Source organism: Bufo bufo, chromosome 9, assembly GCF_905171765.1.
Source record: "Bufo bufo chromosome 9, aBufBuf1.1, whole genome shotgun sequence".
Classification (NCBI taxonomy): Eukaryota; Metazoa; Chordata; class Amphibia; order Anura; family Bufonidae; genus Bufo; species Bufo bufo.
This window is the reverse complement of record NC_053397.1, coordinates 170,401,231-170,544,830: the sequence shown is the minus strand read 5'-3', so window position 1 is coordinate 170,544,830 and position 143,600 is coordinate 170,401,231. Positions and strand designations below refer to the sequence as shown.

General features: G+C 44.8%; 1 protein-coding gene across 2 annotated transcripts; it reads right to left on the bottom strand.

The window, feature by feature from the left end:
• Positions 1-23,148: 23,148 nt before the first annotated feature.
• On the bottom strand, positions 23,149-109,314 carry IL2RB (interleukin 2 receptor subunit beta). 2 transcript variants are annotated; one of them, XM_040407174.1, is made up of 16 exons: positions 109,212-109,314; positions 106,898-106,975; positions 101,062-101,176; positions 83,349-83,430; positions 82,032-82,112; positions 81,224-81,338; positions 56,435-56,577; positions 49,717-49,879; positions 48,514-48,628; positions 43,889-43,970; positions 41,330-41,444; positions 39,019-39,161; positions 38,225-38,399; positions 35,113-35,194; positions 26,666-26,750; positions 23,149-24,018 (listed from the first exon to the last, which is right to left on the bottom strand). In XM_040407174.1, the coding sequence occupies exons 1-16, from the start codon at positions 109,219-109,221 to the stop codon at positions 23,395-23,397; spliced, it is 2,208 nt and encodes a 735-aa protein (XP_040263108.1). In that variant the 5' UTR covers positions 109,222-109,314; the 3' UTR covers positions 23,149-23,394. The 2 variants fall into 2 exon arrangements, with proteins under 2 accessions (XP_040263108.1, XP_040263110.1); XM_040407176.1 differs by lacking the exon at positions 82,032-82,112.
• Positions 109,315-143,600: the final 34,286 nt, after the last annotated feature.

Below are 143,600 nucleotides of genomic sequence, written 5' to 3'. Positions count from 1 at the left end.
TTTAAATGTATCTGTATGGTGGGCCCCCAAAATAAATTTTACTGACACCGACTACTGCTGCTGTACAGCCTGAGCCCACCAAACAGGAGCACTGCCCTAAGGTCTGCCAGGATAAGGAGGCATCCACTGATCCAGCTCCATGCACTCCGGAGCCACCACTGAATCCAGAGCTTCTGGCTATGAAAGACCAAGGGTCTATTCTTTCTTGCTGTCCGGAGAATCTGTCACCTACCAGGAAAAAGCCAAGGCTTGCAGAGGATCCTCCAAAAGAAGGTGATCCTGCAGTTCTAAGTTCTGCCACAGAAAGCCACCAGGAGATCGCAGATTAAGTTTCTGCTGGAGTTGCAGCTGCAGAGAGCACCAGAGCTAGCAGTGACAGCGATGAGGATGTCACACAGCCTAGAGAAGGACTTTTGCGCCCTCAAATTTGGGACCCAGGAGGAAGACTTCAACCCCTCCAGGAGAAGACCTCGTGCTTTGAGGAAAACTACCCACTGTGGGAATTACCTACTACCTTATGTGGATTGCAATAGATTTTTTTTATTTTTGCATCATGTTTTTCTGTTTTGCAACGTTACAAGCAAGCACCCAAAGAATAGACTAAAACGTATCCTTGAGTTCTTTGTGATTCCTACTTTCATATTTTTGCACCATTTTTGCACTAAAGTTTTAAAGTTTCAGCAATATTCAAGCACTTTAGCCCATTGTATGGACTCTGTTACGAGCACAATATGACCTCTTTTGCACTCTAAATGGACTCTGGACTTTATATTGCTAGTCAGATAGTTAGCGTTTTAGTTTTTTTACTCATACGAACTGCCTCTGAGGACTTAAAAGTACTAATGGTCCTGTATTTCTCTTGTGTTAGCTAGAAAGCCTAGGTATGATATCGTTATATATTGTTGCTGCACAGGTAAGACCAAGTGGTAAAGTCACAATCAGGTCTAACACTTTGTAAGGGTAACCCGCTGCTAATCTGTAAGTTTTGAGGGAATAGTCCTCATGAAAATATTGGAGAATACCGGTTCCTCCTCCTATTTGTCTGTGTTCTAAGGCCCTTCGCACCGCCTTATGGATACCTATGTTTTAGCTACCTGTTTCAATCATCAAGGTGACAAAGTGTAAAGCATGATTAGACCTTGTTGCCGCAATTATGGCAAAATAAACGGGAAACAAGGCGCTCATAGGGTAGTAGTTTTTGGTATCAGATTTAAAGAGTGTACTGTTTCAATTATTACACTCACCTTCTGGTGTTGTGCTTGTGTCAGTACAACACTTGCAAAGGCGGAGGGGGGAGAGAGGGTCGATCAAAGGGGGGTATGCTGCTGGTATCTTCTCAATCCTTGGAGTTGCCAGCACTCCAGAGGAGTGATGTAGAATACTGAAAAAGAACTGTGTACTGACTCGTACACAATGTGATACCTCTTGGCGCAAAACCACAACTGCGAGTGACGTCTTTTTAAAAGTTATTTATTCATTCGAGTGACAACGCGTTTCGGAGTGAGAATACTCCTTTATCAAGTCTAAAAGAAACAGTAGTATATGAAGTAGTAGTGCCAAGAAATAAAAATGAAGGTAAAAATATATATATATAGAAATAAAAAATAAAAAATAAAATTAAAATAAAAGTAAAAGTACAAATAAAAATAAAAATAAACAAAAATAACAATAAATACAACAAAAAAACAACAAAAAACCTTGTATGATTCATCAACATGGTGTGCGGGTATTGGACTATATAAAATTCACATGGAATAGTCACATAAATGTACCAAACATAGTCAGAAGGGTCCGAATTGTGTGGTAAAGGAACTTTTATCTTTCGTAGTTAAAGAGAATTTATATTAAAATCAATACTAATAGTCTTGGTGATATTAAAATTGGCAATAGTATTAGTTTGATGATAAAAAGAAAAAAATAATATTAATAGTGGTGGCCTTGATACAATAAGAACAGAGAGACTGATAAAATATATATAAAAATATGAGTGTCAGGGGATTCAAAATTACACAAACCGTTTCACTGACATTAATGCAACTGTACTAGCCACAAAACTAAGACGCTCACCAGCGAATTGGCGGTTAACACAGTGATGTGAATACATACATGAATGGATACATATCTACATTTATATATATATACATGAGTACACATATGCATAATCCGGATGAATTTGTGAGTAAATGGTTTGAAAGGATGGCTAAAGTCTGGTAGATGTAGTGATATTAGGATAATGATAATAATAAGGAGCGGCACAGGGGAAAAAAAGGTGGGGGTATTTACCTTTGGAGCTGGGTACATACAGTTGGTGCGACTGATCCAAATGCTATGGGTTAAAACAATTAGAGAATTATGAGCTTTCATACTGATTTAGAACTAAAATGAAAGGTTATGAACTTGAATAAAAAATATATAAGTAGATTAAGCCAAACCAAACATTAATATTGTGGGTGGAGCAGAGCATTACCTTGGTGTCGGAATCCTGAATGTGTAGCGCAGCTTGCCACGTGTGTGGGAGCGCGCGCTTATTTGAGCCGGGCAGAAGGGAGGGGGGTGTGGCTGGTTACGGGCTGCCGATTGGAGGATGTGGTAAGGCGGGGGGCGGGGCTAGTGACCGACCGCTGCAGTGAGCTTGTCTGTGTGCGCGATGTCAGTGCGCTCTGTAGGGGAACGATGGCACTCGTAATAGGCGGGGGGCGGGGCTAGTGACGGACTGCTGCAGTGAACTAGTCTGTGTGCGCGGTGTCAGTGCGCTCTGTAGGGGAACAATGGCACTAATAAAATGGGGGGTGTCCGGGCAGATATGTGCTGGCAATTGTTAGGGGGTGAATTTGTTAAGGATTGGTAATGTAGTTGAATACTGGTGTGTTGGTGTGCTTAATTGAGAATGGGCTGGGAGTGACTGTGGAATAATGTATGAGATGGTGGCACTGTGGTAGATTGAAAGGACAATTTGAGAATATGAGAGTGTGAGGATGAAGCTTGGTGATATTAATGATGAAAATGATAATGAGAAGAGTATTTTCATATGGATTGTTATTATTAAAATTTATTTTAATGGATCAATGTATAAGAAGATATAGAGAAAAAGGGAGGGGGGAGTTTTTTTCATATATATTGTTATTATTATAATAAATTAATTTAATTATTTTAAAAAATAGATGTATTATAAGATGTATATATTCAGAGATGGGGGGGGGGCTCAAGGGAAGGAGGGGGACGTGTTAGAAACAATTGCTTTCAAGAGATTCGTTGAGACCATAGGGCTCTATTGTCTGTAGTTTGAATATCCAGAACATTTCTTTCCTTCTTAGTTTCTGATACCGGTTGGTACAGGCGGTGGGAATTTGTTCTATTGATGTTATGGCAAGGTCCACAGGATTTTTGTTATGGCAGTGGAGGAAATGTCGCGAGACTCCATGTTTTATGAAACCGTTTGTAATGTTCCACCGGTGTTTGTTTATTCTCTCTCTCAGAGTCATGGTAGTGCGGCCTATATATTGTAATCCGCAGGTGCATTCTAGTAGGTAGATGACGTAGGATGATGAGCAATTTAGAAAATTTCCAATTTGGAATTGTTCACCGGTGACATTGCTGAAAAATCTGGTGACCCGGGAGGAGATGTTACTACAGCATTTGCATCGGCGGTGGCCGCACTTGTAGCTTCCAAGGACTTGGGGGAACATGGTTACGGTAGACGGTATTTGCGTCTTTTGGGACCGTAATCTACTAGGAACGATGAGATTCTTGAGGGTTTGGGCCCTTCTGAAGGTTATTTGAGGTTTTGATTGAATGTGTTTTTTTAAAAAAGGATCTGCTTGTAAAATGGGCCAGTGTTTTGAAAAGATGTTACGCAAAACATTATGGTTGGTGTTGTATGTGGTGGTGAAGGAAGTTTGGTATTTCTTAGTGGTTTTTGAGTCACATTCTTCCGTTTTTGAAGACAATCAGTTTTCTTGGGTGTATTTCTGTGTTCGCTGGAGGGCTGCCTTAATGACTCCAGTAGGATACCCTTTGTTTAGGAATCTTTTTTCTATGACTTGACTTTGTTGTTTAAAGTCCTCATCATTAGTGCAGTTTCTACGGATGCGTTTGAACTGACTGAATGGCACGTTGTTCTTCCATTTTTTGTGATGTGCGCTCTGGTAATCTAAATAGCTATTTCCATCTACTTTTTTAAAAAAGGTTTTGGTTTCTATAGATTTTTCTTTGGAAGAAAGGACTAGATCTAAGTATTCAACAGATGTTTTGGAATAGTTTGCTGTGTAGGTGAGGTTGAAATTGTTATTGTTCAAGTGAGTAGTAAATTTGTTGATGTCCTCTATACTTCCGTCCCAGATGATTAGTAGGTCATCGATATAACGTCTGTAAAAAATCAATTTTTTATGCCAAGCTTGCTCATTATGGATAAATTGCTCCTCAAAGACCCCCATGTATAAATTCGCGAAGCGCGTCCCCATCGCGGTCCCTTTCGTCGGCTTATATATTTTGTCCTCAAAGGTAAAGATGTTATGGTTGAGTATAAACTCTATGGCTTCCAGTATGAACTGGCTTTGTCTGTGTGGCAGACTCTCGTCTCGCTGTAAAATTTGCCGTATGGCATTAATTCCTGTTGTGTGTGGGATTTTGGAATATAAGGATGAAACGTCTAGTGTGGCCCAGGTGTAGGAATCCTTCCATTCAATTCCCTTGAGGAGGGTGATCAGAGTAGCTGAATCCTTTAGGTATGATGGTAGTTGTATGACGAATTTCTGAAGCAGAATGTCAATATAGTGGGATAAGTTGCATGTCAAAGAGGAAATTCCGGAAATAATTGGTCTTCCTGGTGGGTTGGTGATGGATTTATGGATTTTAGGTAGATGATAGAATAATGCTAAATTCGGATGGTCTATGGTGATATATTCTTTTTCTTTTTTGGATAATATTTTTTGAACTTCGGCTGTTTTCAAGAGGGCTGTTAGTTTTTTGGCATCTTCTTTTAGTGGATTTTCTGTTAGGGTTAGATAATACTCCTCGTCACTTAAAATTTTGTAGGCTTCTGCTAGGTAGGACTTCCTATCCTGGATCACGATGCCACCCCCCTTGTCTGCATTTCTGATGACAAGGGATTTGTTGGCCATAAGGTTTTTGAGGGCGTTTTTTTCTTCTTTGCTGAGGTTCTTTGGGATTTCTAGGCCTCTATTTATGGTCCTAAGGTCTTTTGTGACCAGGGCAGAAAATGCCTCTATTTGGCTCCCCCTATGGTATGTGGGGTTGAACGTAGATTTAGGTTTCAACCCAGTGTTGATAGCTTCCGGGGTCACATCAGACTGTGAGATCGCATTATCTGATGTTACCTGTGGTGGAATCTTCGGTCTTGAGGCTTGGATCTCGAAGTGTCGGGTTAGTGTTAGTTTGCGGATGTAGGTGTTTAGATCCACGAACAGTTCGAATTCATCGAATTTGCTGGTAGGGCAGAATGATAGGCCTTTTTGTAATAGGCTGGTTTCCGCCTTAGTGAGTGTGTGTGACGAAAGATTAAAGATTCTAACTATTGTGTCCTTTTGTTCCTCTTTGGGCTTACCTTGTGTGTCTCTGTTTTTGGGGACGTCGGTGTTCTTGTTTGTTCTTGTTCTCCCTCCTCGTCGTCCTCGTCTGGTCTTATATGTCTTTTGGTTCCCCTGGTGGGAGCGGGATGGAAGTAGTCTGTAATCACCATTGTCCCTGATGGTTGCCGTAGGGCATAAGTTGCTTCCGGGGTCAGGGCCCCGGGTAAGGGTAAAAAAGATTGGTGACTGATGTGTTCAGAGATGTCCTGGTTGCTAGTATTATGAATGGTGATGAGAGAGTCCTCAAATATGGCAGAAAGATTTTTGTCACTTGGCACATGTTGGGTGTCATGTGCTTGAATGACATTAGCAGATGTTAGAGTAGTGGTATCTGGTGGTGACTGAGTAGTGGTATCTGGTGGTGACTGGGTAAGAGGTGGTGGACTGAATGTGGTAGGGGGAAGACAGAGATGATTAGTGGATGAGTGGTTGGTTTCTAATGTGGGGGATCCCGGATGGTGGTTATTTGGAGTGAACCACTGGGTTATTGATGATCCCAAGTTATGAGATTCTAGGCCAGTGGATATAGGATTGACCTTGGTGACAGTCAACGGGGTTGGATCGGGCATGTTACTGGGTATGTGGGTACCGGAATTGGAGTTGTGGGGCTTGTTGGGCATATGAGACGCCTTGGGAGGCCCATTCTGAGGTTTCCACCTGTTGCTGTTGATAAATGTGTTCCTTTGGTGGTATTTCTTGGTGGTAGTGGTAGTATGGTGATTTGGACGTGTATGTCTAGGTGTGGGATATGGTGGGCGTCTACCGGTTTGAGATGTGCTAGGAGATTCGGTTGATATTTGGTGGAAATGGGTGGAGGACTGAGCTTTGTCGTGTACCAATGTTGTGGGGGGGTGCAAAACAGGTTTATGTTTGCTTCGCAAATTAGATTCATGTGGGTTGCCAGATCTATTAAGCCAAAATTTTATGTTATCTGTACGGAAGTCGGTTCTGTCTCTATTTAATTTGGTGGATTTGGTTTCAATTATTTCCGTTTCATATTGAAGGACCCTTGTGGTGGTTAGTTTATCATACTTGATAAAATCGTTATGTGTTGCATACTGGGCCAGGAAGGCCACTTTCTCGTCTATCTGTGTTTTCAGGGTGTCACAAAGTTTTTTGCGTTTAGTGAGAAGCAGATTGAGCAGGCCCTTGGCACATAATAGCATGTATTTGTCCCATTCTTTGGAAAAAATGGGATCATTCTCAAAACTGCTTCTAAACCTCAGTCTTAGGCCTCTGGGTACAAGTTCTTCTTTTAAGTACATTTCCAGTAGCATCCAGTCCATATGGTGTTGGATTTCTTCCTTCAGTAGTTTTTCCAAGCCAAAAAATAGGTGGAGTAGGTCTCTGGTTTCGATTCCTGTTTCCGTAGGGGGGTCTTCAGACGGTGGTGGTTGAAACTCGTGGCTGGCGTTCGTCCACGTTAGAACAAGTTTAGTGCGTTGTTGGATTCTTTGGAGGCAGTAATCCATAGTCGTGATCACTAAATTGCACTTGGTTTGACTGCTTTGTTTGTCTTGGTGAACCTAGAGCCGCCGTATGCCCAGGCCAACCTTGTTGGCCTTAGTCCTGAAGCTTTCAGGAATATACAGCAATTATGGCAAAATAAACGGGAAACAAGGCGCTCATAGGGTAGTAGTTTTTGGTATCAGATTTAGAGAGTGTACTGTTTCAATTATTACACTCACCTTCTGGTGTTGTGCTTGTGTCAGTACAACACTTGCAAAGGCGGAGGGGGGAGAGAGGGTCGATCAAAGGGGGGTATGCTGCCGGTATCTTCTCAATCCTTGGAGTTGCCAGCACTCCAGAGGAGTGATGTAGAATACTGAAAAAGAACTGTGTACTGACTCGTACACAATGTGATACCTCTTGGCGCAAAACCACAACTGCGAGTGACGTCTTTTTAAAAGTTATTTATTCATTCGAGTGACAACGCATTTCGGAGTGAGAATACTCCTTTATCAAGTCTAAAAGAAACAGTAGTATATGAAGTAGTAGTGCCAAGAAATAAAAATGAAGGTAAAAATATATATATATAGAAATAAAAACTAAAAAATAAAATTAAAATAAAAGTAAAAGTACAAATAAAAATAAAAATAAACAAAAATAACAATAAATACAACAAAAAAACAACAAAAAACCTTGTATGATTCATCAACATGGTGTGCGGGTATTGGACTATATAAAATTCACATGGAATAGTCACATAAATGTACCAAACATAGTCAGAAGGGTCCGAATTGTGTGGTAAAGGAACTTTTATCTTTCGTAGTTAAAGAGAATTTTTATTAAAATCAATACTAATAGTCTTGGTGATATTAAAATTGGCAATAGTATTAGTTTGATGATAAAAAGAAAAAACTAATATTAATAGTGGTGGCCTTGATACAATAAGAACAGAGAGACTGATAGAATATATATAAAAATATGAGTGTCAGGGGATTCAAAATTACACAAACCGTTTCACTGACATTAATGCAACTGTACTAGCCACAAAACTAAGACGCTCACCAGCGAATTGGCGGTTAACACAGTGATGTGAATACATACATGCATGGATACATATCTACATTTATATATATATACATGAGTACACATATGCATAATCCGGATGAATTTGTGAGTAAATGGTTTGAAAGGATGGCTAAAGTCTGGTAGATGTAGTGATATTAGAATAATGATAATAATAAGGAGCGGCACAGGGGAAAAAAAGGTGGGGGTATTTACCTTTGGAGCTGGGTACATACAGTTGGTGCGACTGATCCAAATGCTATGGGTTAAAATAATTAGAGAATTATGAGCTTTCATACTGATTTAGAACTAAAATGAAAGGTTATGAACTTGAATAAAAAATATATAAGTAGATTAAGCCAAACCAAACATTAATATTGTGGGTGGAGCAGAGCATTACCTTGGTGTCGGGGTCCTGTATGTGTAGCGCAGCTTGCCACGTGTGTGGGAGTGCGCGCTTATTTGAGCCGGGCAGAAGGGAGGGGGGTGTGGCTGGTTACGGGCTGCCGATTGGAGGATGTGGTAAGGCGGGGGGCGGGGCTAGTGACGGACTGCTGCAGTGAACTAGTCTGTGTGCGCGGTGTCAGTGCGCTCTGTAGGGGAACAATGGCACTAATAAAATGGGGGGTGTCCGGGCAGATATGTGCTGGCAATTGTTAGGGGGTGAATTTGTTAAGGATTGGTAATGTAGTTGAATACTGGTGTGTTGGTGTGCTTAATTGAGAATGGGCTGGGAGTGACTGTGGAATAATGTATGAGATGGTGGCACTGTGGTAGATTGAAAGGACAATTTGAGAATATGAGAGTGTGAGGATGAAGCTTGGTGATATTAATGATGAAAATGATAATGAGAAGAGTATTTTCATATGGATTGTTATTATTAAAATTTATTTTAATGGATCAATGTATAAAAAGATATAGAGAAAAAGGGAGGGGGGAGTTTTTTTCATATATATTGTTATTATTATAATAAATTAATTTAATTATTTTAAAAAATAGATGTATTATAAGATGTATATATTCAGAGATGGGGGGGGGGCTCAAGGGAAGGAGGGGGACGTGTTAGAAACAATTGCTTTCAAGAGATTCGTTGAGACCATAGGGCTCTATTGTCTGTAGTTTGAATATCCAGAACATTTCTTTCCTTCTTAGTTTCTGATACCGGTTGGTACAGGCGGTGGGAATTTGTTCTATTGGTGTTATGGCAAGGTCCACAGGATTTTTGTTATGGCAGTGGAGGAAATGTCGCGAGACTCCATGTTTTATGAAACCGTTTGTAATGTTCCACCGGTGTTTGTTTATTCTCTCTCTCAGTCATGGTAGTGCGGCCTATATATTGTAATCCGCAGGTGCATTCTAGTAGGTAGATGACGTAGGATGATGAGCAATTTAGAAAATTTCCAATTTGGAATTGTTCACCGGTGACATTGCTGAAAAATCTGGTGACCCGGGAGGAGATGTTACTACAGCATTTGCATCGGCGGTGGCCGCACTTGTAGCTTCCAAGGACTTGGGGGAACATGGTTACGGTAGACGTTATTTGCGTCTTTTGGGACCGTAATCTACTAGGAGCGATGAGATTCTTGAGGGTCTCACAGTCTGATGTGACCCCGGAAGCTATCAACACTGGGTTGAAACCTAAAGCTACGTTCAACCCCACATACCATAGGGGGAGCCAAATAGAGGCATTTTTTGCCCTGGTCACAAAAGACCTTAGGACCATAAATAGAGGCCTAGAAATCCCAAAGAACCTCAGCAAAGAAGAAAAAAACGCCCTCAAAAACCTTATGGCCAACAAATCCCTTGTCATCAGAAATGCAGACAAGGGGGGTGGCATCGTGATCCAGGATAGGAAGTCCTACCTAGCAGAAGCCTACAAAATTTTAAGTGACGAGGAGTATTATCTAACCCTAACAGAAAATCCACTAAAAGAAGATGCCAAAAAACTAACAGCCCTCTTGAAAACAGCCGAAGTTCAAAAAATATTATCCAAAAAAGAAAAAGAATATATCACCATAGACCCTCCGAATTTAGCATTATTCTATCATCTACCTAAAATCCATAAATCCATCACCAACCCACCAGGAAGACCAATTATTTCCGGAATTTCCTCTTTGACATGCAACTTATCCCACTATATTGACATTCTGCTTCAGAAATTCGTCATACAACTACCATCATACCTAAAGGATTCAGCTACTCTGATCACCCTCCTCAAGGGAATTGAATGGAAGGATTCCTACACCTGGGCCACACTAGACGTTTCATCCCTATATTCCAATATCCCACACACAACAGGAATTAATGCCATACGGCAAATTTTACAGCGAGACGAGATTCTGCCACACAGACAAAGCCAGTTCATACTGGAAGCCATAGAGTTTATACTCAACCATAACATCTTTACCTTTGAGGACAAAATATATAAGCAGACGAAAGGGACCGCGATGGGGACGCGATTCGCGCCTAGTTTCGCGAGTTTATACATGGGGGTCTTTGAGGAGCAATTTATCCATAATGAGCAAGCTTGGCATAAAAAATTGATTTTTTACAGACGTTATATCGATGACCTACTAATCATCTGGGACGGAAGTATAGAGGACATCAACAAATTTACTACTCACTTGAACAATAACAATTTCAACCTCACCTTCACAGCAAACTATTCCAAAACATCTGTTGAATACTTAGATCTAGTCCTTTCTTCCAAAGAAAAATCTATAGAAACCAAAACCTTTTTTTAAAAAAGTAGATGGAAATAGCTATTTAGATTACCAGAGCGCACATCACAAAAAATGGAAGAACAACGTGCCATTCAGTCAGTTCAAACGCATCCGTAGAAACTGCACTAATGATGAGGACTTTAAACAACAAAGTCAAGTCATAGAAAAAAGATTCCTAAACAAAGGGTATCCTACTGGAGTCATTAAGGCAGCCCTCCAGCGAACACAGAAATACACCCAAGAAAACTGATTGTCTTCAAAAACGGAAGAATGTGACTCAAAAACCACTAAGAAATACCAAACTTCCTTCACCACCACATACAACACCAACCATAATGTTTTGCGTAACATCTTTTCAAAACACTGGCCCATTTTACAAGCAGATCCTTTTTTAAAAAAACACATTCAATCAAAACCTCAAATAACCTTCAGAAGGGCCCAAACCCTCAAGAATCTCATCGCTCCTAGTAGATTACGGTCCCAAAAGACGCAAATACCGTCTACCGTTACCATGTTCCCCCAAGTCCTTGGAAGCTACAAGTGCGGCCACCGCCGATGCAAATGCTGTAGTAACATCTCCTCCCGGGTCACCAGATTTTTCAGCAATGTCACCGGTGAACAATTCCAAATTGGAAATTTTCTAAATTGTTCATCATCCTACGTCATCTACCTACTAGAATGCACCTGCGGATTACAATATATAGGCCGCACTACCATGACTCTGAGAGTGAGAATAAACAAACACAGGTGGAACATTACAAACGGTTTCATAAAACATGGAGTCTCGCGACATTTCCTCCACTGCCATAACAAAAATCCTGTGGACCTTGCCATAACACCAATAGAACAAATTCCCACCGCCTGTACCAACCGGTATCAGAAACTAAGAAGGAAAGAAATGTTCTGGATATTCAAACTACAGACAATAGAGCCCTATGGTCTCAACGAATCTCTTGAAAGCAATTGTTTCTAACACGTCCCCCTCCTTCCCTTGAGCCCCCCCCCCATCTCTGAATATATACATCTTATAATACATCTATTTTTTAAAATAATTAAATTAATTTATTATAATAATAACAATATATATGAAAAAAACTCCCCCCTCCCTTTTTCTCTATATCTTCTTATACATTGATCCATTAAAATAAATTTTAATAATAACAATCCATATGAAAATACTCTTCTCATTATCATTTTCATCATTAATATCACCAAGCTTCATCCTCACACTCTCATATTCTCAAATTGTCCTTTCAATCTACCACAGTGCCACCATCTCATACATTATTCCACAGTCACTCCCAGCCCATTCTCAATTAAGCACACCAACACACCAGTATTCAACTACATTACCAATCCTTAACAAATTCACCCCCTAACAATTGCCAGCACATATCTGCCCGGACACCCCCCATTTTATTAGTGCCATTGTTCCCCTACAGAGCGCACTGACACCGCGCACACAGACTAGTTCACTGCAGCAGTCCGTCACTAGCCCCGCCCCCCGCCTATTACGAGTGCCATCGTTCCCCTACAGAGCGCACGGACATCGCGCACACAGACAAGCTCACTGCAGCGGTCGGTCACTAGCCCCGCCCCCCGCCTTACCACATCCTCCAATCGGCAGCCCGTAACCAGCCACACCCCCCTCCCTTCTGCCCGGCTCAAATAAGCGCGCGCTCCCACACACGTGGAAAGCTGCGCTACACATTCAGGATTCCGACACCAAGGTAATGCTCGGCTCCACCCACAATATTAATGTTTGGTTTGGCTTAATCTACTTATATATTTTTTATTCAAGTTCATAACCTTTCATTTTAGTTCTAAATCAGTATGAAAGCTCATAATTCTCTAATTATTTTAACCCATAGCATTTGGATCAGTCGCACCAACTGTATGTACCCAGCTCCAAAGGTAAATACCCCCACCTTTTTTTCCCCTGTGCCGCTCCTTATTATTATCATTATTCTAATATCACTACATCTACCAGACTTTAGCCATCCTTTCAAACCATTTACTCACAAATTCATCCGGATTATGCATATGTGTACTCATGTATATATATATAAATGTAGATATGTATCCATTCATGTATGTATTCACATCACTGTGTTAACCGCCAATTCGCTGGTGAGCGTCTTAGTTTTGTGGCTAGTACAGTTGCATTAATGTCAGTGAAACGGTTTGTGTAATTTTGAATCCCCTGACACTCATATTTTTATATATATTCTATCAGTCTCTCTGTTCTTATTGTATCAAGGCCACCACTATTAATATTAGTTTTTTCTTTTTATCATCAAACTAATACTATTGCCAATTTTAATATCACCAAGACTATTAGTATTGATTTTAATAAAAATTCTCTTTAACTACGAAAGATAAAAGTTCCTTTACCACACAATTCGGACCCTTCTGACTATGTTTGGTACATTTATGTGACTATTCCATGTGAATTTTATATAGTCCAATACCCGCACACCATGTTGATGAATCATACAAGGTTTTTTGTTGTTTTTTTGTTGTATTTATTGTTATTTTTGTTTATTTTTATTTTTATTTTTACTTTTACTTTTATTTTAATTTTATTTTTTATTTCTATATATATATATTTTTACCTTCATTTTTATTTCTTGGCACTACTACTTCATATACTACTGTTTCTTTTAGACTTGATAAAGGAGTATTCTCACTCCGAAACGTGTTGTCACTCGAATGAATAAATAACTTTTAAAAAGACGTCACTCGCAGTTGTGGTTTTGCGCCAAGAGGTATCACATTGTGTACGAGTCAGTACACAGTTCTTTTTCAGTATTCTAGACCTTGTTGCCGGAAGGGAACAACGGATAAAGCCACCCTTCTATCTGCAGGCATTTCATTGCATAGTGGTGGGATAACAGAATAAAGACACCCCCACGCTTCGTGGCCAGAACCCTCCAAAGTTAGCCAGGAATGAGCGCTTAGTGCACACCTATTTGGTTCTCTGGTTATACCTGAGAGGGAAACTGTTCTCGGACACCCTACTCATACGGGCAGAGACCTCGTGGTAGCCGTTGCTACATTAGTAAGTAACTGTAGTCTAATGCAGCACTTTAACTTCCCTTGGTTACCCTTGGAACTTACCCTAAGCACAAGCCGAGGGCGAGGGCGGCTTGCCTCTTAAGTGCCGGGGAATGTAACACCCCCAAGTGGCATTACCACTTCTACACCCTGCTTATGTGTGTATATGCAATAACCATTTCATCTTATGTCTTTATTCCAGGTCCTCCATGTAGTGTGCATTTATTCTTATGCATTTGTATTGTTCATTTAATAACCTGGTTCCCCAGCGGGTGGCAGCAGACTTGGCAGTGCTACTTTACAGAGGGTGGAAGCTGGCTTTCCAGCTCTCTTAGACACTCTCTTCCATCACATTATACACTGCTCATATCCATAGGTTATGACCTCCCTGCAACCAGTGGTGGTGGTCGTGCTTTCACACAGTGGCGTCGCCAGGGGGGGGCCAGAGGGGGCCACGGCCCCCCCTACATCATGCTGTGCCCCCCCAACTAAAATGCCCGTGCCCCCCCAAGTTAGCCGCCGCAGTCGGGCACAGCCAGGGAGATGAGCGCTTCCATTGCGCTCATCTCCATATTCATCTGCCGGCCTGTGTGCTGCGGCAGGGGAGGGAGAGGCGTGTCCCTTCCCCTTTCTCTGATAGGCTGCAGGCACTAGGCCGGCAGCCTATCAGAGGCCGCAGGCGGAGCCATACAGCGCGGGACACAGGCCGGAAGAAGAGGCCTGCATCGCATCGCTGACATAGAGGTAAGTATGATTTTTTTTTTTTTTTTTTACAACAGTGTTATTGGCACATTGGGGGGGGGGGGCAGCTTATTCTTGGCACATTGGGGGGGGGAGGCAGCTTATTCTTGGCACATTGGGGGGGGGCAGCTTATTCTTGGCACATTGGGGGGGGGGGGCAGATTATTCTTGGCACATTGGGGGGGGGGGGAGGCAGCTTGTTCTTGGCACATTGGGGGGGGGAGGCAGCTTATTCTTGGCACATGGGGGGGGGGAGGCAGCTTATTCTTGGCACATTGGGGGGGGGGCAGCTTATTCTTGGCACATTGGGGGGGCAGTTTATTCTTGGCACATTGGGAGGGGCAGCTTATTACTGGCACATTGGCGGGGCAGCTTATTACTGGCACATCACATTGGCGGGGCAGCTTATTACTGGCACATCACATTGGGGGGGCAGCTTATTACTGGCATATTGGGGGGGCAGCTTATTATTGGCACATTGGGGGGGCAGCTTATTACTGGCACATTGGGGGGGCAGCTTATTACTGGCACATTGGGGGGGGCAGCTTATTACTGGCACATTGGGAGGGGGCAGCTTATTACTGGCACATCACATTGGGGGGGCAGCTTATTACTGGCATATTGGGGGGGCAGCTTATTATTGGCACATTGGGGGGGCAGCTTATTACTGGCACATTGGGGGGGCAGCTTATTACTGGCACATTGGGGGGGGCAGCTTATTACTGGCACATTGGGGGGGGCAGCTTATTACTGGCATATTGGGGGGGCAGCTTATTACTGGCACATTGGAGGGGGCAGCTTATTACTGGCACATTGGAGGGGGCAGCTTATTACTGGCACGTGATGGAGGGGTCTTGTTATTGGCACGTGATGGGGCACTTGTTACTGGCACGTTATTGGTGGGCACTATAGGGGCATCTACTGAGGCCACAAAGAAGGGGTATTTTATATGGGGGGCTCTGTACAGTAGCATTTTATACTGGGACACATTATGGTGGGTACTATGGGGAAGGGGGGAGAGGAGTACTATGGAGTCATCTACGGGGGCACTAAGAAGGGGTATTTTATATGGGGGGCTCTGTACAGTAGCATTTTATACTGGGACACATTATGGTGGGTACTATGGGGAAGGGGGGAGAGGAGTACTATGGAGTCATCTACCGGGGCACTAAGAAGGGGTATTTTATACTTGCAAATTATGGGGGACACTGAGGGCATCTACTGGGGCACTATATATGGGGCATTTTATACTGGTACATTATGGGGGGCACTAGGAGGGAAGGGGGAGAGGAGCACTATGGGGGCATTTACTGGGGGCACTATATAGGGGTATTTTACACTGGCCCATTATGGGGACATTAGCTCACCTGGGGGCATTACAAGGGGGTATTTTTGCACTGTCACATTATAAGGAGAATTATTTCTACTGGGGGGGCATTAAGGTGGGCTTTATTACTCCCCCATGGTATGACCCCCTAGTAGCAGCACCGGCCTCTCCCTGCTCTGCTATCCCTCTGCCCCTTCTCCAAATCCTTATTATGAAATCTTTCTCATTAGGATGAAACAGAACATCAGCTCCGCCGAGCCCCCGGCCAAAGTGGTGAAGTGGCGTCCGAGATCCCCAAGGGCCAAGCCAAGTAACTGTAAGTTTTCATGTGAAATATGTTTGTTATACACATATAGCCTACACTGTGCCCCACAATATACAGTATACCGCTACACTGTGCCACACAATATACAGTATACCTCTACACTGTGCCCCACAATGTACAGTATACCGCTACACTGTGCCCCACAAAGTACAGTATACCTCTACACTGTGCCCCACAATATACAGTATACCTCTACACTGTGCCCCACAATATACAGTATACCTCTACACTGTGCCACACAATATACAGTATACCTCTACCCTCTACACTGTGCCACACAATATACAGTATACCTCTACACTGTGCCACACAATATACAGTATACCTCTACACTGTGCCCCACAATGTACAGTATACCGCTACACTGTGCCACACAATATACAGTATACCGCTACACTGTGCCACACAATATACAGTATACCGCTACACTGTGCCACACAATATACAGTATACCTCTACACTGTGCCCCACAATGTACAGTATACCTCTACACTGTGCCACACAATGTACAGTATACCTCTACACTGTGCCACACAATATACAGTATACCGCTACACTGTGCCACACAATATACAGTATACCGCTACACTGTGCCACACAATATACAGTATACCTCTACACTGTGCCCCACAATGTACAGTATACCGCTACACTGTGCCCCACAATGTACAGTATACCTCTACACTGTACCACACAATGTACAGTATACCTCTACACTGTGCCACACAATATACAGTATACCTCTACACTGTGCCACACAATATACAGTATACCGCTACACTGTGCCACACAATATACAGTATACCTCTACACTGTGCCACACAATATACAGTATACCTCTACACTGTGCCACACAATATACAGTATACCGCTACACTGTGCCACACAATATACAGTATACCGCTACACTGTGCCACACAATATACAGTATACCTCTACACTGTGCCACACAATATACAGTATACCTCTACACTGTGCCACACAATATACAGTATACCGCTACACTGTGCCACACAATATACAGTATACCTCTACACTGTGGAGTCTGTTCTATAAGCACCCTTGTTCTGTGGCGGTGGACAGAAAATAATCTGGAAGTGCCCCTCCCGAGACCAGCCTCTGGATCCGCCACTGGACCGCTCACAGGAGTGTACATTTCTTCTAAACTGTAATCCGTATCCTCTGACTTGCAGAAATCATCACTCGCTCGGTAACAACTAACAGGCAGTACCTGAAGGCTGTAGCCTGGCCCTGTTATCGAAGCTAGCCGAGTGGTGTAAGGTTAAGGTACTAGTAGAGATGAGCGGCCCTTGAATCCGGATTTAAAGTTAGTTACTGCAGGATATGGATTACAGTTTAGAAATGTCAAATGTACACTCCTGTGAGCGGCGGGGAGGGAGATCTGTGGATGACACTGTTATAGAGAGGGGGATCTGTGGATGACACTGTTATAGAGAGGGGGATCTGTGGATGACACTGTTATAGAGAGGGGGATCTGTGGATGACACTGTTATAGAGAGGGGGATCTGTGGATGACACTGTTATAGAGAGGGGGATCTGTGGATGACACTCTTATAGAGGGGGAAATGGGGATGACCCTGTCATGGGGTGGATCTGTGGATGACACATATAGCATAAGATGCTATATACGGTATGTGTCATCCACAGATCCCCCCCCCCATAGCAGTGTCATCCACAGATCCCCCTCCCTATAAAAGTGTCATCCACAGGCAGCTAGGACATGTTGAAATCTGAGTGATTTTCTTTTTTTTTTTTTTTAAACCACAGACAGCAGGACTTTTCTTCCCTGTTGCGGTTTTAGGTATTGGGTAAAGTATTGCAGCATTTCTAAGCGTACTTGTGTAAATGTATCGTTATAGCTGCCCCCCCTACTTTTGTCCTGGCCCCCAGTGTGCCCCCCCAAAATTTGAAAGCTAGAGACGCCACTGCTTTCACAGTATGGGAAAAAGCACAGGACTCTCTGGTGGCCAGGGCCATAGGAGTACGAATAGACCAGCACTTTTTCCGATAGTGCGCAAGCATGGCCACCGCTGCTGGATTGTAGGGTGGTGCCATTTACTAAAGTGAGACAACCCCTTTAAGGATGCAGTTTTTGTTTCTGTAGAAAAATGCAACAAAAATTTGCAGAAACAAACTTGGAAGTCCAGCTCTAATCAAAAGCAGGGGAACTTTATTTCAGCGGTTTAAAAACTTTTTGTTACAGGAAATGAAGTATTGTTCCGCGTTTCAGACCACCTCTAATCTGGGTCCTTCATCATGAAATACTAAACATTCAATGAATGCACTATATATGCTCACCCACCACCTGGTCCCGCAATCAACAGGTCATTGGCTCCCAAGCCTCACTGATGCACGTAGAGAGTGAAGGTCATGGCTAGCCTGTCCCAAGAAAGTGCTACTGTAGCACAAATTGCTGAAAATGTTAATGCTGGGTATGACAGAAAGGTGTCAGACCATAAAGTTGATTACAGATTGTTTCATGTGAGCCTGTGTAGCAGCATAGTGGGAAGAAGGCAAGTTGGTGGAGGCAGTGTGATGCTCTGAGCAATGTTCTACTGGGAAACCTTGGGTGGTGGCATTCATGTGCTACATTAACACAGACCACTCACCTATACATTGATACCAGGTAAACCTCTTCATGACAAGTATTTTTTCAGCAGGATAATTGGGCCTACCACACTGCAAACATTTTCCAGGTACGATTTAAAGGAGTTGTCTCTGTGAAGGGAAGCATACATAATGGCTCTCTGCCTCTCGGTTCTGGCTCTGGGGGTACTCAGTTGTCTTCACTGAACTTTGCTCCCCATATATGTAAACCTCCGTGGGGGTCATGTGTGCAACTGCAGCCAATGACCGGCCTCAGCAATAACTCCTTATGCATAATCCCTGAGGAACTTTCTTGCTGGAATACAGTATTGTGACCAAGTACACACTAGTCGACAGCAGCGCGCTGAAATTCCAGCACCAGATCGATCACGTGGGACGCCACGTGACCCGCCAAATCACACGTGACCAACTTGCGGAAGTGACTCGCAGCCTGCGATACAAGCCTCCAACTCACAGAGCAGTGATCTTCACAGCACGCCGATCCAGGACGGTAGTAGCGGATGCCGAGGACACGGTAACACTCGCACATTGCCGGTCAAGTATCAACACTTGTTGAAGTTTATACTGGATCCACCGCAGATGTCTATATCTATGGTAACACATAGATTCATCTTACACAGTGGACCGCAGCAGACTCACTTACCCCCTACCAGCTTGAATACTTGATAGCCGGACTCATTTAAATGCCCGCTTCTAACAAAACCTTCACATGAAGGAGACACATTGGGGTACAACAGAGATATTGAATTGACATTCCCAACTGACATCCTCAATAACATCTTATGCTCTCAGGAGTTTACAGGACTACACAATCTTTTTACATCCTGTAGTCCCATTCAAACTATTCTTCTACCTGGAACATCCACCTTTTTGGGTTTTTTTTTGGACTTTCCATTTTTTTGAACTTTCCATTTTTATCATTTATATCATTTTTATTCATCATCATTTTTATCCTTCATATGTATTTTTATATCTATTTGTGTGCACACGTTTGCTGTATCTATACAGACCAAGTGATTGCTCTCACATAGGTTACACTGCCCAGGAGTCTGCTGGGAGATACCGGACACCAGGCCCTATGTGATACTAATATTAGAGGTTTTTATAAGTGGATTTTTATAAGAAGGTCATATACGGTTAAATGTTGTAAGACAGTGACAGGTCTCACGCAGGGTAGAGGCAAGGAAGGGGTGGATAGTTCGGTCCACACCCATATTCCACCACAGGTGAGACCAGCTGGAAGTAATCAGGCTGGCACAAAGCACCTCCCAGGGTGTCAGCAAGTGGGGAGTGTGTTGCCTGTGGACAGAGGCCTGGAGGCTCTGTGTGGTCCAAGCCAGGAGGGCTGAGAGACCACTATTCCCCAAGAGACACTGGACTGGAGACAGTGGGCGTACTGTGCTCTGTACAGCCAGGAGGCTGTGGGACATTGGCTCAGAAAGCCGCACGTGTTCACAGGGTGTGAACAGGGACTTAGGTGAGTCAGGGATCTGTTTGTTTAGTTAGAGCCCAGCCGGGCGAGTGTTTATTATTTTTGTCATTTTGCTTGTGCTGGTGTATCACAATAAATAAACTGTTTGGACCTGAAACCTGGTGTCCTGAAGCCGTACCTGTGAGGATGATCCCCTGAAAGAAAGCTACCCCTCACGATGTATACATGCTTTTGATCCATATATGTCTCTGCTTTTATACTTTTTATTACGTATTGACTATTAATAAACAATAACTTTCTACTAACTGTTCCGGGTGATAGAGTGCCTGTTCCACCACAAACTTTTTCATTTTCAAACTCCTGTAAGGACTGTGGGGCAGTCCTGGTACATGGGCACTTAGTCAAGTGGGGTGGGCTGCTATCTATCAATTACATTGTTTTTTTTTTTTAAAAAAGGCTATCCTGGACAACCCTTTTAATGTCACTGAAGCAATGTCATCGAAAATAAAGCTGTATCCCATTAAAACTAAAAAATATAAATGTAATGCTTTATAAGAGCTGGTGGTACAAAGCACAATATACAGTAATAACATGAATAGCTACAACTGGCTTCAGATGACGACACAATCACATGGATTTTTTTTTAAAAAGCTAATCCAAAAAATACTGTTTATTGTACAAAACAAAGTATAACTCTCATTATAAGCAACATTCACCATTCCAAAGAAGTCACAAAATTATTTTACAAATTTACATTAAGGCCGTAATGCATTTAAATAATTTATCTTTTCTGACACCAATGCTCATCTAAAGATTAAAGCTCAAGATCATATATAGTAACAAATACATTTGCATTTGTATTTGCACTTTCCCGTTATGGTTGTTATAAACTGACCCGTGGTATGTTGAATCTTGGATGGTGGATTCAGGAAATAAGTTGCATTTATTTGAATGTAGCTGCTGGTCAGTGGCTTACGGTATGTCTTTTATGTCCATCATTTATGTTGTAAAAATATACAATACCATTACTTCATTACTCATTTCTTCATGATAAAAACCTTACACTAAAGCCTATTTAGGTTCAAGGTTATGCATAGGGGCCAAACAAGGAACACTTGTCTGCCCTTAAAGGGGTTGTCCCATTGTACCATTAACTTTCTTCCTTATTAGCCAAACAGAAAAACCAGTGCAGAGTGTGGCTCCCAGTCTGGGAAACATCACAATTTGTTATATGATTGTCCATTCACTTGAATGGGTGCCATGCAGGGGCGCACTGGGAACTTAAAGTGGCCCTGGAAAAAAAATGCCTAAAAGTGGCCCTATGTTGTAGGCCTATCCAAATTGACAGAAGGAGGGGCAACAGAAGTAGGCGGGGTCAGAAATGCCTTAGTGCAGTGCAAAATACCGCCCCAGTAGAACCAAATACCACAGAGCAGCAAAAAATGCTGCCGCCCCCACTGCAGTATTCAACTGTATAATCGTCCTGAGGGTGGCAATACGGTCAAATTCAGGAGGGCACCTTCGGCCGCCAGACAGGTGCATAAATACCCGATGCTTCCAGCATTAATTAATGCTGAGAGGATCAGATCAATATGTAACTGGCCAGAGGCCGTGAAGAGGGCTCAGGGGCCCCCCTGGGCATCTGCCCACCAAGAAATTTCCCTGTAGGGTCTATGGCCAGTCCGCCCCTGGTGCTATGTAATACTACATTAAAAAAGAAAAATGTGGCTACTCAGCTTCTCTAGGTGCTAATAGGTAATCATTACAGGCCAACAAGTTCCCATTTATAAAAGGGGTTGTTCTGCTCTGATAGATTAACCCCTTTAAGCCGGTTCTGATCTTGTTTGTTTGCTTGAATGTCTTTGGAGAACCCTGCACAGTTTCAAACTATTCAAAATGAAGCTGGATGGAGTTTCCACTTTCTTCTGGCCCAGAGAAAGTCCCAGGATGCCATGGTAAGTACAACCTTAAAGGGACTGTTTAACCTGAATCCAGATATACGAGACACCAAAGCAAATTGCTTGTGTCAAAGTCAGACTGTACACAATTTTACCTACTCTCCATTTACAATGTGGTGTTGATATCCATCTCTACCTTGTAGCAAATGCCAACTTCCATCACTCCACCTAAATGATTCCTATTAACCTCTCATTCTTAGTGATGGCCTTGTGGTTCGCCCGGCGGTCGGTTCGCGGCAAACTTTGCTCGTTCGATGCTCGCCGAACGGGCAAACATATGGAGATATTCACGCCCGCCATTTTCTTTTACATTTTGAAGAACTTTGACCCATGACACATCCATCAGCTGGTACAGGACAGCCAATTGAAAAGTTTCAGCACATGGACATCTGGCCGCCATTTTACATTCTGTCTTTTGTCAGTGTAGGTAGAGGTTGCTGTGTGGAGCAGGGACAGACTGTTAGGGACAAAAACGCTATCAAATAGGTCCACAAAAGTCCTTTTAAGGACTGTTATAGGTGTGCTATCCATAGGTGTGACATACTGAGGGGTGTAATACACTTATAATATACTTTCTAACATAGAAAGCATATTATAGTGGATTTGTATTGTGCAGCAGTGGTGAGCGGTTCTGCAGCTATACCGCAGCTACACAGAGTGACAAACGGTATTGGAAAAAATAACTATAACTGGTGTGCGCATGCGCATACGCGAAAATTATATTGCCGATATTTCGCATTTAAAAAAATAATGAATAGAGATTGCAAATTCAAATAATACATCTGGTATGTCACTGTCCATGTTGTGGGACTATTTGTGCACGTCTAGTAATTATTTCTTGGCTGCAAATATGAGCTGAAGGTGTTTCAGGTTCGCCTGCCATTAAAATGAATGGGACCCGCCGCGATTTTGCAGTTCGCGAACATTTGATCGCGTTCGCGAACCGTCCCGGCAGATGTTTGTCCATCACTTTTCATTTTCTCTTCTCTCTCCAGGTGCTATTAGCTGTTCTCTTTACTTTCAGAATGCACCGCTCATGCATAACCCTGCCTATGGTGGTATAGTGGTACATCATATGCCTTAGTTTAAAACAGTGTAATCCAATCACACCCATTGACAATGCTTCTGGTATAACTCTTTTAGGGAAAGGTAGTCCGCTGCAACATTAGCTTCCATTGACGGTTTGCCATCTTGCTGATATACCATGGGAGTAGAGAATGAATCACTTGACTCTTTGTGATCCTCAAAGATTTCTTTTCCTTTGTCTTCTTTCACATTCTCTGTTTCTTGATGAGTAAAAGTTTCACCACCCTCATCATCACATTGGGGCTTAGCAATGGCTTCCTCTGCAAGGACAGAATTTTGAATGACTTGAGGTGAAGCATCCCGTTCAAAGGACCCATTGTGGACACCAAAACCAGCAATAGATTGAGGGGCGCAGAGGTACTCAGCCTGGAACAGAGGAATCTCTTCATCAGTTGGGGAATGTAAAGACTCATTTACAGCTGTTGTTGGAAAATGGTCATAACCAAGACAAACAGAGGAGAAATATTCCTGATTGGTATAGCTGGAGCTGGAATGTCCGAGTTTGTCTTTTTCTGGTTCTGCAGTGGAGGGGCCTTTCAGACTTTGTTCTTCCACTTTGCAATTGATATTCAGCGGGGAAATATCAAGAGGACTTGGATCCAGAAAGAATGATGAAAAAACATAAGGGGTAGATAGCCATTTCTGAAAAGACAGACAAATTAATGATTAACGTAAGGACAAGACAAACCTTACATTGTACCACACAGTATTCCAAGTGTAACAGACTCTTATGCCAGGGGTGCGCAACCTTTTCTGGTCCGAGGCCACATTGTCAGTATGAACCAATACCAAGGGCCACAATAATTTATAGCATATCAAAATAATATGCCATATACAGGTTAAACTCGAAAAATTTGAATATTGTGCAAAAGTCAATTTATTTCAGTAATGCAAATTAAAAGGAATTGCATAATGCATCTTAAAATTAGAATTTTGTGAAAAGGGTCAATATTCTAGGCTCAAAGTGTCACACTCTAGTCAGCTAATTAATCCATACCCCCTGAGCAAAGGGCACCTCAAAATTGAGACTTTGTAGTTTGATAAGCTATAAGCCATAATCATACAAATTATACCAAATAAAGGCTTGAAACATCTTGCTTCGCATGTAATGAGTCTATCTGAAATAAATGAACTTTGCACGATATTCCAATTTTTCGAGTTTCACCTGTATGTCTGATAGGTGCCACATCCATTTCCAGGACTCCCACCTACTGGGAGAATAGGGATCCCCTTCTCCCTATTTCCCCTCCAGAAAATAGGAGCCCAAGCATGCATGTGGCTCTCTCCTTTTGAAAACGTGGATTAGGAAAGTCTTCAAACTCTTTCACTTTTTTCACATTTTGTTATGGTGTGGCCTTGTGCTAAAATAAAAAAAAATCTAGTTTTCCCAATCAATTTGAGCTCAATACTGCATAATGAGAAAGTAAAAAAAGAATTAAAAAAATCTTTGCAGGTTTCGGAAAACAACATTTTCACATGGACATAAGTATTAAGACCCTTTGCCATGACACTTGAAATTTAGCTCTGGGAGACTCCCATTTCTCTTGATCATCTTTGAGAAGTTTCTACACCTTGAATTGAGTCACCTGTGGTAAATTCAGTTGATTGGACATGGCTCAGAAAGACACATTTCTGTCTATTTAAGGTCTCACAGCTGACAATGCACAAGCCATGAGAAGGAACGAACTGCCTTTATAGCTCAGAGACAGGATTGCGTGGAGGCACAGATCTGGAGAAGGGTACAACAATTTTCTGCTGCACTGAAAGTTCCCAATAGCACAGTGATCTCTATAATTCTTAAATAGAAGAAGTTTGGAACAACCAGGACTCTTCCTAAAGCTGGTCGCCCCTCAGAAATGGGTAAGAGAGGTGACCTACAACCCAATAGTCACTGTGGCTGAGATCCAAAGATCCTGTGTGCAGACTGCAGAAACTTCTGTAAGTTCAACCATCACTGCAGCATTCCACTGGGCTTTATGGCAGAGTGGTCAAAAGAAGCCTCTTCTCAGTAAAATGTGAGCAGTCACCAAACATAGCATGTCTGTAACCAGATGGTTGGGAGCCATATGGCATCACGGGATGTCAGTTGTGTAGCGGTACCTTAGGTACTTCATGTTGTGTGGTGTACCCTACAAATACCAGATTCGTCCTCAGGAGCAATATTTCTTGGGTGGAGGCTGCACAATATAATATGATTTTTTCTTGCACAAAAATACATGTAGACGTATGTGCAGATTTTTCAATGTACCTCATATGTCTGATGTTATATTTGTCCTGGAAATTATCATGGACACAATGATGATTGTCACCTTTTTGAATGGACACTAACATGTAGCAAGTGTCTTATGGGATCTTTATCCTGTGTAGCACGGTGGCTGGCAAAGTACTGGAGGAGGTGCAGATCTCACCCAGAATGCTCAGATGGGTGAGGTAAAAGAATCCAGGAAAGCTGGAGTTTGCTGAGGCACTTTTCTTTAAAGTGTTTTATGGGCCTGGATTTTTATGGAATGGCATGTAGATGTTGGTAGTGGGAAATTGCATTCCCTTCCCACTCAAGTACAACACTTTCCCCTAGCCTGAGGCAATCCCAAGTGTAGCGGCTGGGCTAATTACTGTGGGGATAAATACAGGGCTGAAATGCTCATTCAGGGTCAGAATGCTGGAAGCTGCATGACCTGTTGGCTATATAAAGCCTAATCGCCCTATGAAAGCATAGGGGAAAATAAAAACTGTTTAGTTAGCGCCCAGACGGCCAAGGGTTTTTGTTTTGTTGTTTATGTTCTCTTTTGGTACTGTGGATTCACTTAAAGGGGTTGTCCGGGTTCAGAGCTGAACCCGGACATACCTCCATTTTCACCCAGGCAGCCCCCCTGACTTGAGCATAAGAGCAGTTCATGCTCCGATGCTCTCCTGTTCCCTGCGCTAAATGGCGCAGAGCAAAGGCATTTTCTGGAGTTCCGATGATGAATCGGGCTCTCCATGGGGCTGCCAGGAAGCCCGGTGATGTCACCGGCACTGTGGGGCGGGCTTTAGCTCTGCCCTTGCCAGTAAAACTTGGATGAAAAATTAACGGTATTGGACTTTTAAACCGTTGAATCCTGTGAAATCGCTGACCCTCATTCACAAGTGAATCCCAACACCTGGTACATTTTAAAAAAATGTTTTTTTAACAAAAGTGTTCATATAACAAAGAAACTCCAAAAGAACAAATATGGAAGTTAAACTGGCAATTTTATGACAAATATAAATCCTTCAGTGCTATAGAAAAAACAATAGTAGTTCATCTTACCTTGAAGTTTCCTTTGTGAGTGTCTATTAAGGGGTGAAAAAAATGTGCTGGATCTGGAACACCTATCCACATTACCTTCTTGACCCTACCATAAAAAAAATGGTGTTAGCTATATTATAAGATATACTATAATAAGCAAAACAGTGAAGCAATAAATTAGAGACTGCAAAACAATGTACTGTATTTTTCACCCTATAAGACAAAATCCCCAGCCCCCCACCCCCCAAGGTGGGGGAAAAAATGTGTCTTATGGGGCAAATACTAATGAGTGCTGTCATTATGAAAGCGTTCACTAGCACAGGAGGACTGGGAAGTGGTGAATGCATCGTCCCTGGGTGACAGCGCAACAGGGAGAGCCGGAAGAGAGCTGGATCCCCAAAGCAGCTGCGGCATCTGAAGCAGGAGAGGTAAGTCTTTTTTTTTGTGTCTGATCTCAGTGTCTGAATAGGGGTCTTATTAACATGCTGATCTGAGCTGAGATCTTAATGGGGGTCTTAACATTGGGGGTCTGATCTTAGTCTCTGAAGAGGGGTATTATTGACATGGGGGTCTGATCTGAGGTCTGAATAGGGGTCCTAACATTGGAGGTCTGATCTGAGTGTCTGAAAGGGGGTTTAATTAACATTGGGGTCTGATCTGAGTGTCTGAATGGGGGTCTTATTAACATGTGGGTCTAATCTTAGGTCTTTTTGGCGGTCTTATTAACATTGGTGGTCTGATCTGTGGTCTGATTGAGGGTCTTATTTAGTGATGAGCGGCAGGGGCTATATTCGAATTCGCAATATTTCACGAATATTTGGGCGAATATTCGTCATATATTCGCGAATTTGAGATTATTTTCTTAAATTGCGAAAAATCGGCAATGTAATATTCGCGTAATGAGCGTGGAATACAGGCGTGGGTCACTTTTGCTACATTATCCAAGCTGCTAGAAGTTTCCTGAGACTGGAGAAAATGGTTGGCACGGCAGAACATAAAAAATGGCTTTATATGCAATTAGAGTGCTCCAATATATTCGCGATTGCGTTAATCTGCACTAATGATGCAAAACTTCACATTTTAGCAGGTCTGCATATATGTATGGACAGCAGAAAATATCACACTACCTAACACCCTGCACTGCAACAGCTACACTATATCAGGATATAACCTACACTGACTATCTCCCAATAACTATCTGTAATATATATATATATATATATATATATATATATATATATATATAAATAAAAGCTATCTAACTATCTATCTAATGTAGTGTGTGCAATATCACTGCTGTCTCTTTCATAACTGCAATAAACTTTAGAAAATGGCTGCTGGGGAGCTTCTTATATAGTAAGGGGTAGGCAACTTTCCTATTGGTTGCTAGGGATGTTGCTAAGCTCTGACAGACACATTGCAGCCTTCTCATTGGCCCACAAGTAGAGTTGAGCGAACACCTGGATGTTCGGGTTCGAGAAGTTCGGCCGAACTTCCCGGAAATGTTCGGGTTCGGGATCCGAACCCGACCCGAACTTCGTCCCGAACCCCATTGAAGTCAATGGGGACCCGAACTTTTCGGCACTAAAAAGGCTGTAAAACAGCCCAGGAAAGAGCTAGAGGGATGCAAAAGGCAGCAACATGTAGGTAAATCCCCTGCAAACAAATGTGGATAGGGAAATGAATTAAAATAGAATAAAAAATAAAAAAATAAATTAACCAATATCAATTGGATAGAGGTCCCATAGCAGAGAATCGGGCTTCACGTCAGCAGAGAATCAGTCTCTTCATGCCATAGCAGAGAATCTGGCTTCATGTCAGCAGAGAATCAGTCTCTTCATGCCATAGCAGAGAATCTGGCTTCATGTCAGCAGAGAATCAGTCTTCATGTCATAGCAGAGAATCAGGCTTCACGTCACCCACCACTGGAACAGGCCACTGTCACACATTTAGGCCCTGGCACCCAGACAGAGGAGAGAGGTCCCGTAACAGAGAATCTGGCTTCATGTCAGCACAGAATCAGTCTTCATGCCATAGCAGAGAATTAGGCTTCACGTCACCCACCACTGGAAGAGGCCACTGTCACACATTTAGGCCCAGGCACCCAGACAGAGGAGAGAGGTCCCGTAACAGAGAATCTGGCTTCATGTCAGCACAGAATCAGTCTTCATGTCATAGCAGAGAATCAGGCTTCACGTCACCCACCACTGGAAGAGGCCACTGTCACACATTTAGGCCCTGGCACCCAGACAGAGGAGAGAGGTCCCGTAACAGAGAATCTGGCTTCATGTCAGCACAGAATCAGTCTTCATGTCATAGCAGAGAATCAGGCTTCACGTCACCCACCACTGGAACAGGCCACTGTCACACATTTAGGCCCCGGCACCCAGACAGAGGAGAGAGGTCCCGTAACAGAGAATCTGGCTTCATATCAGCACAGAATCAGTCTTCATGTTATAGCAGAGAATCAGGCTTCACGTCACCCACCACTGGAACAGGCCACTGTCACATATTTAGGCCCAGGCAGCCAGGCAGAGGAGAGAGGTCCCGTAACAGAGAACCTGGCTTCATGTCAGCACAGAATCAGTCTTCATGTTATAGCAGAGAATCAGGCTTCACGTTACCCACCACTGGAACAGGCCACTGTCACATATTTAGGCCCCGGAACCCAGACAGAGGAGAGGTTCATTCAACTTTGGGTTGCCCCGCAATATAATGGTAAAATGAAAATAAAAATAGGATTGAATGAGGAAGTGCCCTGGAGTACAATAATATATGGTTAAGGGGAGGTAGTTAATGTCTAATCTGCACAAGGGATGGACAGGTCCTGTGGGATCCATGCCTGGTTCATTTTTATGAACGTCAGCTTGTCCACATTGGCTGTAGACAGGCGGCTGTGTTTGTCTGTAATGACGCCCCCTGCCGTGCTAAATACACGTTCAGACAAAACGCTGGCCGCCGGGCAGGCCAGCACCTCCAAGGCATAAAAGGCTAGCTCTGGCCACGTGGACAATTTGGAGACCCAGAAGTTGAATGGGGCCGAACCATCAGTCAGTACGTGGAGGGGTGTGCACAGGTACTGTTCCACCGTGTTAGTGAAATGTTGCCTCCTGCTAACACGTTCCATATCAGGTGGTGGTGCAGTTAGCTGTGGCGTGGTGACAAAACTTTTCCACATCTCTGCCATGCTAACCCTGCCCTCAGAGGAGCTGGCCGTGACACAGCTGCATTGGCGACCTCTTGCTCCTCCTCTGCCTTCGCCTTGGGCTTCCACTGGTTCCTCTGTGACTTTTGGGAATGCTCTCAGTAGCGCGTCTACCAACGTGCGCTTGTACTCGCGCATCTTCCTATCACGCTCCAGTGTAGGAAGTAAGGTGGGCACATTGTCTTTGTACCGGGGATCCAGCAGGGTGGCAACCCAGTAGTCCGCACACGTTAAAATGTTGGCAACTCTGCTGTCGTTGCGCAGGCACTGCAGCATGTAGTCGCTCATGTGTGCCAGGCTGCCCAGAGGTAAGGACAAGCTGTCCTCTGTGGGAGGCGTATCGTCATCGTCCTGTGTTTCCCCCCCAGCCACGCACCAGTGATGGGCCCGAGCTGCTTTGGGTGCCACCCCGCTGTGAACATGCTTCATCCTCATCCTCCTCCACCTCCTCCTCATCCTCGTCCTCCTCGTCCTCCAGTAGTGGGCCCTGTCTGGCCACATTTGTACCTGGCCTCTGCTGTTGCAATAAACCTCCCTCTGAGTCACTTCGAAGAGACTGGCCTGAAAGTGCTAAAAATGACCCCTCTTCCTCCTCTTCCTCCTGGGCCACCTCCTCTTCCATCATCGCCCTAAGTGTTTTCTCAAGGAGACATAGAAGTGGTATTGTAACGCTGATAACGGCGTCATCGCCACTGGCCATGTTGGTGGAGTACTTGAAACAGCGCAACAGGGCACACAGGTCTCGCATGGAGGCCCAGTCATTGGTGGTGAAGTGGTGCTGTTCCGCAGTGCGACTGACCCGTGCGTGCTGCAGCTGAAACTCCACTATGGCCTGCTGCTGCTCGCACAGTCTGTCCAGCATGTGCAAGGTGGAATTCCACCTGGTGGGCACGTCGCATATGAGGCGGTGAGCGGGAAGGCCGAAGTTACGCTGTAGCGCAGACAGGCGAGCAGCGGCAGGGTGTGAACGCCGGAAGCGCGAACAGACGGCCCGCACTTTATGCAGCAGCTCTGACATGTCGGGGTAGTTGCGAATGACTTCTGCACCACCAAATTCAGCACATGCGCCAGGCAAGGGATGTGCGTCAAACCGGCTAGTCCCAGAGCTGCAACGAGATTTCGCCCATTATCGCACACCACCAGGCCGGGCTTGAGGCTTACCGGCAGCAACCACTCGTCGGTCTGTTGTTCTATACCCCGCCACAACTCCTGTGCGGTGTGGGGCCTTTCCCCCAAACATATGAGTTTCAGAACGGCCTGCTGACTTTTACCCCGGGCTGTGCTGAAGTTGGTGGTGAAGGTGTGTGGCTGACTGGATGAGCAGGTGGAAGAAGAGGAGGAGGAAGCTGAGTAGGAGGAGGAGGAGACAGGAGGCAAAGAATGTTGCCCTGCGATCCTTGGCGGCGGAAGGACGTGCGCCAAACAGCTCTCCGCCTGGGGCCCAGCCGCCACTACATTTACCCAGTGTGCAGTTAGGGAGATATAGCGTCCCTGGCCGTGCTTACTGGTCCACGTATCTGTGGTTAGGTGGACCTTGCCACAGATAGCGTTGCGCAGTGCACACTTGATTTTATCGGACACTTGGTTGTGCAGGGAAGGCACGGCTCTCTTGGAGAAGTAGTGGCGGCTGGGAACAACATACTGTGGGACAGCAAGCGACATGAGCTGTTTGAAGCTGTCTGTGTCCACCAGCCTAAATGACAGCATTTCATAGGCCAGTAGTTTAGAAATGCTGGCATTCAGGGCCAGCGATCGAGGGTGGCTAGGTGGGAATTTACGCTTTCTCTCAAATGTTTGTGAGATGGAGAGCTGAACGCTGCCGTGTGACATGGTTGAGATGCTTGGTGACGCAGGTGGTGGTGTTGGTGGTACATCCCATGTTTGCTGGCGGCAGGTGCCAACGTTCCTCCAGAGGCGGAGGAAGAGGCCGAGGCGGCAGCAGCAGAAGAGGTAGCAGGGGGAGCCTGAGTGACTTCCTTGTTTTTAAGGTGTTTACTCCACTGCAGTTCATGCTTTGCATGCAGGTGCCTGGTCATGCAGGTTGTGCTAAGGTTCAGAACGTTAATGCCTCGCTTCAGGCTCTGATGGCACAGCGTGCAAACCACTCGGGTCTTGTCGTCAGCACATTGTTTGAAGAAGTGCCATGCCAGGGAACTCCTTGAAGCTGCCTTTGGGGTGCTCGGTCCCAGATGGCGGCGGGGTCAGTAGCAGGCGGAGTCTCATGGCGGCGGGTGTTCTGATTTTTCCCACTGCTCCCTCTTTTGCTACGCTGTTGGCTCGGTCTCACCACTGCCTCTTCCTCCGAACTGTGAAAGTCAGTGGCACGACCTTCATTCCATGTGGGGTCTAGGACCTCATCGTCCCCTGCATCGTCTTCCACCCAGTCTTGATCCCTGACCTCCTGTTCAGTCTGCACACTGCAGAAAGACGCAGCAGTTGGCACCTGTGTTTCGTCATCATCAGAGACATGCTGAGGTGGTATTCCCATGTCCTCATCATCAGGAAAAATAAGTGGTTGTGCGTTAGTGCATTCTATCTCTTCCACCCCTGGGGAAGGGCTAGGTGGATGCCCTGGGAAACCCTGGCAGCAGAGTCTTCAAACAGCATAAGAGACTGCTGCATAACTTGAGGCTCAGACAGTTTCCCTGATATGCATGGGGGTGATGTGACAGACTGATGGGCTTGGTTTTCATGCGCCATATGTGCGCTTTCTGCAGAAGACTGGGTGGGAGATAATGTGAACGTGCTGGATGCACTGTCGGCCACCCAATTGACTAATGCCTGTACCTGCTCAGGCCTTACCATCCTTAGAACGGCATTGGGCCCCACCAAATATCCCTGTAAATTCTGGCGGCTACTGGGACCTGAGGTAGTTGGTACACTAGGAGGTGTGGCTGTGGCAGAACGGCCACGTCCTCTCCCAGCACCAGAGGGTCCACTAACACCACCACGACCATGTCCACGTCCGCGTCCCTTACTAGATGTTTTCCTCATTGTTACCGTTCACCACAATAAGAAAAAAATTATTCGGGCCAATGTATTAAATTAAAATTCAGGCCTTTTTTTACAGACACCTAACACTGTCTGGCACCGTATTACACTAATACAGGCACACCAGTAATGACAGATTTAGCTGAATATAAATGTCAGGCCTATTTTTTAGGCGCTGTGTGACAAGTATACCTTTAATCACAGAATTAGACTTGTATCTGCACTGTAGCGTGTGTGTTAAGTTTTTCAGAATGACACTATCAGCACCTTGAATCCAATATACCCTTTTTGGGATAGATTTAAAGTAGGCCTGATATAGCAGAAACTACTAATTTTGAGAATGGCAAATTTGGGAATAGTTTTTCAACCCAGAACAAAAACTGTGCTTTTACGGTCACTAAAAATAACTTGACCAGCTAAAACAGTACTGATTTGGAGGAATATAAATGTCAGGCCTATTTTTTAGGCGCTGGGTGACAGGCTCAACTTGCCCCTGATGTAGTATATGGCCAAAAAATAACCACACTATTGATGGTTAAATGCACTTGGGTGACACAGGCTCAGCCTGCACCTGATGTAGGATATAGCAAAAAATAACCACACTATTGATGGTTAAATGCACTTGGTGGTAGCTGTGCTGGCGCACCACAAGCCACAAAATGGCCGCCGATCACCCCAGAAAAAAGTGATATAAAAACGCTCTGGGCAGCCTAAAAAAAGTGAGCAATTCAATATCAGCACTTCAATGATCCACAGCTGGAGATCGATCACTGAATTAAGTCTTTTGGAGGAGTTAATCTGCCTAATCTCGCCCTAACGTCGCAGCAGCAACCTCTCCCTACGCTTGTATCAGCAGAGTGACGTGCAGCGCTACGTGACCCAAGCTTATATAGAGGCTGGGTCACATGCTGCACTGGCCAATCACAGCCATGCCAATAGTAGGCAAGGCTGTGATGGCCTCTTGGGGCAAGTAGTATGACGCTTGTTGATTGGCTGCTGTGCAGCCTTTCAAAAAGTGCCAAGAAAGCGCCGAACACCGAACCCGAACCCGGACGTTTACGAAAATACAGTTCGGGTTCGCTCATCCCTACCCACAAGCAAGAAGGGAGGTTACTGATGAAAAATAATCTAGAATATTCGAAATTACAAATATATATCACTATATTCTATTTTTTCGAAAATTCTCGAAGTGCCGATATTCGTAATTAGAATATTAGCGCCCAACACTAGTCTTATTAACATTGAGGGTCAGATCGGAGGTCTTATTAACATTGGGGGTCTGATTGGGGCTCTGAGCTGAGGTTTGATGAAAAATATTTTTTTCCTCCTCTAAAACAGGTACGTGTTATTAAGCATAAAATAAGGCTATATCTCTATACGGATACAGTATCAGATGCTATACAATGTCAGATGTTAAAGGTGGTATGCCAGCGATTAAGACCCGATCATTGGTCAAAGTAGTAGACTTATAAATCTTGGAGCACTCCCAAAGTAGAGTTAAACAAAATGACTTTTATTCTACTAGCATTCGATCAGCCCTCTTAAAAATATATATTTTTAATGAAGTTTCTGACCTACTCCTATATTGTTGTCTCCTAGGAACAGATTAGGTTTTCAGGAAACCCCTATCAACCTATGCATAGAGAACATAATGATGGTGTCACCACCAGATCTGTGAGAAGATCTGGCAGGCGTTCTTCTCTACCTCTTGTATGATGTTCTTTGTTTTGGTTTCACTTTCTCATCTCCTTTCCTTCTGCCAGGTGTCACTTATTTCGACTAATCGTCTTCCTTTATAATCCCTCCCATACTGCCTCACTTTGCGGTTTATACTACTTCCTGGATGAGGTGTTCACTGCTGGAGGCTGCTTCTGCTGTTTGTTCAGATAAGTCATTTACTTTATTGTGTTTCCTTGCTGGCTTTATTCTAGGTGACCCTGACTCTGTCCGTATTAAGTGCAGGGAGCCGGTGGTCGTGTCCCCTCATTATTATAGGGTTTTCAGGTGTCACACAGTATTAGGTACGCGGGCATGCAATCGTCTACCATACAGACCCTTGCATGTGCATAGCAGTCAGGGAGAGCTCTTAGGGTTTTATAGGGCTCACCTATCAGCTCCTTAGTTTGAGATCAAGCCAGTCACTCGTTTATTTATATGTTCCAGCTATCTGCTAACTTCATCCGTGACAGATGGCTTATCCAGTAGAGGAGTTCAAACATACTATACACAAAGATTCCTTATAGGACCATGCAAAATACAGTTTTGACTTTACCTTTTTGAAGAACAAAGAACGACCACTACAATCAACAAAACAACTGGGATGGCTACCACTCCAGGTGTAGGGAAGGTTGAACCTGGAGATTGAAGACATTGTTTATCAGCAGAACAGTAGTAGTAGTGTTAAATCTTCAGTACTATATGTGGATTGGATACACTCTCATTTCTTATGAATACATCTCCAGATAATGCAGGATGTCATGTCTGTAGTTTCTTGTCAGGATCTAATTGTTAATTACATAGCTTATTACTTGCTGCTTATGAAGGGGAGATGTCACTTCACATCCAACCCCAAATCAAGATGTTGTGTATTGGGATCATGTGTAGACCTCTAGAAAGCTGAAACAACCAGCCACAATTGTTATGGTTGTTAAACCCCATGCGTCATTCATTTCCAATTATTTAAGTTTTTACATTATCCTGTAATATACTATTCAGTATGGGTATTTTGTGTCACAAATAGGCCATGAAATTAAAGGGACATCAAGTGTGAAATATATATATTGTGCAAAACTCCATACACCATAACTCCACTGCAAAAATAAAACAGAAGGATTTTGTTTAAAAAAAAAACGAATAAAAATAAGCTTCCTAGATTCACAAGACCTAATATAATAAAAACTGTAATATTATAATAATATATAATACATATAATACAGTGATATAATATAATACAATAAAATGGTAATAATACATAAAACTACTGAACATTGCTGGAGTGCTGAAGAACACCATCTTTTTGAGAAGATCACCCCTAATCCAGACCACATTTCTCCTGTGACTGAGTTTTAATTCTTTTACACAATATGTTCTTTATATTTGCCTTCCTCTTTGAAATATGTCAGGTGAAGTGAATAACATTGATTATGTCACAATGACGCCTGTTAAGAGGTGAGACATATTAAATGAACAGTCAGTTCTTGAAACTGATGTCTTGGAAGCATGAAAAATGAGCAAGAGTGCGGATCTGAGCGACTTTAACAAGGGTCAAACTGTGGTGACTAGACAACTGAGGTGTTGCTGCTAGGCAATGGTTGGACTTGGCATCCACTAAAAGCATGGAGAATTAGTAAATTTCACCAATGAGCTGTAAAAACTGCTAAAAAAGTTCATGCTGACTATGATAGAAAGTACCTACTATGGGCAAGCATTAGAACTGGACCATGGAGCAATGGAACAAGGTAACCTAGCCTAACAAACCACATATTATTTTACACCATGTGGATGGCCATGTCCAATGCATGTATGTTGCTTATCTGGGTAAGGGATGGAATCGGGATATACTGTAGGAAGAAATCAAGCCAATGGAGGCAGTGTGATGCTCTGGGCAATGATCTTCTGGGAAACTTTGGGTCCAAATTAATTAATTTGGAATCTTTCTTTTACACGTACCACCTACCTAAACATTGTTGCAGTCCAAGTTCCTCCCTTCATGGCAGCAATATTCTCTAATGGCAGTGGCAATGGCAAGATAATGTGCCATGCCACGCTTGGTCACTAATGTTCCCAGATCTCAATCCAATCAAACATCTGTGGGATGTGCTATAAAAACAAATGCAATCCATGGAGGCCTCACTTGGAAATTTACAGGACTTAAAGGCTATGTACACCTTCGGAGACAATTTCTTTTAATGATTGTTTTTTACTTATTTTGGGCTTAAAATCATTTTCCAATTGGTCTTTATTAAAAATATTAAGCTTTTCTGTAGCAAAGAGTTAAATGTTTTTCTAGCTGTGTGAATGGTACTTTTTACTTTCACTTTGTGCTGGTCATCTAATAACCCTTATCTCTAATTTACTAAGAGGTCATAAGTACTAGGAGTTGTGTCACTTCAGCAAGTGGCATTTATCAAGAAGAGAAAGTTAATACAAGCCACTTATTAATGTATTGTTATTAAGATTATCCATATTGCTTCCTTTGCTGGGTGGATTCATTTTTCCATCACATTATACACCGGTCGTTTCCAAGGGTTATGATCACTCTGTAATCCAGCAGTGGTGGTCGTGCTTGCACACTATAGGAAAAAGTGTCGGCCTCTCTGGCATCCGGGACTGTGGGTGCTCACATAGGCTGGTGCTTTTTCCTATAGTGTGCAAGCACGGCCACCTCTGATGGATTGCAGGGTGGTTGTAACCAACGAAACGAGCAGTTTATAATATGATGGAAAAATGAATCCAGCCAGCAAAGGAGGCAATATGGACAATCACAATACATTAGGAACTGCCTTCTATTAACATGCTCTACATGATAAATGCTATTTGCTGAAGTGACACAACCCCTTTAAGCCACATTCTTATCGGTAAGATACTGTAAGAACTGAGCTATTATGAGTGTTTATAATGTTAGAGAGCAGAGATAAGGAGCCCCTCAGGTGAGCTGGCTGACAGAAAAGAGAGAAAACTTAGGTTACTTTTACACTCGCGTTTAACTCTTCCGGTATTGAGATCTGGCAGAGGATCTCAATACCGGAGAAAAACACTTCCGTTTTCTCCTCATTCATTGTCAATGGGGACAAAACTGGTCTGAACAGAACGGAGTGCACCAGAATGCATTCTGTTCTGTTTGGTTGTGTTCCCATACCGGAGAGAAAACCGCAGCAAGCTGCGGTTTTCTGTCCGGCATGGGATGCTGAGCAAAACGGACACAATAGAAAACGGATCCGGCACCCATTGACTTTCAATGGTGTTCATGCCGGATCTGTCATTGCTATTTCAAAGATAAAACGATCGGATCCATTCATAATGGACGCAGACGGTTGTATTGTCAGAAACTGAAGCATTTTTGCTGATCCCTGCCAGATCAGGCAAAACGCAAGTGTCAAAGTAGCCTTAGACCCTGCTGTACAGAAAAAATGGCTCCATATTTCTTTTAATAAAGACCAGTTTAAAAATGATTTTTAGCTTTAAATGAGTACAAAGCAATAATAAAAAATTGCCCCCAAAGGTAGACATAGCCTGTAAGGTGCCAGATACCAAAGGACAAAGGTCTTGTGGAACCCATGCCTTGAAGGGTCAGTGCTGTTTTAGTGACATAAGAGGAATCTGGACAATATCAGGTTTTAATGCCATAGTTGATTAGTGTATGTAATTATAAACGGATTAATTACCTAGAATATCTTTAGGAGGTGTTGTCCATTGTACAGGCTTGCTCCAGTCGCTCCACCTGCCACCTGGGAAATTTGTCTGGTTTATGCGCACCTTAGCTTCATACAGAGATCCCGGGTATAGGTCACGCAGTAAACTTGACAGGTCACACTGTGTAATTGTAAATCTTTTGGCATCCTGAGAACAGATAACATTATTTCTTATTTTAGAAAATCTTAGGCTACTTTCACACTAGCGTTTTTGCTGGTTCCAGCAGGGTCCAGCAAAAACGCTTCCGTTACTGATAATACAACCATCTGCATCCGTTATGAACGGATCCGGTTGTATTATCTTTAACATTTCTTTAACATTGCCAAACCTGATCCGTTTTGAACCCCATTGAAGGTCAAAGGGGGAAGGATCAATTTTCTATTGTGGCAGAGAAAACGTCCCCATTGACTTGCATTGGGGGTCATGACGGATCCGTTTTTCCCAGGACGGAAAGCAAAATACAACATGTTGCGGTTTGCTCTCCGGTCTGGGAACACAACTAAACGGAACGGAATGCATTTTGGAGCATTCCTTTTTGTTCAGTTCAGTTTTGTCCCCATTGACAATGAATGGGGAGAAAAATGAAACATTTTTTTTCCGGTATTGAGCCCCTATGACGGAACTCAATACCAGAAAACGTTAGTGTGAAAGTCGCCTTAACATTAACATGAATAACATTAATTTCCATGTATAGGCAATGTAAAGTTTCTCTTGGTAGCTTGCTCAATTTAATTTATTTTGAGGGGCTTAGGTAATCATTTTTTACCTTCCATGACCATTTTACTGGTTTGAAATGGACTTCAGTTTCCACATTGTCTATGTAATTTCTATAAGTGTTGACCCAGGAGAGATTCCATGTACCATCCTCTATCATCCTGATGTCAAGGGACGTAGGTGGATCAAGACGCACTGCAAAAGAATTGTCTGTTTTAATATTTCTTTATAACTGAAACTTTTTTTAAACAGATTATGCCTCAAAGGGGTTATCCAACACCTATTATGCCCCCACTTATGCCAGCTCCCCTCACACAGGTTGTACTTACCTTGCTCCCCAGCAGCCGCGCCACTGCATCTGGCGACGGGGACAAGGCAGCCAATAGCAGGCGGCAATGTGGATGAGCCTCCCTGGCGTCACCAGCAGGCTCGTTCACGTCTGGGTCTGCTATTGGCTCCCCCCCAATTATAGGGATTGGATAACCCCCATTTTTTAAACTGTTAGAAATGACCTAATGATAATTTTTGTGATATATTTTATTCAGTAATTTTATTATTTTTATAGCAAAACAAGCCTTTCTGTAGTGCCTTTCATCTCAGCATATACACTGTATGTGGTCTATGGATTCTGACTTCTACAATATGCGCGGCAGTGAGCACTGTACTGGCAGAAGCACACACTGCTGCTCCTGCCTGTGCCTGCTCTGCTGAAAACCACCATGCACCCATGTGCTAGGCCAGGCTTTAGCAGAGCTAGGACAGGCTGGAGCTTTACATAGCACAGTATCATAGCCTATCAGAGAATATGAGCATGATAAAAAGGTGTTCCCCACTCAGGACACCCTTTAGCAGGAAGCCACTTAATAAAAGTTGACTCTTGCTCCGGAGAACTTATTATATCAGTGTATTCCCTAGGCAGCCCTTCATTCGAATGGTCCCGTGTAATACTACATGTTCCTTTTTGCAGCAATGAGTAACCAATGGCAACTTACCCTTGTAAGATTAAAGGGGTTGGCCACTTTCTTGTTACTGTTGACTAATGTTTTTGTGAGATGATTATAGGGCACTTACTAATACAGCCTTTGTTGAAAGTCTGCATTATTTTCTTGTTTGCCAAGTCTTTTGTGTTGTCCACATGAAGTTCTGGTCCATTAAATGGAGGGTCATATGACCATGGAAAACCACTTCCATGTGATGTTTCCTCCATTCAAATACATCCCTGTGTCTGTGATGTCTGTGCCCTTCTGATGCCAGCAGCTTCATCCACTGAACTGCACATCCTTCTGACACATGTGAAGTTTAGTGGATGAAGCATCTGACCACAGAAGGACACAGACGGCGCATGCGCAAGGCATGATGAGGGCGCAGGGGGTAAAGGTGGAGAGAAGAAGAGGAGGGGAGGAGCGAGGCTCCATTCTAATAGGTGCGGCAAATTTCTATTGCGAATATCGGCACTTCGAGAATTCGCGAAGATGTAGAATATATTGCTATATATTCGTAATCATTAATATTCAAGTTTTTTTTCCCTTCTTGCTTATGGGCCAATGAGAAGGCTGCAATGTCTTTGTCAGAGCTTAGCCACATCCCTAGCAACCAATAGGAAAGTTGCCTACCCCTTACTATATAAGAACCTCCCCAGCAGCCATTTTCTGCTGTTTCTTGCAGTTGTGACAGAGAGAGCAGTGTCATTGCTGTGCTCTGTGCTTTGCTGAGTCATTAAATTGCTGAGTCAATTACATTAGATAGATAGCTCATATATATAATACAGATAGTTAGTGGGAGTTAGTCAGTGTAGGTTAGATCCTGATATAGTGTAGCTGATTGGTTCCAGTGCAGGGTGTTAGGAATTACTGTACTGTGCATTTTCTCCAGTCTCAAAAAATCTCTAGCAGCTTGAAAAATGTAGCAAAAGTGAGCCACGCCTGTATTGCACGCACAATACACGTATATTACATTGCCGATTTTCGCAATCAAGAAAATAGTGACTGGAGATCACGAATTCTAGAATTTCTCAAATTTCGCTAATTTATCGCAAATATTAGGCCAAAGATTTGTGAAATATCATGGAAACGAATATTGCCCATGCTGCTCATCACCAGCAGAGACCAGAGGGGACCCAGTAAGCATTAAAACGGCAGCTGCGGGATCGGTGAGGGTGAGTATTGATTTATTTATTTATTTTGTTAAACCATTCTGAGCATTTACTAATACTTTAGTACTGCTGGACAATCCATTTAAACTTAGAATAGGATTCCCATATGGATATAGTAATAGGAAATAAATGTGCTTTTGTATCCCATGAAAGAATTAACACATAAAACATAGTAGATCAGCAGTTATGCAATGCAGCAGTCAGTACTTACAATTTATAAATGGATAGAAATGAGATAAAGATGTGATTGTCTTATTGATGTTCTTTCCGACACTGCAAATCACACTCACGTTCATAAACTGTGCAACAGTCATGGCATCACTAAACTAACGTTTAAAAGGAAAGGGTAAAGAATTAGGTAAACACCAATATTAGAGCTAAATGTTGCATACTGAATAGGCTACAGAGCAGATACAATTAGAAATAATCAGGGAACAAGTTGCCATTAGTTGGCACAGTGGCTGTAATGGGGGCACTGTGGTTGTCATGAGGGGCATTGGAAATGGCATGGTAGGGATGTGATTTAAAAGCGGTGAGATACCTGGGCTTCAAACTCTTCAGAGGCACTAATAGGAATATTCTAGCTGCTTTTGAACGAATGGATAAGAAATTTAAAGTGGACAACTATAAGGCCTCTTTCACACTTGCGTTGTCCGGATCCGTCGTGCACTCCATTTGAACTGAAAGCATTTGAAGACGGATCTGTCTTCAAAATGCGTTCAGTGTTACTATGGCACCCAGGACGCTATTAAAGTCCTGGCTGCCATAGTAGTAGTGGGGAGCGGGGGAGCAGTATACTTACCGTCCGTGCGGCTCCCGGGGCGCTCCAGAATGACGTCAGGGCGCCCCATGCGCATGGATGACGTGATCCATGCGATCACGTCATCCATGCGCGTGGGGCGCCCTGACGTCACTCTGGAGCACCCCAGGAGCCGCACGGACGGTAAGTATACTGCTCCCCCGCTCCCCACTACACTTTACCATGGCAAACAGGACTTTAGCGTCCTGGCAGCCATGGTAACCATTCAGAAAAAGCTAAACGTCGGATCCGGTAATGCGCCGAAACGACGTTTAGCTTAAGACCGGATCCGGATTAATGCCTTTCAATGGACATTAATTCCGGATCCGGCCTTGCGGCAAGTGTTCAGGATTTTTGACCGGAGCAAAAAGTGCAGCATGCTGCGGTATTTTCACCGGTCAAAAAACGTTCCGGTCCTGAACTGAAGACATCCTGATGCATCCTGAACGGATTTCTCTCTATTCAGAATGCATTGGGATAATCCTGATCAGGATTCTTCCGGCATAGAGCCCTGACGACGGAACTCTATGCCGGAACAGAACAACGCAAGTGTGAAAGAGCCCTAAGTCAAGAGAAGCGATTATGTGCATTTGGATTTAGAGAGAAGCAGAAGCTAACAAAAGGCAGCATGAAATACTGACAGTCTCCTACATTACAAAGAACAGGTCTGTCAGTCAAACCACCTGTCAATCAAATTGAGTAGGGAATGGAGAAGCCAGAGGAGAGCTGCCCAGCAGACACTTCTTTACATGTGTGACTTATTTCAAGTCATGTGGAAGTCTGTCAGTATTAGGACAGCATTGGTCTACTGACAGGTTCCCTTTAACTGATGTTTACGATACCCATAATTGTTCCTGATCAGTACTGTATTTACCTTTCCAGTGCATGGCTGTAATACTTGGTCATGCTAATGGGAGTATTATTTATAGGTCTGTAAGATGTAATTATGGAATTTTTATAGAATAACGTTTATATAGTATATGTAAATCATGGTAATCCAGGATTCCCCAGTTGTTCTAAAGGTCTGGCAAAGTGGATAAAGGGGTTCTCCGGGAATTAAGAAAATAAATATAATTAAATATTACTTTATCATAAATATATTCCCAAATATCTTTCATTAGTTATAACGGCTCCTTTTGTCTTGGAAGCAATCATCAGAGGAAACAAAATGGCTTCTGTCCCATTAGTTCACACAAAACCTGTCCTAATCACACATGAGGACAAGTTACTTCACAGCACTGAGGTAAAGAGCTGCCTCATCCTCCTCCTCCACTCTACTTGTCAGGGATTATGCTCCTGACTACAGCTGATAAGAACTTTAGCTAAATCTTTGGGGAATTTAGTTTATGAGGAGAAATAAAATAAAGAGAGGACGGACAGGACAGGCTGTGGCAATGTGGGGTTGTGGTAATGGAGACTCATGTCTCCTCATCATCTCCATTCCCACAGAGATTCACTTGTATTCAGGATCATAATCCCTGACAAGCAGAGCAGAGAGGAGGATGAGGCAGCACTATGGCTCATTGTGGTGAAGTACCTTGTCCCCCTGTGTGATTAGGACAGGTTTTGTGTGTACTGATAGGACAGCGGCCATTTTATTTCTCCTAATGATTGCTCCCTAGACAAAACAAGCCATTCTAAGTAATGAAAGGTATTTCTAATTATATTTATTACAAAATAATATTTAAGTATTTAGATTTTTTTGATTCCTGGAGAACCCCTTTAAGATTGGAACAACTTGTGCCGAAAAGAACAAGACTTCATGGGAATTGTAATGTAGCGTTTTTATATCTACTTTTTTTATGGAAAATTTTCTTTTTCAGTTGAGACAAGATTGCATCTACAATAACCTTTCCACTCTTAAAGTTTTATCTGCATCTTGAAACATCTGCTTGTACTTTAAGGTCATCTTCCTTTTGGACATCAATAAAGAAAAATATAAAAATTAATTCAGCATCCCTGTGTACTCACATGTTCACCATTCACAGTAATATTCATTACACAACTTCTACGGTCACTACTGCGGGGAAGATAGCAGATTCCTTTTATATGTCTGAAAGAGGGTAACAATAAATGTCAGAATATATCGCATAACCCTCTTGTTTTATTGATATTATACAAGCTAGTTGATAGGCAACCATAGTCATGGGACTGTTGACTTAAAGGGGAACTATAACCTTTCAGGTCACATAGGAAAAAGTAATTCTGTCTTAAAGGAGTTGTCTCACCTGAGACATTGGTGGCATATCACTGGAATATGCCACCAATGTCAAAACAGAGCTCCCAAAGTGAAGGAGAGAGCACCACACATGTGTGGCCACTCTCCAATCACTTCTTTGGGAGTGCCAATAATAGCCGAGTGGTATAAGTCCTATAGAAATGAATGGAGACAGCACCGTGCGGCCACTGCTCAAATCACTTCTTTAGACCTGCCCAAAACAACCAAGCCAGCACTCGGCTATTTTTGGAGCACCCATAAAAATGAATGGGGGGCGTCTGTGCACTTTGAGAGCTCTGTTCACCTCTTAGACCCGCACCCATCTTACATTGGTACAGTAGCATATCCTAGCAATATGCTTCCAATATCTCAGGTGAGACAACCCCTTTACGTCTAAAGTGAATTCAAATCTGTAAGTGCACCACTGTGCAAAATGAGGGGAGAATACAAAAGCAGTGATCCCACACTTCACGAGTTGTGAAAAGTACTGTGGAAGACACCCAAATAAAAAAATATAAAGCAGTCCGAGCACTAGAAAAAGACAATCTAATTATAAGTGTGAAGCTCAAACTGATGGTTTGGAAGTGGAAATTCAAGAGCACAAAAAGAGTGTCTGAGAATTTATGGGAGTATCCTCAAATTTCCAAGGTCCAATGTGGGATTTGTTTCTCTGAGAGACAATGCACAGGAGAGTCAGACAACATAGATGCATGAGGGAGCAAATGTATGGATGAAAGTCAGAAGCAAAACAAAGCTAGATTCAAGCATGTTTTAAGGACCATGGTAGTGAGGCAGAAACACTTAAGACGACCATACTTTGGTCAGCACAGAGTAACCTGAGGGGCAGAGTCTAAGGAATCCACCATTCTTCATGCTTGACCTCTGCAAGGAGGTATGATAAACCACTCTCCTATAGGGGGTCAGAATGCAGATATTGGACTGGGCCAAAAACATAGTCAAGACAGGTGGCTATCACAAATACAGGGATAACATGATGGGACAGTATAGGGATTCTGAAGGCAGCAAATATTGGTAGGTTCCAGTATTGTAGGGTTTCCCCTTGCAGGTTGCCCTGTAATTTTAGGATATCTAGGGTGAAGGTTAGGATTAGAAGGTGCCCCATCTTTTCTACCTCACCAGTACCATTAGAGACCCTAGTAATATCTATTTTGCATTCCACTATTGCATCCTCTTTTATGTACCTATGGTTTATAGCTAACCAGATTTGTGTTCCTTTTTGTTTTCTTGGCTCACCTATTTCCATTTAATACATTATTCTAATGAAGGTTATGTTTTATTCACTATGCCCTCTATGATAGTGTTTGTTACTGGCATGGTCTATGTTTACCAGGTCCTAAAACAGTAACACAAAGCAGGGTCAGGAAGAGGGCAGGTTACTCAAACCATTTCAAACATAGGAGGTATCATTTTTGATATTAGAAATGGAGTACAGTTGAAACAGAGGACACCTTGGCAGAATTTAACCCTGTAAAAAGTCAGTAGGGTCCCTTGGGCTCCACTGGTTTTCATTGTGCAGTCGAACTGGCACAGCACCATGCTTTCTCTTTAGAAACCACAATGTAGGTGTGAACAAAGCCTTACTGGCACAGGATGTGTATTGTTCTACTATGGGGTAAACTACAGCTTTCATGCAGGCTTTGTGATATTTTGTTCACGGAGGAAGTAAGTGCAAACTGCAAACCATTGCACCTGCTTGTTCACATTGTTAAATATAAGTAATAATAACATATGTTGTACTGTACATGAAACCCTTGCAATTAGCACTAGATCTCCAGGGAAAATTCACTCACCATGTTCAGGCTTGATAACTACAGATGTTTGTACATAAGATAAGGTGTTCTCCAACTCACTGCTCGTCAAATTTGATTCCTAAGAGACCAAGGGTTCAACCATGGGTTTCCAAAGATGAAACTAGGAATTGGTGGGCAATGGGATACGTGGAATACGTTGGCAGTTATGTCCCTAAGTAGGATCCATCACTGAATCCAGCCAAGTCACCAGATCATTAATCAGTATACAGGAAGAGACCGTGTTGTCATCAGTCCCCATAGAGACACTTACAATAGATGGGAATCAGTGGCAGGCCCTCATACTAACAAGGCAAAGTACGCTTCCACTGTCATTAGCTGATATATATAGAAAAGACAAGAGATGTGCCAATGTGTCTAAAGTTAGATTAAAGTTGCCTAAGCAAGCGATATTAAGTTCACCAGAGGGGGTTGTGCGAGGGACTGCCCCACTAGAGTACCAGTGGATCCTCCGGTGGGACCATGGTCCGATACCAAAGTGGACCCCAAAAGTCCAGGAGAAATAAACATTTGGATGAGCCTTTGTAGACAATAAGTTGCCACTAGGGTTTATTGCTTTGATGATGATATGAAGGTTGAGCTCTGAGAACAATTTCCTCTAGTGGGTCCAAGGAACCCCAGTCCGACTCTGTCCTGCAAGATCCTAGGTCTGGATCCTTGTAGTAGTGTGTCAGCTACTATCAAGACTTCATTGTAACTGATGAAGAAGACCGCATATCTCCATAACACATTATAAACCATGCCTTTGTATTGTTTTTGTGCACTTTTATTTTTTCTTTTCTTTATAATAAAGTACATTGTTGGAACTGCACCCTTGATCACCAGCTTTTTATTTCTACTGCACATTATTAAATGTTTTTGCTCACTGTATGATTTGACTAGGGGACATAAAAAGTATAGTATGAACTATGAATATCACCCTCCCATTTAATATCTTCTAACTCCTTCCTGAAGGTCTCCTCCTGTCTGTCACCTATTCTGTGAAACTCACTGCCCAGCATAGGGCTGAAATTTAATTCGACACAATTTTTTTTTTGCATCGAGGATTCATTTGTGTCATGTGACCACGGAGTGGGAGTGAAGCGCTTGCTATTACTTACTGATCCGTGGTCACCCGCTGGCCCGTGCTCTGCATTTTCTTCCTGACACATCGTCAGGTCATAGTGCACGTAAACGCGCACAATGACCCGACCCTGTGTGACGTCAGGACGTCAGTGCAGCGTGCAAAGAAAAAGATGGAGGAGCTGTGGAGCTGCGCCCCTACAGGAAATGTAAGTACTGTCGCTGGGGATATGGCTAGGAGGAGGAGATGGTGGCTCTGGGGGGCAGTTGATGGCGCAAGCTGGTGGCACTGGGGGGCAGTTGGTGGCACTGTAGGGCAGTTGGGGGCGCAAGCTGGTGGCATCTGGGGGCAAGCTGGTGGCAGTTGGCACTAGTGGGCAAGCTGGTGGCACTGGGGAGCAAGCTGGTGGCACTGGGGGGCAAGCTGGGGGCACCTGGGGGCAAGCTAGTGGCAGTTGACACTAGGGGCAAGCTGGTGGCAATGGGGGGCAAGCTGGTGGCATTGAGGGGCAAGCTGGTGGCAGTTGGGGGCGCAAGCTGATGGCACTTGTGGGGAGTTGGTGGCACTGGGGGCCAAGCTGGTGGCACTGGGGGGAAAGCTGATGGCACCTGGGGGCAGGCTGGTGGAACTGGGGGGGCAGCTGGTGGCACTGGGGGGCAGCTGATGGCACTGGGGTGGCAGCTAATGGCACTGGGGTGGCAGCTGGTGGCACTAGGGTGAGGAAGAGCTGAAGGCACTGGGGGGACGGAGCTGATGGCACTGGGAGATAGTGGAGCTGATGGCACTGGGGGGAATTGATGCACTTGGGCTGATCGCACAGGGGGGAATGAAGGGTGTTGGGGACTGATGGCAGGGGGTCTGATGAGTTTTTATAAAGAAAACAGTCTATTAATTCATGTTTTCTTATTAGAGTACTCTATTAATCGTAAAAAATAATCAATAGAATACTCTATTTCTAAAATAATCGTTTACTGCAGCGCTAGCCCAGCACCATTAGACTTGTTCACTTGCTCACATTCCCAGTTTTAAAAGAGTGCCTTGAAAATGAGTTCATTCAAGGAGACCTATGTCTCACAGTAATAATCCATGGCCTGTACACAACCTGAACTGGATACAGATATATCCACTCCATCCGCCATCAGTTGTCCACCCTTGTCCCATTACTCCGCACTTTATATCCATATGAACTTAGATACAGGCTGGGCGACTTGATCCTTCAGCTGTATCTACACTCCTACTCGAAGACACAGGGCTGGTCACTCTTAATTTGGACAAAATAAAAGTAAAATTGCATAATGTGACCTTATCCTATCCCATGTATACTGTAATAACTCAAGAATAATTGTGCCTTTGTAACCGCAGTATCTGAGGACCACATTTCATTTCTCTGGCAACTGTAGCTTTTAGCAGAAAGGCCACTTTTTGTCTCTGAGAATCATAACTTCCAGTATGAACAAATAGCTGAACATTTGATAGGTGAACTCACCTTGAATCATTTACAACATAAGCTAACAAATAGCATGAGGTTGAAGAGAAATTTCTAGCTACTTCCCATGAACACGACACAGTGTCTAAGCTGTTATGTGTACAGTCCAGATGGCCTGAAAAAAATGAGGAGAAACATTAGAACCACATACATCTGAAGTCAAAAACAGGTAAAACAAAAATCAATACAAAGTATTGGAGGTGGTGGTGGTGGGGCAATTTAGTTTTTTAAGTTTTTTTTGGCCCTCAACAATCACAGTTTTTATTTAATCTTTGTATCATTGTGGTTGTATGACGCCTACTTTTAGCAGTCCTTTTGGGGTCGTTTAAGTTAATTTTTATTTTGCAGAGCCAATGATGGCTCCCCTGAACTGACTGTATCTTAGTTTTTATGATGCAGTCAGTTCATATCTGATCACAAATCTCTTGTACTAAACTCACATTTCAGAGATCAGCGGCCAGATATAAACTAAAAGCATCATAAAACACTATGATACAGTCAGTTCAGTGGAGCTGCGGTTGGCTTGGAAGATCCAGCATGTTTCCCAGGCAGATCACAATTATTTTCTTGAGCCCTTACTCAGCCCTTTGTAAGCTGCATGGTTGGCAATCAACTATAATGGACCAACCATGGTGCTCTGAAGGAATCTGAGTGGAGTCAAAGGAAGACTTTTCCAGAGCACCTGTTACTTTGTTCTAGCAATCAGACCTCTGCCATTAAGGCATTATTACTTATTCATAGATTTACTGCATACCAACACTATTGATCCTAATAAACCCCCTTTAATTAATTGTCAAGTATGACAAGTCTATAGGTTCCTTTACCTGGACTGATGAGCCTAGGAACTTTAACTCCAAATAATGGGTAACCTTGGGTAAAGGAGCTGCCAATCACCCAATGAACAAAAGCATTATTGAAAAAAAAAGAAGAAGAAAAATATACCACATACATTAAAAGCAATCACTAATTCCAAAGCTTGTCCTAGAAGTTGAGGATTCGGAGATAAGAGATGACACTCTAAAAAGCTAGGTGGATTTAGAAAGGTGAAATGAAGAATAGAGGGTGCACCTCTATTGACTGAGTTCAACACTCCAAAAGTAGCCTGAAAGTCTATGACAAAAACTTCAGGCAACTCAAGTAACTGGCCTACTGTAGACCTACTGTGTACATATAAATGTGAACATTAGATATCCTGATTGATACCTTCAGGAGGAGTTGTCCATTGTACAGGCTTGCCCCAGTCACTCCATCTGCCTCCTGGGAAGTTTGTCTGCTTTACCCGCACTTTGGCTTCATACTGAGTGTCAGGATGTAGGCTGTGCAATATGACTAACTTGACATTTTTAACTCTAACATTTTGAGCATCCTGAGGAAGAAACACAGTTGTCTGTAAATCTATAAGAATATACATCTATCATGACCTGAATGGATTAGATGGTAACCTTATGCAAAATTGCTCCCAAGTAAAGACTCCTCACCAGCTGGAGCTTCATAAGGAAAATTAGTACCTTAAGAGAGCACAGTAACCCTAACCCCTTTGTGAGAGGTCTTTGTGGTCTAAACATCTACATCAAAATGTCAGCTTTTTTAATTCAATACATTCTATGGGTACAAAGTTATTTAATCCTATATATAAGTGTACAGTGCATTCAGAAAGTCTTCATCCTTTTACGTTTTTCACATTTTGTTATGTTGCAGCCTTGTACTAAAATAAAAAAATATATATCTCGACTGTGTGCTTAGTGTCATTGTCTTGTTGGATGGTAAACCTTCAGCTCAGTGTGAGGTCCAGAGCACTCTGGATCAGGTTTGCAATAAAAATATCTCTGTACTTTGCTCCATTCAGCTTTCCCTCAACCCTGACAAGTCCTCCACCTCCCATATATATCTATCTTGGCGGTGCACGACCTGCAGCCCAAGGGTTACATGTGACTTGTGATGCCATTTTGTTGGGCCCCCAACCATCTGGTCACAGACATACCTGTCAGTGTTTAGTGACTCACATGGATCTTGCATGTCAGAAAGAAGAGGAGTGGGAGCAGGAATGATTAAGAAGAACAAATGGTACACTGTGTGGCCATCTCTGAGACCCCCATATATCAGCAAATGGGGGCTCCGCACTCCTGTATAACACTCCAGAAAAGTGTAGATGAGGCCAGACATACATATCGCTATCATTGAAGTTGTGAGCATTTGCAAATGCAGGTTGGAGTCCTGGAAGTGGACCTGTCAGACTTTTATTTCATATTTAGAGATGAGCGAATAGAAGCTGATGAAGTGGAATTCGATCCGAATTTCAGGAAAAATTTGATTCGCACCGAAGCCGAATTTCCTTGCACTTCGTGGTAAAATGGCTGCTGCACGTGTCAAGACATGGAGAAAGGAACTCTAGGAAGGCGGGATCACCCATAATGCCATGCATGCAGCCAATCAGCAGCCAGCCCTGTGATGTCACAGCCCTATAAATAGCATCAGCCATCTTAGATTCTGCCATTTACACGTGTGCAGGAAGAGATGTCAGTCACTGGGTGAATGTGGTTCCTGCACAGCCACACCAGCAGCTTGGCTAGGTGACACAGCTTCCGCCTCCACGTTGCCACGTTGCTACACCGTTGGTCCAGCGACAATGTCCGCCTCTGGCTCCTCATCCTCATCCTCCACCATGTCCTCAGCCTCCACTGCAGGGAAAATTCACAGTGCCCCTCCAGCAAAACACATGTGCAGGGCACGGCGGTGTCATGCTGTTCGGCACCTCGTTTGCCTGGGCGAACGGAGTCACACAGGGGAAGAACTACTCCATGTCCTTCAGCAAGAAATCGAATCCTGGCTTTCTGAAAATCTGAACCATGGTGACAGACAACGGGAAGAACATTGTGTTGGCGCTGCGTCAAGGAGGGCTGAGCCATGTGCCCTGCACGGCACAGCTGTTCAATCTGGTTGTCAAGCGGTTCCTGAAGTCTTCCAACCATCTGCAAGACATCCTAAAAATGGCCAGGAAACTTTGCATGCACCTCAGCCACTCGTAAACCGCAAAGCACACCCTCCTTGAGCTGCAGCGGCAGAGCGGCATCCCCTAACATAGGCTGATATGCGACGCTTCCACCCATTAAAATTTCACCCTCCATATGTTGGACCAACTGTACGAACAGACAAAGGCCATAAAGGATTTCCTGATGATCCAAGCAGACAGGAGTACTCCCCTGTGTAACTTCGATGTCAGCCAGTGGCAGCTCACACAGACGTGACACAGGCCCTTTGAGGAGGCCACATTACTTGTCAGTCGCCAGGACTACAGGATGTAAGCAGTGGCTGGGTAGTGTACTGGTTAAGGGCTCTGCCTTTGACATGGGAGACCAGGGTTTGAATCTTGGCTAGGTAGGGTCAGTACCAATTCAGTAGGAAGTACTTGGGCAAGACTTCCTAACACTGAGTGTGTCCTTAGTGGCTGCAGCTCTTGAGTGCTTTGAGTACGAAAGGAGAAAAGTGCTATACAAATGTTAGGATTATTATTAATTCCACTGCTTCATGTCCTGGAACAGATGGTAAATCTGGCTGGTCAGGGGACTGGAGACGTGGCGCCTAGATCTCATGGCCATAGATAAAATAGAATAGACCCCTGAGGAAGCCAGCTGTGACTGGCGATACACGTGGTACGTTTTTACCTACACACCATGTCTGTCCATTCTATTTGATAAGTACTATGCATTTTTTTATGTTTTATTTACAACCTTTGCATTATTTTGGTGGCATTTATTGTTCTTATTGTGAACTTGGTAGTTGTAGGTATGTGTAGGACATGATATGTAGTCCACACATAAGGATGTAGTTGTATACAATGATTTTAATGTTTTTGGCTGTATGTCCTTAAATAAATAGATTATATATTTTTACATGCTGTGCGGGCTTTGCATGTGGTATTTCTTTTTATACATAGATCTCACAGCCACATGAGCCCTGTGGGGGCTGAGGAGAAGGGGGAGGACTTCGGAGTACAAGCAATGTGTAGCAAAATAGGTGGGTTTTTCTTCACAGGTGGCAGAAAAGGAGAAGCAGAAGCAGCCAGAGGAGCTATAGGGCGATGAGGAAGATGAGGCTGAGGACCCAGACACACCGTGGCAGTATGCAGTGGAGATGGAGGCAGAGAGTCCCTCCGAGTCACTTGCGTAAATGGCCCGCTGCATGCTCACTTGATTGGGTAGTGACAGCTGAATTGTCACCTTTTGGCAGAGGGATGACTTCTGGCTCTCCACCTTGTTGGACCGTCGCTACTGGTCCAAAATGGGGCCTTTTTTACACTCGCAGAGAGGGAGGACAAACTGAACTACTAAAGAGACATCCTATGTAGTCAGTTGGCCGCTGCCTATCTGCGCCATTGTTCATCCTCTCGCAGGTCTGACCGGGGGGGGGCCCTCTCCGCTCAAGTTTCACTGCCATGACTGCTTGGGAAGGGTGGGGTGGCAGGAGCAGTACCAGCTCCATCTGCAGCAGAATGAGTATTGTCGCCGATGAGCAGCTTTCTTCACCCGCATAGTGAAGAAACTACTCACCAGCAGCTAGACGTAGAGCAGAACCTGAACTGGATTTGTGGCCGCGACTAGCCTAGTTTGCCTTGGAAAAGCTGTCCTGCCCGGCCAGTAGTGTGGCATCAGAACGGGTGTTTAGTGCGGCAGGGGGCATAGTCACCCCAAGAAAACTCGCCTGTCCACCCAAAATGTGGAGAGACTGACCTTTTGTCAAGATGAATCAGGCATGGATCAGCCAGGATTTCCACCCAACAATTCCTGAAGCATCAGACTAGATCATCCATGGTGCCACACCAACACTTTGACAAAAGAGACTGGTTTCTTCTGGCTACCTGCCTCAGCTACTATTCTGATGCTGCCACCCGCCTGATGCCACACATCTGATGCAAAGTGCTCGTACTTTCACCCACCATCTTCGGGAAGTACTGGTATTGCCACCCACCTCCACACTATGTCACCTTGCCACTCTGTGGCCTTCTGATGCTGCTGCCACCTCCACACTATGTCACCGGGTCACTCTGTGGTCTCTTCATGCTGCTGCCACCTCCACACTATGTCACCACTCTGTGGCCTCCTGATGCTGCTGCCCTCTCCACACTATGTCACCTTGACTCTCTGTGAGCTCCTAATGCTGCTGCCACCTCCACACTCTGTCATTGTGCGACTCTGTGGTCTCCTCATGCTGCTGCCACCTCCATACTATGTCACCTTGCCACTCTGTGGCTTCCTCATGCTGCTGCCACCTCCACACTATACCATCTTGCCACTCTGTGGTCTCCTCATGCTGCTGCCACCTCCACACTCTGTCATTGTGCCACTCTGTGGCCTCCTGATGTTGCCGCCACCTCCAGACTCTGTCATTGGGCCACTCTGTGGTCTCATCATGCTGCTTTCACTTCACCACTATGTTACAGGGCCACTCTGTATACTTCTCATGCTGTTCCCACCCTCCCTACTTCATGACTGGGCCACTATTTAGCCTTTTTGGCTTGGCTGACATCATAATTTTTTTGACCCTTCTTCTGATCTGTCAGAAGTAAGAAAAAATGAAACGCACAACGGACCCTCTCTGTGTAGCAGCTGTAAGGCTGTATGGTCCCATCAGAATTGGCATATGATTAGATAGCCAAAAGCAGGAGTGGTTACAGAACACAGAAGAAATACAAATTTTCCGTTCACGTGTCATCTCTGTTAGCAATGCTGATGGATTACTGACCAAATTCTGACCGTGTAAAGGCAGATGCTCCACAGACAGGATCCGTTTTTTGTGGGTTATTGTTCTGACGGATCAGAGGAAGAGCAAAATAATCAGTGACGTCAACACAAACTTACTGCTCACACCCTCTCCACTCTGTCTGGGGGGCTCTACTTGTATTAGCATTTAATAGAACAGGGCCTGTAGACATCTATGTGGAATCAGCTGATGACGCGGTGTAAAAGGAGTGCGCTTCTTCTTGGCGCTAACATCGACCTGTAAGGCTGAGTTCATACTTGAGTTATTTGGTCAGTTTTGGCCCCGTGACTGCCCTAATAAATGATGTGTGCAGTGACTCTAAGAGTGAAGCCTGTTATCTGCATGTCATATGGACTCACAGTATTATTTCACTACCAAAGCAGACTCCCTATGCGTGTTACTGCAAGGCACAGTGTTCTACACCACTATACACTGCGTGCAGAATTATTAGGCAAATGAGTATTTTGACCACATCATCCTCTTTATGCATGTTGTCTTACTCCAAGCTGTATAGGCTCGAAAGCCTACTACCAATTAAGCATATTAGGTGATGTGCATCTCTGTAATGAGAAGGGGTGTGGTCTAATGACATCAACACCCTATATTAGGTGTGCATAATTATTAGGCAAAATGGGTCAAAAGAAGGACTTGACAGGCTCAGAAAAGTCAAAAATAGTGAGATATCTTGCAGAGGGATGCACTCAACAGGGTCGCAAGAATCGTGTGGAAAAACCAAGGCGCAAAATAACTGCCCATGAACTGAGAAAAGTCAAGCGTGCAGCTGCCAAAATGCCACTTGCCACCAGTTTGGCCATATTTCAGAGCTGCAACATCACTGGAGTGTCCAAAAGCACAAGGTGTGCAATACTCAGAGACATGGCCAAGGTAAGAAAGGCTGAAAGACGACCACCACTGAACAAGACACACAAGCTGAAACGTCAAGACTGGGCCAAGAAATATCTCAAGACTGATTTTTCTAAGGTTTTATGGACTGATGAAATGAGAGTGAGTCTTGATGGGCCAGATGGATGGGCCCGTGGCTGGATTGGTAAAGGGCAGAGAGCTCCAGTCCGACTCAGACGCCAGCAAGGTGGAGGTGGAGTACTGGTTTGGGCTGGTATCATCAAAGATGAGCTTGTGGGGCCTTTTCGGGTTGAGGATGGAGTCAAGCTCAACTCCCAGTCCTAATGCCAGTTTCTGGAAGACACCTTCTTCAAGCAGTGGTACAGGAAGAAGTCTGCATCCTTCAAGAAAAACATGATTTTCATGCAGGACAATGCTCCATCACACGCGTCCAAGTACTCCACAGCGTGGCTGGCAAGAAAGGGTATAAAAGAATAAAATCTAATGACATGGCCTCCTTGTTCACCTGATCTGAACCCCATTGAGAACCTGTGGTCCATCATCAAATGTGAGATTTACAAGGAGGGAAAACAGTACACCTCTCTGAACAGTGTCTGGGAGGCTGTGGTTGCTGCTGCACGCAATGTTGATGGTGAACAGATCAAAACACTGACAGAATCCATGGATGGCAGGCTTTTGAGTGTCCTTGCAAAGAAAGGTGGCTATATTGGTCACTGATTTGTTTTTGTTTTGTTTTTGAATGTCAGAAATGTATATTTGTGAATGTTGAGATGTTATATTGGTTTCACTGGTAAAAATTAATAATTGAAATGGGTATATATTTGTTTTTTGTTAAGTTGCCTAATAATTATGCACAGTAATAGTCACCTGCACACACAGATATCCCCCTAAAATAGCTAAAACTAAAAACAAACTAAAAACTACTTCCAAAAATATTCATCTTTGATATTAATGAGTTTTTTGGGTTCATTGAGAACATGGTTGTTGTTCAATAATAAAATTAATCCTCAAAAATACAACTTGCCTAATAATTCTGCACTCCCTGTAAAGGCTCTCTGCAACCAGGAAATAGCAGTTTTTAACTAAATTCGCTGCAAATATATTCAGATCGAACCTAATTTTTCCCCAAAAATTCAGCGAACCAAATCTTTTTTTAAATTCGCTCATCTCTAGTCATATTATTCTGAAATTTCATAAATGTCTTAGATTCAAGTCTATTGCTGATTAGGTCAATGTGCCAGGTCCTAAAAATAGTGAAGCTTGCCACCAATTAGAGCTTACTTTTTTATACATTTCTTACCTGCCATAATTGATTAACTGGTTTGTATAGGATTTCACACTCTGTATTTCCTATATTTCTCCTGTGATTTAAGTCCCACGTGAGCTGCCATAATCCATAGCTTATCACTTTAATGTCAGTAGACATAGGTGGATCCAGGAGCACTGCAGACACAATATATACATACATAGATATCAGAGTGAGTGCTAATTTTAAACCAGGTTTTGGACATTTAAAAAATATATATATGTATTATGCGGTTTGACTTTTTTTTTTAACAAAGCAATATCAGTCAGGTTGGACTCTATTTGCTGTCCTTTTGTGTAAGATTTTTTTTTATTAGGTAAGAGCCAACAGATCTGCTCCTCTTACCTACATATAGAAATACTATATTGTATTCTACAGTACTATAGATTTTTTTTAGCTGGTTGATTTTAAGTGTAGTCCATAAAATAGTTCAATCCAAATAACATTTTCACCTGATAATACAGATATAATTCATAAAGTGCTTTAGACTGCAATATAATTGAAATCTATACTGCAACCCTTTGACTTTTATCTAGGAGTGTTCTGATCAAGAAACCAACACTAAAGAATACGTTTATAGGGCTGTTTAAATGGTTTCATACATTTACCCAGAATATCCCCAAACACTGCATACTTTTGCCCCATATACCTGTTTTTCATGTCAACACTTTATTTCCCCTGTTCTCAGAATCGCTGCATCCTGGCAGGATGTTTACATGCAGAACTTCCTGTTTTCATCATCTTCCTGTTGGGTTTTCTAAACAAACCCATCATGCTTTGCTCTGTATGATTCTCAGGACTTGCTCCGCTTAGCTGTGAGATGGGAAAACAGCTCTCATTGTCTGAACATTGTGTTTGTTTAAATGAAGTTAAATGATCTGGACTGACATTCTACTGTTTGGCCACAAGATGCCACTGTTTCCAAGACACAGTTAACAGACTGCATATATTTTTATATTCATGAGAGGTGTGGTTTTCAGAACTTGCTAGAAGAAGCAGCAGTCATCTTAAAAGCTAGATGGACTGAGGAACTGTGTGTGAGCAGAGGATCTGATGTATCCAGGAGTGAGAGGACCCCTCAGTGACCACAGCTGCAGCTGAGTGAAGCTGATCATTGTACAAGACCCAGATCCTGTCCAGAAAAAGGAGGATTGTTTCCAGGAAGGCTGATAAGAGCTGATGGAACCAAAGCTGCACACCCTGCTGAACTTCATGTTTGCTGGAGAGACTGGTTGTTCGGTTCCGAGTTATCGGCTGATAAAGAGCAGACCCGGGTCGGTAAGATTGAGCACGCACCTTACTGCAGTGTTGGCGCCTAGAGACTGAGACCAGCTCTGTAGTTAACTAGTTAGGGTTTCTGCTTAGTGTCAGGCCTAAAGTGTTGCTACTGTTACTACAAGGACTCCATCACTTAAAGGGACATTGCACATTTGAGAGCTGATAAACACCCCCATGAACTCAATCCAGTTCAGCGTTTTGCTCAGGAGTAATACTCAGGCACGTGCTACCGGACTAGTTATTGGGAGGGGGAATACTATAGAGCAGGGTAAGATTGTAAACTGTTGTGTTGCACGGCAGGCTAACCCGTACTAAGCACCCAAACAATTGTTAGTGTTTGCTTCAGGGTAATAATAGGTACAGCGAGGCAGTTTTAGTTGTGCCTGCCAGTAGGTAAATTACCGTAAAATTTCCTCCAGCATCCATCAGAGGGCGCCGTGCTGTGCAACACAGGGGTCTCAGCCTTCGGGCTGGGTGTATGTAAATTTATTTTATGTTCTGAGCATTTGTGGTTGCGTTTATTACGTGTTAGTAAAATTCTGTTTTGGCAAAAGCTGGTGTTGGAGTTGCTTTCCTCATTCGTGACTTCGCTGTATCCTGGGGAGCCCTCCCCAGTACACAGCTTACATAGCTAACATGGGGAGGGGAGGTGTAGGGGGTGTGACTGCAGAGAGAACAGTGAGGCATGCAGAGCAAGCCTTGTGAAACATTGCAAAGCAAAGCATGCTGGGTTTTGTTAGCAAACCCAACAGGAAGCTGATGTAAACAGGAATTTCTGCATGTGAGCATCCTGCTAGGATACAGGGGGCACAAATATGCAGTGTTTGAGGTAGATCAAAATGTCAATATGAAACTGGAGAGCCTCTTTAAATTAAGCTTTTATGTTCAAACTGTTTTTTCGGAATATACTGTAAAGTGATTTTTTTCTAATTCTCCATGTCAATATCTATTTATTAATTTTTTTTAATAGTAAATCCTGACGTTTTCACATTGGCCACTTGTTCAGCAGAGATCACTTTTAAGTCTGACAGACAGCATTACAGTGACGGATAACACCTATATATACAGTTGAAACCAGAAGTTTACATACACTATATAAAAAGACACATACTGTATGCATGTTTTTCTTAATATCTGACATGAAATCAGAATAAACCTTTCCTGTTTTTGGTCAATTAGGATTACCATAATTATTATTTGCCAAATGCCAGAATAATGAGAGAGGGAATGTTTTAAGGCATTTGTATTACTTTCTGCAATGTCAAAAGTTTACATACACTAAGATTACTATGCCTTTAAACAATTCTGGACTGCCCATATGATGATGTCATGTTCGTGGTAACAAATCGCATTATTTCCTAAAATGGCTGCTTCACATGTTAGGACATGGAGCAAGGAACTCTGGGAACAAAGGGTCACCACAATGCCATGCAGGCAGCCAATCAGCAGCCAGCCAGCCCTGTGATGTCACGGCCCTATAAATAGCCTCAGCCATCTTGGATTCAGCCATTTTCCAGTGTACTTAGTGCAGGGAGAGATGTTAGCAGGCGCTAGGGACAGTGCTAGGAAAGACTTGAAAACTTATATTTTGCTTAATATAAGTTCAAGGAAAGAGCATTAGAAGTGTAGGGAAAGGATAAGGAGGAATTATTCCACAGTATTGAAGCAGAACAGGGTTCAATATGGGTGTTTACAGCCTGGGTAATAGGAACAATCCTATTACACCTTGCTGCACTGACTGCGGATCCAAATTGCCATTATACTGCTGCTCATTTCAGGTTTGCAATATCTCTGTAATTCCAGCAAACCATTCTTGTTATTGGGGTCTTATTAGCCCTTGTGTGGTGCAGTTATATATATGTTCTAAATCATTTTTTGTCATGTATTAGTGGGGGGGGGGAGGGGCTTATTAGCCGTTGTGTGTTGAAGTGAGAAAATTACAGCCCTTTATGGCGAGTATTAGTGGCAAAAAAAGTATTATTTGCCGTTCACAGCCGCAGTTATATGTTCGAAAGCCTTTTTTTAGCGTGTATTAGTGGTGAAAAAGAAAAAGGGCTTATTGCTTATTAGCCATTGTGTGGTGAAGTGAGAAAATTCAAGCCCTTTTTGGCGTGTATTAGTGGGGGGAAAAAAAGGGTCTTATTAGCTGTTGTGTGGTGAAGTTAGAAAACGAAAGACCTTTTTGGCGTGTATTAGTGTGGGAAAAAAAAGGGGCTTATTAGCCATTGTGTGGTGAAGTGACAAAATTACAGCCCTTATGGGCATGTATTAGTGGCAAAAAAAAAAAATTATTTGCCGTTCACGGCCGCAGTTATATGTTTTAAAGCTTTTTTTGGGCGTGTGTTAGTGGGGAAAAAGAAAAAAGGCTTATTAGCAGTTGTGTGGTGAAGTGACAAAATTAAAGCCCTTTTTGGCGTGTATTAATTTCCTTTTTATTTACTTATTTGATCTAACAGTATGTCAGACAGGCCCTGCATAGGGGAGGGGCACAGGCCTAAATGTTTATGGCGCAGGCACAGGTCGCAGCAGAGTAAGGGAACGTGGCAGCAGGGGTCACTTTGAGAGGCCTGAGCTCCCAGTGTCAGCTAGGGATCTTGTCTTGACCAGCAACTAGAGATGGCCCGAACTATCCGAAGGCGAACAGTTCCCGGCGAACATAGCTTGTTCGCGTTCGCCTCTGCCGGGCGAACACATGCGATGTTCGGTCCGCCCCCTATACATCATCATTGAGCAAACTTTGACCCTGTACCTCACAGTCAGCAGACACATTCCAGCCAATCAGCAGCATACCCTCCCTCCCAGACCCTCCCACCTCCTGCACAGCATCCATTTTAGATTCATTCTGAAGCTGCAGTCTTAGTGAGAGGAGGGAGACTGTAACTGCTGCTGATTTAATTGGGAAATCGATAGCTAGGCTAGTGAATTCAGTGTCCACTCCAGTCCTGAAAGACTCATCTGATCTCTGCTGTAAGGACAGCGTCCTGACAGCACCCCAAAAAGCCCTTTTTAGGGCTGCAACATTAGTCTGCTTTTTTTTTTTCCTTTATATACATATTGCAGTTGCCTGGCCTGCCTGTGTGTGAGGAGCTGCAGGCCCACAGACTGTAGTGTGCCCACTGCCAGTGCTCACCCCTGTCATTCCGTGTGGCACAGGACTTTGCTTAAAAAAAGGCACTTAATTTTTACACTTTAATCTAAGGTTAGTTGCCTGCCAGTGTGTGTCAGGCTGACTTCCACTGACTGTAGTGTGCCCACTGCCAGTGCCCACCACTCATACCGGCTGGCACAGGACTTTGCATAAAAAAGGCATTTAATTTTTACACTTTAGTGTAATTTCAGCTGCTTGCCTGCTGCTAGTGTGTGTCAGGCCGACTTCAACTGACTGTAGTGTGCCCACTGCCAGTGCCCACCCCTGTCATCCCGTGTGGCACAGGACTTTGCTTAAAAAAAAGGCACTTCATTTTTACACTTTAATCTAAGGTTAGTTGCCTGCCAGTGTGTGTCAGGCCGACTTCAACTGACTGTAGTGTGCCCACTGCCAGTGCCCACCCCTGTCATCCCGAGTGGCACAGGACTTTGCTTAAAAAATAGGCACTTAATTTTTACACTTTAATCTAAGGTTAGTTGCCTGCCAGTGTGTGTCAGGCTGACTTCCACTGACTGTAGTGTGCCCACTGCCAGTGCCCACCACTCATACCGGCTGGCACAGGACTTTGCTTAAAAAAGGCATTTAATTTTTACACTTTAATGTAATTTCAGCTGCTTGCCTGCTGCTAGTGTGTGTCAGGCCGACTTCAACTGACTGTAGTGTGCCCACTGCCAGTGCCCACCCCTGTCATACCGAGTGGCACAGGACTTTGCTTAAAAAATAGGCACTTAATTTTTACACTTTAATCTAAGGTTAGTTGCCTGCCAGTGTGTGTCAGGCTGACTTCCACTGACTGTAGTGTGCCCACTGCCAGTGCCCACCACTCATACCGGCTGGCACAGGACTTTGCTTAAAAAAGGCATTTAATTTTTACACTTTAATGTAATTTCAGCTGCTTGCCTGCTGCTAGTGTGTGTCAGGCCGACTTCAACTGACTGTAGTGTGCCCACTGCCAGTGCCCACCCCTGTCATACCGAGTGGCACAGGACTTTGCTTAAAAAATAGGCACTTAATTTTTACACTTTAATCTAAGGTTAGTTGCCTGCCAGTGTGTGTCAGGCTGACTTCCACTGACTGTAGTGTGCCCACTGCCAGTGCCCACCACTCATACCGGCTGGCACAGGACTTTGCATAAAAAAGGCATTTAATTTTTACACTTTAGTGTAATTTCAGCTGCTTGCCTGCTGCTAGTGTGTGTCAGGCCGACTTCAACTGACTGTAGTGTGCCCACTGCCAGTGCCCACCCCTGTCATACCGAGTGGCACAGGACTTTGCTTAAAAAATAGGCACTTAATTTTTACACTTTAATCTAAGGTTAGTTGCCTGCCAGTGTGTGTCAGGCTGACTTCCACTGACTGTAGTGTGCCCACTGCCAGTGCCCACCACTCATACCGGCTGGCACAGGACTTTGCTTAAAAAAGGCATTTAATTTTTACACTTTAATGTAATTTCAGCTGCTTGCCTGCTGCTAGTGTGTGTCAGGCCGACTTCAACTGACTGTAGTGTGCCCACTGCCAGTGCCCACCCCTGTCATACCGAGTGGCACAGGACTTTGCTTAAAAAATAGGCACTTAATTTTTACACTTTAATCTAAGGTTAGTTGCCTGCCAGTGTGTGTCAGGCTGACTTCCACTGACTGTAGTGTGCCCACTGCCAGTGCCCACCACTCATACCGGCTGGCACAGGACTTTGCTTAAAAAAGGCATTTAATTTTTACACTTTAATGTAATTTCAGCTGCTTGCCTGCTGCTAGTGTGTGTCAGGCCGACTTCAACTGACTGTAGTGTGCCCACTGCCAGTGCCCACCCCTGTCATACCGAGTGGCACAGGACTTTGCTTAAAAAATAGGCACTTAATTTTTACACTTTAATCTAAGGTTAGTTGCCTGCCAGTGTGTGTCAGGCTGACTTCCACTGACTGTAGTGTGCCCACTGCCAGTGCCCACCACTCATACCGGCTGGCACAGGACTTTGCTTAAAAAAGGCATTTAATTTTTACACTTTAGTGTAATTTCAGCTGCTTGCCTGCTGCTAGTGTGTGTCAGGCCGACTTCAACTGACTGTAGTGTGCCCACTGCCAGTGCCCACCCCTGTCATACCGAGTGGCACAGGACTTTGCTTAAAAAATAGGCACTTAATTTTTACACTTTAATCTAAGGTTAGTTGCCTGCCAGTGTGTGTCAGGCTGACTTCCACTGACTGTAGTGTGCCCACTGCCAGTGCCCACCACTCATACCGGCTGGCACAGGACTTTGCTTAAAAAAGGCATTTAATTTTTACACTTTAATGTAATTTCAGCTGCTTGCCTGCTGCTAGTGTGTGTCAGGCCGACTTCAACTGACTGTAGTGTGCCCACTGCCAGTGCCCACCCCTGTCATACCGAGTGGCACAGGACTTTGCTTAAAAAATAGGCACTTAATTTTTACACTTTAATCTAAGGTTAGTTGCCTGCCAGTGTGTGTCAGGCTGACTTCCACTGACTGTAGTGTGCCCACTGCCAGTGCCCACCACTCATACCGGCTGGCACAGGACTTTGCATAAAAAAGGCATTTAATTTTTACACTTTAGTGTAATTTCAGCTGCTTGCCTGCTGCTAGTGTGTGTCAGGCCGACTTCAACTGACTGTAGTGTGCCCACTGCCAGTGCCAACCACTGATACCGGGTGGCACAGTAGCTTGCCGATAAATAAGGCATTTAATTTTTAGACAGTAGTCTAAATTCAGTTGCTTGCCTGCTGCCAGTGTGTGTCAGGCCCGCTTCCACTGACTGTAGTGTGCCCACTGCCAGTGCCAACCACTGATACCGGGTGGCACAGTAGCTTGCCGATAAATAAGGCATTTAATTTTTAGACAGTAGTCTAAATTCAGTTGCTTGCCTGCTGCCAGTGTGTGTCAGGCCCTCTTCCACTGACTGTAGTGTGCCCACTGCCAGTGCCAACCACTGATACCGGGTGGCACAGTAGCTTGCCGATAAATAAGGCATTTAATTTTTACACTTTAGTGTAATTTCAGTTGCTTGCCTGCTGCCAGTGTGTGTCAGGCCCGCTTCCACTGACTGTAGTGTGCCCACTGCCAGTGCCAACCACTGATACCGGGTGGCACAGTAGCTTGCCGATAAATAAGGCATTTAATTTTTAGACAGTAGTCTAAATTCAGTTGCTTGCCTGCTGCCAGTCAGTGTGTCAGGCCCTCTTCCACTGACTGTAGTGTGCCCACTGCCAGTGCCAACCACTCATACCGGGTGGCACAGTAGCTTGCCGATAAATAAGGCATTTAATTTTTACACTTTAGTGTAATTTCAGTTGCTTGCCTGCTGCCAGTGTGTGTCAGGCCCGCTTCTACTGACTGTAGTGTGCCCACTGCCAGTGCCAACCACTGATACCGGGTGGCACAGTAGCTTGCCGATAAATAAGGCATTTAATTTTTACACTTTAGTGTAATTTCAGTTGCTTGCCTGCTGCCAGTGTGTGTCAGGCCCGCTTCCACTGACTGTAGTGTGCCCACTGCCAGTGCCAACCACTGATACCGGGTGGCACAGTAGCTTGCCGATAAATAAGGCATTTAATTTTTAGACAGTAGTCTAAATTCAGTTGCTTGCCTGCTGCCAGTCAGTGTGTCAGGCCCTCTTCCACTGACTGTAGTGTGCCCACTGCCAGTGCCAACCACTCATACCGGGTGGCACAGTAGCTTGCCGATAAATAAGGCATTTAATTTTTACACTTTAGTGTAATTTCAGTTGCTTGCCTGCTGCCAGTGTGTGTCAGGCCCGCTTCTACTGACTGTAGTGTGCCCACTGCCAGTGCCAACCACTGATACCGGGTGGCACAGTAGCTTGCCGATAAATAAGGCATTTAATTTTTACACTTTAGTGTAATTTCAGTTGCTTGCCTGCTGCCAGTGTGTGTCAGGCCCGCTTCCACTGACTGTAGTGTGCCCACTGCCAGTGCCAACCACTGATACCGGGTGGCACAGTAGCTTGCCGATAAATAAGGCATTTAATTTTTAGACAGTAGTCTAAATTCAGTTGCTTGCCTGCTGCCAGTCAGTGTGTCAGGCCCTCTTCCACTGACTGTAGTGTGCCCACTGCCAGTGCCAACCACTCATACCGGGTGGCACAGTAGCTTGCCGATAAATAAGGCATTTAATTTTTACACTTTAGTGTAATTTCAGTTGCTTGCCTGCTGCCAGTGTGTGTCAGGCCCGCTTCTACTGACTGTAGTGTGCCCACTGCCAGTGCCAACCACTGATACCGGGTGGCACAGTAGCTTGCCGATAAATAAGGCATTTAATTTTTACACTTTAGTGTAATTTCAGTTGCTTGCCTGCTGCCAGTGTGTGTCAGGCCCGCTTCCACTGACTGTAGTGTGCCCACTGCCAGTGCCAACCACTGATACCGGGTGGCACAGTAGCTTGCCGATAAATAAGGCATTTAATTTTTAGACAGTAGTCTAAATTCAGTTGCTTGCCTGCTGCCAGTCAGTGTGTCAGGCCCTCTTCCACTGACTGTAGTGTGCCCACTGCCAGTGCCAACCACTCATACCGGGTGGCACAGTAGCTTGCCGATAAATAAGGCATTTAATTTTTACACTTTAGTGTAATTTCAGTTGCTTGCCTGCTGCCAGTGTGTGTCAGGCCCGCTTCTACTGACTGTAGTGTGCCCACTGCCAGTGCCAACCACTCATACCGGGTGGCACAGTAGCTTGCCGATAAATAAGGCATTTAATTTTTACACTTTAGTGTAATTTCAGTTGCTTGCCTGCTGCCAGTGTGTGTCAGGCCCGCTTCTACTGACTGTAGTGTGCCCACTGCCAGTGCCAACCACTGATACCGGGTGGCACAGTAGCTTGCCGATAAATAAGGCATTTAATTTTTAGACAGTAGTCTAAATTCAGTTGCTTGCCTGCTGCCAGTGTGTGTCAGGCCCGCTTCCACTGACTGTAGTGTGCCCACTGCCAGTGCCAACCACTGATACCGGGTGGCACAGTAGCTTGTCGATAAATAAGGCATTTAATTTTTACACTTTAGTGTAATTTCAGTTGCTTGCCTGCTGCCAGTGTGTGTCAGGCCCGCTTCCACTGACTGTAGTGTGCCCACTGCCAGTGCCAACCACTGATACCGGGTGGCACAGTAGCTTGCCGATAAATAAGGCATTTAATTTTTAGACAGTAGTCTAAATTCAGTTGCTTGCCTGCTGCCAGTGTGTGTCAGGCCCTCTTCCACTGACTGTAGTGTGCCCACTGCCAGTGCCAACCATTCATACCGGGTGGCACAGTAGCTTGCCGATAAATAAGGCATTTAATTTTTACACTTTAGTGTAATTTCAGTTGCTTGCCTGCTGCCAGTGTGTGTCAGGCCCTCTTCCACTGACTGTAGTGTGCCCACTGCCAGTGCCAACCACTGATACCGGGTGGCACAGTAGCTTGCCGATAAATAAGGCATTTAATTTTTAGACAGTAGTCTAAATTCAGTTGCTTGCCTGCTGCCAGTGTGTGTCAGGCCCACTTCCACAGACTGTAGTGTGCCCACTGCCAGTGCCAACCACTCATACCGGGTGGCACAGTACCTAGCACGCGTAGTACCACTTATCTAAAAAAAAAATGACAGGCAGAGGCAGGCCACCCCGCAGGGGCCGTCGTGGTCGTGGTGCTGTGATTTCCACTGTCCCTGGAATAATGCCCAGTTTTCAGAGGCCACGTACCCTGAACCCGAAAAATTCAGAGGACGTAGTTGACTGGCTTAGACAGGACACCCAATCTTCAACAGCTTCCGCTAAGAACCTTGACGCACCATCCTCCTCCAACTCAGCTTCGGTCACCTGCTCTCAAGTTACCACGCACCCGCCCGTCGCCACTACCACCACAGCCACCACAGCCGCTTCACTTGATCCGTCAGAGGAGTTATTTACACATCAGTTGGATGCAATTAGTGATGCGCAACCATTATTGCCAGATGATGTAGATTACGGGGATATGTCTCAGTCAGGCAGGATTACACACATGGACGTACAGTGTGATGATGATGATGTTGTACCCGCTGCTGCTTCCTTTGCTGAGGTGTCAGATACAAGTGAAGCGGTTGATGATGACGATGTGTCCACGGATGCCACGTGGGTGCCTGCTCGAAGAGAAGAAGAGGGGGAAAGTTCTGAAGGGGAGACAGAGAGAATGAGGAGACGAGTTGGAAGCAGGGGGAGGTCGTCGCAAGGAGTTAGTGGCACAGTCAGACAGCATGTATCGGCACCTGGGGTCAGCCAGACAGCACGCCAGTCAACGCATGCTGTTGCCACCACTAGAATGCCGTCATTGCAAAGCTCAGCAGTGTGGCATTTTTTTTGTGTGTCTGCCTCTGATAAAAGCAATGCCATTTGCAACCTGTGCCAAAAGAAACTGAGTCGTGGGAAGTCCAACACCCACCTTGGTACAACTGCTTTGCGAAGGCACATGATCTCACATCACAAACGCCTATGGGATCAACACATGAGTACAAGCAGCACACAAACTCAAAGCCACCATGCTCCTCCTGGTCCTGCATCTTCAGCCACGTCAACCACTGCTGTCCTCCCTGCCCCCTCTCAACCACCCGCCACTCCATCTCTCACCTTCAGCAGTTCCTGCTCATCTGCCCACAGTCAGGTGTCTGTCAAGGACATGTTTGAGCATAAGAAGCCAATGTCACAAAGTCACCCCCTTGCCCGGCGACTGACAGCTGGCTTGACGGAACTCTTAGCCCGCCAGCTTTTACCATACCAGCTGGTAGAGTCTGAGGCCTTCAAAAAATTTGTCGCTATTGGGACACCACAGTGGAAGGTACCCGGACGAAATTTTTTTTCAAAAAAGGCAATCCCAAACCTCTACCATGTCATTGAAAAGGAAGTCATGGCATCTCTGGCATACAGTGTTGGGGCAAGGGTCCATCTGACCACTGATACCTGGTCTGCAAAGCACGGTCAGGGCAGGTATATCACGTATACTGCGCATTGGGTCAACCTGCTGACGGCTGACAAGCATGGAATGCGTGGCTCTGCAGCGGAGTTGGTGACACCACCACGACTTGCAGGCAGACCTACTGCCACCTCCTCTACTCCTACTCCATCCTCTTTAATTTCCTCCTCGGCTGAGTCCTCTTCTGCTGCGGCGTCTGGCTGCACATCAACTGATTCCCCCCAGCTCCCCAGGGGCTATTCCACATCCCGGATACGACAGTGTAACGCTATCTTGGGGTTGACTTGCCTGAAAGCAGAGAGCCACACAGGACCAGCACTCCTGTCCGCCCTGAACGCACAGGTGGATCAGTGGCTGACCCCGCACCAACTGGAGATCGGCAAAGTGGTGTGTGACAATGGAAGCAATCTGTTGGCGGCATTAAATTTGGGCAAGTTGTCACATGTGCCGTGCATGGCACATGTGTTGAATCTCATCGTACAACGTTTTGTGTCTAAGTACCCAGGCTTACAGGACGTCCTCAAGCAGGCCAGGAAGGTGTGTGGCCATTTCAGGCGTTCCTACACGGCCATGGCGCACTTTTCCGATATTCAGCGGCGAAACAACATGCCAGTGAGGCGCTTGATATGCGACAGCCCGACACGTTGGAATTCAACACTCCTAATGTTCGACCGCCTGCTCCAACAAGAAAAAGCCGTCAACGAGTATTTGTATGACCGGGGTGCTAGGACAGCCTCTGCGGAGCTGGGAATCTTTTTGCCACGTTACTGGACACTCATGCGCAATGCCTGTAGGCTTATGCGTCCTTTTGAGGAGGTGACAAACCTAGTCAGTCGCACCGAAGCCACCATCAGCGACCTCATCCCATTTGTTTTCTTCCTGGAGCGTGCCCTGCGAAGAGTTCTGGATCAGGCTGTAGATGAGCGTGAAGAGGAAGAGGAAGAGTTGTGGTCACCATCACCACCAGAAACAGCCTTGTCATCATCGCTTGCCGGACCTGCAGCAACGCTGGAAGAGGAGTATGAGGAAGAGGAGTCAGAGGAGGAATGTGGCGGCTTTGAGGAGGAGGAAGACCAACCACAGCAGGCACCCCAGGGTGCTCGTTGTTGTCACCTATCTGGGACCCATGGTGTTGTACGTGGCTGGGGGGAAGAACAGACCGTCAATGACATCAGTGAGGACGAGGAACGGGAAATGAGAAGCTCTGCATCCAACCTTGTTCAAATGGGGTCTTTCATGCTGTCATGTCTGTTGAGGGACCCACGTATAAAAAGGATAAAGGAGAACGATCTGTACTGGGTGACCACGCTACTAGACCCCCGGTATAAGCAGAAAGTGGCAGAAATGTTACAAAATTACCGAAAGTCGGAAAGGATGCAGCAGTTCAAAACCAAACTAAAAAATATGCTTTACACAGCTTATAAGGGAGATGTCACAGCACAACGGGAATCTAACAGGGGAAGAGGTGAGTGTAATCCTCCTCCTACCACGGCGGCAAGGACTGGACGATTTACAGATGTGTTGTTGATGGAGGACATGCGGAGATTTTTCAGTCCTACTCATCGCCACAGCCCTTCGGGATCCAGCCTTAGAGAACGACTCGACCGACAGGTAGCAGACTACCTCGCCTTAACAGCAGATATCGACACTCTGAGGAGCAATGAACCCCTTCACTACTGGGTGTGCAGGCTTGACCTGTGGCCTGAGCTATCCCAGTTTGCGATAGAACTTCTGGCCTGCCCTGCTTCAAGTGTCCTGTCAGAAAGGAGCTTCAGTGCAGCAGGAGGCATTGTCACTGACAAGAGAAGTCGCCTCGGTCAAAAAAGTGTTGATTACCTCACCTTCATAAAGATGAATGAGGCATGGATCCCGAAGGGACTGACAGTGGGGGATACGTTTGACTAACAAAAGGCCTGATTACATGCCTTGGCCTCAAAATGGTCCCCACGCTGCTGTATTTAATGTCTGCATACCGGATGACTTTCGTGAATTCTCCACCACCAACTAGGGTTCAAGCCGTAATGTTTTAGTCACTTTTCTGCCTGGAAAACATAAATTTTTCCGGCCGCTGCTACAATAGCGTCTGCAACAGTGCCATTATTTTTCAGGCATGTGTACATGCCTAATTTTTCTGTCCTATGGTGCAGCACTGTGGCTGCAAAAACAAACCAAAAAAAAAAGGCACATACAAGTGTCAATTCCCCTTCGTGATCGTTACCTTGTTGTGGTGAAGGGGCTTGCGTATCACAATGAAGCAATCATCATCACCTCTATAAAAGTGTGTTGGCAATGTTGCCACACCCCAGATGATAAGGCCGTTGCTTCATTATGGTCAGACCAAAAGCGATCGGGTGGCCACGCTACTAGACCCCCGGTATAAGCAGAAAGTGGCAGAAATGTTACCAAATTACCAAAAGTCGGAAAGGATGCAGCAGTTCAAAACCAAACTAAAAAATATGCTTTACACAGCTTATAAGGGGGATGTCAATGGGGGATTCGACAATGGTTAATCAATTCGACCGGATAGGGTCCGTAACAGGGATTAAACTGATAGCAATAGTACTAGTTAAGACACCACTCATATAGGGTGTCACAGCACATTGCTCTGTGCACGCGCAGTGCCCCAATTTGGGAGTAAGAGGACCGACCAAGCTGCTTTTTCCATCTCCCGGTTCCTGAAATCAATTCAGTTTAGTGTATGAGAGTTTGGTCTGTCACTGTGAAGGCAGTCGAAGGTACCCGGCCTAAATTTTTTTTCATAAAAGGCAATTCCTGATATGGGACGTAACAGGGATTAAACTGATGAGAATAATACTACAGAAAATACCACTCATATCGGTGGAGGGAGCCAGCGTTTTTTTTAACCATCTCCCCGTTCAAAAAATCTATTTAATAAATGGCCCCCAGATTGGGGATGTTAGAGGGATTAAACTGATGAGAATAGTACTACAGAAAATACCACTCATATCGGGTGTGACAGTAAATTGCACGGCGCAGATGCAGTCACCGTGGTTTAAAACAGAGTGGAGGGAGCCAGCGTTTTTTTAACCATCTCCCCGTTCGAAAAATCTATTCAATAAATGGCACCCAGATTGGGGACGTTAGAGGGATTAAACTGATGAGAATAGTACTACAGAAAATACCACTCATATCGGGTGTGACAGTAAATTGCACGGCGCAGACGCAGTCACCGTGGTTTAAAACAGAGTGGAGGGAGCCAGGTTTTTTTTAACCATCTCCCCGTTCGAAAAATCTATTCAATAAATGGCACCCAGATTGGGGACGTTAGAGGGATTAAACTGATGAGAATAGTACTACAGAAAATACCACTCATATCGGGTGTGACAGTAAATTGCACGGCGCAGACGCAGTCACCGTGGATTAAAACAGAGTGGAGGGAGCCAGCGTTTTTTTAACCATCTCCCCGTCCGAAAAATCTGTTTAATAAATGGCCCCCAGATTGGGGAGTCGGGGACGTTAGAGGGATTAAACTGATGAGAATAGTACTACAGAAAATACCACTCATATCGGGTGTGACAGTAAATTGCACGGCGCAGACGCAGTCACCGTGGATAAAAACAAAGGGGAGGGAGCCAGCGTTTTTTTAACCATCTCCCCGTTCGAAAAATCAATTCAATTGACCTTTCGGGGACCCTTGGTGTTGTACGTGGCTGGGTGGAGGAAGAAACCTTCAATGACATCACCGGGACGTGGCTAGCTTGGTATCCAACCTTGTGCAAATGGGGAGTTTGCGGTTGTGCAAATGAACTGTTTGCGGTGCATTAAAAGGGGAGTTTGGTCTGTCAATGTCTGTGATGCGGGCGTAACCCTTACACTACCTGATCGATACAACATCATACCTGATCGTATACACACACTGGATGTTTTAAAGCACGTTATTCCAAACAATTTAGGAATGTTAGTTGATTTATGCCCTTTATGGATTAAAACCCGACTCTGCGTCCACTACGTAATTTTCCATGGGAGTTTTGCCATAGATCCCCCTCCGGCATGCCACAGTCCAGGTGTTAGACCCCTTGAAACAACTTTCTCATCACTATTGTGGCCAGAAAGAGTCCCTGTGGGTTTTAAAATTCGCCTGTCTATTGAAGTCTATGGCGGTTCGCCCGGTTCGCCAGTTCGCGAACATTTGCGGAAGTTCGTGTTCGCTGTTCGCGAACTGAAAATTTTATGTTCGCGACATCACTACCAGCAACCCAGCGGTTCTTGAATGGTTGATTCGATCTTTGACTTTGTCGCAAGTGACATCAGACATAGTTAGTGGGTTCGTCAGACATAGCCCTTAGTTGGCATGGCCCGGGAGCAGGCCCTGTGCCCTGACCTGTCCTCAACCTGCCTCTGACCTGTTCCCTCAGCCAAATAAGTACTATATGCTGTGGGCTCAGCTCCACTATACAGCGAGGAAGAGCTACTAGAGGACAGTCAGTAGCTACTGCCCAGCCAAGATCCAGAGGAGACATCCGCTGCTTCCTCTGGTAGGCGGTAGGTGATGAGGAGAGTGGCGTGGGAGCTGCTGTTGCAAGTGGTCAGGCTCCTGGCTCAGAGACTGTTAAGGAGAACATCAGTGACGTGCAGACAGTACTCAATGATGATGTAGCCGAGGGGCTTCATCAGTGCGAGGTTGGGAGCCAAAAGTGCCCAGGGTAGACCACACGCTTCGCAGGAGCCTACTGGCCCGGAAAGTAGTGGTGCAGGGATTCACGGAGGCAGTGGCGGTAGCAGTCAGTCAGTGCAGAGTGTTGGGGGTAAAATCACTTACTCGGTGGTGTGTCAGTTTTTTGTTAAGCCATTGGGGAGGTGAACATGGCCATTTGTCGAATCTGTGGGCAAAAGATGAAGTTTGGTCAGGGTGCCAATGTTGGCAACATGGCCCTGCGTCAAAATATGCAGCGTCACCATAAAGTGGCCTGGGAGAACCGTGGCTCCAATGTGGTGGTCCAGCCTGCCGCAGCAACCTCTGCATCACCCAGTGGCACACACCCGATTTCAGGCAGTCAAGGCTCCATTACCTCAGTTGTAGGAAGCTGTCTGTCCTTCCCATCATCTGCTGGTCCTGATGCTCCTGCCCCTCCTCCTCCTAGTCAGTCATTCCATCAGCAATCGATCACCGAAACGATTGCCAAAAGACAACAGTATGCGTGAACTCATCAAACGGTGCAGAAACTGAACCTGCTCCTGGCCAAGTTGCTGGTACTGCAGTCCCTCCCTTTCCAAGGGGTGGACAGTACCAGCCCTGCACGCATATGTAGAACAGAAGGTGGACCAGTCCTTGAGCCTGTCGGTGTCTGGCAGCGTCGACATGTGGAGTTGTAACTACAGTCAAGGACAATATATGTCCTTTACGGCCCACTGGGTAAATGTGGTTCCTGCCCAGCCAAACCAGCAACTTGGCCAGGTGATACTGCTTCCGCCTCCACGTTCTCAAGCCATTGGTCCTGCGACAATGTCCGCCTCTGACTCCTGATCCTCCACCTTGTTCTCATCCTCCACTGCAGGGACAATTCACAGTGCCCCACAAGCATACCACATGTGCAGGGCACAGCGGTGTCACGCTGTTCTGCACCTAGTTTGCCTGGTCGAACGGAGTCACACAGGGGAGGAACTGCTCCACGTCCTTCATCAAGAAATCAAATCCTGGCTTTCTCCGCGACAACTCAAAAGCAGGACCATGGTGACCGACAGCGGGAAGACCATGATGTTGGCGCTGAGTGAAGGGGGTTGTCAAGCATTTCCTGAAGTCTTCCACCCATCTGCAAGACATCCTAAAAATGGCCAAGAAACTTTACATGCACTTCAGCCACTCGTACACCACCAAGCACACCCTCCTTGAGCTAGCAGCAGAACGGCATCATCAAACATAGGCTGATATGCGACGTTTCCACCCGTTGGAATTTCACCCTTCAAATGTTAGACCGACTGTACGAATAGAGAAAGGCCATAAACAATTTCTTGATGATACAGGCGGACAGAGGTACTCCCCTGTGTAACTTCAATGTTAGTCAGTGGTAGCTCATGTGTGACACCTGCTGTTTTCTCGTGTCCTTTGAGGAGGCCACTTTATTTGTCAGTCGCAAGGACTACGGGATGAACAACATCATTCCACTGATTCCTATCCTGGAAAAGATGCTGGTAAATCTGGCTGGTCAGGGGACTGGAGATGTGGCGCCTACATCTCACGATCACATGAGGCCTGTGGGGGCTGAACTGGAGGAGGAGTACATTGGAGCACAAGCAATGTGTAGTGAAATGGGGGGGTTTTCTACACAGTTGACAGGACAGGAGGAGCAGGAGCAGCCAGAGGAGCAAGAGAGAGATGAGGCAGATAATCCAGACACAACATGGCACTATGCAGTGGAGATGGAGGCAGGGAGTCCCTCTGAGTCACTTGCGCAAATGGCCCAATGCATGCTCACTTGCTTGCGTAGTGACAGCCGAATTGTCACCTTTTGGCAGAGGGATAACTACTGGCTCTCCACCATTTTAGACCATTGGGGCCTTTTTTACACCCGTGGAGAGGGAGGACAAACTGAACTACTATAGAGACATCCTATGTAGTCAGTTAGCCACTGCCTATCTGCACATAGTCCATCCTTTCGCAGGTTTGACCGGGGGCCCCTCTGCGCTCACATTCCACTGTCATGGCTGTGGGGTGGCAGGAGCAGTACCAGCAACATCTGCAGCAGCCTGAGTCTAGAGTCGCTGATGAGCAGCTTTCTTCACCAGGCTAGTGAAGAAACTACTCACCAGCAGCAGCAGGTAGACATAGCGCAGAACCTGAACCAGCAGGTGGTGGCATACTTGGAGTGCACCCTGCCAGCCGTCATTGAATATCCGCTGGCAAAAATTGGTAATATCGCAAACCAATCGTCTGGCATTAGTAAAAATGATCATATTACCGCTGGTTTTGTATCTGATCTGTGCTTCCCCCATCTGGATAGACGATGCTTTTTTTTTTATAGATTGGAAGTCTTAATAAATGACCTAATTTGGGGGAGGAAGAGGGTCCGCATAAAGCAGAGGTATCTGTGGCTGGCTGAGCCAGATGGGGGACTATCACTCCCTTTCTTTCAAGGCTATTTTTTCTCTGCGCAGTTACAAAGATGTTGTAATGCTGGAGAGAATGCATTAGGGCAGTACTTAACTAGGGTATTAGGTAGGTCATTGGATAATATTTTTATGCACTTAGAAACCGCACATTTTGGCACCTTGGACACTAGATGCCCAATCGCGAGAACGCTACAGAGGGTTTGGGACACATTGAAAACGACCTTGCAGGTGACACACGCTTTTTATTTTACCCCGTTGTGGGAAAATCGGAATTTAGGGGAATTTTTGAAAATAACTGATTACACTTATTAAAGTTGTAGGGGTATTACCAGAGTGGCTCATTTTTTTGTTGTAGATCGTTTTAAAGTTTTAGGGGACTTTAACTTCACAAACACTTTCTTAGATCGATTTATGTACACACGTTTAAAACATGCATACGACGGCACACTGAATAAAACATATATGATTACTGAACAACATAAATTTTTTGATTATTGTTTTTCTCACGCAGGGAAAAAGATTAAAATGGCACAGATTTACTCGAAAATGCGAGATTCACTGTCCACGGTGTTTCCTTTTAAAAGTATACCTAAATGGGAGCAGGAATTAAAAATCTCCCCCCTCCCCTGGTCACAGATTTTTAAAAATATGAAAAAGGTAGTATCGGCAGCCAGCTATAGTTTGATCCAGTTTAAGATTCTTCACAGGTTATACTATACACCGCAAATGCAAGCTAAATTTGCTAATAACCGAGGACGTGATTTTTTCTGTCGAAAGTGCGGCAGACCCAATGTTGGATATATCCATCTTTTATGGGAATGCAGTGTGATAAAGCGTTTTTGGGAGCACGTATTTACAGCATTGCAGGGGGATCTTCCCCAATCCTCTGCACCAGATATTATCTCTGCAATTTTGGGCGTTTATATACCTGACAGTCCTAACCCTTCTGTACATCAATTAGCTTGGCTGAAGGGCTGCTTGATAGCAAAGGTGCTGATAGTCAAGAGATAGGGTTCCCCCATTTCCCCTGTACTTGAGGAGTGGAGACGGATCATGTCCCAAATAAAGCTCTATGAGGAGGTTGAGAGGCGGAGTAGGTGAGGCATGCGTTATTATGCTGCTCTGCAGAAGTGAGGTGAATTGATTAGTTCAGCTTGAAGGGTGGAGTATATGGACAGCTTTGTTTTTCTTTTTGTATTTTTGGCTTATTTTTGTTCCTTCCGCTCTGTTTAATAGCTTTTTTGTAACTATCATTGAAGAAAATAAAATGTAAAAAAAAAAAAGAAAAAGAATATCCGCTGGACTACTGGGCAGCCAAACTGGATTTGTGGCCACAACTGGCCAAGTTTTCCCTGGAAAGGGTGTCCTGCCCGGCCAGTAGTGTGGCATCAGAGCGGGTGTTTAATGAGGTGGGGGCCATAGTTACCACAAGGAGAACTTGCCTGTCCACCTAAAATGTGGAGAGACTGACTTTTGTCAAGATGAATCAGGCATGGATCAGCCAGGATTTCCACCCAACAATTCCTGATGCATCAGACTAGATCATCCATGGTGCCACACCAACACTTTGACAAAAGAGACTGGATTCTTCTGGCTACCTGCCTCAGCTACTATTCTGATACTGCCACCCCCCTGATGTCACACATCTGATGCCAAGTGCTCCCTTTTACACCCACCATCATCAGCGAGTACTGTTAGTGCCACCCACCTCCCCAGAGTCACCGGGTCACTCTGTGGTCTCCTCATGCTCCTGCCACCTCCACACTATGTCACCTTGCCACTCTGTGGACTTCTCATGCTGTTCCCACCCTCCCCACTTCATGACTGGGTCACTATTTAGCCTTTTGGCCTGGTTGACATCATCATTTATTTGGCCCTTCTGATCTGACAAAATGAGACACACAACGGATCCTGTCTGTGTAGCAGCTGTAAGGCCTGTATAGTCCCATCAGAATTGGCATGCAAATATTCCATTCATGTGTCATCTCTGTTTTGGATCCACTCTTGTGTTTTGGCATTAGCAATACTGATGGATTACTGACCAAATGCTGACAGAGTGAAGGCGGATGCTCAACAGACAGGATATTTTTTTTTGGGGGTTATTGTTCTGACAGATCAGAAGAAGGGCAAAATAATCAGTGACGTCAACACATACTTACTGATGACACCTCTCCACTCTGTCAGGGGGGCTCTACTTGTATAAGTGTTTAATAGAACAGGTTCTGTAGATGTCTATGTGGAATCAGCTGACGACGGTGTAAAAAAAGTGCGCTCTTTCACACTATAGTAGGATCTTGGGCCTCTGCACGGTTCCTTGTACCTGACGCTAACATCGACCTGTAAGGCTGAGTTCACACTTGAGGTATTTGGTTAGTTTTGGCCCCGTAACTGCCCAAAGAAATGAAGTGTGCAGTGATTCTAAGAGCGATGCCTGTCATCTGCATGTCATACTGACTCAGTATTGTTTCACTACCACAGCAGACTCCCTATGTGTGTTTCTGCATCGTGTTCTACACCACTACACAGGCTCTCTGCAGCCAGGAAATAGCAGTTTTTTAACTCGATTTGACACAAATTATTTCGGATTGAATCAAATATTAAAAAATTTGAGAAATTCGCTCATCTCTAATATCAACCAAAGAACAAAAGCAAAAGACCTTGTGAATATGATGGCAGAAGCTGGTAAGATTGTGTCAATATCCACAGTGAAACGAGTACTGTATCAACATGGGCTGAAAGGCCACTCTGCCAGGAAGAAGCCATTACTTCAAAAGAAACATAAAAAAGCCAGATAAATTTTTGCAAATGCACACAGGAACAAAGACCTACATTTTTGGAGACATGTCCTGTGGTCTGACGAAACTAAAATTGAACTTTTTGGACATAATGAGCATTGTTGCGTTTGGAGGAAAAAGGGAGAAGCTTGGAAGCCTAAGAACACTGGTGCACTTTACAAAATAGATGGCATCATGTGGAAAGAAGTTTATGTGGAAATACTGAAGCAACTTTCATGATGTAAGGGGAGTGGAAGAACACCAGAATGACAACAGGAGGAAAATGACCAGGAACTAGGCCTCAAGGCTAGGGAAAGGTAAATGGTAACACCTAGGAAACCCTTAACTTAGCCCTGACTCTTGTCAGTATGAATAGACCCTGAAGGTGGGAATATTCATACACCGTAAACCTAGGCCCTAGTAACCCTGAATATCCCTAGGAGTAGTGATAGGGTCTGAGACTACTGGTTCCTTCCCAGATGAACGAACCAGAGTCTCCCTCAGGCCTAGTAAACAATGAGCAAGTGGGGACAACAAAATACACTGCTCAAAAAAATAAAGGGAACACTTAAACAACACAATGTAACTCCAAGTCAATCACACTTCTGTGAAATCAAACTGTCCACTTAGGAAGCAACACTGAGTGACAATCAATTTCACATGCTGTTGTGCAAATGGGATAGACAACAGGTGGAAATAATAGGCAATTAGCAAGACACCCCCAAAAAAGGAGTGGTTCTGCAGGTGGTAACCACAGACCACTTCTCAGTTCCTATGCTTCCTGGCTGATGTTTTGGTCACTTTTGAATGCTGGCGGTGCTTTCACTCTAGTGGTAGCATGAGACGGAGTCTACAACCCACACAAGTGGCTCAGGTAGTGCAGCTTATCCAGGATGGCACATCAATTCCAGCTGTGGCAAGAAGGTTTGCTGTGTCTGTCAGCGTAGTGTCCAGAGCATGGAGGCGCTACCAGGAGACAGGCCAGTACATCAGGAGATGTGGAGGAGGCCATAGGAGGGCAACAACCCAGCAGCAGGACCGCTACCTCCGCCTTTGTGCAAGGAGGAACAGGAGGAGCACTGCCAGAGCCCTGCAAAATGACCTCCAGCAGGCCACAAATGTGCATGTGTCTGCTCGCCCTGTGCTCTTCACAGATTAAAGCAGGTTCACACTGAGCACATGTGACAGACGTGACAGAGTCTGGAGACGCCGTGGAGAACGTTCTGCTGCCTGCAACATCCTCCAGCATGACCGGTTTGGCATTGTGTCAGTAATGGTGTGGGGTGGCATTTCTTTGGAGGGCCGCACAGCCCTCCATGAGCTCGCCAGAGGTAGCCTGACTGCCATTAGGTACCGAGATGAGATCCTCAGACCCCTTGTGAGACCATATGCTGGTGCGGTTGGCCCTGGGTTCCTCCTAATACAAGACAATGCTAGACCTCATGTGGCTGAAGTGTGTCAGCAGTTCCTGCAAGACGAAGGCATTGATGCTATAGACTGGCCCGCCCGTTCCCCAGACCTGAATCCAATTGAGCACATCTGGGACATCATGTCTTGCTCTATCCACCAACGTCACGTTGCACCACAGACTGTCCAGGAGTTGGCAGATGCTTTAGTCCAGGTCTGTGAGGAGATCCCTCAGGAGACCGTCCGCCACCTCATCAGGAGCTTGCACAGGCGTTGTAGGGAGGTCATACAGGCACGTGGAGGCCACACACACTACTGAGCCTCATTTTGACTTGTTTTAAGGACATTACATCAAAGTTGGATCAGCCTGTAGTGTGTTTTTCCACTTTAATTTTGAGGGTGACTCCAAATCCAGACCTCCATGGGTTGAAAAATTTGATTTCCATTTTTAAATTTTTGTGTGATTTTGTTGTCAGCACATTCAACTATGTAAAGAACAAAGTATTTCAGAAGAATATTTAATTAATTCAGATCAAGGATGTGTTATTTTTGTGTTCCCTTTATTTTTTTGAGCAGTGTACAAAGAGAAGTAAACTTATCGTCAATAAAAAATGGATGAGCAGGAACTCAGATGAGGACCACACACCAGCTCTTCCAACTCCAGGCAGATAATATCAACCGCATGGTATGAAGTGTGAGTCCATACTAAATAGAGGATCACTAATGACCACAAGCTGCACCTGAGACAAGAGGTGTGGTCATTACCAACAACAACACTGCAACAAGTGAAAACAGAGAGGCTGTTAGATAACCTCACGTGCAGCCAGTCTCTCAGATCTTCTAACCTCTGTCATGGGAGGGACCATAACAGCAACATCTCAAGACATCAGCCAGGAAGTTAAAGCTTGGGCGGAAATGGGTCTTCCAAATGGACAATGACCCGAAGCATACTGCCAAACTGGTTACAATGTGGCTTAAGGATAACAAAGTCAATGTTTTGGAGTTGCCATCACAAAGCCCTGATCTCAATCCTATTGAAAATGTATGGGCAAAGCTGAAAAGACAGGTGCAAGCAAGGCAACCAACAAACATGGCTCAGTTACACCAGTTTTGTCAGGAGGAATGGGCCCAAATTCTGACCAACTATTGTGAGAAGCTTGTGGAAGGATATCCAAAATGTTTGACCCAAGTTATACAGTTTAAGAGCAATGGTACCAAATATTAATGAAATGTATGTAAACTTTTGACTTTACAGAAAGTAATAAAAATGCCTTAAAACATTCTCTCTCTCTCTCTCATTATTCTTGCATTTGGCAAATAATAATAATTATGGTAATCCTAATTGACCAAAAACAGAAAAGGTTTATTCTGATTTCATGTCAGATATTGAGAAAAACATGCATATGTAAATAATGTATGTAAACTTCTGGTTTTAACTGTAGATAACACAGAATTCACCATTTACCTTAGGTCATGGTGACAGCACTGGTGTAGATTTTCCAAGCAAAATTTACCAGCTTGGTTTAAAGCCAGTATTTTATGACAAATTTACAAATTTACACACATCAATTTTTTTAAATGTGTCTTAAGAAATATTTATAGATTTTTCAGTCCAACATCCAGCCATAGTTATTACAAAGGTTCTGTCATTTTGTATACCACCAGGCGAGTTTTAGAACAAAGTCGCAATGATAAATCTGTCTAAAAATGTAGTTCCACTCTCTAAACATTTGGCCAGCCCTTATTAAATGAAAACTGCCTGGATAGTGCAAACCACTCTAAAATGGAGCAAATAAGTCATACATTTGGCGTAAATGCCTATTTTACTGACACAATAGGGAAAATCACTCCACTCACTTTTCTTATTCTGCAGAATTTATACATTACCTTCTTTATACTTCTTCATTTCTCAAAAACGTTGAGCAAACGTGGCATGACTAAGATGAGTTGTAAAATGCTTCAAATTTACCAAATACGTTCTAATATGTAGAGCAAATTATCGGTTTATGTTTACGTATGTCAGCCACGAGCGGTCACATTTATATTTTTGCATCCAACAACACCGTTGGTAAATCTCCCCATTTTCTTTGCCCAAGTATTAAAGAATGTAAGGATTTCAAAGTCAACAGATTAGACTTAATTTATTACTTCATTTAGGAAAGTACTTACAGTTGTGAAATGCAAAGAATTCAGATAGAAATGTGATGCTTGTATTTCTTTTCATTCCATTGCTACAGATCACACTCAGGTTCAATTTATGGTCAACAGTCAAAATTTCTTTGACCTAAAGCCAACAAATAAAACGGACAATAGATTTACTGAGTTAAAATAACAGACTTACGGTACATATGTAGTGTACAAATAAAGCAAAACCATGCAATAATAAAAGGAAAAAAGTTGCACCAATACATTAAATTTCTGACTTAAAGAGGTTGTCCCAATATTACAAGTGTCTAATTGGTATCTTTGTCATCTCATATGATTGGATCAGTGGTTGAGCATGTGCTCTGCTGTTCATCTCTTTGGGACAGCAGAAGAGAAGCAGAGTACAGGGATCCACTCAATCTCCTTCAGTCGTCCCATAGAGTTGAATGGAACAGAGAAAGAGATGGGGGCACCCTTGTTCTTGTGATCAATGGGGGTTAATGTGCTTGAATGCCCACCTATCAGAAATGCATCATCTATACCCCTGATAGGTGATATATTTAAATCTTGTAAGAAGTCCTTTAACCAGGTCTAAACATCACCAAATTATAACTTAAAGGAGTATTCCAGTAATTTCTATTAATTGTGGATCTCACATAACCAATAAATTGTTGCTTGTCCTACCACTGGGACCCCCATCAATCACAGGAATGGGGGGCACTGTACCCCACATTCTCTGAGCGACTGTCAGAAATATCTAAGCACTTGTACGCAGCTATCTCTAGCAGTCCCATAGAGACGAATAAAGAGGCAGTGTACATTCTCCACTTACTGCTCCGTTCATTCTGTGGAGCCCTGCGGGGTATGAGGCCCCTGTTCTTGTAATCGATGGGGGGCCCAGCAATGGAATGTCCTATGGATAGGGAGTAACTTGAAATTACTGGAATTGTTTTGTATGAAAGTAGTAGAACATAAAAAAGATATGAAAAAACATAAGTATACGAAATGTGGCTTCGTTGCAATTGTAAAGACCCACAGAATAAGGCCTCATGCACATGAGAGTATCCATTTTACTGTCGCAGAACTCGGATCCAAGCATACCCAGCCTTTTTTTTTTCAAACTTCTATGGTGTCTCATCCTTGTCCGCAAAATGGACAAGAATAGGACATGTTCAATCTTTTTTGTGGGGCTGTGGAATAGACATATGTGAACCGCATTGAAATTAAAGGGTCCTCATCCGACCCGCAAAAAATGCAGATCGGATGAGGACTGAAAATACAAGGGTGGGCATGAGGCCGAAAGTTAATATGATAATTACAATATACAGTGAGCAATGTGAAAAAAAATCTAAAATTGCTGTTTTTTGTTCACCCTGCCTCCCAGAAAGTAGAATAAAAATGATCAGAAATACCTAAGTGCCCCAAAATGCTACCAATGAAACCTATAGAAAAAAATTCTAATATTATAGTTCTCAGAATATGACAATTTTTTTAAACAGTGTATTTATTGGGAAAAGTAGTAAAACACTATTTCAATTTGGTATCCCCATAATCGTACTAACCTACAGAAAAAAAAGGTAACACATTATTTATTCTTTAAAGTGAACGCCGCAAACTTTATAAAGCAAGACAATGGTGGAATGTTATTTTTTCCCATTTCACCCTTAAAAAGAGTTAATAAAAATGAATCAATGAGTTATACAGTATGTTACCCCACAATAAATAGTGCCATTAAAAATACAGCTATGCCGAAAGGAAAAATAAAAATGTTATCATGACGATGGGAAAACTAAAATAATTGCTTCAGCCTTAAGGCCCGAAATAGACCATTTCTAAAAAAGTAAAGAGCATGTCACATTTAAACCAGGTTTCTTTTTCTCTTTTTGGTCTACATCTCTTGTCCAAGTGACTGTTCTTTACCTGTGAAGTATGCCGCACTTTAATAAAAGAGATTGACGATAGAATATTACATTGGAATGAAACCATTTCCATGTTGCTTCTAGGCACATAACTTAGTAAATAAATTTTTGCTTATATAGCTCAGGATATAATTTTGATATATTAGTACAGAACTTTTTACCAGTGCCACTCTCTATGTCTAATGTCATAGAGAGCCCAAGTGAGAAACAAATAAAAAACTAGAACTCACAGGTTTATCATCACTAGTCAGATGTATTGTGCATCTTCTTGGGTTATCTCTGGAGGTAAGAAAGCAGAAACCTTTAATGTCTCTGAAAGAAAAGAAAAATGTAAAAAAATTCAGTATACATCACAATACTACATTAAAAACATTAAACAAACACAGGTTACAGGAGAGCTACTCAGTGCTGAATAGACAATGGTTAACATATAGGGAAGCAGGGAGTCCCAAGAGCAGGTCACTGGTGCGTTGGGGGATTTAAGAGGTGAGTATCTGCTCTTTTGCTATTTTATCTGATTGTCTTTGCATTAGTTTTTTTTATGATATTGGACAACCCCTTTGAAGTGTGCTGACAAGTGGACTCTTCACATTTTGTATTTCTGTTTTATAGCAGGTAGTAGATTTACTTTCTGAAATTTTCACTGGTTTCTTTTTCACACCTTGTCTAGTGCTCAGCAATTACTGGACAGAAGGATTGATATGTGTTTTGTTTAGGTAAAAATAATCCAATCTGCAAAGATCTCATTTTTGAGAGAAATATTTTTATTCCTAAATTAATTTTGTTGTAAGATACACCATACATACAGTATACCACAATGCTAAGCTTAAAGTAAAGGTGATTTCTGCTATCTTATCCAAGAGCATGGTATGATAAAGGAAGAGAATCTGATCTCTGTGATATATAGGTTTATATGATTTTGAGAAGGATTTCTGAGTAAAAGGCATCTGACAGGACTCCTAGGATAGGCAGTGAGAGTCCTGATTACTCCTCCCACATCACATGACTGACAACCTTCTGTGTACACAATGATACAGAAAATACTATGAATCACTGTATGTGTGTGGGACTCTCATGGTCTCTCCTAGGAGTTCTGTCAGCATTTTCTCGGCCTTTTACCCAGAAAATGTTCTACCAATCATATAAACCTAGAGATCAGCTTTTCCCCCTCTATCATATCCTACTCTCAGATTGGGCAGCACAAATCCCCTGACAGGTTTACGACAAGCATTTAGGTGCAAAGAATATGGCTGATGCAACAAATCAGAACCACGTATACCCATGGCCCAATTTTTGTTGAAATATGGTAAATACAGTAACATTTGGCTAAGAGAATTGTCTGGTTTGACTACCACTTCAGCTACTGGTAGCATAACATCTTGTTTCTAACCTGGAATCAGCTGTGCAAAGTAGATAGGCCATACAGTTTATGGTAGCTGAGCTGAACAACAGTGAGCCTGAGAGCAAACTTGGAAATATGGAAATATCCAATATATGAGCGGAAAGGGGATAGCACTGAAAGCAGTACATGCCCTTTGCAATCAAAGAGGTCCCAAGTTCAAACTCAGTATTTCCATTAATATGACAATGCTGGTTGTTACTCAGTGCCTTTTGACCACCATTTGACTCACATTCATTGTGGTCTAGTTAACAGAAATTCTAAAATAGCCATCTTCTTTCTATTGTGTTTCTTAGTAAGACATTCTAATGTGTAATTACCTATAGTACATACATTTTGGAAGAGGGATATGGAATGTTTGTCAGTCAATAGTCAATTTCCTCAGCTTCTTTTTGATTTTATCTAAACCCTTTGGGTGAATACTCCAGATGCCTATTTGTTGAATCATGTGTCACAGCCACTAGGTGGCCACATATACATACATATAGCATAACTCCTGACATAGTACCGCAAAACCATGTTTTTTTTTATTTTTACAAAGTTGGTCCTGTCATATCACCTGCCCCAGTCTTTTATGTTCTATGACCTGCCTCTCACCTTTCCTTTATTCCGGGAGGGCCTGACCTCTGGGTTTGCTTTGTCCTTCCATGTCGGCTGCAGCCTGCTTGCCAGAAAGGCCACTCATCCTCTGCCTATAGGATGCGGGCACGCGCACTCCCTCTTAAAGTTCCAGTGCGCACCCTAATTCACACCAGCCTAAGGCTAGACATCTTAGTGTACTTTAGGCACCTTCTCTTATAGGAGGATGCCTGAGCAATAGGTTCAGAGTCTGCTAGTATCCTGCTAAGGTGTGCTGTATTTCATTTGTCTGCCTGTGTGCCGACTTCTGCCTGTTTTCTGGATATTGACCCTCCTCTGCTGAAGCTGACCTATGCCTGTACTTTGTATTGACCCTGTCCTGCCTGCCCTGGCTTTGTACTTTTTATTGTATAGCTCATACTCTGCTTGCCCTGACCTCGGCCTGTCCTTGATTATGGTTTTGCCTGATCGCTCCCTGCACCTGTGTCTCGACCCCATGGGTCAGCTGTCATGCATACAGAGACTACTCCAGGAGGCATTGGCCTGGTGGTTCCCCTACAGCGAAGTCCAGATCCTTGTAAATGGATTAAAGGGTAAAAACCAGGGGACTGCAAGGATAATGGCCTTAGGAGTAGTGTTGAGCGAACAGTTCGAGCATAGTTCGGGTCCGTACCGAATTTTGGGGTGTTCGTGACATGGACCCGAACCCGAACTTTTTCGTAAAAGTTCGGGTTCGGGTTCGTCGTTCGGCATGTATTTTGGCGCATTTTAAAAGGCTGCAAAGCAGCCAATCAACATGCATCATACTACTTGCCCTAAGATGCCATCGCAGCCATGCCTACTATTGGCAAGGCTGTGATTGGCCAAGTGCAGCATGGGACTCAGCCTCTTTATAAGCTTGTGCGCACGTCGGGACGTGCTCACTCCTGATGTGAATAGAACAGGGATAGACGCAGCTGATGCTAGGGCGAGAATAGGCAGGGATAATTGAATAACTGGAAGCAAATTTCTCTCCTCCACCTGTGATTCATCTGAACAACTGCAGCTGAGCTGCTTTTTTGATAGGGATTGGCTATTTTTAGAGTGGCCAGAGTGATTTTTCCATCCACATGTACCTGGGCTGACCGCCGGCCGCCATTTTGCGACTTGTAGTGCTGCAGCAGAAGCTGCCACAGTGTGCATTCCAAAGCTCCAAACAAGTCAGACATCTACACCTGGGATTCAGACCAATAGCGATTTAGCAGCACAGTCCAAGGCTATTTTTTTTAAAGGTTGTGCAGACCATTTTGTGGCACATGTTACTGGGCTGATAGGCGGCGGCCATCTTGGGACTAGTGCTGCAGCACAATCTCTCCCAACGTCCATTAATCACTTGTAATAGTGGTCTGTGCCATAGAAATCCTACATCAGGGACTTGGGTGTGCTTGTGTCACCCCTACTAATACCAGTCCACCTGTAATCCATACAGTGAAAAGCCATAAAGTATTCCAGTGAGGGAATTTTTTTTTTATTTAAAAAAGGCCAAGTTAGTTTATCTGGCGTTCAATATACTAGATACAGTTAGGCCTGCGTTTCATACATCTGGAATTAGCAAACTAATGTGCTGGGGTTGGGAAAACATATATGTACCCATAATAGAATCTGTCAAAGAAAGCGGTACTCACATATAACAGTCATTCCATCTGTAATCCATACAGTCAAAAGACTGAAAGTATTCCAGTGAGGGAATTTTTTTTATTTAAAAAAGGCCAAGTTAGTTTATCTGGCGTTCAATATACTAGATACAGTTAGGCCTGCGTTTCATACATCTGGAATTAGCAAACTAATGTGCTGGGGTTGTGAAAACATATATGTACCCATACTAGAATCTGTCAAAGAAAGCGGTACTCACATATAACAGTCATTCCATCTGTAATCCATACAGTCAAAAGACTGAAAGTATTCCAGTGAGGGAATTTTTTTTTTATTTAAAAAAGGCCAAGTTAGTTTATCTGGCGTTCAATATACTAGATACAGTTAGGCCTGCGTTTCATACATCTGGAATTAGCAAACTAATGTGCTGGGGTTGGGAAAACATATATGTACCCATACTAGAATCTGTCAAAGAAAGCGGTACTCACATATAACAGTCATTCCATCTGTAATCCATACAGTCAAAAGACTGAAAGTATTCCAGTGAGGGGATTTTTTTTATTTAAAAAAGGCCAAGTTAGTTTATCTGGCGTTCAATATACTAGATACAGTTAGGCCTGCGTTTCATACATCTGGAATTAGCAAACTAATGTGCTGGGGTTGGGAAAACATATATGTACCCATACTAGAATCTGTCAAAGAAAGCGGTACTCACATATAACAGTCATTCCATCTGTAATCCATACAGTCAAAAGACTGAAAGTATTCCAGTGAGGGGATTTTTTTTATTTAAAAAAGGCCAAGTTAGTTTATCTGGCGTTCAATATACTAGATACAGTTAGGCCTGCGTTTCATACATCTGGAATTAGCAAACTAATGTGCTGGGGTTGGGAAAACATATATGTACCCATACTAGAATCTGTCAAAGAAAGCGGTACTCACATATAACAGTCATTCCATCTGTAATCCATACAGTCAAAAGACTGAAAGTATTCCAGTGAGGGGATTTTTTTTATTTAAAAAAGGCCAAGTTAGTTTATCTGGCGTTCAATATACTAGATACAGTTAGGCCTGCGTTTCATACATCTGGAATTAGCAAACTAATGTGCTGGGGTTGGGAAAACATATATGTACCCATACTAGAATCTGTCAAAGAAAGCGGTACTCACATATAACAGTCATTCCATCTGTAATCCATACAGTCAAAAGACTGAAAGTATTCCAGTGAGGGGATTTTGCTTATAAAAAATAATATATTTCATTGTGGTGCGAGTTGAATCGCAACAATGAAGAAAAATACTATTAAGGGACGAGGACGCGGTCGTGGTGGTGTCCGTGGAGCCTCTGTTGCTGGTAGAGGACGTGGCCGTTCGGCCCCAGGCGCACACAGTAGGGAACGAACTCCCTCAACTAGCCGGCAGAATGTACCGCAATATCTCGTGGGGCCCAATGCCGCTCTTAGGATGGTAAGGCCTGAGCAGGTACAGGCATTAATCGATTGGGTGGCCGACAGTGCTTCCAGCACGTTCACCACATGGTCTTCCACCCAGTCTTCTGCGGAAAGCGCACAGGTGGCACCTGAAAACCAAGCCCATCAGTCTGTCACATCACCCCCAAGCATATCAGGGAAACGGTCTGAGCCACAAGTTATGCAGCAGTCTCTTCTTCTGTTTGAAGACTCTGCTTCCAGGGTTTCCCAGGGGCGTCCACCTAGCCCTTCCCCAGTGGAGGAAGACATACCATGCACTGACGCACAACCACTTATGTCTCCAGATGAAGAGGACATGGGAATACCACCACAGCAGAGTCACCGACTCTCTGATGATGACGAAACACAGGTGCCCACTGCCGCGTCTTTTTGCAGTGTGCAGTCTGAACAGGAGGAGGTCAGGGAGGGAGACTGGGTGGAAGACGATGCAGAGGACGATGAGGTCTTAGACCCCACATGGACTGAAGGTCGTGGCGATGACTTTCACAGTTCAGAGGAAGAGGTAGTGGTGAGACCGAGACAACAGCGAAGCCAAAGAGGGAGCAGGGGGCCAAAGCAGACGAGCCGCCGCCCCCAGAGTTCGCCTGCTACTGGACATCGCCAACAGGGACCCAGCCCCACAAAGGCAGCTTCAAAGAGTTCCCTGGCATGGCACTTCTTTAAACAATGTCCTACCGACAAGACCCGAGTGACTTGCACGCTCTGCCATCAGAGCCTGAGGCGAGGCATTAACGTTCTGAACCTCAGCACAACCTGCATGACCAGGCATCTACATGCAAAGCATGAACTGCAGTGGGGTACACACCTTAAAAACCAGGCACTCGCTGAGGCTCCCCCTGCTCCCTCTACCGCTGCTGCCTCGGCTTCCGCCTCGAGAGGAATGTTGCCACCTGCCGAGCAGCAAACAGAGGATGTGCCACCGACACCACCACCACCGCCACCGTCAACTAGCGTCTCCACTATATCACACAGCAGCGTTCAGCTCTCAATATCTCAAACCTTAGAGAGGAAGCGCAAATTCCCCCCGAGTCACCCTCGAGCCCTTGGCCTGAACGCCAGCATTTCTAAACTGCTGGCCTTTGAAATGCTGTCATTCCGGCTGGTGGACACAGACAGCTTCAAACAGCTGATGGCCATGGCTGTCCCGCAGTATGTGGTTCCCAGCCGCCACTACTTCTCCAAGACAGCCGTGCCTTCCCTGCACATGCAAGTGTCCGATAAAATCAAGTGTGCACTGCGCAACGCCATTTGTGGCAAGGTCCACCTAACCACAGATACGTGGACCAGTAAGCACGGCCAGGGACGCTATATCTCACTAACTGCACACTGGATGAATGTAGTGGCGGCTGGGCCCCCGGCGGACAGTTCCTTGGCGCACGCCCTTCCGCCCCCTAGGATCGCAGGGCATCATTCTCTGCCTCCTGTAGCCTCCTCCTCCTACTCGGCTTCCTCCTCCACTGCTTCCACCAGCTCATCCGGTCAGCCACACACCTTCACCACCAACTTCAGCACAGCCCGGGGTAAACGTCAGCAGGCCATTCTGAAACTCATATGTTTGGGGGACAGGCCCCACAGCGCAAAGGAGTTGTGGCGGGGTATTGAACAACAGACCGACGAGTGGTTTCTGCCGGTGGGCCTCAAGCCAGGCCTGGTGGTATGCGATAATGGGCGAAATCTCGTGGCAGCTCTGGGACTAGCCGGTTTGACGCACATCCCTTGCCTGGCGCATGTGCTGAACTTGGTGGTGCAGAGGTTCATTCACCACTACCCCAACATGTCAGAGCTGCTGCATAAAGTGCGGGCCGTCTGTGCGCGCTTCCGCCGTTCACATCCTGCCGCTGCTCGCCTGTCTGCGCTACAGCGGAACTTCGGCCTTCCCGCTCACCGCCTCATATGCGACGTGCCCACCCGGTGGAACTCCACCTTGCACATGCTGGAGAGACTGTGCGAGCAGCAGCAGGCCATAGTGGAGTTTCAGCTGCAGCACGCTCGCGTCAGTCGTACTGCCGAACAGCACCACTTCACCACCAATGATTGGGCCTCCATGCGAGACCTGTGTGCCCTGCTGCGCTGTTTCGAGTACTCCACCAACATGGCCAGTGGCGATGACACTGTTATCAGCGTTACAATACCACTTCTATGTCTCCTTGAGAAAACACTTAGGGCAATGATGTTAGAGGAGGTGGCCCAGGTGGAGGAGGAGGAGGAGGATGAGGGCTCGTTTCTAACACTTTCGGGCCAGTCTGTTCGAAGTGGCTCAGAGGGAGGTTTGTTTAAGCAGCAGAGGACAGGTTCACAAGTCGCCAGCCAAGGCACTGTACTGGAGGACGAGGATGATGAGGAGGAGGAGGTGGAGGGGGACGAGGATGACGCAAGTTCACAGCGGGGTGGCAGCCCAGGCCCATCACTGGTGCGTGGCTGGGGGGATACGGTGGACGATGACGATACGCCTCCCACAGAGGACAGCTTGTCCTTACCCATGGGTAGCCTGGCCCACATGAGCGAATATATGCTCCAATGCCTGCGCAACGACAGCAGAGTTGCCCACGTTTCAACGTGTGCAGACTACTGGGTGGCCACCCTGCTGGATCCCCGGTATAAAGACAATGTGCCCACTTTAATTCCTGAACTAGAGCGCGACCGTAAGATGCGCGAGTACAAGCGCACGCTGATAGAGGCGCTCTTGAGAGCATTCCCACATGTCACAGGGGAACAGGTGGAAGGTGAAGGCAGAGGAGTGGCAAGAGGTCGCCAACGCAGCTGTGTCACGGCCAGCTCATCTGAGGGCAGGGTTAGCATGGCAGAAATGTGGAAAAGTTTTGTCTCCACGCCACAGCTATCTGCACCGACACCTGATACAGAACGTGTTAGCAGGAGGCAGCATTTCACTAACATGGTTGAACAGTATGTCTGCACACCCCTCCACATCCTGACGGATGGTTCGGCCCCATTCAACTACTGGGTTTCGAAATTGTCCACGTGGCCAGAGTTAGCATGTTATGCCTTGGAGGTGCTTTCCTGCCCGGCGGCCAGCGTTTTATCTGAACGCGTATTCAGCACGGCAGGGGGCGTCATTACTGACAAGCGCAGCCGCCTGTCCACAGCCAACGTGGACAAGCTGACCTTCATAAAGATGAACCAGGCATGGATCCCACAGGACCTGTCCCTCCCTTGTGCAGAGTAGTCCTTATTAACTGCCTAAAACATGTCTTGTTGTGCTACGGGCCACTTCTTTATTTGATACAAATTTTATGAAACCCACAGTTGAATGAAACTCTTCTCTGTCTGGGCGCCGGGGCCTAACCAGATGAAAGTGGCCGGTTAAACTAACGGGTGACATGAAGCCATAACCTCTGCCATGCTACCTCTGTCTTCTGTCTGGGTGCTGAGGCCTAAGTCAAATAAAGCGGTCTTCTGCTGTGCTGGGGGATATGAAGCTAATCTCTGACCTCTCTCCTCTGTCTGGGTCCAAAGGCCTAAATCACTGAAAGAGGCCTTCTCCTGTGGTGTGTGATATGATGCCAGAATATGTGCTGTGGGGCCTCTCTCCTCTTCCTGGGTGCAGGGGTCAAATAAACTAAATTGTGGCCTACTCCTGTGGTGGTTGATATGATGCCTGATTCTCTGATGTGGAACCTCTCTCCTCTGTTTGGGTGAAGGGGTCAAAGTAACTAAATGGTGGCTTCTCCTGTGGTGGCTGATATGATGCCAGAATATGTGCTGTGGTGCCTCTCTCCTCTTCCTGGGTGCAGGGGTCAAAGTAACTCAATGGTGGCTTCTCCTGTGGTGGCTGATATGATGCCAGAATATGTGCTGTGGTGCCTCTCTCCTCTTCCTGGGTGCGGGGGTCAAAGTAACTCAATGGTGGCTTCTCCTGTGGTGGCTGATATGATGCCAGAATATGTGCTGTGGGGCCTCTCTCCTCTTCCTGGGTGCAGGGGTCAAAGTAACTCAATGGTGGCTTCTCCTGTGCTGATTGATATAAAGCTGATGGTTGTGCCATCTGACATGGTTGCCAGGGTCTGATTCAATGGGGGCCTACTCCTGTGGTGGGTGATCTAAATGCCTGATTCTCTGCTGTGAAACCTCTCTCCTCCGTCTGGGTGTAGGGGTCAAAGTTTTTCAAAGTCGCCTTCTCCTGTGCTGATTGATATGAAGCTGATGGTTGTGCCATCTGACATGGTTGCCGGGGTCCCATTAAATTGTGGCCTACTCCTGTGGTGGTTGATATGATGCCTGATTCTCTGATGTGGAACCTCTCTCCTCTGTTTGGGTGAAGGGGTCAAAGTAACTAAATGGTGGCTTCTCCTGTGGTGGCTGATATGATGCCAGAATATGTGCTGTGGGGCCTCTCTCCTCTTCCTGGGTGCAGGGGTCAAAGTAACTCAATGGTGGCTTCTCCTGTGGTGGCTGATATGATGCCAGAATATGTGCTGTGGTGCCTCTCTCCTCTTCCTGGGTGCAGGGGTCAAAGTAACTCAATGGTGGCTTCTCCTGTGGTGGCTGATATGATGCCAGAATATGTGCTGTGGTGCCTCTCTCCTCTTCCTGGGTGCGGGGGTCAAAGTAACTCAATGGTGGCTTCTCCTGTGGTGGCTGATATGATGCCAGAATATGTGCTGTGGTGCCTCTCTCCTCTTCCTGGGTGCAGGGGTCAAAGTAACTAAATGGTGGCTTCTCCTGTGGTGGTTGATATGATGCCTGATTCTCTGCTGTGAAACCTCTCTCCTCCATCTGGGTGTAGGGGTCAAAGTCTTTCAAAGTCGCCTTCTCCTGTGCTGATTGATATAAAGCTGATGGTTGTGCCATCTGACATGGTTGCCAGGGTCTGATTCAATGGGGGCCTACTCCTGTGGTGGGTGATCTAAATGCCTGATTCTCTGCTGTGAAACCTCTCTCCTCCGTCTGGGTGTAGGGGTCAAAGTCTTTCAAAGTCGCCTTCTCCTGTGCTGATTGATATGAAGCTGATGGTTGTGCCATCTGACATGGTTGCCGGGGTCCCATTAAATTGGGGCCTACTCCTGTGGTGGGTGATCTAAATGCCTGATTCTCTGCTTTGAAACCTCTCTCCTCCGTCCGGGTGTAGGGGTCAAAGTCTGTCAAAGTCGCCTTCTCCTGTGCTGATTGATATAAAGCTTATGCTTGTGCCATCTGACATGGTTGCCGGGGTCTGATTCAATGGTGGCCTACTCCTGTGGTGGATGATCTAAATGCCTGATTCTCTGCTGTGTAACCTCTCTCCTCCGTCTGGGTGTAGGGGTCAAAGTAACTAAATGGTGGCCTACTCCTGTGGTGGGTGATATGATGCCTGGTTCTCTGCTGTGGGACCTCTCTCCTTTGTCTGGGTGCTGTGGTCAAAATAATAGTAAGTGACCTTCTCCATTGGTGGGTGACTTGAAGTCTGATTCTGTGCTATGGGACCTCACTCCAATTAATATTGTTTAATTTTTATTTATTTTATGTTAACTCATCATTTCCCTATCTACATTTGTTTGCAGGGGATTTAACTACATTTTGCTGCCTTTTGCAGCCCTCTAGCCCTTTCCGGGTGTGTTTTACAGCCTTTTTAGTGCCCAAAAGTTCGGGTCCCCATTGACTTCTATGGGGTTCGGGATGAAGTTCGGGTCGAGTTCGGATCCCGAACCCGAACATTTTTCGAAAGTTCGGCCGAACTCGTCGAACCCGAACATCCAGGTGTTCGCTCAACTCTACTTAGGAGCAGCCCTAGCTCTGGAAATTATGCAGCTGGACAAAGTTCGATTGTCTGAGTAGGAGTGTCACCATACTGTAGACACAACAAAGACTTGTGCATGCTTTGCTGAACCAAAGGTCATTATGTTCGAACCTCTCAAGGTGGGAACTCCAGCACCTAGGGCCTGTTGGAGATACCACCCTAAGTGAAGTCCTGTTCTCTTCAAAATTGATGCTTCATGTGTCCTTGTCATGTGGTGAGATTCGGTTTATTGTACAGGCCTTTTAGGACTCTCGGCAAGGTTCTGCATTAGGCTTTGGTAACCAAATGCTGTATTCCTACTAAGTGGTTGAAGAAGTCCTTAGTGTTGACATAATGAGATGGCACTAACGGAATCTGTACAATACATCACTTTGCCTATAGAGTTTCAAGCTGGAGTTTTCCACATGGTGATGATCTCCTTCTGTAACATTCCAGAGTTATGTTACGAAACTCTTTTACCCCGCTACAACCTGTTAAGTGTATCTGCATTGTCATCCTGTGTAATTTAACATCACATCCTCACAAATGTGCATATTCTAAGCCTGTCACTTGTAATTTGCTGTAATTTCCATGTACACCAGCAGGTGGCAGCAATGTGTTACCAGGGCCTTAGTAACAGTTTAGCATATCTAGACTGGAATAGTACATTCCAGTTTAGCTCCCCCTTCTTTGAGGAGGTGTGGAATGTTCCCACATTCTGCCTCATGGGGAGGGAAGGAAGTTCAGTTAGTGTGCCAGCCACCCCGGCTAGGGGAAGGCTGTGCTGGTAGGAGCTCCTAGTTCTATGGATCCCAACCCAGGATCGTGTCTTGGCTGAGACCAAAGATCTTCATCCCCAGTCTGAGCCTTCAGCCTCAACTGGTTGACAAGCAAGCAGCCAGCTCCAGAACTCCAGGACGAACCATTCCCTGTGAGCACAAATGTGAGTAACATCCAGACATCAGGAGAAGCCAAATTCCTCCTCAGCTAGCCAGTCCCATACACAGCAGAAGATAGACAGAGCAGAAGATATAGATTCCTGCCATATTCTCCAGGCACATGATAGAAGCAGAAGAGATATTGATCCCTGCCATACATTGCCAATACCTGCTGGGACCCAAGACTATTGCTGTATCTCATATGGATTAATGCTGCCTCCAGTAAAGACAAGTTGAATTATATTCCAAGTCTGGATCTCATTCATTACTACCAAGTTCCTCAATTACTCCTACTAGCAACACACTCATTTATTGCCAGTGAGCCAGGATCCAGGAGTCCAGCCATACCAAGGTAGGAGACACCGTTGACACTATTACTACTGCTACACAGAGACATTATACCACTCTGGCATTCCTAACCTGGTACGTGAGTTGCAACACCTTAAAGGGCCCTGAGACTGTACCCTGCGCACGCTGCAATTGGCGTCACAAACAAAAAACATAGACTATTATACCCATATCTGGACCCACTGCATAATTTGGCGTCCGCGTAACCGTACCACGGTCCTGCTCATTGCACTTCTATGTCTTGCCTGTGTCTACTATTTTTCTCCTATTGGGAGTGCCCTGGCTCCACATGCATAGTCCAGTTATAGATTGGAACTTGTGGCAAATTTTGCATCGTGGTTCTGTTTGGCACTCCCATTTTCTGACTTCTCTACAACCAGCCTAGGCTCCACATGTTCCTCAGAATCCACAGTGTCTACTTTCTGCCTATGCTAGCTATGCAGATGTCTTCAATAAGAAGGCTGAGTCTATGCCACAGTATTGTGCCTATCACTACTCAATCAATCCAATTCAAGGAATTACTCCACCACATGGCTGTGTCTATCTGCTGTCTCTATCCGAGACACAGGCCATGTCTGTCTATATTAAAGAGAACCTTGAAAAACTGCTTCATGCATGTGCAGTTTCTTCTTTGGTAACCAAATCATTACCAGCCGATTTTCAGTTTTTGTGTTTTCGTTTTTCACTCCCTGCCTTTCCTTAGATATAACTTTTTTATTTTTTTATTTACAATATCTGCTTGTTTTTTGTGGGATAAGTTTTACCTTGTAATGGCACCATTTAATATTGCATACGATATAGTGGGAAGCTGGAAAGAAATTCCAAATGTAGTTTAATTTTAAAAAATTCAATTCTACCACAGTTTTATGGGTTTTGGTTTTACGGCGGTCACTATGTGGTAAAACTAACCTGTGCCGTTCATTTTCTGGGTCAGTACGATTACAACAATACCACACTTATAGTTACGTCTGCGGGGCGATCTGTAGTTTTTAGTGATAACCTTTTGACTTTTTGATCAGTTTTTATTCTTTTTTTGGGGGGGGAGGTGAACTGATGAAAAAAACAATAAATTGAACATTTAGATTTTTTTTCTGTTACACCATTCTCCATACGGAATAAATATTTTTAGATTTTAATAGTATGGCATTTTCGGATGCAGCAATGCCTATGATAGTATTTTTTTTATTGTTTATTCATTTTTATATTAATTATGGGGAAAGGGAGTAATTAGAATTTTTATATATTTTTATGTTTTATATTTTTTAAACCTTTTTTTCTACTGATTTTTAACTTTAAAAATGCAATCATTTTTATTTAGCAATGGAATTTTATCCACTACTGAATACAAAATTCTGTATATTCCAATGCAGTGCTGCCTCTTGCAGGTCTGAACTGGAATATACCAGTAAAAGGAGCAGAAGCCTTGTATAGGCTATGGTCTATTACTACTAAGGAATGCCTTCCCAGATTTCAGCAAGGGGAAAGCATTCCTGCCTGGGAAGTCCATGCTTCCAGGTTTTTTTACAAGGGTTAAATGTCCGTGATTGCCATTATCGCTGATCACAGACATTTTCTCGCTCTGGAGAGGGCACCAAAGACCCTACCACAGACATATGTAGTCATATGATGGTGGGGAAGTAGTTAAGAAAAGGACATCTCCCTTCGGCCCTGTATCAATTAAAATTACTGTCAAGAATAAGTATTGCCTCCCCCTGCCATTGACCTCTAAGCTCTTCGATTGACTCCATGTTGTTAGGGTGTTCACGAAGCTGAGGGGAATATAAATAGATCCACATGCAGTGACCTGCTGGTTCATTGAAAAAGAGTTAATGTTATGGTTCACTGCTAAAGGGTTAATATTATGGTTCACTACTAAAGCCGTTAAAATGTTTACTGTGATGCTATGATGCACTCTGTGTTCCAAAAGGGTATGCATGGGTAGAAAATACTTAACTGGCAGTCCTTCGTAAGGCTAAGTTCACATCTTTGTTTACTTTTCAATCTTCTGGTCCTCCAGAAGAACAGAAAATAAAAATGTTAAAAAAAGTTTTAAAACTTTTTAAATTGACTATCCATTGTGCTTTTAGCAATTTTAGCTTACAGGCTTCTGCTCGCATGAAAAGGTCCACTAATCCTATGCACAGGACTTAACTACATAATTCTCCAGGGGACAAGGTCTGGCTCTCTTCCAAAAACAGACTCAAGGTACCCTCATACAAGTTGGCACCCTATTTAATTTCTCCTTTTGAGGATTTGAGAAGGTTGAATCTGGTCAGTTACAGGTTATGTCTGCCTTCATCTCTTCGCAACTCTAAGGCTGGTTTCACACGGGCGTTGCGGGAAAATGTGTGGGTGCGTTGCGGGAACACCCACGATTTATCCGCGCGAGTGCAAAACATTGTAATGCGTTTTGCACACGCGTGAGAAAAATCGCGCATGTTTGGTACCCAAACCCGAACTTCTTCACAGAAGTTCGGGCTTGGGATCAATGTTCTGTAGATTGTATTATTTTCCTGAATAAAGAATGCAAAGTAAAATAGCGCTGGAGGGGTTAAAAAAAAATAAACAATAATTTAACTCACCTTAATCCACTTGCTGGCGCTGCCGGCATCTCGTCTGTCTCCTTCTGTGCTGAACAGGACCTGTGGTGAGCATTCATTCCAGGACCTTTGATGACGTCACTCCGGTCATCACATGATCCATCACCATGGTAAAAGATCATGTGACGTACCATGTGATGACCGGAGTGACGTCATCAAAGGTCCTGTAACTGTACTTAATGCTCACCACAGGTCCTATTTAACAAAGGAGACAGAAGGAGATGCCGGGCTACGCGATCAAGTGGACTAAGGTGAGTTAAATTATTTTTTATTTATTTTTAACCCCTCCAGCGCTGTTTTACTATGCATTCTGTATTCAGAATGCTATTATTTTCACTTATAACCATGTTATAAGGGAAAATAATAATGATCGGGTCTCCATCCCGATCGTCTCCTAGCTACCGTGCGTGAAAATCGCACCGCATCCGCACTTGCTTGCGGATGCTTGCGATTTTCACGCAACCCGATTCACTTCTATGGGGCCTGCGTTGCATGAAAAACGCAGAATATAAAGCATGCTGCGATTTTCACGCAACGCATAAGTGATGCGTGAAAATCACCGCTCATCTGAACAGCCCCATAGAAATGAATGGGTCGGTATTCAGTGCGGGTGCAATGCGTTCACCTCACGCATCGCATCCGCGCGGAATACTCGCCCGTGTGAAAGGGGCCTAATTCTTTTCATGTTTTCCTTCTAAAGCCTGTTGTGTTTAACCATACTCTAGAAAATGAGTGTGAGGTCAGGGATATTCGGGAAATAAAGAAAGTCAGAAGTAAAACCTTCTTCCTGTGGATTGTGAAGCTTATGGACCAGGGTAAAGATATTTTTCTGAACAGATTTTTGCAGCAATCTGGACCAAAGAAGAGATTAAGGGAGGATACTACCAGTGGAGGCCTGTGGCTGCTGCTGCTCTACTCATCTGGCCCAGTCTTCTGGCCACCAGGGTTGTTCTGTCCCTCCAAGCTGACTGTGGCCTGCTTGGCAGGAATGCCTCTCCTCTGACCATAGGTTGCACGCGCCCCCCCCCTCCAGCTTTTAAATGGCCAGAAGGTGCACACCGTAATTAACACAAGTCTATGGCTGGGCACCATGGCATACTTTAGGCATCCCCTATGGGAGGATGCCTGAGTAACAGATTCCTAGCCCGGTGTTATCCTACTAGGTTATACCATAGTTTGTTTGTCTGTCCATCTACAAACTTCTGCCTGTTTTCTTGATATATACCCTCCTCTGCCTGATGTGACCTATATTCTGTATTGACCCTGTGTTGCCCTCCCTGACTTTGGACTGTTTACTGTTGAGCTCATGCCTGTCCTGACCTTGGCCTGTTCCTGACTATGGTTTTGCATGATCCCTCGGTTTCTAGACCTCCATTGGTCAGCTGTCAGTCATACAGAGACTACTCAAGGAGATAGCTGCTTGGTGGTTCCTCTGCAGCGAAGTCCAGCTCCCTGCACATGGATTAAAGGGTGAAAACCAGGACAAGATCTGCCAGGATAACACCCTTAGGAGTAGACCCAAGTCAAATATGTTGGTTGACACAGTGAACCCACATCCATTGCATAACAGTACGGAAGGACATATCTCTCAGAGGTTGCCAGTGATAAACCAAGGATCAAATATCTAGAACATTTATTTTATTTACTTCTGTTATACTCAGAAAATGGAAGTATACAGTGCATGCACCTAAAGATACTGACCTCCAAGCACAATGTGGCAAAAAACTATTCACAATTGAAAAGTTCTAACATTGGTGTGGTAAATGCTGTCAGAGGTTATTATTACATTTAGAGAGCAGAGTACACCCACACACATTTACGCATAAGTGCATCACTATGACGTCTGGCGATATAAAGAAGTCCATTACCAAAGTCTTGCCTTGCAAAGATAACAATACTTTCAAGGTCATAAACGTGTCTATTGTTTAAACACATAACTGTATTGCATTAGCCAGCCTTTCATATAGAATAAAATAGAAATGAGCAGCAAAAAACGGTTCTAATTAAAGTGGTTGTGCAGAGGGTTTATATTGATGACTAGGGTTGTGCGAATCAAAGTATCTGAAGTGGACTTCGATCCGAATTTCAGGGAAAATTCAATTAGCTGCAAAGCTCAATTTCCTGTACTTCGTGGTAACAAATCAATTTTCCCTGAAATGGGGGGAAAAAAAATACAAGCTCATCTCATCCATTTGAGTGCAAAGAGGCCACCGCGGCCATCATGATTGAAGATCCCGCGCAAAATCTTGTGTCCGGTGACGTATGGTGTCACCACGCCAGCCAGCGTGATGACATCATCATGCGCCGCATGAGATTTTCCACAGGATCTTCAATCAAGATGGCCGTGGCGGCCTCTTTACACTCAAATGGATACGGAAGGAGTATTATGTTTTTTTTAACCTCTGAAAGCCCTCACTATTATTCTCAGATGCCGCGATCAGCGATGAACACAGCATCTGAGGGGTTCAATGGGGACCGTTCACAGTTATTGTGCCTGCTAATTGCAAAGAAATGCACTTTGTGACAAAGTAATTAGTCACAAAGCAAATTTCTTTGTGAAATTCGGCGAAGCAGCCGAATCAAAGTTTTTATAACTTCGCTCAACACTATTGACGACTTATCTTCAGGATAGGTCATCAATATCTGATTAATATTAGAGGTGGAGCACCGCACACTATAGTTACTGGTGCCCGCGAAGAATGTATAGTCATAAATAATAATATGTGAATTGCGGCACACAGATTTTTTTTGCTGCAATTTTAAACATTTATTGGTGTGATATCATACAAAGTTCATGATCCAGTTACATTTAAAGTCGAGATAGATGACCACTCTTGACAATGGTGACCAGATGTTCCCCATTGTCAAGAGGGGTCATCTATCTCGACTTTAAATGTAACTGAATCATGAACTTTGTATGATATCACACCAGTAAATGTCTTAAATTGCAACTAAAAGAATCTGTGTGCCGCAATTCACATATTTATCCATATCTGATTAGTGAGGGTTTGAATCCCAGCACCCCGGCCGATCAGCTGTTTGTAGAGGAGGCGGTGTTCGTGCGAGCGCCACTTACTCTTCAAGATTACACTGTGCATCATCTTGCTTGCAGTGGTGGCGAGCTGTAATTACTGTACATGTGTTCTGTCCCATTCACTTGACTAGGACCAGACCTTGTAATCATTTACACTGAAGGTGCTCCAGTCCGACAGTGGACTCCACCACCATTACATAGGGGAACTCACCTTTTTTCATCAATAACATTTGCGGATATGTAGCATGGGCTTGATGTGAAATTGCCATCTGCATCCCATGAACAGGACAAGAGGGTCCAGGAATTATATGTGCAGTCAAGATGTGCTGAAGTGAGAGAGAAAAAAGGGGCTCATTATAGGTTGTACTGGTTATTGATATGAATGTGTGTAGCATTAGTCCTGCCTTAGGCTGTGGTCTATAACGACATTGTAGTGTCAGACCCATTGCAGAGTGGATATCACTGGCACATGACTATCTCCAATGAATAAAAATGAGGTCCATCAGGTTCCATTGTGGTGTCCATTGGTTTTCCTGTCAGTAGAATCTGTGAAATAGGTTAAATGCTAGAAAGGCCTTCTGTGTGTTTATATCTCCACTTACTATCAGGCAGGTTTTGGTGCTTTTATGTTGCCTATATTTTGTGCAGATGATCTACTTATATGACACTGCTATCCATTACTATTTAACTGTAGTTCAGTCAAATTAGTGTTGAGGGTCCATCCCTGATTTGCTCTTTTACCCTTTGAATTCTATGTTGCAGATAGACACTGTTGCCTCCCTTTGTACTTGGTTAAAAAAAGCTCATCAGCAGTTTTAACCCTTCAAACATTGGGTGGCATATGGCTATGATATGCCACCAGTGTCTGATAGCTGTAGGTCTCACCTCTTGGACCCGCAGCTATCTCTAAAACGGAGCCGACAAAATCAAGGAGAGCGGACCGCACGTGAATTGGAAGCAAACCGCGCAAGCGCCACCACCATTTTATTCACTTCTATGGGGCTGATAGAAATACAGTAGCTAAGCCAGCACTTGAATATTTGCGGCACTCCTACAGAATTGAATGGAGGGAGGCCACACATGCGTGATCTGCTCTCCTTCACTTTGTGGGCTCTGTTTTAGAGATAGCTGCAGGTCCAAGAGGTGGGACCCACAGCTATCAAATATTGGTGGCATAGCCACCAATGTTTTAGATGACAACCCCCTTTAACTTGGAGCGCACTGCCACCACAAGTAGGCATAACCAAATGCTGAAGAACCGTCGACTTGCTGCAGTAAAACACTCCACAACCCCTCCCCTTTGCAGGTTCAAAATTGTTGACTTCTTAAATTGAAGTTGACATGGACTGAATATATGACTGCAACAGTAAGCAATATTTGGTACTCTTTTTTTAACATGATATCTAATCTTCCATGGATTTCAGCTCAGATTCTGCACTAAGAACCACAAGGCATCCATGGTGCAACTGCCCCCCATTGATTTTAATGGTAATCTGTGCTGCCATTCATGTGGCCATGGATTATGTACATCTACTTTTCCACACTGCGCCAAGAATAGACATGTTCTTTCTTGGTGTGGATTCCACAGGGACATCACTGGAATCCATGCCAAGAGTCTGCTCATGGTTTAGCTCCATTCAATGGGGCTAAACTGCAAGCAAGTCCATGTCGCTGAAATTGAAAAACCAAGACAGAAACCATGGTTTAATAGTGTCAAAATCGCCATATGAACATAGCCTTAAAGGGGTTGTTTAGAATTTTTATACTGATGAGTTATCCTGGTACACAAGACCGTCTTTCCATTCAAAAGAAGGGACATGGGACCCCTGTTCTTGGGATCAGTGATGGCTCCATCAATCATATATTTATCTCCTATCCTGTGAATGGGTGATGCATGTTTTTTTTCGTGGGACAACCTCTTTAATGCTATAACCCAATCGTGGCCTGAACTGTTCGTCAGTTCTTACCAACTAAAAATTGGTAAATTCGCATGGTTCGAAAGTCATACTATTTCCTAAATAAACTGTAAATGGATTGTAAGTGCATCTAACAACAGACTGCACCATCTTCTAATGCTTTATAAAACCTCTTTTTCTGAAGATGCTTGATAGATCTACAACGGAATGCCTGCTTTACAAGAAAGGGAATATTTCTTATATTATCAATTACTGGGCACAGTCGTGGCCGTCGAGCAGATCAAGAGAGATTCTAAATACTTTTAATCAAAGGAATGAATGGATTCCTCACTCCAGGGTGTGATGAACAGGCATGTGACTTTTATATAGGTGTCTTTAATTTTGGCCATGGTTTTGTATTTGTTATCAAATTTTTCAATGTAGAAAACATGATACAAGCAGCACATATGAATCATTGTATAACCACAACTCATGTCACAAGTGAGCTACTTACTGTGTTCATTTAACGAAAAAAACCTCATCATGTTGCAAAAAATAAAATAAAAAATAAGATAAGATAAGCATACTCAACTTACAGATCCACTGCTGCTCTAATCTTCTCACTAGATAGCTTAACTATAGAAGGACTTGTTGGTGCCTCCCTCACCTAGTACCAAGCTTCTGGGGCAAACGCCTCCCCACTTCGATGGTAGGTTACACCTACACTATCATCCTCAATAGCCAACCACCTAACTTCCATGATTGATATGGCTGCTCTGTGCGTGTCTACAAGCAATCTGGGGTTTCTGGTTCTGGAATGTAATGGTAGGATATAATGCACAGAACCATCAGAACACTTACATTAGCATAAGAGTATGAGAGAAAACGGAGGTAGTAGATATTCATGAGAAATTAATAATCCTATATAAGGACATCTTAGGAACCTATATTTTCATTTCTACATTTTATGGTTAATTTTTCTTCACATAAAGCCTGCATGGTATTATTATCCCAGGTTTATGCGGTAAGTGTTGGCAGCAGTTTGTAAATCTGGGGCATTTATGACCCAACTGGGAGAACCCCAAACCCACCAGAAACGTCTCCTCCCGGGATGGGCTAACATAAGCCCCACTCATTTTCAGCCCAGGATAGCTGAAATTTGTCAGGACAATTCCTGCAAATTCGCCACTGTTTGCAACTATGAGTAACACATATCAGCCTATAAGTACCAGAATACCGGTTTACAAGAAACACAAACTCATATTTCCCCAGGGATTCTGAGGGACATTCCATACTTTTGTCCCAAGTTCTTCTGTCCCTCTTTGCTCTTTAAATGTCCCTCTTTTTGACCTGGGAAATAAATATGCTTTAATAAACTGACTAAAATGCCGTTTATTAGAACCCCATGTATATATTATGTCAACATTTGGTGCAATTTAAACCTTAAAATATCTTTATTCAGATGATTGTAATGGTAAAATAACATAAAAAAATATTCATGCATATAGTGAATAAATGGATCTTTCACACCACAAACGATAAGTACCGTATCCCTCTTTTGCCTGGCAAAACATTGGGAGGTAAGGTGAACTTCTAACTATTGTGGTAACTCCAGTTCTGTGAGACCACCTTCCTCCAGACTGCTAGAGGTAAGGCTTCCACTAGGTGGCACTATACAGCTGCTATGTCAATCTAATATATTTCACATTGGCAGCTGGGTGAGATGCAGAATTTGGTTTTCATGCACTATTCCACTATATTAAGGCTTCTGACTGTGTGCTGCTAATTCAATAGATTTTAACATCTAACATAGCTGATTGATTATCCTTGAGCAGAGTCATAAAGCCCTTCCCTACCGCTATCACCTTCTCACTGAGGTCCTAGGGAATACATTCTAATTTCTCAGGTACAAAAGACCAGAGTTATATGTATTAAACTATTGTAACGTGTGACACCTCCAGAATTTCACTACTGTATTGAGTGACACCTTGAGATGACCACAAGAACATGGCAATCCATCTGCTCTATATGATCTAGTGCTTGAGAATGAATACAGAGAAAGAATGTTTCCATTATGCAGTCTTAATAGGGAACCCCTCTGACTTCTGTGGGACCATAGTAATTGAATGCCATAATATAGGGTGTTCCCCCAACAAAACATTGCTTCTAGGGCCACACTGATGACCATGGTGGCAAAAAAATGGCAAATTGGCTGTTTTTTTATTTTTTTCCCGTTACACCATTTGCCATAAGCCCTTAATATTGTTATATTTTAATACTATGGGCATTTTCGCATGCGGCGATGCCCATAATGTTTTTTTTTTCTTGGTTAACTATTTTTATTTTTATTTTAAGAAAAGGGGAGGGTGATTTGAGCTTTTATGTTTTTTTATATTTGTAAAAACTTTTTTTTTTTTACGTTTTTTAAGTCACTTTGGGTGACAATAATAATCATTAGATTGCCCATTGTGCTCACTGATGGTTAAAAAACCATCATTGAAAACTTCATTTGGAATATAACAATACAATGCTGTATTTCAGCGAAGTAACAGGTTCCCCGATCTCAGCCGGGGAACGCTGTTACCAAAGCAAAAGTGTGCAACTTCCGCTTCCAGACTGCGCAGATGCCGTGGTCACATTTAACCACGGCATCTGAAGGGGAAAATGTATGCGATCAGCCTTATGGCTGATCGCATACATGTGCCGCGGGTCTCTGCTATTTAAAATAGCAGAAACTCGGCAGCTATGGCTCCTGCTGCACGCGCGAGCGGGCGCCATAATTAAAGACCGGCCCGATGACGTAGATGTACGTCATCGGACGTGAAAGGGTTAAAGACCTTGCCTGGTCAGCCTCAATTTTTTTCAGGTACGTGGACAACCCATTTAAATGATGGTAAAGTCATTTCTTAAATTTTTTCATTGTTGCCTTCAGAGGTTCAGAACAGTTTTTTTTTTCTCCATGTATTTAGCCATATGAGAGTTTGTTTTTTTGCGCGACCAGTTGTAGTTTATAATGGTGTCATTTTGGGGTACATATAACGTAATGACATATAACTTTTACTAACTCTTTCTGGGAGGGTTTTTACGTTACAAATTTTGCAGCGTTATTTTTCTTCTGAGACTTGGGGAGTCATTTACTAACAGAAATTTGTCTATTTTTGGCGTATTTCTGGCGCAGATTGTAGCGCAAAAGTTATTTGTGCTGCAATCTGGGACTTTTCCCCGCTCAAGCCAGGTCTAAAAAAGGAGGTGTGGTGTGGGTGGGGAAGGGGGTAGGCCTATCCCATTTATCATTTTCTACGCCAGTTTTAGGGGTAAAAATGGTCTAAATTTAAGCCAGCAAGGAAGCTGGTGTAGATTTAGACTTCAGCGGATCCACTGCCAATGCACAGGGTTATTAAGACCGGCATCTAAAACGCCGGTCTTAATAAATGACCCCCTTAGTGTTCCAACAAGATAACACGCACCCACACACTACCTATGTTACACAACATGGTCTTCTGGGTATTCAGCAGTTTCCCTGTCCAGCTCGATTGCCAGATCTCTCCTCAATAGAGAATGTCTGGGACTGGATGAGGCGATGGATCTTACATGCAGAGCAACTACATTGGCTGAAGGTTAACGTTGGCTAAAAGTTGAAAGAGCTTGAAATGACCTACCACAGGAGGATATCCATCATCTGTATGACCGTTACCAAAGCAAGGACAGATGCCACCCTGTATTAATGTGCCCCTGCCTCAACATATACAGTACCCTGCTGAAGAACCCAAAATAAACAGTGCACCATCTTGGTTGTGTGATCATTGACCAAACACCGCTGGCAGTTTATACTTTGTCAATCTTTGTAAATTTGTAAAAATGTATACTGGTAAGTGGCTCAACCAAAATCACAGGAAATGACCAGGTGCACACCCCGCGGTACCCCTAGTACCGAAATAGAAGGAGTGAGTATTGGATAGACAGTGGGGGGCACTCTATATCTGACCACTAATGGACATGTCCATTAGTGGTCAGATATAGAGTGCCCCCCACTGTCTATCCAATACTCGATCTTAGTCAATTGTCAATTGCACTAAGTTGTTCAGGTTGTTCCAGGTGTCCTCTTTTTAATTTTTCACTAGTGTATTAGCATCTATAGTGTATTATATTTACCTATCACCACAGGCGGCAGGAACAGATAAGGGAGCAGATGGATCCAAGGAGCTGCTGACATCCAGACAATTTGAGGACCTATCATGAATTGTGGGAGAATACAGAGTTCATTATTTAGTACAGTACAAATGGATGAGATACAGTATGGCATGGCATCCTATTCACGTACTGAGCACTTACGATCAGTACATTTCAGCTGTCCTTATCTTTGTCATACCATTCTCAGGATGAGTCACTAAACCTTATAGCTGGTTATTTCAACTGACTTCTTGCCTTCCGATAAGTATGACTTAAAATGTGATCCAAATATGCATCTCACCTCAGTGTGACAGTATGAAACCCTCTGTCTCCTGTTTCACAACTGAATTATTCTCCACGGTCAGGCACACATGCCTTCCGCTGTCTGTTTTTAGCATGTCAAGGTGTCATGTATCGTTCTTACCCTTATGATTAATGTTGAGCAAAGTTCTATAGAATTCAATTCGGCTGCTCTGACAAATAAAAATAAAAAAATTTGCTTGGTGACTAATTACTTTGTCACGAATTGCATTTCTTTGTAAGTAGTGGGTGCAATGACAGGGAACAGCGATTGCGCTGCTCCCGGTCAATGTTCCATTTAGATGCAGCGTTCATTGCTGATCGCGGCATCTGACATAAAAAATAAATAAATCATACTTACCTCATCCATTTGATCACGAAGAGCTGGCTGCCTCCATCTTGATTGAGGATCCAGTGGGAAATCTCGCTCGGCGCATGATGACCTGACGTCGGCCGGCATGGTGACGTCATACATCACCGTGCACAAGATTTTGCGCTGGATCTTCAATCAAGATGGTGGTGCTCAAACAGATGAGGTAAGTATGATTTTTCTCTTTTACCCCATTTCAGGGAAAATCGATTTGATACTACGAAGCACGAGGAAATTCGGCTTCGCGGCGAATCGAATTTTCCCTGAAATTCGGATCGAAGTCTACTCTGGACACTTTCTTTCACTCAACACTATTTAGGATCTTCTCAGCCATCTACCACTTCCCGTTCTTCTCCAGGAAAGACATAAAATTATATTTTTCATGTCGCTCACAATGCTCCCCTTACCACATAAATCTTACTCTCTCTTTTCAAACCATTTTTGACATCCAGTGGGGTGAATGCAATATTTTTATCCTATATAATCAATACTCCCCTTGTAGGCAGGGTTGGTTTTACAGAATAATAAACTGGGCACTTTTCCTGGGCCACCATTTCCCAAGGTGTCCCATAGGAGCCACCCAAGGTTACCATTTGTGCCTTCACAGCTCTAAACCACCATTAAACCCTTTAGTACCCTAGACATGGCTGTTACCATTAAAGGGGTATACCCATCTGGAACCTTTATGGTACCTCCCTGGCTTGTCTATTTTTGGAAGTTCCATAGTGATGAATAGAGGGGTGTCCGTACTTGTGTGGCTTGCTTTTTATTTGCTGCTGTGGGACTTCTGAAAATAGCTGAATGTGCTCACTTTGTCTATTTTTGGAAGTCCCATAGCAATGAAAGGAGAAGACTATACACATGCGTGGTGTGCTCTCTGTTTACTTTGGAGTTCCGTTCTGGAAATAGCACCAGATCCCAGAGGTGGAACCTGCACCTATCTGACATTTATGACATGTCCTAGAGATATGCTACAAATGTCCCAGATGGAACAACCCCCTTTTCCACCCTAGACAACAGAGTTTGGCATTGGTAACCTCTTTACCAAAATTATCTTTAAACCACCTGGTATTACATTGTATTATATGATAGTATATTTGGGAATTGAAGTATAATGTGGGAACTACGTATATGGCCATGTTATGTAGGTTTTCTATGTGCAACTTTTGAAAAAAGAAAAGAAAAAAAATCCTAAAAGGATAAGCAGGGTGCTACTTTGCTTCTTCTCAAAACTCAACTTACAATACAAACATCCATATAAGTAAGAGGATATACATTTGATATACTGTAGAGGTTACATGGTATGAGGTTGGCACGCTTTTCAACCTGCACTGATTCAACATTACAGGAAAACCTAAATTATTATTCCCCCTTATAAATAATATTTTCCAAAAGTGCCTCTTTACCATACCTAATAAATTTTCTATCTCTACATGTACCCGTCATATTATAACTGTCACTTATATATTTACAATGTTTTTTTTTTTTTTTTCCTTTGCCCCTCACTCAAAATTGTCCAGGTACTTTCTCCTATTTTCCATATAGTATTGAATCTGAGCCATATATTGTACTTATAAGACTAGACCTCCACTATAGAACATACTAAGAACCACCTAGTTTTCTTACCTGATCCCATTGTATGATTTGCTGTATGATGTTCAGTCTGCTCCTGTCCAGTTCAGTCCTGTCCCTTCGCTAGGGACCTCAGATATAAATGTCACAGTTTTACTAGCATTTGTGACAGGAAATTGTGGGGAGGAGAACAAGAACGCTTTATGTGTTTTGTAGTTAGGGTGGGTGGGAGTTCTGGTTTGCTTTTGTGCGTAGATGATCTCTTAACAAAGTATTACAAATTTGAAGCATTAATAAAATTAAACCAAGTCCGAGAGTCCAGAGAATGATATCAGAAGACGACTAGAAATGTTGTAGAACAGTAACACTTACCAATTGTAGTGGTCTGATTCCCTCAAGGAATGAACTAACTAGACAGCACAATTTCACTTATAGCACCCCACTATCCCATAGATTTAGTTATGGTCAAAGTGCTTTGCTTTGGTTACTTTCCTCTTGGTTGATGGGTGATTCCCTGGATGACATTTAGCAGGAAGTTGGAGAGATGTGGCAATAGGGAGTGGTGGTGGTGGCAATGAGGGCGGTCATAGTCGCTACGGTGGTCAACCTGGCACTTTACAAGGCCGCACATCCAGCAAAGTGGAGGAACATAACCTTTCTTTCTCCCGAGACACACCCTGGACTTCTGGGTCTCCTGCCTGGTGGTGGTTGGGCAGCGGGGTGCAAGGCAGGAGAATAGGAAGAAAAACCTGGATCAAGTAGGGATATCGTTGACCAGGTCAACTTGATTATAGTAAAATAAACTCTCTCTTTTACTGAATAATGGGTGTCACAGTACTAATACTAGCAGTAGGCACAGTTTTCAGGTTGTTCGCAGAGTAAGCTTTTCTCAATGGCTTTGTATAGGAGGTGGCGTTGATGGTGGTCTTCTCTGAGTTTCTCTCTATGGATACTAGCAATATTCCCAATTGACCAAACACATGTGCAATACCCTAGAGTGGTATTACCATTTCTTAACCTTGCTGATCTCTTTAACGGCTAACCACAATGTCATCTGTGTACTTATTCCAGGTCTTTTCGCACTGTGCATTGATAATATTGCTCTGAAACGGTTATGTTCATGTAATGTTCCTGGTTGTTCAGCGGATGACGGTGTGTATCTGGCAGAGAGAGAGAGAGTCCTGAGATAGAATGGAACTTACCATTCCATTCTCTCCCTTTTGGGCAGAAATGGGCTAGTTCTGTTTCCTACCAGAAGGAAGGATTGCAGCTCTAGATTGTTCCAGTCTAGTCTAGACAGTGGAGCTGAAAATACGTGCCAAGATGTAGCAGCGAGGGGAAAGTTCCCCCTCCTGCACCAGGAGTCTCTCCAGAGGGAAGCAGCTAATAGAGCACCATGACTCCTTACAGATTTACAGAAAGAAGATTGCAAGGGGGTCAACAGCCAAAGGCTGGATGCAAGTTGATGCAAGAAAAGCTGTTGATATAAAAGTCTGGACTCGACTTATTCTCCACCATTACTTATACCTTTTATTGCTTAGGAGCCAAGCCCTCGAGAGCGATGGTATCCAGGTAGGAGCACCGTGACACACAGACTGTTAAAGCCTCACCACACCACATCACTCGGCATTCCTATAAACCTGGGACACGATCAGCCCTGGAGGGAAGCACGCTGCACATGCAATCACTGTTAATATTTCTCTCACAATGCCCAACAACGGTGTGCAGTCTTAGATCAGATGGCAGGTCTTTATCAGTAGTCTGGCAGGTGAAAAGTCTAAAGCCATGTGCATGCATTACCTTTACTGACTTTGTGCATGCATGGCCCTTAAACCTCAACCTTCTTTAAAAATTCAGTGCTTATTTCATCAGAGGTTAATTCCCAGCAAAGTTGCTGTTATGGCAGTTTTCACTCAAAGGAATCGTATCTTCCTTGAGAAAAGTTATGTATCGTCTTACTTGGCACAGCACACACCAACCAGGTCTTCTCTCTGGCTTGCTTACTAGAAGACTCTAACGAGGGCAAAAGGGTCCAGCCCACTACTGATCAACTATTACTAAGAGCTTCCAGTTAACTATTTTCTACCCATATTTAGCCTTTTGGAATACACTGTGCATAGCAAAGTTACATAAACCACTTTTATTACTGGTGATGATGCATAGTTAACCCTTTCAGTGAACATCCTAACAACTTTAAGAGTGAACCATTTGATAACTTTAGCAGTAAACCATTGCATTTTACATTTTAAGCAGTGAATCAGCAGATCACAGCACAACTATTATTTCCCATGTAGCTGCAAATATTTTCAACAGTCCTTTTGATTCACAAACATAATGGTACATAGGAATGTTAGTCATTCAAGTATCTACCATCTGGTTGGAATTTGTTTCCTTATACCCTTTGACATTCCAGCTTAAAATAATCAAGCACAGGGCATCTCTGGTAAACCAGGATTTACTGTATTTATTTGATATGTAAGATATTTAAAAGCACTTACAAGTAAAATAACTTACTCGCTTCCAGCTTCCAAAGATCTTATTCACAGTAAGATATGCAGCGACCGGGCCGCAGGGGCAATATGTGTGAGTTATGGTGGGCCAATGGGTACAGTAGTAGTTTACTCACAGTTCTGTAGATCTCCCTGGGCTGGGGTGCCGTGAATGGAAGGACAGCCCAGTTCCTTTGGGGCACACTCTGTTGTCCAGGGACTCCCGCTAGATAGTGGTTGAGGTGCCCTTGGTGGTGTGGTTTTCAAGGTGCCGTGGAAGCAGGGTCCCTGGTGTTCGTGGCACCAGCACCGTAAGGTGCAATGGAGGATAGTGACGAATATGGAGAGTCAAAGGCTGATGAACAAAAACTGGAACTTTACTTCCAATTGCCTTGAGGTAGTTGTAATAACAGAGAAAGTGCTTTTGTTCAAAATGATTAGTTGAAAGCTGCAAGTCCTCACAACAGGCTTGGCTTAGCTGGCTCAAACAGGCTTTAGCTGTACCAAACATGCAAAATTTCAGCAAGATTTGCATGACTATGCACAAAATCAGGTGTACGAATGGGGCAGGAGAGAAAACCTTTGCTCCACTCCCAAGTCTATACTAAAACACCATAATAAATACCAGCGAAAGACGCAGAGAACAACTAGAGTCAGCTTCTCGTCTGAATTGGACTCTACAGAATGTATACTATGGATGTCATAAAAGCCTCCCAATATGATAATAGCTTACCTGCCAGTGATAATGTTATATCCAAGCCGTCTTACTATAAGAGAAACAAACACATGAATAATGAGAAATCAATTGACGGTAAGCCATCATCAAAAAACGAAGAAAACGTGCAGGACGAAAGCATAAGAAAAATACATGCAATGCCTACCCGCACTCAGAAGAAGTAAAAAGTAGCGAGTCCTACAATAAGGACTTGGACGTTCTGAATCTGTCTGAAGTCAACCTAACAGACAAACAAATACAAGTGCTATCTCTAGGTCTGAAATATGCACCATCAGCTGATTTTGATTTATTTAATACCATTTTAGATGTTAATAAGTTTATCAGAAATCTCACAGTAGTGAGACATTTTTATGATATACCTGATATAACAACTGATACACTTAATATGCAAGCTAAGGTTAATGATAATATATATGCAGGTCTCTCATATAATGAACAGCTATCCCTTCTCTGTCTCTCAGATCTCCAGGCAGAATCAGGTGGGGTGGAACCAATTGAATTAGGAAAGGGTTTCAAGATACATAACCCACATTTCTACCCTTTAATCTCCAGAACCAATGCTATGGACACCCTTCAAGACCTTCTTGAAAAAGAATTAACAGGGCTATACAATAATACCATCTCTGAGCCACGATCTAACAATCTTTCCAGCTCTTTAAAACAGGCCCTGACAGAACTGGAAACTATGACAGAAGTGGTTATCAGGATGGCCGACAAAGGTGGATCCATCGTGGTTCTGGACGAAAATACTTATGAAAAACAGGTGGAGGACATATTATGTGATGCGTCCACATACATAAATCTTGACAAAAATCCATTGGCGGAATATACATGTGAATATAACTCACTGATACAGAAAGGTTTAACCTTAGGCTTTTTCAATGATTCACAATACCGCTTTCTCTGTGTGAACGCACCCATAACCCCGATTATGCACGCTTTGCCAAAGGTACACAAAGGGTTAGTTCCCCCTCCTTTGCGTCCCATCATATCGGGCATTGTGTCCCTGATGGAACGCTTGGGAACCTGGCTTGATAACATATTACAACCTTTGGTAAGGCGTATACCAGGATACTGCAAGGACACAGGTGATGTGTTACGTGCCATGCATGACTTTGTTTGGCATCCGCAATTCAAATGGGTCACTGCTGACGTTGAAGCTTTGTACCCGTCGATTTCCCACGGAGTGGCCCTGATGGCTTTGGAATTCCACCTCCACAGGTACACTGGTCACTCAAATATTTTTATTGATTACATATGTGAAGTCACATCCTTCCTACTCATGCACAATTACTGCATTTTTAACAACAAATATTATTTGCAGATACGAGGAGTATCAATGGGGGCGAAATTCTCGCCCTCCTTGGCAAACCTCACCATGGCATATTGGGAGGAGAGATGTATATACAATGTTGATTGTCCGTTCAGATGGTGCTTGGCGTGGTACGGCAGATACATCGATGACCTGCTCATTGTATGGGATGGCGATGTGTCTGCCGTATCGGATTTCATGCGCTATCTGAATGACAATACTTACAATTTACGTTTCACGTGTACTGTGGAGGTGGAGTCCATCGTCTTTCTTGATCTGAGATTAACAGGTGTCCCAGATGCAGTCATCTATACAGAAACCCATAGGAAGCCCACCGCTGGCAATTCTATATTGCATGCAAACAGCCATCACCCAGCACATGTTATAAAAGCCATACCTGTGGGTGATTGTAATACAGAGGTGGTGTTCCAAAAAGAATGCGAAAATATTATGACAATATTAACAACCAGGGGATACCCGAGGTGGATGTTAGAAAGGGGATTCAACATAGTTTCAAAAAAATCCAGATTTGATTTATTATTTGGTACCAAAAATACTTGCAACATTTTCGAAAATAGGTTAATCGCAAAAAGTATAAAAAATGCAAGTAATGGGGAAACCACGAATAATGTTCATACAGAAATTAAAACAACAGAAAAAAGGGACACAGCAGATAAAGAGCCGCCTACCTTAGTTTTGACATACAGCCGGCAATTTAATGAGATACGAAGCATAGTGTAGAAATGTCTACCCATTTTATTCGATGATAATATTCTGTACAATGCTTTGAAAAATGGCTGTAAAATAGTATTTAGAAAAGCATTAACTATGGCAGGTTCCCTTTCTCCTTCAGTATTTGTGGCCAACAAAAATAAAAATAAAAAACCGCAGAGCGCGTGGTTCAATTACAAAGGCTTCACCAGGTGTGGCAGTCACCCTTGTAAAACATGTAAATATCTATCAGTCCAAAAAAGCTTTCATAATGCTGACCACTCAACCACTTTCCCTATAAAAACATACATCAATTGCAATAGCACGGGGGTGATCTATGTTATACAATGTGTCGAGTGTGATTTGATGCATGTTGGCAGCACCATATGTAAATTCAAAAATAGAATACTTGAACATCTGAATTATATTACAAATCCATCTATTCTTAACATCTCGGGTGCTGCCAAACATTTCATCCACACACATGGACGCAACATGGGTTCCCTCCGTGCTTTTGCAATTGAGAAAGTGATGATACCAATTAGGGGAGGAGACTATCAAAAGAAAATACTCCTAAGAGAGGCTTTTTGGAATTTTTGTTAAATACAAGGGTGCCAACAGGCCTCTATCAAAAGAAGGAACTGATGTATATTTATCAATAAGTTTATTTTTTTTCTTTTGTATTGGAGCCCTTGATACAATTTCATAATGGTCTTGGGACGTCAGCTACCATGTATCACTCCATTTGTTTTTTCATATTTATTTTATTTTTCATTTTCATTTGATTGTACATTTACCATGGTTTATTCCAACACGTTCATTTACCATACTGTATTATATTTCATTACAATGATGTGAAGAGTGCGGCTTTGGTTATTCACCTTTATCCATTTATCCATTTTCGCATGTAGATTTTTCTACAGGCTTACATTTTTATTTGAACTGTTGATATTTTGTAAAGCCTTGTTCACATGGTGCGGTCTCTCACACCCTGCGCTTGCGCTTTGCAGACTAGTGATGAGCGGGAGGTGCCATATTCGATTTCGCGATATTTTGCGAATATTCGCATGAATATTCGTGTTATATTCGTCGAAATCGAATATTCGCAATTATTCCAATTATCGCGAAATTATTTTTTCGCATATTGCGAAAATTTATCTTGATAGTATAAGGCAACGTTCCTATGCTAATGACTTGACTATGGCTAGGCTAATATGTGTATTTTACGAAATTTCGTAATATTGCTATTAGGCTAGAATATGGAATATAGCTGTGCTAAGTTGAAATCTTAATGCGACTATTTCGTGTTATATTACTCGCATCGCAATTTCGACTTTTGCAAATGTTCTTAATATTGCTCTAACTTCGTCTTTTAGAATATTCGTAATATTCTAAAAGACGAAGTTAGAGCAATATTACGAAATTTCGTAAAATACACATAGATTGTATTTAAGCTAATATACTGCTATAGTAATAATTTTTAATAGTGTACATATTTTACAAAACTTAAGTTCAGAAGAGGCAAAAAAAAATTACAGGAAAAAAAAGGGATTATAGCACTATATTAGCTAAATTACAATCTATATGTGTATTTTACGAAATTTCGTAATATTGCTCTAACTTCGTCTTTTAGAATATTCGTAATATTCTAAGAGACGAAGTTAGAGCAATATTACGAAATTTCTAAAAGACGAAGTTAGAGCAATATTAAGAACATTTGAAAAAGTCGAAATTGCGATGCGACTTATATAACACGAAATATTCGCATGAAGATTTCAACTTAGCACTGCTATACTCCATCTTCATGCGAATATTTCGTGTTATATTACTCGCATCGCAATTGCGACTATTGCGAAATTTCGTAAAATACACATATAGATTAGATTGTAATTTAGCTAATATGGAATATAGCAGTAAGTTGAAAACGCCACTGACTGGAGCAGCCAGGAAGCCAGGAATCCAAAGGACAGGTAAGAACAACTTTAGGGAAGTGGGAAAGAAAAAAATATAAGAAAAAAAAAAAGAAAAAAAAATGAATATTCGATTTCGCGAATATATAGAACGATATTCTAAATATTCGCGAAATCGCGAATATGCAATATTCGCGCGAAATATTCGCATTGCGAATATTCGCGCCCAACACTATTGCAGACAGACCCTTCCGCCTGCATTGCTTCAGCCCAAGCGCAGGGATGCGGGAGGGGTATCATGTGGGGCCATTTTAATCCATGTTCATTGAGAATGATGCTTCAGGTGTGAGTCTGCGAGCTGATTGATTTGTGACATCATGTTACCACCACCCACTAGATGGGGGAGGGTGCATGGGTCTTTAACTTTCTCCAAGCTCCCAGACCGCATTGTTACGACTAAGGCCTCCTGCACACGAACGTATTTTTTTGCGGTCCGCAAAAACGGGTCCCGTTTTTCCGTGATCCGTGACCGTTTTTTCGTCCGTGGGTCTTCCTTGATTTTTGGAGGATCCACGGACATGAAAAAAAAGTCGTTTTGGTGTCCGCCTGGCCGTGCGGAGCCAAACGGATCCGTCCGGAATTACAATGCAAGTCAATAGGGACGGATCCGTTTGACGTTGACACAATATGGTGCCATTTCAAACGGATCCGTCCCCATTGACTTTCAATGTAAAGTCTGGAGTCCCTTTTATACCATCGGATCGGAGTTTTCTCCAATCCGATGGTATATTTTAACTTGAAGCGTCCCCATCACCATGGGAACGCCTCTATGTTAGAATATACTGTCGGATATGAGTTAGATCGTGAAACCTCATTTCCGACAGTATATTCTAACACAGAGGCGTTCCCATGGTGATGGGGACGCTTCTAGTTAGAATATACTACAAACTGTGTACATGACTGCCCCCTGCTGCCTGGCAGCCCTGATCTCTTACAGGGGGATATGATAGCACAATTAACCCCAGGGGGATATGATTAGCACAAATAAGCCGCACTGGCCACCAATGATATTTAAACTGGGGAGGGGGGGGGGGAGGGTCTGCCCCTCTGCTGCCTGGCAGCCCTGATCTCTTACAGGGGGCCGTGATCAGCACAATTAACCCCTTCAGGTGCCGCACCTAAAGGGGTTAATTGTGCTGATCACGGCCCCCTGTAAGAGATCGGGTGCTGCCAGGCAGCAGGGGGCAGTCTTGTACAAAGTTTGTAGTGTATTCTAACTAGAAGCGTCCCCATCACCATGGGAACGCTTCTGTGTTAGAATATACTGTCGGTTCTGAGTTTTCACGAAGTGAAAACTCAGCTTTGAAAAAGCTTTTATACAGACGGATCTTCGGATCCGTCTGTATAAAAACTAACCTACGGCCACGGATCACGGACACGGATGCCAATCTTGTGTGCATCCGTGTTCTTTCACGGACCCATTGACTTGAATGGGTCGGTGAACCGTTGGCCGTGAAAAAAATAGGACAGGTTATATTTTTTTCACGGCCAGGAAACACGGATCACGGATGCGGCTGCAAAACGGTGCATTTTCCGATTTTTCCACGGACCCATTGAAAGTCAATGGGTCCGCGAAAAAAAGCGGAAAACGGCACAACGGCCACGGGTGCACACAACGTTCGTGTGCAGGAGGCCTAAGGAGAAGGTCTCCGAAACACGCAAACAGCTTGTTTGTGATACTGTCCCGCATATGATGTGATTCAATAAAGAGGAAGATTTTATGGGAAGAAAAATAAGTGCCGGAATCGTCTCTTTCTATTTCATTTCGTCTACGTCCAGGAACTTGCTGGCTTGACTCCGTGCACACGGGATACAACATGCCGACTAGGTGAGCTGGATAACATTACCTATAGGCTTTAGCTTGGCTGGTGTGGAAGAAGTATCTTTCTAAGCTGTGGTTCCTCTCACTTAGACTCCATTCAGATATCCGTAGAATGGGTCCGCATCCGTTCCATGGGTGCGGACCCATTCATTTTCAATTGGGCCGGAAGAGATGCAGACAGCACACAGTGTGCTGTCCGCATCCGCATTTCCGGAGCGCGGCCCCGATCTCTGGTCCGCAGCTCCGGAAAATAGAGCATTTCTATGGGGGTGCCGGCCGCGTGTATTGTGGATCCGCTATTTGCGGTTCCGCAATGCACAACCAACGTCTGAACTTCAGGTACCTGGATCTTTATCAGAATTTTACAACCAACAAGGCGGTCTCGTTAGCGGCAGGCATAAATCTTCTGCTCCATTCTTTGGACAGGTTGCCTTTACACACAAAAGTTCACTATGTCCCTTGCTGGACTGTGATACTGCAATGTGATCCTGGATTCTGAGCCCTGGTTTTCTTCTTTAGTTCCCCAGGCTGGCAAGTGCCAAGGAGACACCTAGCAGCTATATCATGGTGTTCCTTTCTCTCCCCTCCCCACTCTTCAACTAACTTCCACCCACTTCCTGTGCAAGGACTGTTGCTCATATATAATATTTCACTCCATTTACCCATTGAGACAGAGCTCAGCAGTGCAGAGAAATGATGAAGGACATGTGTGATGTCACCATGTCAGTGGAGCTCCTGTGTGTGTGTGAGAGGTTAGTGTTACCATCTATAAGTTGTCATATAATAGGAGTTGTAGTTCTTTCTTTATATTTACCCACTGTAATGTACTCTGATAGCCCATAATAACATTCTAGAAATCCGAGGAATTGTAGGTCTCTTATATCCCTTTCTATGTAATGGCCACTAACGCACTATAATGACAGTATGGTCATACTGAGAGGTGTAGTTCTCTTCTCTTATACCCCTTTCCATGTAATATCCATTGATGCCCCATAATAACAGTCTGAACATTTTGTGAGTTGTAGTTCTCTCCTCTTATATCCCCCTCCCTATAATATCCACTGATGCCCTGTAACAACAGTCTGGTAATGCTGGGAGTTGAGGTTCTCTCTTCTTATAACCCTCTCCCTATAATGTCCACTGATGCCAGATAATAACAATCTGAACATGCTGGGAGTTGTATTTCTCTCCTATTATACCCTTCTTGCTATAATGTTCACTGATGCCCCATAATAACAACTAGAGAAGAGAGAAGTTCTCCAAAAATTGATTTGGCTGCTTCGCAAAATACTTCATCATGAGGCACATTTCTTTGTAAATAGCGGGTACAATGACAGGGAATGGCAATTTTGCTGCCCCCTTTATTGAACCCCTCAGACGCTGCGTTCATCGCTGATCGCGGTATCTGAGAGCGAAGAGGCCTCCGCTGCCATCTTGCTTGAGGATCCAGTGCGAAATCTTGCACAGCGCGTGATGATGTCATCAAATCGGACAGCATAGTGACATCATACATCACCGCGCACAAGATTTTGTGCAGGAGCTTCAAGCAAGATGGCCCGCGACAGCCTCTTCGTGCTCAAATTGATGATGTAAGTATGATTTTATTTTATTTTTGAATGCATCTCTATTTCCAAAGTCAAAAAGATGGGCATTTAAAAGCAATGAGTGACTTAGGTCAGTGGCGGATTATAATAGGGTCGTTCGGGTTGGTATCCCCGGGTCCGGCATCCCTGGGGGGCCCAACGCCGACCTGGACGCTCACATACTGCAGCGGGGCACGGGAGCGAATAGTGCGGTAGTGAAATTCTGTGCCGGGAGGGACGCAGGACAATGAAGAATGTGCGGCTGCCTCACCATGCTAGACACAGGTAAGTATTAGCTTTTAATTTTTTTTTTGTTTCTGTGTGTGCCAACTTTGAGGGGGGGGGGGGGCAGAGGAGGACATGGGGCAGTGTGGTAGCAAATCAGTTCAGGGGGGGCAGATTATTAAATGGGGCAAATTACTTCATGTGGGGCAGATTATTACTTGGGGCAAATTAATTCATGGGCAGTGTGGGGGCAAATCCCTTCAGGGTGTGCAGTGTGGGGGCAAATTCTTCATGGTGGGCAGTGTGGGGCCAAATTACTTCAGGGGGTGCAGTGTGGGGGCAAAATACTTCAGGGGGTGCAGTGTGGGGGCAAATTATTTCATGGGAGTGCAGTGTGGGAGCAAATTATTTCATGGGAGTGCAGTGTGGGGGCAAATTACTTCATGGGGAAGTGTGGGGGAAATTACTATATGGGTCAGTGAGGGGGAAATTACTATATGGGGGTAGTGTGGGGGAAATTACTATATGGGGGTAGTGTTCATTTTTTACAGCTCCTTTGGAAAATTAAAGGTGGAATCTGATTGATTGCTATGGACACCTAAGCCAGTTGTACTTTACACCAGTTTGATAAATTACCCCAATTATGAGAACTCTAACGTGTCTGTGTAACAAACTCTGTAGAGACGAGATGTGGCTGAAAGAATTTGTCATGGCGGTCCGGGTCAAACGGAGGAGAAGAGGAAAGAGAAGATCTACATGACAGGAGATGTCACTGGATCTAACAGGTATGTGATGTTGTATTGCCCTATATGTAGAGCTGACTCACTACTGTGACCTGCATCTCATCTTCTCCTCCAAGTCTTTTTTTTATCATAATCGTATGTATTTTAAATTTGGCAACTACAATTTTAATTTGTTACCTGCAGTCCTATGTAACAGCCCAGATAACAGTGATAACTTTCTGTGTGCAGATAATGTAGTAGATGTTCCATGCAGTCCTATGTAACACCCCACATAACACAATAGTTCACTGTGTTATGTGGGGTGTTACATAGGACTGCAGGTAACATCTATAAAATCTGTTCTTAGAGAGTTATGAGATGGTGGGGGTCTGACTCCTGGCACCCCCGCCAATCAGCTGTTTGAGGAGACCGCGATGTTAAAGTGAACGCTGCAGCTTCTTTGCTCCTTACCAAGCACAGCGCTGTCCATTTGATAGTACTGTGCTTGGTATTACAGATCAGACCCAATCACTCAGATGAAACAGAGCTGCACCTAGACCATGTGAACGATGTCATATAGCCTAGGAAGAGACTTTGGCGCTTACGAAGCACTGTAGCCTCTTCATACAGAAAAAAAAACTAAAATGGAGGGGGGTCGAGTTGGGTAGACAGCCCCGAGCCTTTCAAGCACTTAATCCGCCCCTGACTTAGGTCAAAAGTAGGGACTGTCCCCTCAACATGATATTGATAGACCTATCTGCTTATTAGCTGGTGCTAACAAACTGATCACTAAAACCCAAGAAGATACTCTTTCATGGTCATATGAGAGATTTCTTATGGTATGGACGTATATTTCCAACAGAATAGTCAGATAAGTTGATCACAGAGTATCTCCCTACCAGGAGTCCCAGCGATCAGATGAAATCTGTTGGCTAGCCTACTAAATTTCTCTACATCTTTGCAAAAATGATTTGTCCATTGTCCACTGAAATTGTGCAGCCCCCTCTAAGTAACACAATAACTCATGATACCCTAACAGAGTATACAAAAATGGATTCTCCAAGGGTACTTTCACACTTGCGGCAGAGGATCCAGCAATCCGGACGCGGATCCGTCTCACAAATGCATCGCAATACCGGATCCGTCTTTCCGGTTGTCATCCGGAAAAATGTATCCGGTATTTAATTTTTTCTCATTTTAAAAGGTCTGTGCATGCGCAGACCGCAAAACCGGATCCGTTTTGTCGGGACACTTGGGGCCGGATCCGGCGTGCTGCGGTATTTTCTCGGCCAAAAAACGTAAGAGGGACTGAACTGATGCATCCTGATGCACACTAAACGAAATGCTCTCCATTCAGAATGCATTTGGATAAAACTGATCAGTTTTTGTCCGTTATTGAGCCCCTGTGATGGAACTCAATACTGGAAAACAAAAATGCTAGTGTGAAAGTACCCTAAGCCAGACATCCTCTTTAAAGATACCATTTTGACAACCCATCTAGAATAAGACAAACAGGACCTGAATGGTAAAAACATTTACTACTGCTTTCAGTATGCTACCAGGCAGGTGTTGCATAATGAAGCCGCAAGTGAAATTTCCATCGCCTCAAGTCCTTGAAATACCACAGATATGAAGGTATCTTGCTGATCAACAAGTAACTGATGTGTATCACTATGATTATGGTTTTCCAATAATCTGCCATCTTATCATTGTTCTCTGAGGACCTGCTTTTATTAGTTCCCTCTAGATTCAAGACAGAAGTTTTAAAGTGTAACTGTTGTTTAATATTTTATTTATTTTTTTACAATAGCCTTCCGTGTTGGTGTACACTATTTGTGTTATCTAGCAGTTTTCTCTCTGCACTTTGTATGTAATTCTATTTTTTCTAAGCTAGCGGGTGGAAACTAGTTGGAATAATGTCTGCTCATGGACTACACACGGAGAAACAGGAGCTTCTGCATCCTAACTCTCTATAACACAACCCCAGAAGCTGCAGCAGTAATGGAGGACATTACACACCAACTAAGCAGTGTAGATGTGAAGACAGCCAGGGTGTACACAGATCTCACAGGGCCCTGTAGCAAAACTTGGGTCCCCCTCCTGCTCCACCAAGCTTTTCTGCACACATGAATCAGGCACTTCCAGGCAACACAGAGGAGAAACTGAAAAATTTTATTTTTGTAATTAAGTGGAAGAAATTTAAATGAAAGAATTGTAATACAAAAGGTGGTGTTCGCCTCATTCACTTTATCTGACTCCTGTGTTGGAAAAAATGGAACAGGTACATAGTAGTGTTGATCAAGCATGCTCAGCCAAATACTAGTTCGGCTCAAGCATCTTGATGCTCGGCACATGGCGATACTCGGCCGAGTACCGCATGTGCTCGAGCGCAATGCTCGAGTCTCTTCCCCGCACGTTTCTTTGCTGCTACGCAGTCAAAAAAATGTGCAGGGAGGTACTGGCACTCACTGTAATGCCATAGTCGTTGGCTACTGGCATTACAGTGATTGGCTGGCCGGAACGCGTCATCGGGTTCCTCCTGAGAAAGCAAGTGAATGTGAAACGCGCGTCAAGGAGCGCCACTGAACCTCTCATCTCCTAATAGGTATGGTTGCCTTACATATCAGTTCGAGTATAGGTATACAAAATTAGGTTGGTGCTGTGTCATATATCAGAGCGGCAATAGGTTAGCCCAGTACATATTATTGAATGCTGGATGCATCCGAATATGCAACTGCAGGCACATTCCATGCAGATTCATGATTTATATTTCCTCCTATTAGTCTATTGATGGTTTGAGGGAGTTTGAGAGGGGGGGGGGGGGGGTGCGGCTGTTATTCCCCACTATTATATTATATTATGTAATGATATTACTTTTTAATATTGCATTAAATAAACATATTTTTAACTGTCAAGGTATTTTGCACTCTATTTGTTTGAAGTGACTGTTAGTGTACTTTTTACGTAGACGCTTTGGACAGTGACATTACCCGTGGTACCGCTCATGTATAACGTTTCCTCATCCCAAATACCTGTGATATTCCCTGTAATTTTTTATTAGCCGCTGGTAACAGCATTAACATTAACTGCGGGATATCTCCTGTGTGACGTTTCCACATCCCAAATACCTTTTTAAAAATGTTTGCGCATACACTTCCAAATCCTACGCTACTGTACATGTGACATACTTTCAAGCATATATCACATTTAAAATGAAGAAGGCAAGCACTAAGGGACGTGGAAGTGGCCGTGATGCTGATGGTGCACGCAGAGGCCGTGGCCCTGGGTGCGTTGAAACTGTGCCTGCTGCCAGAGCACAAGAAAAACAATCATCCAGGATACCTAGCTTTATGTCCCAGTTTGCAGGGCAGCGCAGGACACCACTCTTGAAGTCAGACCAGTGCGACCAGGTGGTCGGTAGGATTGCATCAGATAATGCTTCCAGTCGGTTAAGCACCACCCAGTCATACACCAAGTCCAGTATTGATACTCCTTCCTCCCACCATGGAGAGTCTTGCCAAAGAAGTGATCCCACACTCGGATATTCCGAGGACCTCTTTTTCTCGCCATTCCTTGATTTGGCCCTCTCGCCAAGCACGCTTGAAGAGGGACAGATCTTGTGCCCCGATTCCCAAACTCTTGAGCATCCACAGTCACAAGATGATGAGGGTGGGGAACGGCAATTACTGTTTAATGAGGTGGATGATGATGAGACACAGTTGCCAATAACTCAACAGCAATTACTGTCTCAAGAGCTTGAGGAAAAGGATGAGACACAGTTGTCAATCACTGAGGTTGTGGTTAGGTCAACAAGTCAGCAGGATGAGCAGAGTGAGGAAGTGGAAGAGGAGGTGGTGGACGATGACATCACTGACCCAACCTGGGAAGGTGGAAAGCCGAGCGAGGACAGCAGTACAGAGGTAGAGGGGTCTGCAGCACCGCAACAGGCTGGAAGAGGCAGTGGGGTGGAAAATGGAGAAGGCAGGCCACACCAAACAGCCCCGCAACTGTTCCACGGAGCACCCCCTTGCGGAAATTTTCCTTGCCAAGGGGTAGGTGTTCCGCAGTATGGCGCTTTTATGAGGAAAGTGCGGACGACAAAAGAATTGTAATTTGCAACCTGTGCCATACAAAAATTAGCAGGGGCGTGAGCAAACTCACCACCACAAGCATGATCCGCCATATGGCATCAAAGCACTGTAATAGGTGGGCTGAACGCCTGGGTCCACAATCTGTGTCTGCAGGTCACACCACTGCCTCCTCTTCCCCTGTGTTACGTGCTGTCCAATCCCCTGTCCAAGACGCAGGCCCAGATGCCTCCCGCCCTGCACCTCGACCTTCAGAAGCACTATCAGCAACCACATCCACTTCCATGTCCCAGCGCAGCGTACAAATGTCCTTACCCCAGGCATTTGAACGCAAGCACAAATACCCAGCCGCCCACCCACAGGCCATAGCACTAAATGTGCAGCTTTTCAAATTACTGGCCCTGGAATTGTTGCCATTTAGGCTTGTGGAAACTGAGGCCTTCCGCAGCCTAATGTCGGCGGCTGTCCCGCATTACACAGTCCCCAGCCGCCACTATTTTTCAAGGTGTGCCATGCACGCCTTACACTAACATGTGTCCCGTAACATCACACGTGCCATGACCAACGCAGTTACTGGGAAGGTCCACTTAACCACGGACACATGGACAAGTGAATTCGGCCAGGGATGCTACATTTCCCTGACGGCACACTGGGTGAATGTTGTGGAGGGCGGGAGCGAGTCGTACCCTGGGATGGCACAGGTGCTAATGATCAGGGTTTCCGCCAGCACCTACGTTAGTGGCTCCAACCCCCACTTCTCCTCCTCCGCTTCCTCCTCCACTTCCACCTCTGAAATTTCCAAGTGCAGCACCAGTCAGTCATCAGTCGGTAGCTGTAAGCAGTGTAGCACTGCAGTGGGGAAGCGGCAACAGGCCGTGCTGAAGCTGATATGCTTAGGGAACCAACAGCACACCGCCACAGAGCTGTGGCAGGGGATAAGAGACCAGACTGAGCTGTGGCTTTCGCCACTCAACCTAGAACCAGGCATGGTTGTGTCTGACAATGGTGTAACTTGGTGGCTGCTTTGGAGCTCGCCAAACTCAGACACTTCCCATGCCTAGCCCACGTCTTAAACTTAGTGGTTCAGCGGTTTCTCAAAACCTACCCCAATTTGCCAGAGCTACTGGTGAAGGTGCATCGCGTGTGTGCACATTTCCGCAAGTCAACGACAGCTTCAGTCGATCTGTCAACGCTGCAGCAGCGCTTGAAATTGCCAGCTCACCGGATGTTGTGCGACGTGAGCACGTGCTGGAACTCGACGTTCCACATGTTGGCTAGGCTTTGTGATCAGCAGATGGCAGTAGGAAAATACCAGCTGCAACATGGTTATTGCCTTTCCAGTCAGCTTCCGCTATTCACAAGCGAGGAGTGGGCATGCATGTCTGACCTCTGTGAGGTTTTAAGAAACTTTGAGGAATCAACACAGATGGTTAACGGCGATAACGCTATTATCAGCGTAACCATCCCACTTCTGTGTCTACTCAAACGCTCGCTGCTCACAATTAAGGACAATGCTTTGCTTGTGGAAGAGGTGGAAATGGGGGAAGACATTACACAGGGTGATAGCCAGACCACCCTCAGTTCGTCTTCTCAGCGCGAATTGGACGATGAAGAGGAGGAGGAGCAGGAGATGGTTGCCTCCGCTACAGAGGGTAGTACCCATGGAAGTTTAATTCCATCTGTTCAGCATGGGTGGGCAGAAGAGGAGGAAGAGGAGATTGAGAGTGATCCTCCTGATGACGACAGTGAAGTCTTGCCTGTTGGTACTCTGGCACACATGGCTGACCTCATGTTAAGCTGCCTTTCCTGCGACCTGCACGTTATATGCATTTTAGACAACACGGATTACTGGTTGTTCACCCTTCTCGACCCCCGCTACAAAGAGAACTTCTCATCTCTCATTCCTCTGGCGGAGAGGACAAGCAAAACGGTGCAATACCAGAAGATCCTTGTAGAAAAATTGCTCCAAAAATTTCCATCTGACAACGCTGGCGGCAGAGTCCGTAGTTCCTTGGTCAACCAAGGAGAGGAGACAAGGGGAACACACAGCAGTTCCCACAGACGCAGGGCAACACTCTCCAAAGCCTGGGACAGTTTCATGACACCCCGCCAGTACCCTCACCCTGATGTGCGGCCTAGTGTCACAAGGAGGGAAAAATTTTGGAAGATGGTGAAGTAGTATATAGCAGATCGTGTCAGCGTCCTCAATGATCCCTCAGTGCCTTACAACTACTGGGTGTCCAAGCTGGACACGTGGTACGAACTGGCGCTCTTCACCTTGGAGGTGCTGGCCTGCCTTGTCGCCAGCGTTTTGTCTGAGCGGGTATTTAGGGCTGCTGTGGGCATAATAACTGATAAGCGCATCTGACTGTCAACTGAAAATGCTGACCGGTTGACTCTTATAATGGTATTATAACAGATAAGCATATCCGCTTGTCCACTGGCAATGCTGACATAGTAACATAGTATATAAGGCCGAAAAAAGACATTTGCCCATCCAGTTCAGCCTGTTATCCTGCAAGTTGATCCAGAGGAAGGGGGAAAAAAAACTGTGAGGTACAAGCCAATTTTCCCTACTTAAGAGGGCAAAAAATCCTTCCCGACTCCAATAAGGCAATCAGAATAACTCCCTGGATCAACAACCCTTCTCTAGTAGCTATAGCCTGTAATATTATTACACTCCAGAAATTCATCCAAGCCCCTCTTGAATTCTTTTATGGTACTCACCATCACCACCTTAGGGCTCCAGATGGCGACCAAAATGGTCGCCAATGCGACTTAGAATTTACAAATAGCAACAAGACTTTTTAGTCTTGTCGCCATTTGCGACTAGACCCGCCGCCGCAGCTATGCTGTTGAATACAGCGGCAGGCACAGGAGATGATAGTTCTCTTCCCCGCTGCCGATGTTCTTCTCAGCAGCGCAGTGGAGAAGGAGTCTCTCCTTCCCCCCTGTGCTGCTGCCGCTGCCAATAAAGGAGAGAGACAGGAGGAGGAGGGGAGGGGCTGTGGCCACTGCGCCACCAATGAAGATATCGCAGCTCCCTGTCATAGAGGTCGAGTGCCGGCTATTTGATTTCGGCACCCGCCTCCTGTATTTATATTAACAGGTCAGTTATCTTCATTGGTGGCGCAGTGTGCCCCCCCTCCCCAGTATAATAAACATATAAACATTGTGGCGCAGTGCCCCCACCCAACACTCCAGCATAATAAACATTGGTGGCACAGTGTGCCCCCCCAACACCCCAGTATAATAAACATTGGTGGCGCAGTGTGTCACCGTCAGTTCTGTGAGAAGGTCTGGCAGACGTTCTTCTCTACCTCTTGTATGATGTTCTTGTTTTGGTTTCACTTTCTCATCTCCTTTCCTTCTGCCAGGTGTCACTTATTTAGACTAATCGTCTTCCTTTATATTCCCTCCCATACTGCCTCACTTTGTGGTTTATACTACTTCCTGGATGAAGTGTTCACTGCTGGAGGCTGCTTCTGCTGTTTGCTCAGATAAGTCCTTTACTTTATTGAGTTTCCTTGCTGGCTTGATTCTAGGTGACCCTGACTCCGTCCGTATTAAGTGCAGGGAGCCGGTGGTCGTGTCCCCTCACTATTATAGGGTTTTCAGGTGTCACACAGACTTAGGAACGTAGGCATGCAATCGTCTACCATCGAGACCCTTGCATGTGCATAGCAGTCAGGGAGAGCTCTTAGGGTTTTATAGGGCTCACCTATAAGCTCTTTAGTTTGGGATCAAGCCAGTCGCTCGTTTATTCATAAGTTCCAGCTATCTGCAAACTTCACCCGTGACACAGTGCCAATGAGGATTAAAAAAATAAAAATAAAAAATTAACTCACCTCCTCCAATTGATCCCATAGCTCCCGGTCTCCTGTTCTTTCTTCAGGACCTGTCAAAGGACCTGTGGTGACATCACTGAGCTCATCACATGGTCCATTACCATGGTGATGGATCATGTGATGTATCATGTGATGAGCACAGTGATGTCACCACAGGTCCTTTGACAGGTCCTGAAGAAAAAACAGGAGACCGGCAGCTACACGATCAATTGGAAGAGGTGAATTCAAATTTATTTATTTTTTAACCCTCAATTGACCTTCTACTATACATTCTGTATTAAAAAATGCTATTATTTTCCCTTATAACCATGTTATATGGGAAAATAATACAGTGAATAGACTTTCATCCTAGCAACCATGCGTGATAATCGCACCGCATCCGCACTTGCTTGCGGATGCTTGCAGTTTTCACGCAGCCCCATTACTTTCTATAGAGCCTGCGTTGCGTGAAAAACGCTCAACATAGAGCATGCTGCGATTTTCACACAACACACAAGTGATGCTTGAAAATCACCGCTCATTTGCACAGCCCCATAGAAATGAATGGGTCTGGATTCAGTGCGGGTGCAATGCGTTCACCTCACGCTAGGGATTGCCGTCCAGTTGTCCCCTGTCATTAGGACTCACGAGGCAAGTAGGCAGGGCCAGGGGTAAAGGTGGAGCGCAGTGGTCACTTCCCTCCCCCCTGTGTGTGTGTGTACGCGACCGTTACACAAGGCCTGGATTGACCATGACTTCTCGACTCCACCAGAGGAAAGCTGATGAACATAAAGGCACTTTAAATGTGTTCTTTATAATGTACTGAATACACTCTATTCCCATGCACCCCTTCCTCGAAAAACAAGGGTATATGGTTGAATCTTCCTTTCTAATCCTCCTTCTCCTCTTCCATCATATCAACATGCTTATTCGTTGCATATAATGCCCTCGCATATATGCCCTTCGCATATAATGTTTTACAGGGTCAGCTCAGCTGCAGGCACTCGTATATAATTTTTTAGAGGGTCAGCTCACCAACAGGCACTCACCTACAATGTTTTACAGGGTCAGCTCACCAGCAGGCCCTCGCATATAATTTTTTAGAGGGTCAGCTTAACAGCAGGCCCTCGCATATAATGTTTTACTGGGTCAGCTCACCAGCGAGCCCTCACCTACAATGTTTTACAGGGTCAGCTCACCAGCAGGCCCTCGCATATAATGTTTTACAGGGTCAGCTCACCAGCAGGCCCTCGCATATAATGTTTTACAGGGTCAGCTCACCATCAGGCCCTCGCATATATTTTTTACAGGGTCAGCTTACCAGCAAGCCTTCACCTACAATCTTTTACAGGTTCAGCTCACCTGCAGGCCCTCGCATATACTTTTTTAGAGGGTCAGCTCACCAGCAGGCTCTCACCTACAATGTTTTACAGGGTCAGCTCACCAGCAGGCCCTTGCAAATATTTTTTTACAGTGCCAGCTCACCAGCAGGCCTGCACCTAAAATCTTTTATAGGGTCAGCTCACCTGCAGGCCCTCACCTAATTATACCTAGTACGTATTTTGCGCAAATGCTGCCTTGCTTGGATGTGGTAGTCGTAGCCGTTTCTCATGCTCTCTCTCCAGAATCGAACCATGATTTCCCGTTACCTGTGGTCACCATGGTTTGCGCTGAAAAGAACATTGAAAGTTGATAGGGAAGACATCCGAATAGATCGTCGCCATCACGGGGACGTGCGATCGGCCCCAGGTTATCTAGAGTCACCAAAGTGGCAGCAGGCCCTCGCCCATAATGTTTTAGATGGTCAGATCAGCAGGCCCTTGCTCCAAATGTTTTTGAGGGTCACCAGCAGGCCATAATTGTTCAAGGCTGTGTATGATGCCCCCCCTTATGTGTAACAAAGGGTTTATTGGAGTGCCGATTCATTGTAATTTTTGGGAGCCCTTTAACTTAGTGCATAGTCTTTATGAGTGTAGGAGTCCCACTACATGAACAATTGCACCACAATGTGAATGAGGCCCTCCTTTATGTGATATACAGGTTGTATCGGAGTAAATATACAGGAAAGAATGTTTCCTAACAATTTTTCCTCTAAAATCGATTTTATCTTCGGTTTGGTGCGTATTATTGTCAGTCTGTAAAAGTGGCGTACTACTCGGACAACATCGTTCCCAGCAGCGACCTGGGAGTCCAATATGCATCCAGACATCCCCATGCTGTTCCCGAACCATTTCGGTGGTGTTACCATCAATTTCTGACCTTTTCCTATGACTTAGGCACCCTCTCCTCTTCAGAGCAGGGGGTGCCTGATTTAATGCTCAGGTTCTCCCATTGACTTCCATTATACTCGGGTGCTTGGTAGAGCACACGAGCATCCCGATGTGTTCGGCCAGAGCATCCAAGCACTTTGGTGCTCGATCAACACTAGTGCATAGTAAATATGGTGCCTAATCTGAACACCATGTACACCATATAAATCTCCCCATACACCTTTATGTCTGCGGCTTCCCTTAAAGGGGTTGTCCGGGTTCAGAGCTGAACCCGGACATATCTCCATTTTCACCCCGGCAGCCCCCCTGACATGAGCATCGGAGCAGTTCATGCTCCAATGCTCTCCTTTGCCCTGCGCTAAATTGCGCAGGGCAAAGGCATTTTTAGGAGTTCCGGTGACGTACCGGGGCTCTCCATGGGGCTGACAGGAACCCCGGTGACGTCACCGGCACTGATGGGTGGGATTTAGCTCTGCCCTAGCCAGTAAAACGGCTAGGGCAGAGCTTAATCTCGCCCCTCAGAGCCGGTGACATCCAAATATAATGAGCCTTACCCTATTATTAGGTATTATTATAAGAATGTGTCCCCAAAGAATGTATCTGTGGCTCTTATTAAGCATTAAAACTATGTCTACCATGTATTTTGTAAGACCGCCCCTATAACTTTAGATTGTTTAGTCCAAGTCCTGATGGGTGACTTCATATATAGTGGTGCCATCTATGGCTCTACTGTGGGTGACTTTATATACGGTATAGTGATTCATATATAGACTCCATCTGTGGGTGTTTCATATATAGTAGAGCCATCTATGGCAAGAACCTTTGGTTATTTCCTTGTTCTGAGGACATATGCATTGATGAGCAAGTCAGCTATTAAAATGTGGCCTTTTTTTTACCTTGGATGCAGCAGGCTGACTTTTGGACCCAGCTGTCCTAGCATTCAAAGAGTGACAAGCGGTCTTTAGGATTTCAGTGTTTGATTCTGCTGCTCAGCAAACACGCACCTGGTCATGTGACAATGGCGATAGAGTGATGAAGGATCTGATTGATGATAGGCGTTCCACCTTGTCAATCTCGGAATCCAAACCTCTGATTGGTGAGCCTCTTGTCTGATGTAGTAAGTGAGCCCTTATAAGCCTCAGCAACAGATAAGTTGATAACATGCCAGCAGCAGCTCCGTTCGCCCCTAATGATGTCTTGTTAGCAGTGAAACATGTTGTCTAGTATTTTAATAGTAAGCGCTAAATTTGATCTCAATAGGACTTTTTTTTCCCCGTCATGAATAACAGACTTTTTTTCCATCATGAATAACAGAAAAACACGGAACCGTTATATGCGCCCATACACTTGTATTAGGACGGAGCATAACGGAATGCCTTGTAAAGGCCTATATTGCTGGTTCGTCTGTTTGCCTTCATTTCGCTGGATTTCCTGCCCGTATGCCCCTGTTCGTGTGTTTCCCCAAATACCGATTGGAACTACTGAACGGACGGCCACCCAGGAGAGGAGTGTGCTGCTAGTTAACCCAAATGGCCTCATTGTTCACAAAGGACTTAAACTAACTTGAACTCCTGGTCTAATGCGTGCCATTTTGGGATGTTAAATGTCTGTGTATTGAAAAGGGTTGTGACATTGTGTGTTTAAATGGTGATGTCTGTTCTGTTGTCCCCACATGTGTATTGTGGTTACCCTCTGTCTTGAGAGATAATGGGATTACTCCTCGGGTCTCCAGGGCAGAGAGGAGGAGACCATGATGCATTGTGGGGGATGTATTGTCTCTGTAGTGCTGCATGTCTGTCCTGTGTCAGTCTCCATTCTGGTCCCCTAGGGGCGTGTCCACCAGATGGAGACCTGCATAAATACGGGTGGGTAGCCCTCAATAAAATTGATTCCTGTTTGACTTTCAAGACGGAGCTTGGTCTCGTTTGTGGAGGGATTTATTATTGGGACAGCGCTTTCGTATATTGCTAGCTGTGGAAGGAGTTCGACTGAATTGCTGATCGGGAGTTGCCACTTCGTATGCTCCATTCGGGAGTTTGACGATCGGCTGGATTAAAAACTGCATTTCTGGAGAAAGGGGCTTATTCACTAAACGGCGGCTTCATCTACCTGACGGTGAGTGTCGTAACAATTGGTGGCAAGCAACGGGATGAATCCCACCGCCCAGAAGGCCAGCTACAAATCCCAGGGTGGAAATGCAGTATGAGGAATTAAGGCGTGCTACCCTTAAAGATATATTGGAACGCAGAGGACAATCAGCGAGTAATCTCAAGAAGAGAGAGATTATTTCTATATTATTGGAGATGGATGCAGCACAGGGAACGGAGAGAGCTAATGTGCCTGGCATACTGGATTTAACACCCGAGGAGGTACAATTTAACCGGGCAGTCCAGATAAGGCTGGCACACCTTGGCCCCAACCCTGCAGCAGATATTGTGATCCAGGTGCAAGCAGCAGTAGCAGCACAAAAGGCGCTCCAGGGAAGAGGAGCTGCAGCAGCAGAGGTACCCCATAATAATAATGGAAGGAGAAAGGTACCTTTTGCTGCATTTAGACATTTTGTGGAAACGGAGGGAGAGATTGACGGGTTCCTGGCCGATTTTGAAAGGCAGTGTGCCTTACACCAGGTACCCACAGAGGAATGGGTCACTATCCTCTCTGGGAAATTATCCGGCCGGGCCAGTGAGGCTTTTCGGGCCATCCCAGAGGAGGAACTTACAAGTTACCGGGCAGTAAAAGATGCCCTTTTGGCCAGATACGCCGTCATCCCTGAGGCGTACCGGCGGCGATTCCGGGACACTAACAAGCAGGCTGGCGATTCTTATGTGGAGTGGGCATGCAGGGTACACCGCACCGCAGCCCAGTGGATGGCAGGGTGCCAAGCGGTAACTGGGGAAGAGGTGCTGCAAGTATTTTTGTTGGAGCACTGCTTTGATCGGTTACCTGCAGGAGTCAGAGAGTGGGTTAGGGACCGCAAACCCGCTACCTTACCTGAAGCTGCTCGTCTGGCCGATGAATACACAGATGCACGAAGGCTAGACCAGACAGCAGCCATGGTCCGTACCCGAGTGGAGTACAAACCGGCAGCACCTCCAACCACTACTGTGTATCACCCACCAGCGCAACGCACCCCCACAATACCACCAGCCAACAATTTTGTTCAGCCAGCTCGGTTCAACGCCCGGGATTACTCTCAGCCTATCCAGTGCTATGGGTGCAAACAGTTGGGGCACAAGAGACCGGAGTGCCCATTGAACAATAACAACCAAGCGCAGTCATGGAGAAAACCAGCCGGCGGACATCAGCAGCCACCCCAGTCTTCCGCTCACTGTCTTGAGCAGGAGGAATTTTGGGGTATACTAAATGAGGCGGATCCAGTACAAGCAGCCCAGCAGGATAACCGGCAGCAACACAGGCAGACCGTTAGACTAAATGGCAAAGTGGTCACTGGTCTGAGAGACACCGGAGCCACTATGACCCTGCTCCAAAAGAACCTTGTTTCCGAACACCAACACACTGGAAATATTGTGGCAGTGAGGGTAGCAGGAGGCGCCGTGTTCCGTCTACCTGTTGCCCGGGTTCATTTGGATTGGGGAGTGGGCTCTGGACATGTGAATGTGGGGGTTATGAAAGACTTGCCTGCTGATGTCTTGCTCGGGAATGACCTGGCCCCTTTGGTTTCTGATTATGCTCCAATGGAACCTGCTGATGTCAACCCAGTGACTACCCGGACCCAGACCCGTGCTGCTGGAACCAGCCCACCTGCTGCTGAGACCCAGGTAAGACCCGATTCCCCGACTGATACCCTAGGACAGACCTTTGCTAGCTGGGATTCCCCAGAGGAGTTTGGGAGGGAAACTCAGGCAGATCCGACTCTCCAGAAGTATAGAGACAGAGCAGATACTGGAGAGGTAGGAGTAGATGGGGAGCGGTATGAATGTGTGGGGGACAGGTTATATAGGATCCCTAAACCGTCCAGAAAAGTGTTGCCCATCCGCTGAATCGACAGCTGGTGGTGCCCGCAAAATACTGGCAGGAGATTCTGCGGATAGGGCATGATGTTCCATTAGCCGGACATCTAGGGTCCCGCCGCACAGCCTATAGGATCATGCAGAACTTCTTTTGGCCAAATTTTAATCAGGCTGTGCGGATATATTGTAGTACGTGTGACACTTGTCAACGGGTAGGAAAGCGGGGGGACCACCCAAGAGCTAGGCTTATGTCTATGCCTATCATTGGGGAGCCCTTTGCCCGCATAGCCGTTGACATTGTGGGTCCACTGGCCAGGGCTAGTCCATCCGGTAAGAAGTATATTCTCACCGTGGTGGACTATGCCACTCGCTATCCAGAGGCAGTAGCGCTGTCTAATATAGAGGCAGAGACAGTTGCTGATGCCCTGGTTAGAATTTTTACTAGGGTCGGGTTCCCTAAGGAGATTCTCTCTGACCAGGGAACCCAATTTACCGCTGTGCTCACCCAGCAACTGTGGAGGGTGTGCGGCATTAAACCGATACTTAGTTCCCCATACCATCCACAGACTAACGGCCTCTGCGAGCGATTTAACGGCACCCTCAAACAGATGTTGAGGACCTTTTCTGACACTTGCAGAGACTGGGAGCAATTCCTGCCTCATCTGTTGTTTTCTTACAGAGAGGTGCCCCAGGAATCTACTGGGTTCTCCCCCTTTGAGTTGCTCTATGGGAGGAGGGTCCGCGGACCCCTAGATCTCATTAGAGGCCACTGGGAGGGGGAGACAGAGCAGGAAGGGACCCCCATAGTACCGTATGTCCTGGAACTCCGGGACCGCATGGAGAAACTGTCCCTGATGGTAAGAGAGAATCTCCAGGTGGCCCAGGGGAGACAGAAGAGATGGTACGATCGGGGTGCCCGGCAGCGAGTCTTCCAGGTTGAGCAGAAAGTGCTAGTGCTCAAACCTGTGAAGGCGAACAAGATGCAAGCATCTTGGCAGGGCCCGTATAAGGTGGTAGCTCAGGTGTGTGATACTACCTACCTCATAGCCAGCTGTTCAGATGAGAGGATCCAGCGATCCTTTCATGTGAACATGCTAAAGGAGTATCAGGAGAGACCGGAGGATGTCGCTGCAGTATGTGCCCCTGCTGCAGATGATACAGAGAGTTTACCCTTACCCGATTTGTTAGAGAGGGACTCCCAGACTGACCTTACTAGTCTTGTACAGCTAGGGGATAGATTAAGCCCCACAGAGAAGGGACAGGCAAGACAGCTTCTGTGGGAGAAGCAGGCGACGTTCTCCCAAGAGCCTGGCTACACTACCCTAACTGTACATAAGGTAGAGACCCCTGGACAGAACCCCCTGCGACAGCCCCCTTACCGTATCCCTGAAGCAGTCCGAGAAGGAATGCGGAAGGAGATACAGGAGATGACCCAGCTTGGGGTCATCGAACACTCCGATAGTCCTTGGGCTTCGCCTGTAGTCCTGGTGCCTAAGAAAGATGGGACCACGCGGTTCTGTGTAGACTACAGGCGGCTCAACGAGCGGACCACCACTGACGCCTACCCGATGCCCTGGGTAGACAAATTATTACATCGTATTGCCAGGGGACGCTATCTGACCACCATAGACCTGTGTAAAGGCTATTGGCAGATTCCCCTGGCCGAGGATGCTATCCCCAAGTCGGCCTTCGTCACCCCATTTGGCTTGTACCAATTTAAGGTCATGCCATTTGGGATGAAGAATGCCCCGGCTACCTTTCAGCGTATGGTGGATAGACTTCTCGATGGATTCCAGGAATTTGCGTGTGCATACCTGGATGACATTGCGATCTACAGTGGGTCCTGGGAGGAACACCTAGTACATGTATGGGTAGTATTGGACAAAATTCGCGCTGCTGGCCTGACACTGAAGCCAGAGAAGTGCCATCTAGGCATGGCTGAAGTGCAATACCTGGGTCACAGAGTGGGGTGTGGGAGCCAGAGACCGGAGCCGGCTAAGATAGAGGCAGTAGCTAACTGGCCCACACCTATCACTAAGACCCAGGTGTTAACCTTCCTAGGGACAGCAGGGTATTACAGACGCTTTGTCCCAGACTACAGCACTATTGCTAAGCCCCTGACTGACCTGACTAAGAAAAATCTCCCTAAGCAGGTCCTGTGGTCTCCGGCTTGTGAAGCTGCGTTTCAAGCACTCAAACAGGCTCTTGTAAATGCCCCTGTCCTGGCTGCCCCATTCCCTAGCAAACGTTTTCTCGTCCATGTATGGACTGGGGGCTGTGCTGAGCCAGGTCGGGGAAGATGGAGGAGAGCACCCTGTTGCATATCTCAGTAGAAAGCTGTTACCCCGAGAAGTGAGTTATGCGGCAGTGGAGAAGGAATGCTTGGCCCTGGTCTGGGCATTGAAAAAGTTAAGCCCTTATTTGTATGGACAGGAATTTTCCCTTGTGACGGACCACAATCCCCTGGTCTGGCTTAACCGGGTCTCAGGAGACAATGGTAGACTGCTGCGGTGGAGTTTAGCTTTACAACCGTATAACTTCACCATCAGCTACCGACCCGGTAAGCAGAATGGGAATGCAGATGGATTGTCCCGGCAAACCGACGTTCTTGCTACCTCCTAGTCCGGTCATCCCCAAGTTGACCCGCTAAAGGGTCAAGCCGGGTCTGCCGGAGTGTCCCACAAGGGGGGAGCCGTGTGAAAGATCCATCTGTATAGGCCTATATTGCTGGTTCGTCTGTTTGCCTTCATTTCGCTGGATTTCCTGCCCGTATGCCCCTGTTCGTGTGTTTCCCCAAATACCGATTGGAACTACTGAACGGACGGCCACCCAGGAGAGGAGTGTGCTGCTAGTTAACCCAAATGGCCTCATTGTTCACAAAGGACTTAAACTAACTTGAACTCCTGGTCTAATGCATGCCATTTTGGGATGTTAAATGTCTGTGTATTGAAAAGGGTTGTGACATTGTATGTTTAAATGGTGATGTCTGTTCTGTTGTCCCCACATGTGTATTGTGGTTACCCTCTGTCTTGAGAGATAATGGGATTACTCCTCAGGTCTCCAGGGCAGAGAGGAGGAGACCATGATGCATTGTGGGGGATGTATTGTCTCTGTAGTGCTGCATGTCTGTCCTGTGTTAGTCTCCATTCTGGTCCCCTAGGGGCGTGTCCACCAGATGGAGACCTGCATAAATACGGGTGGGTAGCCCTCAATAAAATTGATTCCTTTTTGACTTTCAAGACGGAGCTTGGTCTCGTTTGTGGAGGGATTTATTATTGGGACAGCGCTTTCGTATATTGCTAGCTGTGGAAGGAGTTCGACTGAATTGCTGATCGGGAGTTGCCACTTCGTATGCTTCATTCGGGAGTTTGACGATCGGCTGGATTAAAAACTGCATTTCTGGAGAAAGGGGCTTATTCACTAAACGGCGGCTTCATCTACCTGGCGGTGAGTGTCGTAACACTATCTATCTATCTATCTATCTATCTATCTATCTATCTATCTATCTAATGTAGTGTGGGAAGCACAGAGCACAGCAATGTCACTGCTGTCTCTCTCAGAACTTTAAAAAACTGTAGAAAATGGCTGCTGGGGAGGTTCTTATATAGTAAGGGGTAGGCAACTTTCCTATTGGTTGCTAGAGATGTTGCTAAGTTCAGACGAAGACATTGCAGCCTTCTCATTAGCCCACAAGCAAGAAGCAGGGAGGTATCATGGGTTCAGATGAAAAAAAATCTAGATTATTCGAAAATGCGAATATACATCACTATATTCTAAATATTCGCGAATTCTCGAAGTGCCGATATTCGCGATTAATATTCGCTATTCGAATATTCGCGCCCAACACTTGTCATAATGTAGGCCTCTTAGATGTCCTCATAGTAGATGGTTAAGTAGGAGATACAAACATATTCCCCAGTACCGTAGGAATGCCTAATTTTATTCGCTATCCTAATATTAAATGATAAGTCCCCCGTCTTCCAGAGGGGCCTTTTCTATATCATAATCCAAGATAATAACAATCTAAATGGGCTCTGCAGTTAGTCTTGAATTACTTCGTCATGAATCCCATTCCATTGTATGTAGCAGGTGCATTGATGGGGAATGGCGATCACACCATTCCCCCCCCCCCCCCCCCCCCCCCCCCCCCCCCCGTCATTGCACCCCTCAGATGCAGCGTTCATTGCTGATCGCGGCATCTAACATAAGGGGTTAATCAGGTTAAAAATAATAATAATCCCCTTATCCATTTGCTGCCGTCGTGGCCATCTTGATTGAAGAAACCACGCGAAATCTCGCGCGGTGATGTGATGACGTCATCACACTGATCAGACACCGCGATCGATCTCACTGCGTCTGGCCATCGCACTGACGTAGTGATGTCACATGTCACCACACTCGCTTCAATCAAGATGGCAGCGATGGCCTCTCCAGAAGCAAATGGTGGAGGTGAGTATGTTTTTTTTTTTTTACCGCCATTTCAGGAAAAATAGATTAGTCACAGGCTGAACTGGATGGACAGATATTTTTTTTCAGCCGTACAAACTATGTTACTATGTTATGTTACTATGTTACCACGAAACGTGAGGAAATTCGGCTTCGTGGGGATTTTTTCCTGAAATTTTATCGGTCGATTCGTTTGATTTTGATTTGCTTAACACTATCTGCAACCTTTCTTCGCCACATGGCATGCCCTGGACATTCGGGGGCTCCTTTCTGGTGGTGGCTAGGATGCCCTTGAAGCCAGGTGGATAGATAGCGGGGTGGAAGGCAGGAGAGCAGGCGGGAGGCAGTATTGGAAGCGCTCACTAGTCTGCAGGAGGAGGGGGAGAGAAGCGCTGTCCAGTACTTACCCCTCCTCCTGCTCGCTCTTATCAGGGCCTGGCAGCCTGCAGCGTCAGGACGTACAGAGCGCACTCTGACCTGATGCTGCAGGAGGTCAGGTGACTGCAGCGCCGGCCCTGAGAAGAGAAGACAGCCAGAACAGGGAGAGTGGCGGCAGCAAAGGTAAGTGACTTTATTACTTTACAGTCTGACCTGAGGTCTGATATGGAAGTTTAATGGGGGGTCTGGAGAGGTCTAATGGGGGTTTGGAGCGGTCTATGGGGGCTCAGGAGGTCTGACTGGGGGGGTCGGAAGTGGTCTAATGGGAGGTCTGACTTGGGGGTCTGGAGGTCTGATTGGGGGTCTGGAGGTCTAATGGGGGTCTGATTGGGGGTCTGGAGGTCTAATGGGGGTCTGATTGGGGGATTGAGGTCTAATGGGGGTCTGATTGGTGGCCTGGAGGTCTGACTGGGGTTCTAGATGTCTAATGGGGTCTGGAGGTCTGACTGGGGGTCTGGAGGTCTATTGGGGGTCTGGAGGTCTGATATGGGGGTCTGGTCTGAGGTCTGATATGTGGGATGGGGTCTTACATGAAGGTCTAATGGGGGTCTGATCTGAGGTTTAAAACTGGAGTCTTATATGGGGTCTGACATAGAGGTCTAAAGGTGGTTTGGTCTGAGATTGGGGGATATCATTTAGGATTTTATATGGGGGTCTGATCTGAAAGGAAGGTGTTTTTTTTATGAGTAGCGCACAATATAAAGGGGTGTTTTTGTACTGACGCACTATTTGTGTGGTACCAGTATTTTCAGGGCGACTGTTTCTGCAGGAAAGTATTGGCAAGCACAGTGGACACAGTATTGGGGGTGACAGGATGGGGTGCTGAGAAGGTGGGAGGTTGATGGAAAAGTAGGAAAGTAAGATGTCTGTTTGTTAAACTCTGCAGAGACGAGGCACGGCTGAAAGAAGTCACCATGGTGGTCTGGTCTAATAGGAGAAGAAGAGGAAAGAGAATATCTACATCAGAGAAGTCACTGGATGTAAGACGTATGTGGCGCTGTATTATCCTGTATGTTCTGTAGCGCTGTATGTAATGTTTTCTAAGTATGTCTTTAAAGGGGTTGTCCGTTTTTTTTTTTTGTATGATTGCTGCCTTCTCTGCTCTGTTTACCTGCTCATCATGGAAAATTGTACGGCGTGCAGGTGAACAGAACAGAGAAAGCAGCTTTCATATGAGCGCTGCCCTCTCTTCAAACAGCTGGGGGCACAGAGGGCATTACTACTATGGAGGGGGCACAGGGGGCATTACTATAATGAAGGGGGCACAGTGGGAATTATTACTGGGAAGGGGGCACAGTGGGCATTATTACTGTGAAGGGGGCACGATGGGCATTATTTCTGTGAAGGGGGCACAATGGGCATTATTACTGTCAAGGGGGCACAATGGGCATTATTACTGTGAAGGGGCACAATGGGTATTTCTACTATGGAGGGGGCACAGGGCGCATTACTAGCACAATGGGCATTATTACTGTGAAGGGGGCACAATGGCATTATTACTGTGAAAGGAGCACAATGGACATTATTACTGTTAAGGGGACACAGTGGGCATTATTACTGCACATCTGGGATTACACGTGCATAAGTGATCGTCACATTTAGGCCAAAAAAATGGCTTTGGCATACTGTGGTGAAAAAAGCGTCTAATATATTGCACATCTGGGATTACACATGCATAAGTGACTGTCACATTTAGGCCAGAAATACGGCTTTTTGGTTGCTGGGGTGAAAAAAGCCTCTAATATTCTGCACATCTGGGATTAGACAAGCATAAGTGACTGTCACATTTAGGCCATAAATACGGCTTTGGCATACTGGGGTGAAAAAACCCTCTAATATACTGCACATCTGGGATTAGACGTGCATAAGTGAGTGTCATATTTAGGCCACAAATACTGCTGTCATATAGAGTAAAAAAAAAAAGAATTTGAATGCAATACCCTACATCAGGGTTTTTATTGGCGGTTAATTATTTTTAACAGACTCAACCACTTTTTACTGCTTTGTAAACGCTAACTATGAGGCAAACATCTAATAAGGGACGCGGTAATGGTCGTGGTGTTGGTGGAGCCTCTGGTGCTGGGAGAGGACGTGGCCGTTCTGCCACAGCTACACGTCCTACTGAACCGACTACCTCAGGTCCCAGTAGCCGCCAGAATCTACAGCGATATTTGGTCGGGCCTAATGCCATTCTAAGGATGGTAAGGCCTGAGCAAGTACAGGCGCTAGTCAATTAGGTGGCTGACAGTGGATCCAGCACTTTCACATTATGACCCACCCAGTCTTCCGCAGAAAGCGCACAGGTGGCGCCTGAAACCCATGCCCATCAGTCTGTCACATCACCCCCGTGCATATCGAGGAACCTGTCTGAGCCTCAACTCATGCAGCAGTTTCTTATGCTGTTTGAAGACTCTGCTGGCAGGGTTTCCCAAGGGAATCCACCTAGCCCTTCCCCAGGGGTGGAAGACATAGAATGCACTGACGCACAACGACTTATGTTTCTTGATGAGGACATGGGAATACCACCTCAGCACGTCTCTGATGATGACGAAACACAGGTGTCAATTGCTGCGTCTTTCTGCAGTGTGCAGACCAAAAAGGAGGTCAGGGAGGAAGACTGGGTGGAAGACGATGCAGGGGACGATGAGGTCCTAGACCCCACATGGAATGAAGGTCGTGCCACTGACTTTCAGAGTTTGGAGGAAGAGGCAATGGTGAGACCGAGCCAACAGCGTAGCAAAAGCGGGAGCAGGGTGCAAAAAGCAGAGCAGCCGTCGCCAAAACAGTTCGCCTGCTACTGGCCACCGTCACCAGGGACCGAGCAAACCAAAGGCAGCTTCAAGGAGTTCCCTGGCATGGCACTTCTTCACACAATGTGCTGACGACAATACCCGAGTGGTTTGCACCCTGTGCCATCAGAGCCTGAAGCGAGACATTAACGTTCTGAACCTTAGCACAACCTGCATGACCAGGCATCTACATGCGAGACACGGGCTGCAGTGGAGTAAGCACCTTCAAAACCAAGAAAGAGCTCAGGCCCCTCCTGCTCCCTCTTCTGCTTCTGCCTCGGCCTCTTCCTCCTCCTCTGGAGGAACATTGGCACCTGCTGCCCAGCAAACAGAGGATGTGCCACCAACAACACCACCTCCGTCACCAAGCATCTCCACCATGTCACACGGAAGCGTTCAGCTCTCCATCTCACAAACCTTTGAGAGAAAGCGTAAATTCCCACCTAGCCACCCTCGATCCCTGGCCCTGAATGGCAGCATTTCTAAATTGTTGGTCTTTGAAATGCTGTCATTCAGGCTGGTGGAGACGGACAGCTTCAAACAGCTCATGTCGCTTGCTGTCCCACAGTACGTCGTTCCCAGCCGCTACTACTTCTCCAGGAGAGCCGTGCCCTCCCTGCACAACCAAGTATCGGATAAAATCAAGTGTGCACTGCGCAACGCCATCTGTGGCAAGGTCCACCTAACCACAAATATGTGGACAAGTAAGCACGGCCAGGGATGCTATATCTCCCTAACTGTACACTGGGTAAATGTAGTGGCGGCTGGGCCCCAGGCGGAGAGCTGTTTGGCGCACGTCCTTCCGCTGCCAAGGATCGCAGGGCATCATTCTTTGCCTCTTCTTCCTACTCGGCTTCCTCCTCCTCTTCTACCACCTCCTCAACTGGTCAGCGACAGACCTTCACCACCAACTTCAGCACAGCCAGGGGTAAACATCAGCAGGCCGTTCTGAAACTAATGTGTTTGGGGGACAGGCCCCACACCGCGCAGGAGTTGTGGCGGCGTACAGAACAACAGATCGACGAGTGGTTGCTGCCAGTGAGC

Bases quoted from the DNA above. Each gene is read 5' to 3' on its own strand.
- IL2RB (XM_040407174.1), bottom strand. The intron at 82,113-83,348 runs GTGAGTTCTAGT...CCCTATCCATAG, and splicing joins TGACTAGTGATGATAAACCT to GACATTCCATTGCTGGGCCC. The intron at 56,578-81,223 runs GTAAGTACTTTC...TTGTGTCTGCAG, and splicing joins ATTCTTTGCATTTCACAACT to TGCTCCTGGATCCACCTATG.